This window comes from Lemur catta, chromosome 1 (genome assembly GCF_020740605.2).
Source record: "Lemur catta isolate mLemCat1 chromosome 1, mLemCat1.pri, whole genome shotgun sequence".
In the NCBI taxonomy this organism is placed as follows: Eukaryota; Metazoa; Chordata; class Mammalia; order Primates; family Lemuridae; genus Lemur; species Lemur catta.
The window spans coordinates 275,146,606-275,274,845 of record NC_059128.1 but is presented as its reverse complement, the minus strand read 5'-3'; the positions used below and the strand labels follow the sequence as shown (position 1 = coordinate 275,274,845).

General features: G+C 44.0%; 2 protein-coding genes and 1 pseudogene across 6 annotated transcripts; all 3 read right to left on the bottom strand.

Annotated features, from left to right (window-relative positions):
- Positions 1 to 36,775: 36,775 nt before the first annotated feature.
- Positions 36,776 to 60,383, bottom strand: IL10RB (interleukin 10 receptor subunit beta). The gene is made up of 7 exons (XM_045540568.1): positions 60,321 to 60,383; positions 58,935 to 59,058; positions 52,586 to 52,743; positions 50,275 to 50,441; positions 46,572 to 46,725; positions 44,597 to 44,754; positions 36,776 to 37,603 (listed from the first exon to the last, which is right to left on the bottom strand). Exons 1-7 carry the CDS (start codon positions 60,367 to 60,369, stop codon positions 37,430 to 37,432), a joined length of 984 nt encoding a protein of 327 aa, XP_045396524.1. The 5' UTR covers positions 60,370 to 60,383; the 3' UTR covers positions 36,776 to 37,429.
- A 675-nt stretch (positions 60,384 to 61,058) lies between these two features.
- Positions 61,059 to 95,743, bottom strand: IFNAR2 (interferon alpha and beta receptor subunit 2). 5 transcript variants are annotated; one of them, XM_045540562.1, is made up of 9 exons: positions 95,654 to 95,743; positions 84,763 to 84,855; positions 81,647 to 81,688; positions 79,636 to 79,759; positions 78,156 to 78,328; positions 76,066 to 76,211; positions 73,060 to 73,228; positions 66,603 to 66,733; positions 61,059 to 63,227 (listed from the first exon to the last, which is right to left on the bottom strand). In XM_045540562.1, the coding sequence occupies exons 2-9, from the start codon at positions 84,815 to 84,817 to the stop codon at positions 62,514 to 62,516; spliced, it is 1,554 nt and encodes a 517-aa protein (XP_045396518.1). In that variant the 5' UTR covers positions 84,818 to 84,855; positions 95,654 to 95,743; the 3' UTR covers positions 61,059 to 62,513. The 5 variants fall into 5 exon arrangements, with proteins under 5 accessions (XP_045396518.1, XP_045396519.1, XP_045396520.1 ...); XM_045540563.1 differs by lacking the exon at positions 95,654 to 95,743 and adding an exon at positions 95,250 to 95,404; XM_045540564.1 differs by having other exon boundaries at positions 62,943 to 63,208.
- Positions 91,244 to 95,943, bottom strand: LOC123620268 (annotated as a pseudogene).
- Between the last annotated feature and the right edge of the window lie 32,297 nt (positions 95,944 to 128,240).

The window sequence follows — 128,240 nt, the reverse complement described above, 5'->3', positions numbered from 1 at the left end:
CTTTGTCAGTAAACTGAGCTCACCGTTCAAATGGCTCTTTAAATGTACCTTAGAGATTATGTACATTGTGAAAATAGGCAAAATAAAATTTAAAGGATGAGAGATGAAATAAGCCAATACTTCGTTGTTTATTATAACGACTAAACTGTTGTGAAAAGAATTCAAAATCAAAGCTGTTGGAACTTTATTTTGAGCCTTAACGGAATGTGATTGTGGGACCTGTGTTATGTCACCTACAGCTGTAATCTCGGCAGTTTTAAGTGACCTTTCATTGCGCAATATCGTTTTTTCCTTATCTACGTTGTTTTGCAAAATGTAAAAAACTAAAGGGTGGCAGAAAAAAAGGCCCCTTCCCTCTTAAATGTTGATTCTCACGTATTAACTTCCCTCTCGTACAAAGACTAGACGGCTGGGTATCACATTGGCTAAGATGGAATGTTAAGTATACCTTTTCTGAAAAACAAAACAAAGCACACTGTACCTAATCAAATTGATGTAACTCTTAAGCCAGCCTTGTATGGAAAACAATCCTGCTAAACTTCTTTGTTTTTGGCCTTACTTAACTTTTCAGCTATGTAGCACTGACCCCATTTCTTTGGAGTCTGTGTTTCTTTGAAGGCCATGCTCAGCTTTGTGCTTCAACAAACTATTTTAAACTGGATTCTGATCCTTTTGATCATTTCAGGTTGACGCTATTAATTAGCAATTATATGGTAAAGTGAATATTTGTAAAGAACATGATTGAATATGTCTATTTAAAAAATATGTTTCAGGTATAGTTTATCATATCATGAAATTCACCCATTTTAAGGGAACAATGATTTTTAGTAAATCTATCTAGTCGTTAGGCCTCATTTTTAAAACCTTGAATTATCACTTTATGATTCAACAATTTGGAGCTTTGATTCTGAGTGTGTCAGTAGTTTGTTTTAATGATGTCATAGCTGGAAAAATGCCCCACGAAGATAAGTGGATCCGAATGGAAGAAGAAAATCCCTGGCTGCACTTACTAAATCATACTCATTTTAAAAGCCTCTCCAATGACTCTTTGCATGTTTTTATTAAAATTTTCTTTTCCTACTGTCCAAAAATTACTCTTGCAAACTAGTTATAATAGGATGCATTTTTATTTTTAGAATGATGAGCTCAAAATGTCTGAAACATTTCATTTGAAAGATTTTTAAACACATTGGTGATTTTCCCCCAGTTTCTTTAGTGGGTAGCTAGAGTATTTATAGATGCACACAGCATTTTTTTGGGCAAAAAAAATTCAACCAAAAAAGTATTTCCAAATGTATTTAAAAATGAAAGAATTTCTTTTGACTTTCTCTTTTTCATTATAAAGGCAGTTTTGAGGGATTTAGTGGTTTATTTTATTTTTCAGTGTCTGCTACATAAACATGCTTATGTGAGCCACTTGTTAAAAGATCAGTAAATATCTGCAAAAAAATACATAATTCATCTTTAAGTTGGCAGTATGGTATTTGCATGGTACAAAAGATTTTCATGATGTTTCCTCATCTTAATACAACATATTGTAAAGATAGAATTGTATTTTAATAAAATTGAATGGTATTTTAATAAAATTTACCACAGGTGTGACATCCTGTGGCAAGCACTTTTTGCACTTTAGTATCAACTTATTTACTATAATAATTATCTATGAATGAGACGTGAATTAATTTACCATGTGGTGCTAGCTCTGTAACTTTAACTCAGAACCTCCTTTTCCACCTTTATTCCAGCCAAAATGATTCATCAGAGGCTATGCTTGCAGTTTTTCTATACACCATTTTTGTTTTGAAATAATTTCAAATTTATAGAAAAGTTACAAAAATCGTAAGAGAACTTCTGCATACCCTTTGCCCAGATTCACCAAATTGTTAATATTTTGCCCCATTTGCTGCACTGTCTTTTTAAATACAAACTCATGTATATATTTGTAATTTATTTATTTTCCTGAACAACTTTAGCTTTCTTTAATCTGGAGCAGTTCCCTGGCCATTGTCTTTCATGTCATGGACTTTTTTTTGTTTGTTTTTTGTTTGCAGATTTGTAGGTCACCTATTTTATAGAATGCTTCTCAATTTGGGCTTGTCTGATGATTTCTCCTGATTAGATTCAGATTATGCATACCGGGCTGTAATACTATTAATACATAATGTGGTGTCTTTAGATATCCCGTCTGTAGGCATATTAAGTTTGTTAGCTGCTCATTGGTGATGTTCATTTTGATCATATGGGTGTTATCCAGTCTCCACTGTATAGTTTCTATTTCCCCCTTGCAGCTAATCTGTGGGAAGATACTCTGAGATCCTGCAAATACCCTATTCTTCATCAAACTCTTGCTTGTAGCATTACCATCCATTGATGATCCTTGCCTGAACCATCTACTATGATGGTTGTGAAATGGTAACTTTTCAACCCTGCCTCTCCTGCTGTCAGTATTAGATGACAAATTTTAAGAACGAGCTTTTCTTTCTTTCCATTTATTATCTGTATGATCTCATAGATTGTTATTTCGTTGGTTATAGTTTATTGCTATCCTTATATATTTAAAGAGTTTTTAATCAAAAGACTCAATTTTTAGAGCAGTTTTAGGTTTACAGAAAAACTGAACAGAAAATACAGAGAGTTCTTATATATTCCCTCATCCCGAACCCCCTCCCAGTTTCCCCTGTTGTTAGCATCTTGAATTGGTGAGTACGTTTCTTACAATTGATGAACCTATATTAATACATTATTATATTATAACTAAAGTCCATAATTTACATTCGGGTTCACTCTTGGTGTTGTACATTCTATGGGTTTTGACAAGTGTATAATGTCATGTATCCACCATTACAGCATCCTACAGAAGAGTTTCCCTGCCTTAAATATCCCCCATGCTCTACCAATTCATCCTCCTTATTTATTTTAATGCTCAAATTGTCCCAGATTTGGTCAGTGATAGCCACTTCAAGCTGACTCCCGTTCGTTTTGATATGAATTTTTTTAAGCACTTCTTTACTTTCCAGCACAAGTTTCAGGCTTGTCTTATACTTTTCCCACCCAACCCTAAAATCAGCCATTTCTCCAAGGGGCCCTGGTTTCTTTGAGTGGGGAATCATATTTAAAAATCAAGATCTGGGCAATAAAACTTTTTGTTCTAATTAAGGAAGTAAATTACTGTTGAGAGCATATTTTGTCTTTTCCCTTGTGGTTAACAAAGAAAAAGTAGTTCCTTAAGTTTTTCACTTGTGAAAAGGACATGTTAGAAACATCTGTGCTTTAGGGCAGGCTGCTATATAATTCTATGGCAAACTTCCCACACTGTGAAATTTAACTCTTATTTCTTCAAATCTTCAGCCATATTTCCTGTATGTTTTCCAATAGTATTTCTGGCTAAGGAATATGTTTTAGTTTATTATCACATTGTGGCAAGAAAAGAAAGTGACATGTAGCTTTTTGTCTTTGCTATTAAGAACCTCTGGGTGGGGCGCAGTGGCTTAGCCTGTAATCCTAGCACTTTGGGAGGTTGAGGTGGGAGGATTGCTTAAGGCCAGGAGTTCAACACCAGCCTGAGCAACATAGCAAGACTCTGTCTCTACAGAAAAAAAAAAAAAGAAAAGAAAAATTAGCCAGGCATGGTGGCGCATACCTGTAGTCTTAGTTACTGGGGAGGCTAAGGCAGAAGGATCACCTAAGCCCAGGAGTTTGAGGTTGCAGTGAGCTATGATGATGCCACTGTACTCTAGCCCCAGCAACAGAGCGATACCCTGTCTCAAAAAACAAAATAAAATAAAACAAAACGCTCAAAAGCAGTTTCTAAATATTTTCACCGATTATGAAATTTTGTAAAGAACCAGAGTGAATGAGTATCATGTGATGTTAAACACTTGAAAAGAAATTGTAGAGGCTTGCTCTTTTGGAAAATATCCTCCTAAAGTGATGGCTTCATACTGTGGTTAGCTAATATGTCAAGGCTCAGTATCATTTAGGGGAAGGTGAATAGTTGATGACAAGGGTATGAATGTATTTCACCAATAGTCTTTTTGATGATTTTTTAAAAACTGACTTCTTGAAGATTCTGATCAGGTTGTCATTGTTTTTACTGATATATTGTAATGTGCTCATACCAGCAATAGGAGATGGGTCAGTTCTGCCATTCACTTGTGAATTAATAGCATTATCTTTAATTTCCAACTTACTTACAAGAATCTTCTCACATCCATTTTGTGTTAGTTTAGTTGAAAACTAGCTAACATTATCTGCAAATACACATCAGGCCAAGTAAATGGCTAAACATAGTGATCAACTCCAAAAGTGAACAAATGGAAGCATCACTCCACATTTGCACCTTGCGGGTTTCCCACTCTGCTCCCAGGTATGTCACATGTCACTGAATGTAACATGTGATCCTCTGACATTTGGAATAATGCAGGTGCTAGCGCTAGGTTATGTTTCAAGTAGTAAAGCTTAATTTATTTCTTATTAAAGAATGCAAATAGAATTTCATTGCACCTCAGAAGACCCTTTACTCCAACATAAACCCTTAGGGAGGAGGGTGCACCCCAGGTTAGAAACCACTGCTCTAGAACCTTTCAGAAGAATGACTTCACTTCTTTCTGGGCAGAGAGGTTGGTGGAGGAAAGTGTAGAGTCACTAGATGAGCAGCAACCCAGGGGAACAGACTTTTAGGGTGTACAAACACTAGCTCCAGGATGCTCAGGGAAGAATCTGAGCAGTTCTACTCTGAAATTTCCTGGAATTGCCTTTCTCCTTGGTGCTGTAGTATTCCTTTCCTTTCCTCATCCCAGTAGGCAGGCAACTAAGTAAAAAATAACAATGAAGCAAACAGTAGGGACACTCAACAAGTTTGGTGGTGAGGGGCAGGGATTGCAGCAGGTGACCTGGAGTAAGAGGTGTTTAAGTGGAGATAGCGCGTAAGTAGGAGACAGTCAGGGAAGGAGGGGGGTACAGTGTTCCAAGCAAAGGGAACAGCATATTTGAAGGTCACTTTTCAATGTAGCTTGAGAATAGATTGAGACTGGCTGCATACTCAATACATATAGGGAAAGAAAGAAGTCTGTTTTTAAATGATAATAAGAGGACAGCCACACCCCTTCCCAACTGGTAACTAAATATCTCCCTAACCGACACTGGGCCTACTGGCTGAGTGTATGAGTTCTGAAGTTGACTTGACCTGAATTAGTATCTCAGCTCCATCACTGTAGGACCTTGGGCACATTATTTAATCTTGTTTCCTTACAAGGACCATAACAATATGTAGGTCAGAGTGGTGTGCTGCATAAATTAGTTAATAATGTAAAGAGCTTAGTCTAGTATCTGGCACATGGTGCTCAATAAATTCTGGCTGTTTTCTTCCTGGGCATTGTGGTTATTGCTTTTTTCTACTTCAGAAGGGCTCGGGGAGGAGGTATAGTTTAGTAAGAGAAAACCTGAAGGATCACATAACCCCAGTGATCAAAACTTCATAGTCTCCAGCCTCCATTGAGCTGAAATTAAAAATCTTCTGCACTCACCTCAAATCTCTACCCCACCACTTCTCTTTTTTGACAGATGTTCTTCCACCAAAATCCTACTTTCTTGGAAAATACAAGCAATCAACAGATCAGGTCTCAGCTTTCCACCTCCAAAACCTCTATCTCACCTGCACTTGCATCTATTCTTTCTTTCCTTCTGTTACTGGGAAGACATCTTTGAGTTGAATGATAATCTATCTGGTTCTGTAAGCAACCCCTTTGTAGGGCTGGATTTCCATTGATTATTTTCCCTTCTCTCTTGACTTCATCTTCTCCCTTTGGTTCCTTCTCCTCGACAGTTAAACATTCTCAAGTCTCTTAACTTAAAAAGGCATACCCTCAGTTCCCTCCAGAAGCTATGCTGTCTGTTATTACTCATCACCAAACTTAGTGACATTTGTCCACAGCTATCTTTGTTTTCACACTTCCCATTTATTCCTAAGCCCACTAAGTCTGGCTTTATGTTCCCTGTCATTGAGCTTACTCCGTTCTCACCAAGATCATCAGCTAATTCCTAGTATTCAGACCTACTAGACTCTTTATACCCTTTGTCTTAACTTGACTTCCCAATAGCATTTGGTATCTATTATTCCCTGTGCCCTTTCTCTCAGAGTCTCATGATTCCACACTCATTCACGGTTCTGTCTGTCTCTCTGGCCATTCCCCCCAGTCTCCAGTGCCTGTGACTTAAATATTGATGTCTCTTATTATTTTGTCATAGCTCCCCTTGTCTTCTTGTTTTAAGTGATCTCTCCTACTGGGTACATGTTTTTACACTGTGAACGAATAAATATTTGTTGAATTGAATTGAGATAAATCATATGATGTCTTTCTCCTTCTATGAGTTCATTGACTGACTGTCATTTATGTTGATGGCTCCCAAACTTGTCTTCAGCCTAGATTTCTCTCCTTATCTCCAGGTTTTAAATCCACTAACACTGTGGCCCCAACCCCCCGGGCCACGGACCGGTACCAGTCCGTGGCCTGTTAGGAACTGGGCCACACAGCAGGAGGTGAGCAGCAGGTCAGCAAGCAAAGCTTCATCTGTATTTACAGCCGCTCCCCATCAATCCCATCACCACATAAGCTCTGCCTCCTGTCCGATCAGCAGCAGCATTACCTTGTCATAGGAGGTCGAACCCTACCATAAACTGCACATGTGAGGGATCCAGGTTGCACGTTCTTTACAAGAATCTAATGCCTGATGATCTGAGGTGGAGCTGAGGCAGTGATACTAGTACTGGGGAGTGGCTGCAAATACAGATTATCATTAATAGAGAGGTCTGACTGCACAATAAATATAATGTGCTTGAATCACCCTGAAACCATACCTTCCTCCCTGCAACCCTGGTCAGTGGAAAAATTGTCTTCCATGAAACTGATCCCTGGTGTCAGAAAGTTTGGGGACCGCTGCACTAACATATTGAAAATGGGAGGAGGGGCTTTTATTCTCCAGCTACTCTGTTCCCCATCTGAGGGGTCTGGCTCCAGGCCAAAATCTTGTGTGGGATTCTGGGGCTTGCTTTTGTTAGGTAGGACCAGAGAAGTATTTAATGTAGAGCCAAATTTGTCCCACTATTGTGGTAATATCCTCCTGAGTACTCTACCTGATGCTCCATGAATGATGTGGTTTCCCACTCTGGCGGAGAAAATATTTTCGGCTCTGTATAAACTCTAGGGATTGATTCCTTTGCTTTTTTGGGGTGATCCTTTCCCTGGCATCAAGTTTCCATCCAACAAATGCTCTGATTGGTATTTAGCTGAATACTTGATAGGGACTCTTTGCTGCCCTTTGGAGCTTTCTCTCTTTACAGCTCTCTCCTCCCTGGTACTCTGCTATGTGAAATCCAGCCGCCTCTGCGTTCTTGGACTCCTAGCTCTGTTTCCTCAACCCACAGGGATCTGGTTCCTCCTGTCTATGTTGAGCCCTGAAAATTCTCTCCAGAAAGTCAGCTCGGGCAATTACGGAGCTCATCTCATTTGTTTCTCTCCTCTCAGGGACCACTGTCCTGAGCTGCTCTTTGTCTAATATCTAAAGATGTATATTTAAAGTATTTTATGCTTTTTTTTTTTTTTTGGTTCATTGGTAGTTTAAGGCAAGTGAGTAAATCTGGTCCATGTTACTTTATCATGGCCAGAAGCAGAAGTCCCATCCTTGCACTATGTTTTAAATACTTCCTTCCCTCCATTTTATATTATGTGCATACGGGTCAAAAGTTTTTTTGTTTGTTTGTTTTTCTTTAGCTCAAAAAGCACTTAAAATAATTCTTGAGCATTACAATGATGCCTGATTTAGTAGAATAAGTTGTTTCTGGGCGGTAGGTAATAAAAGGTTATGAACCCACAATAGTAGGTTCTTCTGATTTCTCAGTGCAACTGCTGAGACCGTAGAGTTGTGAGCCTGAGTCATAAAGAAATAGTGAAGAGCCATGGGTACCCACTTGTTTCTTATCTAATTTTGATCATTTGTAAAGCTTATTTAATAAGCCAAAATAAAACACCACCCTAAGCAGGGACTAAGTCCTTGTTGCCAATCCTAGGACCTGGACCAGATGTTAACATCTGGCCTTGCATATACTGATACTATTGGTGACCCATCCATGACCCTTGGGACCTTCTTTACATGTCCACAGACATCAGCCTGTGTCTTCTAGTGGCAAGCACCTGCACTTTTGTTGGATGCAAGCCAGAAGTTCTTAGGAACTAATGTTCCCTTGGGGACAGCTGTTAAGCAATGACTGATGGATGTAGGCATAGAAATACCCCAGCTCCCTCCTCCCTTAGCCAGGGTAATTATGAGCTATGTGTTCTACGCTATTTCTTGAGCTCTTCCATAGGATTAAGATTTACTCACATGCTTTGAGAGATGGCTTATTGGAACGTCTTCCTTGTGTCATCTCCTCTCTATTCTGGTGCTGTCCCTGCACCTCCCAGAAAAACTACATGCTTTCAATCTTCATCTTAAGATCTCCTTCTGCAGGGAATCCCATTAAGATAGGTGGTAATATGAGCACAAAGTGACACCCCGCCACATTACCTCCTCATATAAAAAGCCCTACTCTGCTTTCTCAGAAGGTCATTTTTGGAGGCTGAGGCAGGAGGATTGCTTGAGTCCAGGAGTTCAATACCAGCCTGGGCAACATAGAAAGACCCTGTCTCTACAAAAAAATTTTTTAAAAAGTTAGCCAGGCGTGGTGGCATGTGCCTGTAGTTCCAGCTACTTGAGAGGCTGGAGTGGGAGGATCACTTAAGCCCAGGTGTCGGAGACTGCAGTGAGCTATGATTGCACCACTGCACTCCAGGCTGGGCCACCGAGCTAGACCCTGTCTCTAAAAACAAACAAACAAACAAACAAACAAAAAAACAAGAAAGGTCATTAAGAGAGTCTGAGAGTCTGGAGAGAGGGGCAAATTTTCATTCCTGTACTTTCTATAATGTGTTTTTTGATTCTGTCCAGCATGTGGGCAGAATCCAGCCATCCAGCATGTGGTAGATTTGTCTCTAAGACTGTTAAACCACAATCCTGCAAGAGCAGTTAGAATGCAGGTTCCAGCTGTCACAAGAACCTCTTCAGCTGATGCTGGGGTTTCATATCTGTTTATCTCTACCACAACAGGGTACTTTTCTACTCCTGCAAAAATAGAAAATCACAATAATACAGAAACCTGCAAATTTTGCACTCAGTTAACAACTGATGCATCCTTTAAGACAGTGGTTCTCCAATGTCAGTGTACATCAGAGTCACCTAAGACCTGTTTTAACAGAGATTAAAATACAGACCTCACCCCCAGAATGTCAGAACCGGTAGGTCTGGGGTGGGGCTGGAGAGTTTGCATTTCTGTTTCCAGGTGATCTTGAAATTGCTTGTCTAGGGAATACATTTTGAGACCCCCATTAAAGAATTTTGACATTCTTCTCACTCATAGCTTAGATGATTATATCTTTTACAGTCTCTGTTCCTTTTATGGACTCTTTTAATGCAGTGTACTATATACAGTTTTCCAAGTGATTATATTGTATTTAGTGGACTGTCAACATTTCTTATTAGAGACCGTAGGATATTTAGAATTTTCTACTTATATAGATGTCCTCACCAGCAGTTGTCCACATTAGCAGCTCTTTTACCTAGTAATGAAATATTAAGTTACTTCTTTTAATTTTAAAATCAGTTAGCAATCTCATTTTTTTCAGATACAACACTTAATTAGTATAGTCAAATATATTGCAAATACAGGACTGTTTCTATCAAAAGTTGTGAAGTTTAGAATCTTGCAGGACACTTTTACATGCATAAAATGATTCACTTTCAAGAAAAAGCTCCCATCTCTCCTTTACTCTGACACATTGGCATCATATTTTCCAGCATGGAAAAGGAGGTTCCCTGAGGGATTTGTGCATTGAAGCGTTTCTGAGAAACAGAATAATTGATGTCAGAGTGCTGTGAAGAAAGGAAGCAGAGGTCTTGGCATGTATGTACACATAATTTCTGGGAATCTGAAAGATGACAAATCCTGGAATGCAATGCAATCATCAGTGAAAGGGACACAGAAAACCTGAACTCAGCGCCTGAGTTTGCTGCTAATTTACTGGATGGCCCTGAGCATTCATTCATTCATTCATTCAAGTGTTCAGCAAATAGATTTTGAGCACTTATTAAGCGCCAGACACAGTTCTAGAGACTGGGCATCCAGAAGTGCACAAGACACACAATGTCTCTGCTCTCCTGGAGCCTACAGTCTAGTGTGGACTCACTAAAAAAAAATAATGAGGTTTATACTTTGGAAAAAGGAGAGCTTTATTTCTTGTAAGGGTCTTTTTACAGCTCACAGGTGCCGGTCTGGCAAGTTGGGAAACACGGCTCTCAGCCACAAGCCGGGACATGTGCTTCAAAGGACAGACAAGAGGAATAGGATTTTATACTGAGCGGGGTGGCTACATATACATATTTAACAAGATATAGGAGTCATGACTATTTATGAAGAGAGAGATCATGCACTTGTGTAACTGTGCTTTCTATCTCCCACCCCATCATGGCTGGGAACTCAGTGTTGAGGTGTTTCTGGGGTCCCCGTGGCTGAGAGGGGTCCATTCCGTTGGCAGATGGCTTAGGATTTTGTTTTTAGTTCACAATACAAAGGGAAATGTGTGAACCAATACATATTTGTTGAATTGAATTGAAATAAATCATACGATGTGAAGTAATGATACTCGCTGTGAAGAAGGAGGCAGGACAAGAGACAGTGAGAGAGAAGACCCCCTAAGGAGGAGACCGTGGAGCAGACAGGCAGTGACTCGCGGAGAGGGCAGAGGGAAGAGCAAAGCCAAAGGCTCCGAGACACATGCATCTCTGGCATGTCCCAGGCTGTTCCGGGAAAGGGCCAGATATGCAAAGCGGCCTCCAAATGCTGACGGATCCGAGAAATCAAAGAACAAGGTAGATAGATCCAGTTTGTTGGTAAAGGGTGTTTTATTGGGGACCTTACAGATGGAAGTGTGGCCTTGGATGGCAGCAAGACAGGTAGATGTCAGCACCGTTACTCCCCAGACCCAGGGCTTATATACCATAGGGAAAGGGGGTCCACAGGTGCTGTTGTGGGGAGGGGAAACTTCCCTTTCCCCTGAATGTTTGCTGAAAGATCAACTCACAATTAAGGAATATGAATAAGAGAAAGAGGTTTATTTACCACGTGCAAGGGGAGAATCACAGAGTGATTGCTCAATATTCCAGTGGGGTCCAGAAATTTATATACCCTCCTTTGGTGGGGGGAATGAGGAATATAGGTAATTCTGTGTAGGGGCAATAACTAGTTGCTAGGGAGGATGAATGGATGGGGGAAACAGATTCACTTGTAAATGGTTCTCTTTGCAAATTAAAGAAACCTGAGAGACAGGTATTTAAAATGATTTGAGCCAGGTCTAGTTGCATTCTTGATCTTCTTTGCTACAATATAGTGAGATAATAGGGAAGGGAAGGGAAGTCGATTGTTCTTTTTGATGGGTCTGTCTGGTTTATGCAGACAGAAGGAAAGTCCCTTCCAAAGCCTGTTGATCTCTAAGGGCCTTTAATTCAAAATGCTCTTTATACCACGGAGTCATATTTCAGGGTGAAATTTCCTGAGCTCCTTCAGCACTCTATAGAGATAACTAAAGGCCACCCTCCAGCACAGGCACAAATGCTACGTGCACCATTGCTTGTAAGCCTTAAAATTTTATTTTAGTTCACAGATCTAAAGGCAGGATTTATAGTGAGTGGGTACATGTTCTTACACTGAGGAGAGTAAATAAAGTAGGAATCAGGAGGTGTTCCTGGGACTAGGGTTAATAAGAAGTCAATGTGACGGGTCAGCGTCCAAGATGGTGTCACTTTTGTCTCCGCACAGGCCCAGCAGGGAGGCCGAGCCCCTGAGAGCTGGCAGGAGGGGTGCAGAGGAACTGAGGCAACGGAAATAGTCTTCAGGGCCTGCAGGTTGTATTTGGGCCTTATTCTGCATGAGATTAGAAGCCATTATGGCGATGTTAGCAGAGGAATGACATGATCTAGGTTAGGGAAAGAAGAGCTTCAGGGTCCCCAGGTGCTTACCTCCCTCACACAGACACTAGACTTGCTCCATTTGAATAATTTTTGTACACTGATGTGAACCCACACTAAATTATCTTTCAAATAACAGGGGGCTTTTTTACACTGAAAGGAACCCATACTAAATTGATATTTGTTTTTAAACAAATTAACAGTTAACAACGATCTAAATAGTCACATTCTTCTTGGATAACTGTTCCATCAAAAAACAAGAATTTTACAAATTAGAGTTCCCGAAACATTTAAATAGTGATTGAAAACTTAATTCAACTCTTCCAAACTAAAAGGTAATGAAAGTTATAAGCCAATATATTATGTCTTTTTAAATGCTTTAAACAACTTAAAAATTGGACACATTCATATAATGATTATAAAAATTTTCAGTATAAACCTCCCAAAAACCTTTTTTTTAAAATGCCAATGTCATGGATATAAATTTGCTTCGTCATTATCTTTGTTCTTATTTTCTGTTTTTCATATTGCTTCCCTGGGTGGTAGGGGGAGGTGGCTGGGGGCTTCCATCTGCCCCCCCAGATCGATCCGCCTCCTTGTCTTCCCTGCTCTGTGCCCTGGGAAAGTCCTTGTATGAAATGCATCAACACAGTCCTTTATCCTCTGACTTTCGGTGGGCTCCAGCAGCAGAAGGAATGGGATCACAGGGTGGCAGGTGGGACAGCAAGACGGGCTCCCTTCCTGCAGGGTCTCCATCAGTTGGCTGTATTCCCCAACAGAAGCCCTGTCACAGCCCCTGCTCCCTCTGGGGTGATGGCTCCCGGCTCTTGCTACCCTCACACTACTGTATTGTTCCTTGTTGGTGTCAACATTGTACCCCTGGCTGGCAGATGAGATGAACTCTCTGTGGCTAAGCTGAGACCCTCAAGAGAAAATTCAGCCGGGAAAAGGACTTCGTGAGGTTCCCCTACATTGCTAACTACTGTAAGGTTTGTTAACCACCATAAAGTTTTCCTCTTGCACTTAGGCAGAAAGCTGTTTTAGAGAAACACTAACTGATTGACCTCAGTGGACTGCTTGATGCCACCAACTGGGACAGCCCCACTTTGAGGGTCCTGCCAGCAGTGCTAATTGTACAGGCCTTACAAACATTCTTTCCTGGTAGGAAGCTACAGACTCTAAGCCAATTCCAGCCAGCTCACAGAGACTGTGCACAAAACATCTTTGTGCCCTGTAGTTCACCTTTTGACATAAACAGCCAAATTCTAACTCATTTTAATGTTAAAACCCTGCCCCCAAGCGAACCTGGGATGTATGTTTTATATACATGTTACCTCACTACGCATGTGCTAGACTTTCCCCTTAAATTTCCCAGACCTGATGAGCATGCATGTAAAACAAACCCTGTAAGGCTTAAATGTCACTGTTTACTCCCCTTCCATGGAGTGTATTCTTACAGTTCCGCTGGAGTTTATGTTCCCTGATCTGCAAATTGTTACTCCAAGAATAAAATTATCTCCTTTTTCCTTCCTCTGTAGATCTCGTGGTCATTTTGTTAACGTTGGTTTCCCTTAACTCTGCCGACCTCTCTGTAAATAGATCCTTCATTATAGATCCTCCTCAATCACTGTTGCAGCGTGGTTTCCCGTTAGGACCTAGACCAATAGACCAGGTGAGGACTGAACTCTGATCTTTTTCTTTTGCTCACAATTCCTTCCTAAGGGGGCCAGATGAATCACACTCACAGATGGTAAAGTCCCACTAAACAGGCTTTGTTAACCAAATATAGTGTGGTTTACTTCCCCACCTGATTCTGGTATACCATTAACATCACCTAAAAGATGGAAAGCCCCCATCTTAACCATCCTAGCAGATCCTTATCTTAACTTGAAAGATTCTCCTGTCTGGACCTCCCAGAGTGCTCACACCTTTATCTTAAATTAAACATTTCCTTTCTGATCTTTTAGATAAAACCTAACTCTCTCAGCCAATTGTCAGCCAAAGAATCTTTAAACCCACCTATAACCTCTAAGCCCCCCGCTTTGAGATGTTCACCTTTTTTGGTCAAACCAATGTATGCCTCCCATATATTGATTTATGACTTTACCTGTAACCTCTGTCTCTCCAAAATGTATAAAATCAAATTGTAACCCAGCCGCAGTGAGTCCACTTGGTCAAGCCTTCTTGGGAGTGGCTCCGGGCCATGGTCCTCAAATTTGGTGCAGAATAAACTTCTTTCAAATATTTCAGAGTTTGGATTTTTCCGTCCACACGGGTTACAATTTTATTTGCCTAACCTAGGAAGTCATGGTGACTTTTCTTGGCCAGTTGGGGTGACCAGCACAGGTGAACAGTTCAAGACCGGAACCAGGGACAGGAGACGTAGTTCTGCCTTCCAGGACACTCTATGCAAGTAGAATAGGCTCTTTATCTTTTTTGGATAGCCTTTGTTTATTATGTGAGGAATCGCCCAGGTTATTGGCTCTAACCAGTTTCACTTTGATTTTTTTGTGTTGTTAGTCTTATGATCTGTAGGAAAACAATACCGTTTCAGTGTCTCGTCTTGATAGCAGAGCCTGAGAAAAGACTACGTCTAATTATACAAGTGTTTCTGATGCCACTAATAAGCCATTTTGCAATTGCTCATTCTAAGAAGGACCTGGCTTGGCTTGACTAATTATGCAAATGCTGGTCAATTCAGTTAACCGAAACAGCAATTTTATTTCTCACTGACTGTTAAGACCTGCAATATTATGAGGCCTCTGCAACTCTGGCTCTGGCCCTGTGTGCACTCAGGAGCTCGGGGCCCACAAAGCCCCCAGGAGAGTGCACACAGGGAGGGGGCTTTCAGGGTAGCCCCTTGGGATAGTTCCAGGCTTTCAGGAAAACAGTATCAGTGATACCCAGTCAGCTGGTGCTGAAGGAGGAGTAAGAAGAAAAAGCAGCCGTGATTCCAGCCTTGAACCCTTTCTGATACGGTCTGTAATCCCTGAGTGACCTTGACCGGACCGTCAGCAAAGAATTTACTGCCCAGCAGTGGGTGTCAGCAATGGTCGTACTTGGCCAGCTGGTTTGGTGTTTGAATTTTCCTGCCTTCAGACTTTGTTCAACTGGGCTCGTATAAGTCACTTTTGAAGCACCTTCACCTACTGGCTGGGTCCCTTTTTTCTCTAGACTGGTATGGAAACTAGAAACATAGTGACATGTCAACATTACCCCTGGGAGGGCTTTTCCTTTGGCCCCTTCCCAGCTTACAGTGCTCTGCTGCCCACGCCATGGCAGAAAAGCAGGTGGCACCAGGATGGGGGGGAGCCACCGTGAAGCCCCTGCTACTGGCTGGTCATAGAGCTGGGCACCTTGCAGCTCTTCTGTCACTGGTCTTCAAGCAGGCTCTGACACTGCCCCATCAGCCCTCTGCCTCGTCAGGTGGGCTTTACTTCTCCGGGAACATGGGAGACGTTGGGCTTGCTCAATACCCCCACCCCACTCAGATCGCCCGCCCACCCCGGCCCATGTTCTTCTCTTCCCTCCAGTGACACACCTCAGGGACAGCACTCCTGTCAAAGGCCAGTGTGGGGGCTCTGGGCCCTGTCACCTCTCTCTTCTCCTTTCTAAGGACATCAGTCCTTCTCTCATGGGTATCAGCAATGTTTCTGCTGAGCTGGAGAGAGAGAGTAGTTTATTAAAGCACCAAGTCCAGATTTAATCACTTAACTGCAAAAGCATAAGCAAGAGGCCTCCTCCTGTCAGGAGTCAGTTGAAGCAGTACAGACGTGTGGGTGGGAGTCATCTCACTGTTGAGGGAGCCCCCCAAACAAAAGGCTCCTGCAGTTTTAGGGACCTGGGGACCAGCAGGTGAGGGACAGAGTAGAAAAGTACTGAGTCCTGAGTCAGAGAGGATAACAATGTTTTCAAGCTTACCCCCTCCCTACTCTACTTGTATAAAGAAGCCTGGGTGGTGGAGCCTAAAGATGACCTAGGGTAGAGGCCAGGCCATGGTAGCTCATGCCTGTAATCCTAGCAAGGCCGAGGTGGGAGGATTGCCTGAATTCAGGAGTTCGAGACCAGCCTGAGCAAAACGGAGACCCCATCTCTACTAAAAATAGAAAAAAATTAGCAGGGTATGGTGGTGTGTGCCTGTAATCCCAGCTACTCGGGAAGCTGAGGCAGGAGGATTACTTGAGCCCAGGAGCTTGAGGCTGCAGTGAGCTATGATTGTGCCACTGCACTCCAGCCTGGGTGACAGAGCAAGACCCTGTCTCAAAAACAAAAAAACAAAAAAACAAAAAAACCTTGATAGGCAGACTGGGGAATGAAGGCGCTGTACTAGGGACACAGGTGTGTGTAGGAGTGTGGCCAGCAGGTGCAGCCTGAGACTTTGACCGCAGCTCCCTCCAGAGGCTGCAGCGCCCTGGCTGTGCTAAGTCCGGTGTGGGGAGGGCAGCGTCCCCATGAGACCTGCCAGGCTCAGCCTTGTGATTGCCCATGGTCAGGCCTGAAAAATCACACCTAGGATTTTCACCAGGAGCCCAATTCCTCAGTTTCCTGTCTATAGACTCCACCCAGCAGTATGTAATCACGGTGAAATATCACCCGCCTAAAATATCCCACCCCTGACTTTCTTGCCCGCCCTCCAGCTACTGTCACATTTCTCTAGCCCTGAAGTCACGCTTCTCAAAGCAGTTGGCTACACCTGCTGTCTCATCTTCTCTACGTCCTACCATCATCCACTCCTCAATAACCTGACATCTAGATTTTATTCTTATCGCTCTACTAGAATGAGGTCTCTAGGTTAGGCTGGGTTCTTTGGAAACGGACTCTGGGATGAATATTTGCACGCAATAAATTCATTTGGAAATGTTCTTGGGAACAACACTTGGAAGGAGCGAGGAAAGTAGGATTGGGCAGAGGGAGGAGTTGACCGTGATGCAGTCACACAGAGATCTCAGCTGAGCCCACAGGGAGTTCTGGAAGGGGGCAATGATTCAGAGTCGTCTGAAGTTGAGGCAAGGGGGCTCAAGCAGCCTTTGTACTCTTGCACGTAGCAGTCAATTGGGGAACCTCCAGATTCCAGTATCTGCAGGCTTTTTCTTGGGATATGTTCAGTTTCCTGGAAGAAGTCTCCTGCCCAGCAGAGGGGGGTTATGCCTGACTGGCGGCTCCCTGGATGAGGAGCAGGGAGTTGCCAGAAGGCCACCTTGAGCTCAGTCCTCTTGTTTTAGACAATGTGTTGGCCCTGTTGTTATTGGATTCAGGCCATCAGTTTCTTGCTGGCTATTGGTGGAGGCACCCTCAGGTCCTTGCCATGTGTCCTTTCCAACACAGCGGCTTGCCTCTTCCAAGTGTGCCAACCAAGAAGGCAATAGTCTGCTGGTAAGGTGGGAATCCCCACCATATTGAACATAATGCAGCATCCTATCACTGTTGTCCCGTTTTGTTGGTTAGAAGCAATTCGCAGATACTGTCCACACTCAAAGGGAAGGGATTACTCAAAGGTGTGACCACCAGGAGGTGGAGATCATGGGTGGCCATCTTAGATGGTAGATTCTGGAGCCAGACCACTTGGGTTCAAATCCTGGTTGTGTCACTGCTCACCTGTGTGATCTCAGGTATGTTATTGGACCTCTCTGGGCCTCAGTTTCCTCCTCTGAAAAATGAGGCAGATAATATTGTCTGCTTGATTGGGTGGTTGTGGGAATTAAATACAAATGTAAAAGTACCTAGGAAGTGCTGGATAAGGGTTGGCTATCGCTCCTGCTCCATCAGCCCCCAGGGGCAGCCCGGCAGCAGGCAGGCCCCAGGCAGAGGCAGACAAGAAGGGAACTGCAGTTGCCTCTGGTTTCCTGTTCCTACCGAATTGTTCAACTCAAATGAAAGTCTGTCCTTGACGATTTCTCCTGCTCATAGATGTTATCCCCGTAGCTTTAACCTTCCAGGCATATTTTTAGTCACAAACCAAGGCAATAAATCTGAGGCCATACAGTGCCGGCCTATCGATCAGTGGCTATTTAATTAAGAGTTCTCATGAGCGTGGAAACAAAGGCATTGCTCGGCGTCTGCTTGGTCTAAACAGGAGAAATTCTTATCAAAAACTCAGCACTTGTCCTCAAGGCTGCATCAGAAGAATGAGAACAAATGGCTGAGGAGAAGGAAAGAAAAATTTCTTACTTTGCCGGTGAAGGAGGAAAATGGCAGACAATCATCTCAAAATCGAAATTCTTGTATACAAGTAGAAATACAGAGCTTTAATTTAAAGGGAGGGTTGGCCGGGCGCGGTGGCTCACACCTGTAATCCTAGCACTCTGGGAGGCCGAGGTGGGTGTATCACTCCAGGTCAGGAGTTCAAGACCAGCCTGAGCAGGAGTGAGACCCAGTCTCTACTAAAAATAGAAAGAAATTATATGGACAACTGAAAATATATAGAAAAAATGAACTGGGCATGGTGGCACGTGCCTGTAGTCCCAGCTACTCGGGAGGCTGAGGCAGGAGGATCGCTTGAGCCCAGGAGTTTGAGGTTGCTGTGAGCTAGGCTGATGCCATGACACTCTAGCCCGGGCAACAGAGTGAGACTCTGTCTCCAAAAAAAAAAAAAAAAAAGATTCTAATTGTCCCATGTCTGCCAAAGTTAAAGCCTGCCCACCCAGACCTCCACTGGTGAGGCCCCAGACCTGGGATGGAGCGAACAGCTCAGCTGCGCTATTTCCTGTAGCACAAGGAACAAAAGACCTCCCCCTGCCCCTCCTGACCACCTGCCTGCGGCAGGCCTGCAGCTGTCAGTTCCCAAAAAGATTGGGGGACGTTTTAAAGAGACAAAAAATATCTTTTGCCATTTCCCCCCCAAGGCCATTGCCATGAGGGTGGAAAGCCTAGTAGGTGCTCAGAGTGCAGGTGGAGAAAGATTTCTCATGCAGAGATTAGGATATATAAAAGTAAAAAAAGTTTATTTTATCTTCTTAGAAGGATAGAGAGAATGGAGAGTGAAAGAGAGAAGAGAATGGGGTGGGGAGGAAGAGAGCGTGGAGACAGCGTGGCATCCCAAAGAAAGAGAAGGGGGTGCCAGCCGCGAGACCAAGTGGCTCGCTGATTTCATGGGGACAAAGACAAAGAGAAAAAAATAGTAATTGCTGTGGAGTAATCAGCAGGCAGCAGCGAGATGTCACGTTGTCCATCTTTCTTGCTTCTTCTGTTCCTGGAGACTTGGTTATCTCTGAGATATAGTCAGGCCCATCACAGGGGATGTAATTTTGTACCTGAGATATGGTTTTGGGCCGGAAACTGGTGTTTGTCTCCCTGCTGTCTGTCTAGGGCCTTCTCAGGAACACCTTGAGGCTGTAACACAAATTCTAAAAGCAGTTTCTGGTGAATGTAAAGAGAATGATTTACATTTCCTTTCTGTCTTTTGGGCTGCTTTCAGATATTTGGGAAAGCAGAGTCCCTGCAGGGTGCCTGCTGGCTAGGGAGAGAAAGAGCAGAGAGTAGGGAGAGCTCAGGACTGATCTTTAGCTGTAATTAGAAAATTGTGGGAGGATGATGGCATTTCAAACAGGAGTCTCTATCCTCCTCCTTTGCTGGCAAAGTAACAACATTTCTCTTTCCTTCCTCCTCAAACCACTTGTTCTCGTTCTTCTGAAGTGGCCTCAAGAACAAGTGCCAAGTTTTCGGTAACAGATTTGGTGTCCTTGGGTGGGCCATTGGCTTCCCGGGAGAATGGCACGCTGTGACTGCTGGTGGAGGCAGGGAGCTGCCCAGGTCAAGCCATGAATGGGAGCGTCACCTTTCTGGTTAAGAAAGAAAGAGATTCGCAAGTGCTAGGGTGTGATTAGGACTGATTTGAGGGGAAGGAAACAGATTTGGGAAGTGTCATGATAGCCACAGCCATTTGTAAGAACTCTGGGACACCAAGACCCTGTTTCCACCCATTTGTGGGGTTTTCAGACTTCCCTGTTGGTTTAGAGATGCTGTTTGCAGGTAGAAATGTAGTGGTTTAGTGGCGCCAGGGATCTGGTTTGGTTTGAGGTTGTTTGTGGTTGCCAAGGAACGGGGAGGGGGAGATGTTGGTTCTCTTATCGGAGAAAATTTGGTTCTCATTTGTCCCCTGTGGATTAGGAGATGCTGATCCTCAATTGGGAATTCGGTTCTCATGTGTGGTCCCCATCTGCTTGGCAGTGGCGTTTTGTGTTGGGGATTTGTGTTGTCTGTGTTTGTAAAGTTTTGTTGCAACATAGGAAAGTTCTGTCTAAAAGTCCCTCGGGAAAAAATTTTGGCTGGATGGTTAACTTATAGGTGCGAACCTACGTCTAAGGAAAATGGTTTTATCGTAATCCAATGTATATGCTGGCTCGTGAGGAAAAGTATCTGGTAAAATGCAACCTTAAAGTGTACAGTCTTATAACTGAAATTATTTTGTCAAAGGTCAAGTAAAATGGGACAAGATCCCATATGTGTTGGGTTATTGGGTAGAAAATGTTTGATTCGAGCTCAGACATTTCATATTTGATGACCTGATACAAGATTAAAGGTCTGGGGTGAAGTTAATGGTTTGAACAGTTGAATTCCCCTGGCAGAAGGGAGAATGGGTGGGCACGGCCCACCACCATGTGGTTAGGGGCTGGGGGAGAAAGCGCCTGTTGTCCCCGTCCCCAGGCACGTGTGCAAGAAGGGAGGTGCAGGACTCCCTGGGAGGGGGTCAGAGTGGTGGAGGTGCCCCTGGCTGATTTGTGGGAAGGTGCCGCAGGCTCTGATCTACCCGTTGCCAGAGGCTGGCAGCCGGTTGGGGAAATGGAGTAGGGCAGAGGGAGAAACACCTGTCGCCTGACCACCACCACCCCTGCTGGGCACAGGTACTTGCAACTGTGTATTATGCCATCACATTTGGGATGGCAGAGCTAAGTAGCTCATGAACTTGTTCTCCTATTTGAAGCTTTGTTCCAGCCTCTTTTGAGGCACCTACACACGTTAAGGGTATGATGCCTTAATGGATGTGGGGAACCCCATTTGGGAAAACCCCATTTACAATGCACTGTTTGTGTGCTTGCCTTAAATGGATTTGGTGAGACTTCATTTGGGAAGATCCTCTGTGCAACAAACTGCTTATATGCTTGAGGTGGTCCAAGGACAGAAAGGTGACCCACTGCACAGGCAGTTCAACATGTAGGGGGCCCAACCCCTTTGATGACTGACACTTTCACTTGGTATTAGTAGGCTTTTTTTCAGGCTGGGAATGGAGAGAGCTTCTAAAGCTCCAGGATGAGCTCCTACCAGGAGCTGCTGGCCCAGGACAGGGCCTTTGCCGAGCTCCTGTGCTTGTGCGCCAGAATGGAGCAGGAACAAGCCTTGGAGAACGACAGGATGACGGACATCAACAGTTCAGAGAAAGTGACTAAGCAGCTGGAAAGTGGCATGCTGGTGCTGGATGCCATGGACAGGCAGCTGTGGCAGCTGTGGAGACAACTCAGCAGCTCCTCCTCCCACAGTGAGGATGTCAACAAGCACCGCAGCAACGTGGCTGAGCTACAGAAATCTGAGGCCGAGAAGGAAGGGACCTGGAAATCCGACGGAGACAGAGGAGGCTCAGACAGCCCATTGTTGACAGGACCCAGGAGCCCAGGGAGCCCTGGACATTTCACAAGGTGACGACTCCACGGTGGTGTTGCTTCCTGCAGTCTCTACCTGGATCTACTGCACACTGTCCTGTGTTTGCACATGAATTTTGAGTTGAGCCTCGGTGGGAACCTGGTACTCAGTGAACTCATTGGTCCCACAGGTCATCAAGATGTTCATGCCCTCCCCTCCTCCATGGACACGCTTTTGAATCAGAGCAGAAAAGTAGAATAGGGTATTGCTCTTTGTCCCCCTCTGAATAAGGATATCCTTCAGAAGCAGACTTAAGCTAAGCCCCTAAGAAATAGCTTATGAGAGACCCTTCCTAGCACCCAGAGGTAAGTATGATAACGTAACCACAAGTCAAAAAAACAGGGGAAAGCAATGTGCCAAATGAGTGGGTCAGGTACTAACCATTATGTACGAGTTCCCCTCTTTCAGGTCTCCACCCCAGCTGGAAACAAAGAAGTGGAAGAGACCCTATGAAGTGCCTCTAACAGCTCACACCTCGTTGAAGTTGTCGGAAATGCAACCTTGGGTCCATCATACCAGACTAAAGAGGTGTCCCATGGAAGAAGAAAACCAAGCCCCCAATGGGGGGGGCACCCTTTAAGTGATCTAAAGTGACTGTTTAAGGAAGGGGAAAACTGAAAATGTTAATTTTTCATTTTTTTGCTAACCTTTCTTTGATTATTTGTTCTGTCTATAGACAGAGAGACACCTTCTCAGTGAGGATTTCCCTGGGCTATCACCTGTTGATCAGTATTTGTATTTGTCATCCTAAACCCTGTTTGGTGCTGTGTGTGGTTTCTGAATTTACAGAAGCTGGTATCTCAGATCACTTGCAGGGTGCAAGTAATAGCTCTGCACTCAGAGGTCCTGTGTCTCTGTCTAGCCCAGCCTGTATCAGACATTGTGTATGAGGTGATAGTCCACGTTGCCTGGTCAACCCTCACTGTCGTAGCTGTTGCTTGTAACATTTTTTGCCTGGTAATCTGTTGTTGTAAATATACTGCCAAAGCTTTGTAGTGACATACATAAGTATAAACCTTCCAGCTGAGACATCGCCCCAAATCGGCAGGAAGTAGCTCCATGACTATGTCGCCCCTCCTTCCATAGATATGGAAGGGAAATGTTGGGAGTGGGGACTATGTAACAGAGGGAATGGCCTGAAAACATGGCAAAAATATTTTCTGTATCTTTAAAACATCCTCTACTCCTTTTTGAGAACTAAAACCTGCACCTCTGTCTCAGGCCAGTGGTTGGGAGGGGCAGGGTAAGTCTTTTGTTATTTGCACTAAAGGGGGTGGCTCAGCCTGGACCTGGTAAAGGGAGGTCCTGGGTGGAGGTCACCAGGTTGTCTTCAGGGGAGATGGGACGATCAGAGTCAGCAACTGTAGTTGAACAGGAATTGCCTGAAGCTGAGAACCCAGCCTTCAAAAGCTCTGTCTTTCTGCTTATTATTAGGACGATGGCATTTCAGACAAGAGTCTCCATCCTCCTCCTTTCCTGGCAAAGTGATAAAATTTCTTTCCTTCCTCCTCAAAGAAAAAAGAAAGAAAGAAAGAAAGAAAATTGCAGGATTAGATATTTTCCTGTTATTTCAGCAAGGCCATTCTTTTAATTCCGTCTGTTACACAATAAAGCAGCTGGGAGACAGAGCCATGAACTCGACCCAGGGAGAAAATCACATTGAGTTTCCATTGCATGAGCAGACTTTTTCCCCCTCCCTTTTGTTTTTTAAGGAAGTGGATGTACTCAAACATTTTCCGAACTAGAGAGTTCAGGAAACGAAACAGTCAGCATGTACAGTCCTCCTCAGGTAAGTCCCTTGAGGATGGTGTCAGCTTCCCAGAAAACAAACAGGCCTCTTCCTCCTTCCCATCTGAGGCACTAAGAGGAGATTATAACTGGTCAGGATAAAATAATGCTGTATTAAGTCTCCAAGGGATGCTGTAACCGATTACCACAACTGGGTGGTTTAAAACAACACACATTTATTCATTGTTTCACAGTTCTGGAGGCCATGAGTCCAAAATCAAGGTGTGGGCAGGGCCTGGCTCCCTTTGAAGCTTCTAGGGTAGGATTCTTCCCTGTCTCTTCCTAGCTCCTGGTGGTTTTAGATAATCCGTGGTGTGCCTTGGCGTGTAGGCGTGTCACTCCAACCTCTGGTTCCATCTCGCAGAGCTGCCATGGGTGTGTCTGTGTGTCTCTGTCTCCGTCTTTGTGTCTCTTCTGATAAAGACACCAGGCAACGGATTGGGGTCCACCCTAATTTATTATGACTTCATGTTAAATTAACGAATTACATCTGCCAAGACCCAATTTTCAAATGAGATTGCATTGTGAGGTTTTGGGTGGACATGAATTTTAGGAGCATACTATTCAACCCCAATACAACTTCCAAACCTTTTCACATTTCCGTCTTCACTAGTTTCAAATCACTTCTCATTATTGCTCCGAGGTCCTCAGAAATCTGGAGCCATGAACAACTTATCATGTTCCAGTTGGAAGATTTATTCTTGATTAGGACAAAACTGGGGAACGGAGTGAGGCTATTCATGAGCAAACAAGCTATTAATACAAGCAGCAGGGCATCACGAGATGCACAATCTATAGTTCTGCTTCCTCTGGGCATTGTCAATAGCTTTATGGACATCCACTCACAGAACCTTCGACACCATCGCGCCTGGCTCAAACTCCAGCCCCAGGCAGCAATCTGCATCCCTGACCCTAACATGGTCTCCTAGCCCTGATTGGTTGGCTTCATGCTGGGGAGGGGGCCACTCGTTTCTGAGGCAGCTCGTTCACTCTTAGACCAGAGGCATTGATGGAAACATTATCCTTCAGGTGAGCTGTGATCTATTCTGCCTTCTTGTCAGTCTTCCACAGGACAGCCTGGGAAAGGTTCATCCCTCCATTGTCATATTCTAGTTCCTTAAAAAACATCCCTGTTCTGTCACCCTTTCCACAGTGTGCTGCAGGTATTCACGGTGGGACCAGGACCTAAATGTATTCCTCCATATACGATCTCACATAAGCCCTAGCAGGGGGGTTAGATGCTTAGTGTTTCTCTTCCTTTTTATTCTGAAATAATTTAAAACTGATAGTGAAGTCATAAGAATCATAAAGAACTCCTTTGTTCCCTTAGCCCAGATGCACTGAGTGGTATTTGGTGTTTCTTAGAAAACAAGATGGGCCAATGACCAGGCTGCAAAGGCTGAGGCTGTGGGCCGTCCCTGTGGCCCGCACGCTGGGTTCTGAGACTACAGGTGCAGGTTCCAGAGCTTTTTTTTGGAAACATGTCCCACAGAGTTGCCACGGGTTGAGTTTGACATCAAACATAATCTCCAGCTCACTGTTAATTCCTGGCCTCTTCTTTCTGGCAACCCATGCATGAGAAACCTCTGCTGAGGATATCTTGTTCGTTTCAGTCCATCATTGCAGCTTGTCAAATACAGGCTGCCACCAAGGCCAAAGACAGTAAATAGGAAGAGGTTCTAAGAATTGAAATGATGTCTGGCCCTACATAAAGATAAAAGGGGAGTATAACTATATAAAATGATGTTTACAAGCCCAGACTCAGAAAAGATCTGTTCTAAAGATATGAAGTGGGCACATGGTCAAAGGCAATTGTTTCAGAGCAGCTATTTAACAGAACCTTCTAAAAGGCGCGCCGGCAAGACTGCAGCGCCAGAATGAACTGCGAAGCCTCTGAGAGCGTTTGAGAAGCCACAGCGGCAGCAGGAAGAACAAAGAGGGCCGGGCCCTTCGCTCTGGGCAGAAGGTGTTTTGTTAACTGAGAACCAAGAGGAAGCAAAACTGTTCACTTGCTGTTTTTGCTTCTGGCTTCACCATCAAAGCAACAACTGGTCAGACAGGACAGGACGGGTGAAATGAACGAACGTGGGGACGGGCAAATCGAAGCCCAGACAGGCGTAGGAAAGGGGCCCGTGGACATAAACTGTCACCTCCAGGGCTAGAAGACCCTGTAATAGCTGAGAAATAAGGAGTCAGGGTTGCTAGAGAATGGCCGGGGGAAGCAGGCAGAGGAAGCAGAGCCAATCAGGGTCCCCACATCATCAAATTCTCTAGTGTGACTCAGAATGTATAAAATCCATTAACCATGACCCAGAGAATCATTTAGAGTTTAGGGAGATTTTTCTGGGGATGGAGATTTTGAGTTGGAACAGCAACAGCAAGGATTACCCGACACTGAGCTACTGAGCCAGCGAACCATCCATTCCTCTCTTTGAATGTCTACCCTCTGCCATTTTCTAGGAGAATCGAAAGTATATATCTCTTGCACCTACTGGATGCAATCCTTGAGAGTTCCCTCCTCCCCTTACTTCCCCGGGCCAGCCTGGACACAAATCCTCTGCCTACACCCGCAGCCCCCAATACTCCCCTTCCTGATGCAGTTGAGGCTGGTGAAGCCATGGGGCCAGTACAAGGATGTGCCAACAGCCTTGGACCAGCCAAAGGGCTGGCAGCAGAACTTACAAGAGAAAGTAGGAGAAGAACAAGGAGGTAGCTTAGGGCAGCAGGAGGGAAAGAATGCCAGGCTCTAACAAGAAGTGGTTCCCCATCTCACAGTGGGTATCAGGTCACTGGGGGACTGAGGAAGATGGGCGTGAAGAATGGAGAACTGTAACATGGCAGAAGCCTCAGCAAACATCTGTCAGCACCCTTGTGGTTCTGAGTGCTGGGGAGACAAGATTAGCTAGAATGTGATCCTGCTGCCCTAATCACTAAGGAGGGACAGATGCTGTGTGAAGCCATCTGTCAGTTCCTCAGTTAAACATAAAATTACCATATGATGCGGCAATTCCCCTCCTAGTTGTAAACCCAAGAGTACTGAAAACACTTGTCCGTGAATGTTCCCAGTGGCATGATTCATTGTAGTTAAAAAGTGGAAACAAGCCCAATGCCCCTCAATTGATGAGTGGATAAACAAAATGTTGTTTATCCAAGCAGTGGAATATTATACAGCAGTAAAACCAAACAAAGCATCGATACATGCTACAGCATGGTGAACCTCGAAAACATCACGCTTAGCGGAAGAGGCCAGTCACAAAGGGTCACATACTATGTCATTCCACTTGTAGGAAATGTCCAGAATAGGTAAATTCATTGCCAAGAAAGTAGATTGGTGGTTGTCACGGCCAGGGAAGGGGTGGGAGTAGTTGCTAATGGGCAGGGGTTTTTTTTGAATGCAAGGACCAAGGGTGGAGTACTTTTACCAAATTGGGGTGATAAAATGTGCTGTAATGAGATAGTGGTGATGGTTGCTAAAAATTTTGGATTATATGCTGTAAATGCATGAATCGTATGGCATTTGAATTATTTCTTAGTAAAGCTGTTTTTTTTTTAAGTGCTGAAATTGTGGTACACACAGGATGCTGGGGTATGCCCAAGGGGCCCACTGACGCAGCTGGAGGGTGCACAGGGAGCTTGTGTTCACGTGCTGCCACCGTTAGCATCTCTTCTCTGCGCAGCGTCCCAGAGGCCACGCTGTCTGGGGTGTGCCAGCCTCCAACATTGTCGTCAGCCACAAACGCTCCCTCTGGTTTCAAACAGAAACATCAGAGTGTGGGCATTCCTTCATTTTATGTGCAAATGCAATTTGTTGTTGTTTCTTAAAACCATATATTCTAGCCATGAGTTCTACATAGGATTTCTGAAAGGCTAGAAAAAGAAACGGAAAATATTGATTTTTCTTTTTAATTTTTCTTCTGCAGCATTTGGTCCACCCTAATCACAGCTCTCATTTTTTTTTCTTCCTCGCCTTTCTAAAATTTTTTATTGTTTGAGACAGTGTCTCACTCTGTTGTCAGGGCTAGAGTGCAGTGGCATCATCATTGCTCACTACAACCTCAAACTCCTGGGCTCAAGCGATCCTCCTGCCTCAGCTTCCCGAGTGGCTGGCACTACAGGTGTGCACCACCACACCTGGCTAATTTTTTTTAGTTTTTGTAGAGACAGGGCCTCACTATGTTGCCCAGGCTGGTCTTGAACTCCTGGCCTCAAGCGATCTTTTACCTGGAATATTTGTACCGGTTTTGTTTTTCTCTTGCATATGTTTTATGGTGTTTTGTAAATTTACAGCTCTCTATTTAATCTGCATGTGTAGTTGTCATGCATTCAAGAAAGCTTCAGTTTACCATTTTTTATTATCCATCAATTCAACAGATATTTCTTAATACTAGCTACTTCGTACAATCTACTAGGCACTTTGTCCTGTGCCGGCACAGAGAAAGGGGTAGCAGCGTGGAGAAGTGCTTCCCAGGTGGCCAGTGGAGCGCCTCCAAGAAGCCTGAAGCAGTGTGGGCAGGGTGCATTGGTGGGGCTTGAAAACATTTCCTGGATACACTCACAATCCCTCCGGGAAGAAACCTTCCAGCGGAAACACAGGGCAGTGGGTGGACCCCGTTAGTCGGGTGTTAAAAGCAAGAGTGACCCCTTTGAAGGGCAGGGAGCAGGACTTCATTTGGCACTGCAGGGGTGAGAACGTCCTTACAGCCCACACCTGCTCCACTACAGGGTTCTCCACCTGGACTGCACATTGGGACCACCTGGGGAGCCTTAACAATGCTGCTCCCACCCCAGATAGCTGGAATTAATTGGTCATGGTCACAGCACATTGGGCATTGACATTTTTAATACTTCCCAGGTGGCCGCAATGTGCAGCTCTGGCTGAGATCCACAGCTGTGGGAGGGAGGAACAGGGTGTCTTGGAGGTTAATCCAGTCTCAGAGGGCAGGGCAGGAGCCCCATGAGGAAGTGAGATCCTTTCTACAAGCCTGGGCTGCCAGAAAGAGCCAGAACAAGGGAGGATGGGGAGGGGTGAAGATGGCTTACGCTGCTTCCCCTCAGGGGCCTTTCAAACCAACTGGACATACGTTTTCTGCTACAGTGTCTTAGGGGTGACCCACAAGGTGCCTCGCTGAAGCGCCTTCTGGTCCCAGAATTGTTGGGCATTTTCTCACATGAGGGGGCGTTCCTCCTCCACCGCCTGGCTGCAGAGTTTGCAGCCTCAGCAGACTGGGCGTGTTGCCCACATCCTCCCGGTGCAGCGCAGCCCCGGCCCAGAGACTCGACAAAATCCGCCCTGAGTACCAGCGAGGCACAGATCACGAGGACGTGGCCCTTTTCACACATCCGGGCTGAGCTCTGAGCGGGGCTCCCATGGCTGCTTTGTTACATGGTTTCAGAGGTTCCTGTCGGCTCAACCACAAAGAATACATGAGATAATATATGTAAAGTGTTTATCACAAAGCCTGGCACATAGTAAGCACTTCATACACGATACCTTTGTCAATATTATTAGTTATTAAACAGGGAAAAAAGATCAAGCACATTTAAGGGGAAGACAACTGTTGTCTGAATTCCCCAGGCCTCGAACAGTTCTGGGATGTGGAAAGAGAGATTTGAATAATCCTGGGCAAAAAAGGCCTCCGAGTGCCCGACATAGTTAGGAAGAATGCAAGTGACAAGACAGCAGCTGGACACTTAGCCAGGGCGGGAGGTGCTTCCCCTGGATTCGTGCCCAGTGTCCTTGCCAGCGTCCTTGGGATGCCATGTGGATGCCATTAGCTGACTGTTCTCCGTGTGTCTCCAAGTAAACCCCACAGCGACTGGTTGGGGACACAGGCTCAGCCCCTCTCCCTCACCCGCTAGTGTGGACACCACACGCCAGAGCATGGCGCTCAGGAGTTTGCGGCTGTTTGGGAGCCACTTCTCAGCACGGGCAGTGTCCCCTCACGTAGCTGTCCCCCAGTAACACCCATCCTGTTAGACTGGAGCAGAGATGTCACCTATCACATAGAAAGACACTGGGACGAGACAGTTTCTAAGGTTAGGCAGTGTCAACCTAAAAAAATGACTGAGGCAAAAATCTCAGTCAGTGGCGGTTTATTAAGCCAAGACTTTGAGGAAGTGCCCAGGAAAAACATGAACCGAAGACAAGCTGTGGCTGTTTTTCCGAAAGGGAGGTTGAAACCCTCAGCATTTTTAAGGCACCCAGAGAGAAGGATAAAGGCGGGGTGGGATTGGGGTGGGGTGGGGTGGTGGCCATGCTGATGAGGTCAGTGGCTACTTTCTTGTCAGTCCCAAGAAATCTACATTTTACAACAAAGAAGGGAGTGGAAGGAAGCATCAGTTACGGAGATGTCCCTGGGCAGGTGGAAGAATGTCGGATCATGTCTTTTCTACAGTTCTGTAACCTGTGACATAAACTTGTAATGCACCATGAGTGTGGAATTGGATAGGCTCTAGCTTTAGGTGCTCGACACAGGTACAGTTTGCATGTCCTGGCTTTTGGGAGGTGAGCAAGGAATTTCCTTGATGAAAGCTCTGTGGGGCCAGCTCTTCACAGGTACCTGAGGCTGTGATTTTCTTTTTATAGCAGCAAAATGAATGTGCAATGCCAGACCAGAATTTTTTTTTCAGAGACAAAGACCCACTATCAGCTTGTTTTGAGAAAATACTTTGTGTTTTGAACACTTATGGGGATTGAATACATGTTGGAATGATGACTATTTGTAAGCCTTCATTACAATTTCCCCCAACTTTTTGAAAACTGTTGAACCTTTTGAAAAGTTTAATGCCCTTCATCTGGAATCACTGTCAACACTTCACCATATTTGCTTCCTCTTTTTGTCTCTAGAGACACACACACACACACACACACACACACACACACACACACACACTTTAACATCTCTGACATTTAGGCGTGTCTTACAATTGATAGTGAGGCATAGCCTAGGTGACATTTTCCTTTTTTCCCCAGTGAATATGTCAGGTTTTAGTTTGAAATGTCAGTTCTTAGTGTGCTCACCACGACCGAAGAATGACCAGACACACCAAAGTAAGGCAAAACAAGAAAATGAGGTTTATTGAGGAGAGAAAGATAGGATTATAGGGCAAGAGCAAGCTGTAGGTTTGCAGAGCATGATACCTATGCCACAGATGACGACCAGACCCATTGTCGCAGCAAAGGGAGAGCAAAAGGAAGGGGCCAAAAGGGGATTGGCTATGGTCTGAGTCTTGTTTTACAGTGTCTGGATTGGGACCTCCATAGTGGCTCAGACATCACCATGGAATCACTTTGATTGGACAGTTGGAAGCTGCATTACTACACATGCAAGTTGTTCTAGGTCAATTTCCAGACTCTATGGTACCTATGCTGCTTGCCCCGTGGGCCAGAGTCCTCTGCATTCTTTTGCAGCTGGTGTGCTAAGTTATGATTGGCAGATTCGTAGGGTGTTGCTTCCTCCCCCCAGGTATGAACAGGATTAGGGTGGGGCAATTGCACCAAGGCAAAGCACCCACTTTTGTCCCTAGGAGACCTGGAATCCCTCACTATCTATCTACCAGTTCAAATACTAATGGTGCACCTTACAAGTGATAAATATGTACAGTTTTTATTTGTCAATTCAAAATAAATTAATTAAAAAAATTTTAAACGATAATGACTTTGAAAAATAACTAAAACCCAGGGAGAGGGAAAATAAAGTAAAAGTATTTTAAAGTTCTTCATGTGTTTGGGAGAAGGATAAACACACCAATTAATCTGAGACATGAATAAATTAAGTATGTTAAAATTTCTAGAGTAACCTCAGTACTAGAGAAGTGTCTCTCAATTGTGGGGGTTATTCTGATTCAATAAACGACAGAATTGGCAATGTGCTTAGCATAGTGTCTGGCTCACTGCCAATGCTACACAAATGTCAGCTATTATTACTATTTTAATATGATGATGAATTTGTCTAGTTCTCCTTTTGACTGTCAATTCTGATCTATTTTGAAGCTATGTTGTTACGTGCATATACATTTAGAACTGTTTTATCTTCCTAGTGCACTGAAACTTTTTATAATTATATTGCAGTCCTCTTTAACACTAGTGATGTGCTTTGTGCCTTAAAGTCTATTTTGTATGATGTTAATACAGCAAAATCAGCTTTCTTGGGTAGAATTTGCTTGATATATCTTTGCTTTCTTTTTGTAATACTTCCAATTTTTCTGTATCTTTATGTTTTCTGTGGGTCTTTTGAAAACAGCTAAGCTTTAGTATTATTTTTTAAAAATATAGCTTGATAATCTTATATTTTGCTGGATCATTTAGTCCATTTACTTTTGGATTTGTTTCTATTATATTACTTTGTTAACATTTATTCTGTGTGTGTGTGCTTAATTTATTCATATCTCAGATTAATTGGTGTAGTTATCCTTTTCCCAAACACAACAAGAACTTTAAAATACTTTTGCTTTATTTTCCTCTTCCCTGGGTTTTAGCTGTTTTTAAACTCATTATTGTTTAAAATTTTTTAAAATTTATTTTGAATTGACAAATAAAAATTGCATATATTTTCGTGTACAACAGAATGTTTTGAAATACATGTAGATTGTGGAATGGCTAAATCAAGCTAATTAACATATAAATTACTTCACATACTTATATTTTTGTTGTGGAGAGAACACTTAAAATCTACTCTCAGTGATTTGCAAAAATACAACACATTGTTATTAACTATGGTCACCATGTTGTACAATACATCTCCAGTTTAAATTATTATTGTTTTTTTTGGTTTTGTTTTTGGTTTTTTTGGCTGATGTAGTACCTCTGTGGAAAAAATTTTTTAAAAATATCATTGTTTTATACAGTCAAGGTTTGTTTAGGCTAACCAGAATGTTTACCAGTTTCTTTCCTGTATTTCTTCTTAATATCACAACTTCCACCTGGAATCAGTTTCCTTGTGCCTGAAATAATCCTTTAGATCTTTATCTAATAAAGGTCTTTTGATGTTAAACTCGTACAGTTTTGTTGGTCTGAGTCTTTATTTTATCTCTTTTCTTGAAAGATGTTTTTTGCAGGGTATACAATTGAAAAGTTTTTGATGCATGTGAAAGTATTCATTATATCACTTTATGGCTTCTGTTACTGCTAAGAAATCATCTCTATGTTTAATTGTTTTCCTTTGAAGGTAGTTTGCCTTCTCTGTTTTTGGTGTCCTTCAGTTTCACTATGATATGATTTCTTCTTATTTGTCCAGCTTGTGATTTGTTAGGATTCCTAAATTGGTAGCCTAGTGTCTTTCATCAGCCATTATCATTTCAAATATTCAAATATTCCTTTTGCTGCATTCTTCCTCAGCTCTCCTTCTGGGACTCTGATTAGACGTGTAATAGATCATCTCATTCTATCCTTCACATGTCTTATATCCTAACCACTCATATTTTCCATTCTTTTGTTTCTCTGTACTGTGCTGTGGATAATCACTTTTTTAAAAAAGTAAAATCATCTTTATTCAGACAACATAATTGTGTACATAGAAAATTCTAAAGATTCCTCAAAAAAGTACTAAGTTTAACAAGATTTTAGGATACAATTTTAAAAATCAATTGTATTAATATTTCTATATACATGCAGCAAATATTGAAAAAAAATTTTAAAAAGCAATCACGGATCTACCCTCCCTGTGGTGGTTAATTTTATGTGTCCACTTATCTAGGCTGCGATATTGATATTTGGTTAAACACTAGGCTTAATATTGCTGTGAAGGTTTTTTTTTTTTTAGGTGGGTCTCATCCAATCAGATGAAGGCCTTAAGAGAAAAAAGACTGAGGTCACTTGAGGAAGAGTTAATTCTGCCTCCAGACTGCTTTTGGACTCAAACTGAAACATCAGCTCTTCCCTGGATCTCCAGCCTATTGGTCTTCCCTGCAGATTTTGGACTTGCCAACCTTCACAATTGAGCGAGCCAATTCTTTAAAACCAATCTCTTTCTATATACACGTCCTATTGGTTCTGTTTCTCCGGAGAACTCCAACTAATCCACTTCCTTTTCTGCTCAGTTCACTTATTCTACCTTCAGCTGTCTCTAATCTACTGTTAAGCCTGTCCTCTGACTTTCTAAACTTCCATTATTATATTTTTCATTTCTAGGGGTATTTGCTCCCCTCTGGAAAATCCTCTCTATCATCTCTTAGTAGATAGATAGTAGATTGAGTAGATTGTAATTATTGCTCTCAGTTATTCTCTCCCTTCGTTGTAAAAGACTTGCCATGTGACTTGCAGTTCTTTCTTGGGAGGAGTATGCCCATTTCCCCACTCTACTCACATTGGACTTGGCCATGTCTTTGGCCAAAGAAACGTGGACAGAAGTGACATGCTCTGTGTCTAAGCAGAACCTCTAAGAACCATCGCAGGGACTGGCCTTTCTTTTCCCTTCTGGCATGTCCTTCAGCCTAGATCCAGGAATGAGGGAAGAACATTAGATTAGAACAGACCCACAGTTGACCCAGAAGCCTTTGTTGTAAAAAGGGACTGAGATGTAGGGTTCATTGTTACCACAGTAAAGCTGCATGATTCAGTGTCTTGTGTTTTCCTCACATTATCAATCCCTCTGACACTTCCTTAAATCTACTACACATCCTTGTTGTGTATTCTCTGAAAAGATTTATCGGTATCTGGTCTTTGTGGGTCTGGCTCAGTTGCCTGCTATTTCTGCTGGCTGTTGCTCACCAAGCTTTCCTTTTGGGTTTTGTAACCACTAACAGCCAACCCTGAAGTTCTGTTGGACCACCTGCATGAGGACCAGTTTGAGGTTCCAATTTCTTAGGAAAGATGGATTTTTCCCCTTCATTCAGAAAGCAAAAGCAAAAGCAAAATCAAAACAGTTTCCTGAAGTCCCCGGTGTGTGTGTGTCTAGTCTGAGTAATGACGCCCAAAGATATTAATGTCAAGTCCTAATTCCCGGCATTGGCATATATGGCCTTGTTTGGAAAAAGTGTCTCCGCAAATGTGATTAAATTAAGAATCTTGAGATGGGGAGATGATCCTGAATTATCTTTACATGTAATTAAGTGTCCTTATAAGAGAGAAACAGGGATATTGCACCCAGCAGAAGAGGGGAGAGTGATGTCAATGTGGACGCAGAGACTGGATTGATGTGGCACAAGGCAAGGGAAGATGACATTTGGAAGAGGCAAGGCATGGATTCTCCTTGGAGCCTCCAGATGCCCTTTGACATCTTGATTTTAGCCCAGTGACACTGAGTTCAGACTTCTGGAATCCCAAACTGGGAGAGAATAAATTTCTGTTGCTCTAAGTCACCAAGATTGTGGAACTTTATTACGGCGGCCCTAGGGAACTGGTAATAAAGGGGTGGGTGGAGATTCATTTATTCCTAGTTCGTCCTTACACAGAGCGGGTAGCTCTGTGGGATTTCAGGTTTGCGGGAGGTCCCCTTAACACCGCACCTTGGGTGATCCAGGGCTCTGTCTTCTGTCCCCTGTGAGAGGCTAAAATCTCACAGAGTTTACCAAATGTCCTCAAGGTGAAAGGTGGCACTTGATTAACTTCTCTAGTTTTTGGCCTCTGACTATTCCTTCCTTGCTTGCTAGGAAACATTTGGAAAGGTGCTTTTGAGACTACATCGAGCATTTAGTTGGTTTTACCCAAGGGCCAGGGAGGTTGCCTGGAATCCCGCAGGCCAGATAACAGGGGCATCCCCTTACCATTTATCACACCAGGGGCACTGGAAGGTTTCATCAGCGAAGAGCTGGTCAAGAAAGAAACTGAGTTGGTGGGATGGTGAACGTGTGGAGGACTTATTTTCAGCACCCAACAAACTCCCATGGCAGCGGAAGCTGGATGGGGTGTGCCCAGAGCGGAGGGGAGCAGACAGTCGTGCATTGCGCAGTGGGAGCAGAGTCCTTGGTCACTGAGCAGCCAGCTCAGGGTTTTAGCTGCAAACGTTAGAAACGGACTCTGGCTGATACAAGTGAAAAAGAAGTTTCTTAACATGATATTGAGGAGCTTACAGCATCTCTGGAAGGGCTGGAGAAAGTTTTGGGGGGACATGGGCAGGAACAATGTCCCAATGAGACCTGGTCTGGTGGGAGTGTCACTGCTACAGTTGCAAAGCCACCCCACCCGCCAGGCCACTGGACGCTTCTACCGGACTGCCTGCCTCTGCTGCTGGCCCCCATCTTCTTCCTCAAAGTGGGGCCCAAGAGCTTAGCAGGAAGGGGGGCTGGGAAAATGAGCACTTTGAGCCCCTCACAAGGCAGAGGGGTCCACACTTGTAAGGTGGGAGATCCCTCAGCCGTATGGAGGGGATTTGGATGCAAGGCAGGCAGAAAGAATGCCAGTGTCCACTGTGGGATGGGGTTCAGGATGGGGTAGCTCCTTTTCTTCTCTCCCAAACCAGAGGTATCCACAGGATGTAGAACTTAGGACACCTCTCCCATGAACCTCCACATTTAGGAAGGAAGAGCTTAATTGGGAAAGAGAATTTCTCTCTTGTCGTAAGACTAGCCCCAGACCAGAGTTAGGCTTCCAGGGGCACTGAGAACTGAAAACATGGTGATCATCTGCTCATAAGACGTTACTGAAAATAATTTTAAAATATTGAACTGTAAAATGAACATAAGGAAGTCCCAACAAACTTTTTTTTTTTTTTTTTTTTTTCTGAGACAGAGTCTCACTCTGTTGCCTGGGCTAGAGTGCCATGGCATCAGCCTAGCTCACAGCAACCTCAAACTCCTGGGCTCAAGTGATCCTCCTGCCTCGGCCTCCCAGAGTGCTAGGATTACAGGCATGAGCCACCGCACCCAGGCCCCAACAAACTTCTGATTTTTTTCCTCCCATGATGCCTCCCTTTAAAAAGGTCAAATGATTTCAACAAAATGTTTTTCCTATGTTGGGGTCTTTAGTGGTTCCATTCCCTTGGGCCATCTGGCACAGAAGAAGAGATGTTTGTTGCTGGCCTGCGTTTGTGGAGGTAAAGTCGTACCCATGAGATTATATTGCTGGTAACAGTAGCTGTCACTTACTGAGCGCCTATTTTGTGCTGGCATTGGGCTGGTTATTTTTTATGTCACGTCACAAATCTTTTGGTCTTTTCATCCCCACATACATATGAAGAAACTGAGAGGTCACAGGCTAGCAAGCATCTGAGTTGGAATTCAAAGCTCAGGGCCCTTCTATTCCTTGAAGCTTCTTAGACTGAGGGCTCCCAGACCACTTAGGGACCTGGTACCTAGCTAGTGCCTGGTTAGTAACAAGCAGGGACTAGGAGGTACCTGTTGAATGAATGGACGGACATCAAAATGGCAAACTGGAGCCTTGTTCAGTACATAATAATTACACATGTCTAGCATCATTAACACATACAGAGTCAATAGAGAGTAAAACTTTAACAGAGCACCAGTAATATATAAAACATATATAGGTAGAAAAATAAATCCAGTCAAAGTATTCCAGAGAATCCAAACAGTCTGTGTTCTGTACAGCACTGTGCTATCTACTTCGAATTGTGGTTGTTTTTCAGATCAGTCTGTCCTCAGCCTGGTAGAATTTTACAGCATCTTCATTTTTTTTTTTTAAATACCTGCTCCTGGATGCCAAGTATCTCCATTTTTATTCCTCATTTTAAATACTTCCACTTCTCACTATTAAAAAGTGGTCTTATTTTAGTGAGCTTAAGAGGCTGAAAATTATACTCCCCATGGCCAACTTTTGAAAAAAAGATAGTTAAAACCTTTATAAAGCAGTGAGTTCCCAAGGTGGAGTGTTTTGCCAAGTGAGCCCTTATAGTCTAGTTGCTTGGTTGTTTCTGCAAGTCCAGGGTCTAGGAGTTCTAGATTTGGGGTTTGCTCAGGTGGTCTCAGACTGTGTTTGTCGCTCTGATCACTGGCTGAGGCAGATGTGAGAAGGAGGGGTCGCTGTGCCCGGCTGAGTGTGTTTCCTCCTCAGAGACGAGCTCTAGGGTCCCTGCTTAGAGGGTGTCCTGTAGCTGCAGCTGGCGCCAGGGTTCTGCTTGCTGCTTTCAGAGTCTTCTGCAATGACACTTAGTTTGTCAAAGACTTCATTCTCATCAGAGAGCGGGAAGGAGAAAAACAGAAGTGTGCTATGATTGTGATGAGGGTGGCCCAAAAACTGTGGGAAGAAAAAAAGGGCAGTTAATTTTCAAATTTTTCCATTTATTTTTCTGAGCTTACAAAGGTGGTTTTTTTTTTTGTTTTGTTTTTTTTTAAACAGTACTCCTAGCTGCAAAATGCTATCTTAAAAATGTGACAACAACAATATGACAGTTCTTCAAAAAATTAAAAATACAATTATCGTATGATCTCGCAATTCCACTCTTATGTATATACCCAGAAGAACAGAAGGCAGAGTGTTGAAGAGATATTTGTACAGCCACGTTCACGCAGCATATTCACAACAACCAAAAGGCTAGAAGCAACCCAAGTGTCTGTCCACAGAGCAATAGATAAGCAGTATGTGGTCTAGACACACAATGGAGTATTATTCAGCCTTAAAAATGAAGGAAATTCTGACACATACTATCACATGGATGAACTTTAAAGATACTATGTAAAGTGAAATAAGCCAGTCACAAAATGACACATACTGGATGATGATTCTGCTTATACGAGGGACCCAGAATAGTTGAATTCACCGAGACAGACAGCAGCATGGTGGTTGCCAGGGGATGGGGGAAGGGGAACAGGGAGTTCATTGTTTAATGGACAGAGAGTTTCAGTTTTGGAAGATGAAACAAGTTCTGAAGACAGATGGTGGTGATGGCTGCAGAGCCATGTGAATGTACTTAATGCCACCGAATTGTACTCTTAAAAATGGTTAAGGTGGTAAATTTTATGTGTATTTTGCCACAATTAAAAAAAAAGTGACAATGAATATGCAACTCACTTGCTAAGTGATCACAAGTCATCCTCTGATAGTTCCTCTTTTAGACCAGGAGGGAGATTTTTTAGTCTGAGCGTGAAGCCGTGACGCTGGCACAGCTTGGGTGTCATTTCCTCTAGGAAGCAGGGACGTTGCAGGCCCTGGGTAGATGTCTCTTGGGATAACAAATAGGATCTCCTATGTGACCCTGCCTGACTTAGGGGCCCCCTGTGATGCTTCTCAGCATTCCATGTGCCCCTCAGTTTCAGCCCTTAACTCTGCACATCCAACATGGTGGCCATGAGCCACGTGCAGCTACCTACCACTTGAAACGTGGCTAGTTTGAGTTGACAAGTGCTGTAAGTGTAAAATATATACCAGATTTCAGAGACTTGGTATCAAAAAGAGAATGTAAAATATCCCAATCATTTTTTGTTAAAAAATATTGATTACATGTTGAAATGATGGTATTCTAGATATACTAGGTTACAGGAAACATATTATTAATGTGAATTTCACCTATTTCTTTTGACTTTTTAAAAATGTGGCTACTAGCAAATGTGGTTCGTGGTACACTGTCTATCAGACAGCGCTGCCTCGGTACATCTGACGGCTACTGACTCTTCAGTGCGTCTCTCCCGCAGACGGGGCTGGGTACAGGCAGGGACCAGACTCCAATCACCTCTGTCCCGCCAGCACTTTGAACAATGCAGATGCCCGTACACATTTCCTGAAATCTCTGCTGGTTTCTCCTTCTTCATTCTTCATCCTCCTAGGTTCACCGATGCCCTTAACCCTCAGATTAGATGGAGAAACATTCCTTAAAGCCTTGCGTTGTGAACCCCACCCCTCCAGAGGGAACCCCTCTTGGTGTAATTTCCACACTCTGCCTTGTGCTGTGGCTTCACTGAAGCTGAGCGCAGCTGCACTACCTTCTCTTGTGGACCTGTCAGGATTTCCCCTCCTGTGTCTTGAGCGGCTGATGGAGGGGAGGGGACAGGGCAAAGGGGACAATGTCCAGATCTCTGCTGGGCCAATGAGGAACCTGGCGAAGGGGAACCTCTCTGAACCTCAGATCCAGTGGACTCATGAGAATGGACTGGAAGGTACCCTGCATTCTCCTAGGATTGGGGGATAGGAGAGAACATAGGACAATGCACTAAACCTAAAGAATGTAAATATCAGCTGAATCTCCTGGTGGGACACACACACACACACAGGTGACCAGCTCAAGAGGTCAGTGTTGGATAAATCTCCCTGTTGCTTTTCCAATTCAAAGTCTCCATCCCCAGGAAACCTCCCTAAATTCTAAACAATTCTGTGGGGCATGGGGAATGGATTCTACACATTCTGAGTCAAACTGGAGAAGTGGTGACCTGAGGACCCCAGACTGCTCTGTAGTCACCTGGTGCCTCCCTCGCCCCTCCTGACCTCCTTCTCCAGTCCCGCCTCGTTTCTCAGCTATTACAGGGGCTGGCTTCCTCAAGCCTGCAAACTCTTCTAGCCTGGAGGCAAGAGCTCTGCCAACAGGCCCCTTACTGTTTGTTCGTCTGTCCTGTCCTGTCTGACCATTCGCTTTGATGGTGAAGCCAGAAGCAAAAATAGCAGGTGAACGGTTTTGCTTCCTCTTGGTTCTCAGTTAACAAAACACCTTCTGCCCAGAGCGAAGGGCCCGGCCCTCTTTGTTCTTCCTGCTGCAGCTGTGGCTTCTCAAAAGCTCACAGAGGATTCATAGTTCATTCTAGAGGATTCTCAGTTCACCCTGGTGCTGCAGTCTTGCTGGCATTCTTTTTTTGGAAGGTTCTAGCTGCTCTGAAACACTTGCCTGTGGTCATGTGGCCACTTCTATCCACAGTGGATGCTGTGCTGTGCTGCCCATGTCCCCTCATGTTGGGACGCTTGTCCCCCCAGCTTCCAGGAACGCCGGCAGCTGAAATGGCTCAGAGCTGAGGCGCTTTCTAGCCGGTGCCCTTCACACAAGGCAGTTTCCTTGGCCAAGGTTCCGTGTCCTTCCCAGAGGTGGCCTGTATCAGCCTACCGGTTAGAATACATTAATAGGACCAGACGTGCAAGAAGTGGCAAGGCGTCGGTAAGGCACGAGCACTGCGGAGGGCGGGACACTCACCCTGTGAAGGTTCAGGGACCCGCCACATCAGTGACATCTGAGGGGTCCCATGGAGTGGGGCTTGCCAGGACATCCCCTTTAAAGAACCGATTACTGTGCCTCACCCCTCCCACCATCATGAAGGAAGCCCGGTGCGCTGCGGGCCGGTTTGGGTTCTGGCGGCCACGTGTGCCCCACGAAGGAAGACTGCTCCAGTGTGTTTGCCAAGTGACACAGAAGGTGGCAGCTCTGAGGGGGCCCTGAGCAGGAGACGGCCCTGCAGAAGGTACGGGCTACGGGGCAAGCAGCCCAGCCCACCTCAAGACTGGTGCGTCACCTACCGATGACAATGTGCTAATAGGACAGATCTCTGAAGTGTCTGCGGTGGGAAAGACGCTGGGCGGCGTTTACGGCAGATCCCAAGAGGAGAATTGCCACCCAGACACAGGGTTCTGGGGCCAGGCCGGGCCGCCTGCAGGGGATAATTACACCCTGTTTGGAAACCAGCTCCTGGAGTGCTATGGGGACCTAGTAGTGCCATGGGACACCAGGTGATCACACTGCCCAGAAGTGACCATCAGGAGGCCTGCCAGAGCCAGCAGGTCCTAAGATGGGGCCAGAGGGTGCACGTCAGCTACACGCCCCCTACCCCTATTGCACCAGTGTCTCTGTGTCTGCTCACACCACGGTCACACGGGGACGGGTCACTATGACCAGCTGAAGGAGGAAAAGGCCAGCCCCATTTCATAGGGAGGTCAGCATAGTAGGTGGGCGCAAATCAAAATGTCCTGCTGCCGTGTGACAGCCCTGACAGGCAGAGCTGCAGGACTTGTGGCTGCTCACCCCCTTTGTGTGGAAAGAAAAACGGCCTAAGATCGGAACAGCCATGGGATCACAGGCAGGGGTTACAGGTCAGGCTGGGGGTCAGGGACCTAGTGGAAAGAAGACTGGAAGGTCAGGGATGAGGATGTGTGGGGACCCGTGGGGGCAGCTGCAAGTGTGAGATTTCCCTATCACATGTTAACTGCCCCTGAGAGCATGTGCCACGGAAAGGGTACCACCTAGGAGACAAGACGACACAGCCAGTGGACGTCAGCCAGCCTCTGCCCCTGGCCACCTATATGTGGCAGGGTGGGCTGATGAACAGGCAGTTGTGGTGGCAGGATGCAAGCTCTGCACAGGCCTGAGAGGAGGGGCTCCCGCTCCCCCAGGCTGGTATAGCTTCTGCTGCTGCCGAACGTTCAACCTGCCTGCAACGGACAGCAGTGCTGAGCCCCATACGATCGCACCCCTGAGGAGACCAACCTGCCACCTTGTAGCCATAGATGACATCGCATCTCTTACACTCTGGAAAGGGCAGGGACGCACGTCGGCTGCAGCTGACCCTGCCGTTCATGTCCTGCAGGGCCTGTCAGCACCACGGAGGTTACAGAGTTTGCTCCACTGGCGGAGGGGCCTGTTAGGGCTGAACCGTGTCCCTACAAAATTCCTGTGTTGAGGTCCTAACCCTTATGCCTCAGACTGTGACTGTATTTGGGGACAGGGTAGTTGCAGATGTGATTAGTTAAGTTAGAATGAGGTCATACTGGAGTAGGGTGGGCCTCTAACCCCACAGGACTGGTGCCCTTATAAAAGGGAAATGTAGACACAGACACACAGGGAGAAGGCTATGCAAGACAAAGGCAGAGATGGAGGTGATGCTTCTACAAGCTAAGGAACCCCAAGATAGTCAGCGACCCACCAGGAGTCAGGGGAGAGGCCTGGCATAGGTACTCCCTCACAGCCCTCGGGAGGAGCCAACCTTGTGGGTTCCTTGATCTTGGACTTCCAGCCTCCGGAACCGTGAGACAATACACTTCTGCCGTTTACGACACCCACTTCGTGGAACTTTGTTACGGAATACAGACCCCATAAAACATCATGTCCGAACAGGAGCCCCACTGACAGCAAAGGCGGTCAGAAGTGGGCATGTGACCTTGGGACCCCCAGTTATGTCACACATGGTACCGCCCAGCAGCTGCCAGCCTGGGAGGACGATGGAGCGGCCTGTTGACAGTGCAGGCGAGACGCCAGCTTGAAGATGAAACCCACTGAGGACAGGGCGTCGTCCTCCAGCACCTGGTGTGCACTCAGAATCCACAGCCCTTATGGGGTGCTGTGTCCCCAACAGGCAGAATGCATGAGTGCAGGAGGGCCCTGGTCACCCCCGCTCCTGTGACCTGCTTGGGGAAGTGGTGTCCCCCAACCCCTTGCCGGGCCCCTGCCCATGAGACTGGGTTCCATGAGTCTCCAGCAGGGGGCAGCAAACTATGGCCCAAGAGGCAAGAATGGTTTTCGATTTTCTAAATGATGACATTTAAAGGGTTATGTAAGTGTACATAATTTCATTTTACCTCTTGGCCTGCAGAACCTGAAATCTTTTCTGCCTGGCACTTTAAGTAAAAGTCTGCTGACCCCTGGTCTGGAGGGGTCCCAGGGAGGGGGACACAGTACGAGGCCCCTGGCTGCCACCCCCTCCTCCAAGAGACCAGCAGGCAAGGAAAGGAGGCACCACGGTGACCACAGCGGAGGTGAGGCTGCTGCTCCATGGCAGACGCCCAGCTGAGCTCCTGGGGCGTCCCTGGGTACTCCCCTGCCCAAGTCAGATGGCAGATGGACAAGCACAGTGGCCACTGCCTGAGACAGGCCTGGTGCCCAAAGGCTCGGTCCTCTCAGGGAAGGGGGCTGGGTCGCCCCATCAGGTCAGTAGCCTGTGCCAGCAGAGGCTAGTCACGGAGAGGAGAGAGGGGACTCCCGACAGGAAAGCAGAGGAAAGAGACCACAGATGTTACCTGTGGCCCAGAGGCCAGCTGCAATGGTGGGCATGGGAGTTTGTTCCCCTAATCTTCCTCTTATAACTTTCCCCCAGAAAGAGATCAACTCGCATCCCAGAGCAGCTGCTCCCAGTGGGTCATAGGGGTGAAAGGGGTGGACTGTAGATGCTGTGGTGTCCCACCGAGCTGTCCCTCCAGGCATGAGGCACTCCCCCTCCTAGCTGCCAGGAACACAAGCCACTGACGTCTCATGCCTCACCCGGGGTTAGGTCCCCTTCCTGGGTATAGCCCACACCCAGGGCATGGTCCATGTGAGGTTCACTGGCCCACCCCTTTTGCCTCAGCTTGGGACATCTCTAAAGGGCCACCCCAGCTTGCAAGCCCCCATGGGATTGGCCGAGGCCTCTGTTATGGCTGCATGACAGCTCAGCCTCTCTCTCTGCCCCATCCTGCCACTTTCACTCCCTTAGAGGTATTATTCCTAAGAGACTCCCCTTTAAGCCTTTCTAAAAATATTTGTTTTAATTAAAAAATTTTTTTAGAGATGGGGTCTCACTATGTTGCCCAGGCTGGCCTCAAGCTCCTGGGCCAAGCAATCCTCCTGCCACAGCCTTCCAAGTAGCTGGGACTACAGGCAGCGTCACTGTGCCTGGATCCCATTAAGCATTTTGAATGTAAAGCTCTATCTCAGAGTCTGTTTCCTGGTAAATGAGACCGAAGATAGGTGGTTTTTTGGGTCTGGGCTTGGCATAGTTTCAAGTGTCAGTGTATATCTAGAATTGCATTGCTTAGGGCCTCTTCGCTCCTATAGTCATCAGCCAGGTTCATCCTTTCTTTTCCCTAAACTTTTTAAAAATAGCCTTCCTAAAGTCTAGGATACACATCCCAGAATTTCAGTCACTCTCGGATATTCTACAACTGAACATGCACCTCTCCCTCCTCCCATTCTCTCCCTCCGGCTATGTGCTGGCGCTTGGCCTGGAGTTTGCTCTTTCTCTTCTCTGCCCTGACCTCTACTTTTCCCCTTCCTGCCCCAGAACCATCGCTTCTGCTCCCCAAGGATGTGGGGCTTTGGCAGTGAAGGTGGAGAAGGAGCAACGTCCAGGTTGCAGGGACGGCTTCTGGTATAAACCTCTGCCTCCTTCCTCACGGCTGTTCCTTGACCCCAGGCTGCTCTAAAATGGGCTCAAAAGAACAGACCATCATGCGAGACGTGTGTCATTCTCCCGGAAAATGTGTCGTCTGGAATCAGGAGGCCCCAACTTAAAAATAAAAACTCTTTCCAATCAGGGTTTTCGAACCCGCATCTCCCTCCATCCTACCCACCTCTTTCAGGTGCTGTGGAAGGGAGTTCCTGGGGCAGAAGGTGTACTTTGTCTTCTTGTAAACGCACCACAGCAGAACAAAACAGCCGAGGAGCACCGGGAAGACCACAAAGACAGACGTGATGAGGATGACGGCGACCAGCCAGGAGGGGATCGTGTCTGCCAGGGAAAACGTCATTGTCACATTCTTATCCCAGCTTGGGTCACAGTGATCCCAAGACCATTTTAACCATCAGAGCCCAGTGGCGATCCCTGAGAACAGGGCCGTGTGTGCACCTTGGAGGATGTCTCAGCAAAACGGCGGCTGGCTGGGGGCAAGAGGTTTGCAGAGTTCCACCCCTTCCTATCTTCCTCAGTCTGGTTTCTGGCATTATTCCTGACATACATAAAAAGAATAAGCAAGGATTCTCATGCACTTTAGCTACTTGCAGGGTAGCAACGAGCCTCCCTGTTCTGGATATGCCTCTTCTGCCCTGAAGCAGCCAACGGACTCCACTCGGCCCGAGCCTGAGTTAATGCAGGCAGCACCACGTTTCATACTGATAACTACATGTTGGCACGAACGACCCTCAAAACCCCTGCACTGAGAGATCTGCCCCAACTCCAGCCTGGCTTCTAGCAGCCTGAGGCCGCATCGCTGGGATGACACAGCCCCCCTTCAGTTTCTGTCTAGAAAAACTCAAGGCTGCCTAAAAAATTTACCATTTGTTCTTGCCAACACCCACGATAGGCCCCTGACCTCTCTTTCCGAGAGCATTTTCTAGAAAGGGCTCACAACTGTGAATCCTTCCTCTGTCCTTCTGAGACATACAAGTATCTCCTACAACCAGGGAGTGTCCTTCGTGAGGACAGAGAGCCACTCCTCTGATGTTATCAGGAAGGACAGGGCCTCCGTCTCCCGTCTCTGGGCAGAGTAGCAGCCTAACCTTGATAAATGCCTTTGCAGACACAGGTTGGCCTAATGGACTGACCAACCTCCTACCCAGTTTTTGCAATTTTTTCACTTCCCTGACTCTGCTCTGGTCCCCTCTTGTGGCCCCTCTCTACTCAGTCATTACTGAATAAAATGTTTTTACTGTTCTAACTAACGTCCTGCTTTGTTTATCTCTGACAGAATCCAGGCTGTCACCCTGGTTATCTATGGTCCCAGCTCCCTTGTTTGGCCCCAGGCCCCTTCTCCTGGTGGCTGCCCTGGCAGCCTAACCTCCCTGTGCCCACCATCTGCCAGCCAGCACAGCCCTCACGAGCAAAGCCCACGCATCTGGGGATAAGCAGGCCAAGAGAACAGACCTTACCCGGTAGCAGCAAGTCACTCTCTGTGCACAGAAATAATCAGTGTCTGGGCCAACTGGTACCTTCTTCTCTCTCTCTTTCTCCGCTTCCCCCCTTCCTCTGCCTGCTTCTTTTAGGAAACACTAAGCGTGGCGGCGCTCTGCTAGACGCCGCAGTCCACATCGTATGTGAAGGGCTGTGTTGAGGTCCTGTTGTTTTTATTTTACAAGGGGCTCTGAAACAAGTGGCGCCAGCTGAGGACAGCGGCGAGGTTTCCAGGCTCTCCCTGCCTGGCACACGTCTGCAGGAGCTCAGCCTGGGAGCAAAGACTCCGGGGATGGGGTGGCAGGGCGCAAGGTGGCCTCAGGAGGACCCAGGAGCTTCGCTGCAGGCAGGCTGGGAGGGCAGAAGGGCACAGCGGAGGGCGGCTCCTGGTCACAGACCTCAGCCCAGCAGGCAGAAAAGGTTCCCATCAGCTCTTCCCAACTGAGGTTCTGAGCTGCCTCAGAAGGGGGTGGTCCCCTTCCCACATGAAGCCGATCAGCCAGGGCTGGGAGACCACGCCAGGGTGATACGTTTTTCCCAACTAGGTTGGAGTCTGGGCCAGAGGCGATGGTGTCTATGGAGCCTTCGGGCCCTAATGTCTGCAGAGCCGCTGACGACGCTCAGGGCAGGCAGCCCCAGGCTGCGACCTCACGACTCACCGTCCTCGTCCTCGGTGGTCTGCTCACAGACAGGCTCGCTCCACTGGCCGGTTTTGTTCCGATCGGGAAGAAACCCTTGAACTTGAACACAGTAGGTTGTCCACGGCTCCAGGTTTCTGAGGACCTCGAAGTCATAGTGAGGAGTAACTTGGAACTAGGATTGGAGACAAAAATAAGAACATGGCTCAGCAGTGAAGGGACATCAGCTTTTTTTTCTTTTTTTCACACTTACCAGTTATAATCTCTGCTTCAGATTTAAAATAGGAAGGAGCAGGTAGCAGGTGCTCCTCCCAGTTCATTTCAGGGGACCGTGACACCATGCTAAGGCGCTTGGCAAGGGACTGACTGTGATGCTGACAAACCCTCTTGTTTCCTGAATTCTCTAGCTTAAATGACACACAAAGCATCCCATTTCTTTTTTTAAAGAAGATAAATCAGTTTTAATGGGTTGACCCTGTGTCACAAAAAAATTCGTATGTTGGAGCCCAAACCCTGGGTACCTGTGAATGGGACCTTATTTGGAGAGAGGGTCTTTACAGAGGTAATCGAGTTCAAATGAGGTTATTACAGTAGGTCCCTAATCCAAGGACTGGTAGCCTTATTAAAAGGAGAAATTTGGACACCGGCACACAGGAGGAATGCCATGTGAAGGTGAAGGCAGAGAGTGGGGTGATGTTTTCACAAGCCAAAGAACGCCAGAGATTGTCAGCAACCACTGGAACGAGGGAAGGCAAGGAACAAATCCATCCCTGGCACCTTCAGAAGGAGCCTGGCCCTATGGACACCTTGATCTTGGACTTTCAGCCTCCAGAATTATTAGACAATACATTTCTATTGCTTAAGCCTCCTAGCCTGTGCTACTTTGTCATTGCATCCCTAGCAAATTAATACACCAGTCACTTACAGTAAGACTCAGTGTGATTTTCTTTCTAGGTTAAGAGCACGTTTCGAACCCTGGCTGTCCGGGCCTCTCCTGACTCACTTCTCCACTTGTGTCCCTCACACGCCTGACCTCACCTTGAGGGCACACACCACAGCCTGCCTCTGCTCTGGGAGTGGTGTCACCGACTCATCTTAGTTTAATTTGCCTGTAAGATATCGTAATCAATGATATATTTCTGAATTTGAGAATTTAAAATAGTTCCCGGGAAAATAAAGGGAATTAATAAGTATACAAAGGGAGCACAGACTCTTACTGTACTTTAGTAATTGCTTATTTTTCTTTTTGGGTTGGGGTTGTTGACAGTTTGTCTATATCCTTTCATTGTGTGAGCAGGTAAGCGTGTGGAGGTCAATCATTGGATTAGATCTATTGAATGTATCGAAGAGTGCTAGGATTATATGCTAGAATATATGAAGAGTATGGTATAACTTCTAATAAGTAAATTAAAAAAACAAATCCAAACCAAACCAATCCAAACAAACAAACAACAAAACCCACAAAAACACCTGGCTTTCATTTCTAGAAGCCTAATGCCTCTAAAACCTCACCGTGCAATTTTTTCAAAGACTAAATGCAGAGGCCCTCGAAAGCAGGTGAGGTGCTGGCACAGCCGGGAAGGCGCCCCCTCAAGCCCCTCTGGGGCTTTTTCACTTCTGAGCGACTTCTGGTTTTATCTTCTCACTTTTTCTCAACAAGACGGAAGAATTTCCAAAAGTCCTCATGCTGTTCGTTTAGAGACCGAATCTGGCACCAGCTCAGGAAAAGCTGCATTCTAGAAGGGAGCCTTTAATGGTGACATTGCAGCCACCCATAAAAGGCCAGGCAGCAGGTGGCCCTTCCACACTCTGAAGGCTGCCACGCAACTGGGCTGAAGTGAGAGGAAAAATGTGCAACCAGATGCCTGTGCTGGGCGTATGTGGGCTAAGAAGCTAAATATAAAATGGGATTTGCATTTCACACTTGCTGCAGGAGACACTCAGCCATAGTGACTGTGGAACCGGATTTTTTTTTTTTTTTTTTGGAGACAAGGTCTCAATCTGTTGCCTGGGCTGGAGAGCAGTGGCATCATCACAGCTCACTGCAGCCTTGAACTCCGGGGCTCAAGCTATCCTCCTGCCTCAGCCTCCAAAGCAGCTGGGACTATACGTGCACGCCACTATGCCTGGCTAATTTTTTTCATTTTTGTACAGATGAGGTCTTGCTATTTTACCTAGGGTGGACTCAAATTCCTGGTCTCCAGTGATCCTCCTGCCTGGGCCTCCCAGAGTGCTGGAGTTACAGGTGTGAGCCACCGCACCAGGTCTGGATCTTTAATTGGAGTCTGCTACTAACCCCTGGAGGGAAGTGGTCTGCTCTTATTTTCCTACCCCAGCGCTTAGCAGAGACACCTGCATTTAATAAGTGATTATGAGTATGTGTCCCCACCAAAATTCAAATGTTGAAACTTAATCGTCAATGTGATAGTATTAAGAAGAGGGGCATTTAGGAAGTGACTAAGGGGACTAGAGACCTTATAAAAGCAGGACAAGGGAGCTGTCCGCCCCTTTTGCCCTTTGCCTTCCACTGTCTTGGAAGCAGAGGGAGCCAGCACCCAGCAGACACTGAGTCTGCTGGCACCTTGATTTTGGACTTCCCAGCCTACAGAACTCTGAGAAATAAATTCCTACTGTTTATAAATTATCCGATCTGTGGTTTTTTGTTATAGCAGCAGGAACAGACCAAGATACTGAATCATTTAACGGAGCATTTTTTTGGGAAAAAAAATTAACTTGAGTTTTGGGCTACTCAGTATATATATATAAATTTAATTACACCATTGCTGAGACAATAAATATGGATAAACCCCTCCTCCCAAACTCATTGAGAATTAAGTGATAAAATCACTATTTAATGTGGAAGAGATAACATATAAGTAATATAACTTAACATATATGTAGGTCAGTTCAGGACCAGGAATGGCATTCATCTCAGAAACACAAAGAATAAAACCTGACCAAGGAAGCATGAAAACTGCCTTACATGTCTACAAAAGGGGAAGGAAACCTCACATGTTGGCCATGTATATCGTTCCATGGGACAAGTGTATGTTTTTCATTATGTCATTAAATTCCCCAACAATCCTATGAAGTAGGTCTTTATCCATATTTTATTATACCCCTTTTGCAGACCTGAGGCAGCTGAGGTCAAGAACGTGACCAGGGCCACATGGTGGCAGGGGCAATATTTCAATCAGGTCTTTTGACTCCAAGCCCATGTTTTTAAAGGACTTGTCCCCTGAAGACAGCAACAGAAAAAACTGAGGTCAGAAAAGGTGAAACGTGATGCTGTCCATCCAGGGTTAGGGCTGCCTCGACTGCGGACTTGCCTGATCTATGGGAAGTGTGGGAAACAGGGGTTGATGCCATGAGACAGCGGTCATTCAGCTAACCCCAAGTTCCCACAGCCAACCCTGACTCAGCTTTGCCTGCTCCTGCAACTTCCCTCCAGGGGGAGAAAGGTCTGTTCTCACTGTGCAGACTTCACCCTGAAAGTCAGCTCTGTGAACTTCCCTGGGGGCTGGGAAGCTTGAGCCAGAGGTACCAGTCACACTTCAGACTGGGAACCTTCTGGCTCTCAGAGGATCCGGCCCTGGACCATAAGGTGTTGCCACCTTGCCAGACCATCCCTGGATGGCCTCCTGGCCTTCTCTCTTTATTGTCACGTTCTCGGACTGAAACTTAAGGAAAGAACATAATCTGAAATGTGATTAGCCAAACTTACCTTTTCATCTGTACCATTTTTCCAATATTGCACGTTATAAGCCCACGAGTTATAAATATTCTTCATGGTCCATGTCTCAGGTTCATTCTCAATTTGGGGGGCTGAGAAACGCATATGTAAAGAATCAGCAAGCATTTCTACTTGCATTCCAGGAGGTCCAATAACAGCTAAGTGTGAGAACAGAGCAAAATGACAATCAAAAATCACATTTTGCAAACTTCATTTCACCGTTAACTTTTCATAGCCATGCAGAACAATTAGCACACTGAAGTCCATTGCTCTCTGATAAACCATTGCTACGACATTGACTGATGTGGCTAAGGAGGACAGCTGGATTTTGTTTCTTTAAAAAAAAATCTGATAACCTTTGTCTCTATTAATCAAGTATAGTTCATTTGTGTTTATTGTGATTTCTGATATATTTGGAATTCTGACTACATCATTTTGTGTTTTCTGTAAAGGCTGCTTTTAAAATTTTTATTTTATTGCTTTGGCTTCTTCCCCTCCTCTTTTTTTAATTTTTATTTTCTGTTTTCTATTGGCTTGAATTTTATTTCCTTTGCTAGGCTGGAAGCTACAGCTGATATTTCTATTATTTTTAGTGGCCGCCCTTAAACATCTAACATATATGATTAACCATATATATTTTTCCAACAAAGTCTAAAGCTGTTCTCCTGCTGTACGCGCTTTTGCTATTCAGGTGTCTGGCACATTCACTTCATTTGGGTCTCTGTTCAAATGCCTCAGTTTGAGAGACTGTATCTTACCACCCCACATAAAAGAGCAGCTTCTATCACTTTCCGTCCTACTACCTTGCTTTAGTTTTCTTGAGAGCCACAGTCACAACCTGTTCGACAATATGTATCTATTTATTTATTATCTGTCTTCCTTATTAGAATATATGCTCCGTGAGGGCAGGGGCTTGTTCTTGTTCCCTATTGTAGCTTCAGCTCTCAGAATGTGCCTGGCACAACAGTGCTCAGAAATAACCACAGATTGTTTAATAAATGGTTCTGGGCAACTGTGATGTTTTGAGTTATGCCCTGAACTTTTCTCTGGCTGCTGCTACTTTTTCAGGGCTGCTAAAGGGCCTACTTGTACCATTCTAATATGCTGGTCTAAAAACCAGATTAGAAAATCTGTTAGCTATGTTTCCAAAGCAAGTATAAATTGGTTCTGCATGACATCTCGAAGCACTTTCCTATTGCTAAAGTACATCAACTCCAGGAGGCGAATATCCAATACAGACAGTAGTTTTAAGAGCACGGCACAGGAGCCTGGGTCTGAGTCCCCGCTCTGCACTCACTGCCTGTGTGACCTTCCCACAAGCTGCTTAACCATTCTGAACCTCAGTTCTGAAGGTAACATTCACACATGGGAACTAAAATAGGATTTGAACCAGTAAGGACATGGTAAGTCAGTTAGCAGTTATGGGAGCAGAAACCTATACTTGACTATTGTGAAACTGTATTTTTTTTGTGTGTGCTTGTTTTTTTCTTGGTTTTTATAATGGTACCTTTGGAAAAGACAATATACCTTTGATCATTTCTGATTCCAGAAATAAGAGGCTTTTGCCCAAGCTTGGAACAGTACTGGAAAGGGAAGAAGGACCTCCTAGCCTCATTCTCTCCCAGGGAGGATGTGATTGCAGGAGCTGGGGGGGGGGGCGCGCAGAGCAGAGGACTGGCACAAAGACCCCTTCCCACACAGGGACAACTGTTTTAGTGCTTCTCTCTGCCTACTCCTTGGAGGGCTGTACTGAGTTTTGTTCATCAGGTTCTTGTAACCCCCAATCCTCTTTCCTCTCTCAATTGCTATATGGTGATTTAATTAGTTTCTAATTGGATATTTTAAGTATGTTCATCTCAGGACCTCTGGCAGGTGCCTATAATCTCCAGATCTAATCTGGGGACACTCTTTTCAACACCTGCCAGCCACCCTGACCCAACCCATGTGCCATCAGCTGTACCCCTCCCTTTTGTCCTTTGTCCCTTGCTCCCAGCAAATTTACCACACGAATCTGTCCAGTTCTTCTCCTGAACAGTGCTTCCCCCAACTCATGTATACCCTTAAGGCACTGAAACTACTAAATTTATATTTAATTATTTTCTTGATGATATGCTTGTCCTTTCTTGTCTCTCCCAAGAACTCCTTTAAGGCCACAGCCCTCTCTGTTATATTCACTAAGCTCCTTGTACGAGGCCCTCCACTTGTGGGCACTCGGAGAATTCTTGTTGATGGACCAACCAATGCGCAAAAAAACGAAGGCACACAACAACATTCCAACAAAATAGGAAACAAAATGGCTTACTGTCGTCCACAGGACAGAAGGTGATGTTTACCCAGTCTGAGTGCTCATCTGCAAATTCAGCTCTGACTCTCAAGGTGTGGTCACCATACTTGGAAAGAGTTGAGAAGTCACATTCCGTCGAGGCAGTGCTCACGCACACATCTTGGAATTTCTTGTAACTATGCAGTCAGAAAGATAAATAAATCATAAGAACTCTAACTTCAGTCTCCCTGCGGCTGACTGGTGCTTTACTCCTGCTGCTGATGACTAACAGAGAATAATGACAGAAAAATAAAGCAAATTCTTAATCATCAATTTTGATGAACAGTATGTATGATTTATATTAGTATTTTCCAAACTGTGCTGCACAGAACCTTAATGATCCTTGAGATATCATAAGGCAGTTCAAAAATAATCTATCCCCTGGTCACATAAGTTGGAGGAAAAACAGGGTTAAATATGCAAATAGACGTCTTTAAAAAAGAACAGACTTCTTACATCCTAATCATAAGCACGTGCCTTTCAAAAAATGGGTTAAGTATTCAACACACTTGACCAAAAAAGCTTCCTTAATTATATATTTCTGAAAGCAATGGCACATGATTTGTGATATATACAGATTAACCAAAATAAGGATATTACAGCAATTTCAAATACAGTCACATGATGCAAAATGACGTTTTGGTCAATGATGGATGACAGGACACATACAACAGTGGTCCCATAAGATTATGATACTGTATTTTCACTGTACCTTTTCTATGTTTAAGTTTGCTTAGATACAGACACACCTCATTACCATGCTTCATTTTATTGTGCTTCACAGGTAGTGCGTTCTACAAATTGAATGTCTGTGGCAACCCTGTGTCAAGTCTATTGGTGCCATTTTTCCAATAGCATGTGCTCACTTTGTGTCTGGGTCACAGTTTTGTAATTCTTGAAATGTTTCAAACTTTTTCACCATTATAACATCTGTTGTGGTTATCTGTGATCAGTGATCTTTCATGTTACTATTGTAATTGTTCTGGGGTGCCATGAACTGTGCCCATATAAAATAGCAAACTTTATCGATAAATGTTGTATGTTGTTCTGACTGCTCCACCGACCGGCCATTCCCCCGTCACCCTCCCTCTCCTCAGGCCTCCCTCTTTCCTCAGAAACAACAGTACTTAAATTAGGCCAGTTTATAACCCTACAATGGCCTCTAAGTGTTCAAGTGCAAGGAAGAGTTGCAGGTCTCTCACCTTAGAAATGATGAGGCTTAGTGACGAAGGCATGCCGACAGCCAACATAGGTCGAAAGCTAGCTAGGCCTCTTGTGTCAGTTAGCCAAGTTGTGAATGCCAAGGAAAAGTTCTTGAAGGAAATTAAGAATGCTACTCCAGTGAAAACACACAATGATAAGAAAGTGAAACAGCCTTATTGCTGACATAGAGAAAATTTAAGTGGTCTGGATAGAAGATCGAACCAACAACAACATTCCCTTAAGGCAAAGTCTGATCCCGAGCAAAGCCCTAACTCTCTTCAATTCTATGATGGCTGAGAGGTGAGGAAGCCGCAGAACAAAAGTCAGAAGCTAGAAGAGATTGGGTCATGAGGTTTAAGGAAAGAAGTCATCTCCAGAACATAAAAGTGAGAGGGGAAGAAGCAAATGCTGATGGAGAGTTATCCAGAGATCCAGCTAAGATCACTGATAAAGGCGGCTACACTACACAACAGACTTTCAATGTAAACAAAACAGACGTCTATTGGAAGACGATGCCATGTAGGATTTTCATAACTAGAGAGGAAAAGTCAATGCCTGGCTTCAAAGCTCTTATTTTTATTTTTATGTTTTTAATTTTTTTACTATAATTATTTTTTAGAGACAGGGTCTTGCTCTGTTACCCAGGCTGGAGTGCAGTGGCATGATCATAGCTCACTGTAGTGTTGAACTCCTAGTCTCAAGTGATCCTCCTGCCTCAGCCTCTCGAGTAGCTGGGATTATAGGCATGAGTCACCATGCTTGGCTGGCTTCAAAGCTTTAAAGGACAGGCTGACTCTCTTGTTAGGGGCTAATATAGCTGGTGATTTTAAGGTGAAGCCAATGCTCATTTACCATTCTGAAAACCCTACAGCCCTTAAGAATCATGCTAAATCTACTCTGCCTATATTCTATAAATGGAACAACAAAGTCTGGATGACAGCATATCTGTTTACAGCATGGTTTACTGAATATTTTAAGCTAACCTTTGGTACCTATTGCTCAGAAGAAAAAGATTCCTTTCGACATAATACTGCTCATTGACAATGCACCTCATCACCCAAGACCTCTGATGGAGGTGTATAAGGAGATTAATGTTGTGCTTATGCCTGCTATCGCAACATCCATTCTGCAGCCCATGAATCACACAATAATTTTGACTTTTAAGTCTTATTATTTAAGAAATACATTTCATAAAGCAACAGCTTCCACAGATTCCTCTGATGGATCTGAGCAGTCAATTGAAAACCTTCTGGAAAGGATTTACCATTCTAGATGACATTAAGAACATTTGTGTTTCATGGGAGGAGGACAAAATATCAACATGAAAAAGAGTTTGGAAGACGTTGATTCCAACCCTCATGGATGACTTTGAGGGGTTCACGACTTCAGTGGAGGAAGTCACTGCAGATGTGGTGGGAACAGCAAGAGAACAAGAATTAGAAGTGAAGCAAGAGGATATGACTGAATTGCTACAATCTTACGCTAAAACTCGAATGGAGGAGGAGTTGTTTTTTATGGATGAGCAAAGAAAGTGGTTTCTTGAGATGGAATTTACTTCTGGAGAAGATGCTGTGAACATTACTGAAACGACAACAAAGGATTTAGAATATTACATAAGCTTAGTTAACAGAGCAGTGGCAGATTTTGAGAGGATTTCAATTTTGAAAGAAGTTCTACTGTGGGTAAAATGTTACCCAACAGCATTGCATGCAACAGAGAAATTCTTCATGAAAAAAAAGTGTCAATTGATGTGGCAAAATTCACTGTTGTCTTATTTAAAGGAATTGCCCTGGCTACCTCAACATTCAGCAACCACTACCCTGATCAGTCAGCAGCCATCAACACTGAAGCAAGACCCTCCACCAGCAAAAAAATTACAACTTGCTCAAAGCTCAGATGATCATTAGCATTTTCCAGCAACATGTTTTTTTAAATTAGGGTATATATACATTTTTTAGACGATGTTATTGCATACTTAAAAAGACTACACAATACTGTAAACATAACTTTTATATGTATTGGGAAACCAAAAAAATTCATGTAGCTTGCTTTATTACTTGTTTGCTTTATTGCAGTGGTCTGGAACCCAGCCTGCAATATCTTCGAGGTATGCTTGTACACAAATACTAACCATTATGTGACAATTGCCTGCAGTATTCAGTATGGTAACATGCTGTACAGGTTGTAGCATAGAAGCAAGAGGCTACACCGTATAGCCTAGGTGTGTAGTAGGCAATACCATCTAGGTTTGTGTAAGTATACTCTATGATGTTCGCATAAAGGTGAAATCACCTAACCACGCATTTCTCAGAACATGTCCCTGTCGTTAAGCAATGCATGACTGTAATATCCTACATATGACTATTGTTGCCACTACCCTGGAAAATTTATAAAACAATGCATCAGTCCCAGTCAGAACTCTAGCCCCAACAGCAACCACTGAAGGGAGGGTGGCAGAAATGTGAAGTGGAAGCAGAAGAGACATGACGTTTGGGAATACCTACTGGATGCTAAGCAAATACGATCTCCCGATCTCCATAACTTAACTTCACAACAGCCTGAGGAGGTGTAATTATTAATAGCTTCCCCTGACCTAAGGAAGTCCAGGTTCTGTCCTGTAAAAAGCCAGGAGACTGTTTGACTGGTTCCCCAAGGCATCTTTTGTCTAGGGGCCAAAGCCAAATTTGGCTGTGCTCAGAAGTGACAATGAAGGTGATGATGATAAAATAATAACAGTTCAACATTTCTCAAGTACTTAGTGGTCAGGCGTGGAGAGCCTAAGAAATCTGCCCAGCTGAACTCTGACCTGTTTGACTTAAGAGCCCACGGTCTTAGGTAGCATACCGCAGCTCGAGGAATTCTTAGCAATATCCAGAACAGTCCCTTGCAAAAAGCAGGTAGAGATATTACAACTGGGATCATACTGTTTTATAATCTGCCTTTTTTCACTTAATATACCACCGACATTTTGCCAATCAATCAATTCTTCATGGCTGTGTATCATTCATCATTTGGAAAATCCAGGGGTTATTTCATTAAGGGGATTTTCTCACATGTGCCATTCTCTTCATTTAAACTAACGCATTGATTGGCTGGGCTCGCAATATTTGAAAAGTTGTTTTGGAATAACTTCTCTTTCACTAAGTTATTTTGATTGCATTTACAAATATTTCTCTCCTTGTTAAATAAGTAATATGATCCATTCCCCATATTGACAGCTAATTTTGGGGGGATGGTTCTATGTTAAAATCACCAAATACATCCTCTGAAGTAACCCAATGTGCACATACAACAAAGAGTTTGTGCTATGCAACTGCTCAGGCTAAATTCTAAAGACACCTTTTATGGAGCTACATAAGAATTAATCAGATCTTTCGGGATCAAATGTCTTCCCCAAGAACATGCCCTGCACGTGTTTTTGTTTTCTCCAGCATGTGCCAGGCTTGGTCTGTAGTTCCATGTGAAGGAAACCTGGAACCCGGGCACGGATTCTCAGTTAATAACCACCTCTTGCCCCTACGCCTTCATGAAGTCACTAGGACCTCTCACCTAAAACCAAGTGCCTCTACTATGATGGCAAAAGAGTAAGGCACAGAACACCAAAACACAAACTATAGGGGAGAGAGAGAGAAAATGAGGGAAGTTAATTTTCCAGTGAAATCTCTATGGCTGTCCAGACTGAGGGGAGAAAACACAGAAATGCAATGATAAAACCAACCAGTACTAGAAAATGCATCTTAGGAAAAAATATAGTATAGAATGACCCTTCTTAAATTCATGGTACAATTGACAAAACTGGACTATGGACTATAGATTAGATAAAAGTAATTGTATCAATAATAAAGTTCCTGAGCTTTTAACTGTAGCATGTGATGTGAAAGACTGTCCTTGTTCTTACAAAATATACACTGAAATATTAAGGGACAAAGGGCATGATGTATGAGAAAGAAGGAGAGGGAAGGGAGTGAGAAAAATGTGGCAAACGTTACAATTTAGTGAATCTGGTTGTAGGCTATCTAGAAATTCTTGGTACTATACTTGAAATTTTGAAATGTTCTGTTAGTTTGGAATTATTTTGAACTAAAAAGTTAAAAAGAAAACCACCAACACGTAGACATATTTATTCATCTTTCTGTCTCTTCACTGACTCAACAGGCCATGGAGATGTTTGTAAAATGACAGCCAGATGGGTGGGAGTGTGGGATTAATGGGACCCAGGACCGAATTTCCTTCCACCTCACTGAAGGACTTGTCTATCTGCGTATGTTTCTGAGTCACATAAAAAGCAAGAATGTTGGCTCGTCAGCCTTTGGCCTCCTGCTGCTGTTTGCACCTGACGTAAAGGTGTGTCACCTGCAGGCCAGCATGTGGTATATGGTGGCAGGCTGCCAAGGGAGCACTGGCACGGATTCCCTTCACCAGGCACAGAGAAATACTGACAGGCACGAGAGGTAGAGGGAGTTCAGACCACCGCTGAGATGATCAGCTAGGGTGACACTCACCCTTCCTTCATAGTGTCTGCTGTTGTCAGAGAAGGGAGCTTTTGACAGCCAGTAGCTGTCTTACTTTCAATTTCAGGAGGTGGCCACGGAGTAACTGAGTGCCCACTATGCAAATTGTGTGCGCCCCAAGGCACTGGGGTGTACTACTATATCCACTGCAGGGGGGGCAGATGGTACTTGGTAGCAAGGGTCTTTCTGACTGCTTTGCATACCTCAGCTTCCACTCACACATTGTTGACTTCTAGCAACACTAATCTGGAGATGACAGCAGTAGCACTTTCCTCTTAAATATATCAATTGTGACAAACAGACTAGGTTCTACATCACAGGAGGATACCCACTGTGGCTGATTACATCTTACATACACATGATACAAGGTCTGTGTCTACTAGCAGCCTAGTGATAAACAAACCATGAACCATCACAACAAGAAAACCTAAAAAGGAAAAGGTGACCACAAGAATTTCCCAGACAGAAAGAAAAAGGCCAGCAGAGAGGCTCCCTGAGGGCTGTCATGGTCACATGGTGACAATAGTCACCCTTTCCTCCTGTGGCCCAGCCCAGCAACAAGCCCAAGGCCCCCTCCTCAGCTGCCTTCCTACCAAAAGCAAGGCCAGACTCACCTGTGGTACTGGGCTGTGAAAGTCAGATTCCCTTTGGGAAAAGCAGGCGACTCCCATTGCAGAATGTTCTTGAAATTAACTGAATTCATTCTGACATTTTCAGGAGGTGGCACCATTCCCAATGCTGTAAAAATAAAAGAAAAAAAAATCGCACCTTTTTTCCTCAAAAAGGTAGCCCATGAAAATGACCATATGAAAATGACCACTTGGTTCTCCCCTCCCACTCCATGTCTTCAAATACCACATGGGTGAGGGAGGGAGAGAGAGGGCGACCTAGCTGTATGAGGAATCTGGATTTTATTTGAAGAGCCACGAGAAGACATTTGGAAAGGGGGGTGGTGCTGCCAGGAGTGAAGTGGGGACAGATGAAGGGGATTTGGATTTGGGTGGTGGTAGAAAGGATGGATTTTAGATATATTTCCAGAAGTATAAACTCTAGATTTCCTGACACATTTGATGTGGAAAAGTCAAGGTTAACGTCCGCTTCTGGCTTATGCACCTGGTGCCCTGATTGGGACTGGGGCAGGAAGCTCTCGAGTCCCCTTGTAGCTGCATTAGGTTGGAGACGCCAGAGACATGCAAGTAGGGACGTCAGAGGGACAGCTGGCTGAAAGACCCCAGAGGTCCCCCAGAAAACAGATCTGGGCTAGAGACAGAAATCATCTGTAAACCTTTTAATAGAAAATTCTAAACATACACACAAGTAAAGAGAAGAATAAAATAAGCCATTTGCTATCACCCAACTAGTACCAATAGGGATTTGAGAGTTATGGCCCACAGCCGGTATTTAATGCCAGGGTTCTGCCGAAATCCCCCAAAGAACTGCCCAGGGGAAGGCGAAGACGGGGCTCGGCATGTCCTCGGCTACGCACAGCTCTGGGAGGGAAGGAGGGCGCGAGCAGAAACGGCCGCGAGGCGGGAGGGAAGCCAGAGCGCCGGGACAGTTCTTCCGAAAGGACGGAGGGGGCCATCGTGATGCCTGACGCTGGGCGGTCAATTTAGAGGACAGATGAGGTTTCATTAGATTTAGAACAGAGAAGCCACAGAGCTGGGCGCTGAGGGGCGAATTCAGATTTCGGGAGGGTGTGGGCAAGTGGAGACGGTGATGTAGACACTTAGATGCTCCGAGGTGGAGACGCCGGGAGTCTCCCGCTCGGGTTTACGGTCCGGAAGGTCCGGAACCGGGCGCGGGCCGGGGCTTGCTCGCCGTGGCCCGTGTTCGCAGCCAATTGTGGGTTTGAATCTCCTGCCCCGAGGCCCTGGCGGCGCGACCCGGCACGTAGCCGCTTTCCGGGCGCCCACGGGTGCCAGCAGGGGTCGCATCTCCCGGGGCCGCCGCGTTGCCGCCCGCGCCCCTCCGCGCGCGCGCCCCCCGTAGCCCCTCACCTGACGCCAGCAGGCAGCAGCCCAGCCAGCTCCCGAGGCCCCGCGCCATGGCTTCCGGGAGCCGGGGGGGCGGGGCGACCTGGCCCCGCCCCCGCAGCGGGCCCCGCCCCGGCCCAGGTACCGCAGCCCCGCCGAGGGCCTGGGACCCCCGCGCTCTGGGCCGGCGCCCGGCCCGGCAACCAGGAGGAGGTTAAATAAAGTTAAGTAAATACACTGAAACTCCATCCCAGGGGTGAGAGCTGGATGGTGGAGTCATGGGCGGCCGCGGGTTTTCCTCAAACCACTCCGCACGCCCCAGGGTTCCTCCCGCCGACGGGCACGCCCTCCAGATGCCCTGTCCCCGCGAAGGGGAGCGAACAGCACCCGTCAGCAAGCCCAGTTTGAGGGGGGTCTTCCTTACACTTCCCTTCCCCAGCGACGAACGACACAAAACTAGGTCGTTTTATTTCGCAATAACTAGTTTCTTCCACGAGACTGCTGAGAAAGTTTTAATTTCCTCTTTTTAAACTTCATCAGTGGTGAGCTTGGAAAATCCGGAGCCGGCCGACGTATTGGGAAATGCACGGCATCGCCAGCGGTCTGGCGCCCGTACGCTCTCGGCACGGGCAGCGGGGACCGGGGTACCCTGCAGGCCACCGCGCGCTCAGGGCTGGTGCACCCCTCGGGATGCCAGCTCGAGCACGATCTGCGGCAGACACGCACTGGCCAATGAGAAACAACTCTGAAGACCACACCAAGTTTGTATTAAAAAGTATTTTTATATTACCCTTTACCAGCCTCCAACCATTATACAAAATTAAAAAAAAATACACACACACACATACACACAGCCATAAAAAGATTATACCAAAATATCAATCTGGAAATCTTTCAGAATACAAGAGATGCATTCAGAGGGCAGAGAAAGGGACTGTGTATACAGCAAGATCTCTTTCCTATGGAATTCCTTTAGATCATTAAATAAGTGCTTCCCTCCTCACAGCCTTCTCCCTTTTGAGTTACTTTAAAGCAACTACACAGATAATCCATTTAAAGTCCTTGAACTAGGACTCTTATAATTTTTGGCTTTCCCCTTTTGAACGGGCCTAGCACAGAGGTCTGAGAGGGGGAGGAGAGTGAGACAGGAAGGTCCTCTACCTTTCATTCTTCCTGGGAGCCTCTCAGAGTTGCAGCACTTCCACCCGAGTCTTTATTCCTGGGTGTTTTCTAATCTTTCTCCTAGATTCATAGGCTCTTGGAGATTACCTAGGGTCACATTGTGAAATCGCAGCAATCAGATCTCTGAGTCCCAGTCCTTGAACTGTTTGTTACATGACATTCTAGAACCTCACTTCTTTTTTTCTTACTGATTCATAGGAACTGTAATCACATGTAGGACATTTGGAATCAGCACACGAAGCACTTTTAAAACTGTCAAATATTATGTCTGGGACTTGTATGCCATAATTCTTCCGAAGACTTTGAAGCACTTCTGCTTTTGTGTTTTTTTTTTTAATCTTAAAATATGGCACTGAAATTTTATCCCTGTCCCCCATGCAGTGTTTCCTCTCTCTGGCAGTCACCCGCCTGGAGTCTGCCTTCCACACTCACACTAGGGAGGGCCAGATGAGGTGCAATTCTCAGAGTGGAGGAGACAGAATATGACATGGGCGAGGTGCCCAAGGCCCTTCCCTTCTCTCCAGCTGCCCTCCCGCCCCTCCGCCTCCTTTCCTGCTGGCTCTGCAGCTTTCCTTGAGCCTGCTGGCCTCATGGGCTCTGCTTGCTAAACCCTGCTGACTGCTGCTCTTAGGAATCCTGTCCAGTGTTTTCCTTTTCTTTCTCCGCTCCCACCCTGGTCCAATTTACTTCCCAGAAATATCACAGGGCCCTGAACCAACCCTGAAAACCACATGGAACCCTGCTTCCTGGGAAACATGTTGCACATACACCATAAGTGCATTAGTGTGAAGGGAACCGCACAGCATGTTCCCTTCAAAGTGCATCACTTTGAACATGTAAACAACGCACCGAATGATAATATGTTCCCCATCCTGGGGATTTGCATAGATGATGTCACTGGGAAGAAGGAGACATACTCCAGAGTTTCCCACTCTTTCCCTCAGAGAACACTTGCAGACCACAAAGTAGCAAGTTAGGGTGCAAGGAGCGAGAACTCTGCAGGAACTTGTCCAAGTTCATTGAATAGTTGTGGAGTCATCTCATTATATAACCATCCCCAAGGTCAACATCCGACTCCGAAGTGTCACTTTTATCAGATGGAGCATCTTCAGGCCACAGGCGCTCTGAAGAGGGGCCGAGATAGGCTGTCTGCGTCCCTTCCCCACTGGCCAGCAGAAGGCTTGATTCCCTTTCGTCTGCATCCTCTGGGCCAACTGTCTCCTCTGGAAGAGCTGATAATATCAGAGGATCTTCTTCTGAGTTGTCACTGTCATCACTGTCGTTGTCGTGGACCCTCATGAGCACAGAGTTTAAATCCACATTGAAGATAATTCTGTCCCCAGACTGCTCGGTGGAGCTGCTGTCCTCCTCGAAGGGGTCATGGAGGGGACTCTCTCTCCTCTCGTAGGGCCCACTCATGTGTTCCAGCTGCCAGGGGTCATGCCCTGGTGTTGTGGGGGACTCCGCAGCAGCATCAGGCAGGTCAGGCTCCTCGGAGGAGTCTGGGTCTACGAACTGGGACTCCTTGGAGGCGGCGGAGGCCCGGCTCGGGGGCCTGACTGTTAGCCCATGCATGGTGTAACCACCGGCGCTTGCTCTGGGGGCTGCTTCGTTATCGCTGTCACTCTCATCATCATAATTGTAATCCCACACTTTCTTCTTCCTGTTGATGTAAATGACCTCCACCATATCCATAGCTTCCCACGGTGGCAGGTCGGGAAATATCCAGGCTGAAAAGTTATGAAAATTCTTAAAAAAAAAAAAAATCTGTATCAGCTGTGAGTGTTTGCTCTTTACGTTTTACGTCATCAAACTTAATGAGCTGGGTGTGGTGGCGCACGCCTGTAGTCCCAGCCATGTGGGAGACTTCAGGGAGGACTGCTTGAACCCAGGAGTTTGAGGCCGCAGTGTGCTATGATTGCACCTGTGAATAGCCACTGGACTCCAGCCTGGGCAACATAGCAAGCCCCTGGTTCTAAAAAAAAATAAATTAATTTAAAAAATTAAAAAATAAAAATAAATATAAATTTTAAAAACTTAATTGTATGAGATTGACTGCATAATGATGCAGGTGATGGTGATGACAACAATAATCACATCTAACAGTTACACAGTGCGTATGATCTGCTGGGTGCTACTCCTAGTGCTTTATACATAATTCACTTGACCCTCACAGCTGCTGTATAAAGTAGGCTTACTATTCTTATGCCCCCTCTACAGATGAGAAAATGAGGTACAGAGAGGTTAAGGAACTTGCTCTCGGTTCATGACAACTGGATTTCAAACCAGGATGGTGCCTGACCAGACACTCTATTCTGACTCACCCCTCCCACTTCCTCTTCCTTGGGTGCTGCTTGCCGGTTCGAGGAATCTATCCATTTAGGCGGGACAGATTTCAATCCTGAATTGCCAAAACATTCTTCAGTGGTGTCAGGGAACTGTGGGTGAGGGAAGACTCTAGGGAACTGATTCTATTGGAGTTAAAAAGGCCCAGAGAAATAATAATATGCACCCTCTGGCTTTGAAGACCTTAACAATACAGATGGCCCCTAAACGGTCACGCATGGGGGGAGCAGGGAGACTGAAGCTTGTTCTATCCCAGCCCTGGGAAGAAAACACTGCCAGGACTCAACTCCAGAGAATAGGAGGCAGGCTGATTTCTCCATTGCTAGAAGCTACTATTGTCAAATTGACTTCAGTGGGATGACCAGTGAGAAGGGGGGGTCACAAGAATTTTTTCACAGACCTGGAATCCTCACTGGCATGGTTCTCCTCTCTGTCCTCCTGTACCTGCACAGGTTGCCCAATCTACCAAACCTGCCCTTCCCATACTCTATCCAGACCCATCCTTGGGGTAAAATTTTCTACTGGGTTGTTCATCATTTTTCTTATGGACTCATAGGTGTTCTTTATATAATTGGTACACTAATTCTTTGTCAATTATTTATGTAACATATATTTCCCCCCAGTCTATGGTTTATCATTTTACTCTCCTTATGATGACACTGGTGAAAAGAAATTCTTAATTTTAGTGTAAGAAAACTTATCAATTTTATTCCTTTATGGCTTTTGCTTTTTACATCTGAATCTTCCTTAGCCCAAAGTCATACAGAATCTCCTATATTGCCTTCTAAAACGTTTACAGTTTTGCCTTTCACATTACAGTCTTTAATTTACCTGCAACTGATTTTTGTGTATGGTGTGAAGCAGGGATCCAATGTCATTTCCCCCTATATAGATGACATTTATTGACCAGCCCTTCCTTTTCTCACTAATCTACAACACCCACTCTGTCATTAATCATGTTTCCATATGTGTGGGTCTATTTCTGGGCACACATTTGAGAAGGTCTTTATTAATGTTTTTCAATAAGATTTGATAATGCAAGCATTTTTTTTTTGATACAGGGTCTTGCTCTGTTGCCCAGGCTACAGTACAATGGCATGACCATAGCTCACTGTAACCTCAAACTCCTGAGCTCAAGGGATCCTCCCTCCTTAGCATCTTGAGTAGCTAGAAGTACAGGTGCGTGCCACCATGCCAAGCTAGTTAAAAAACAATGTTTACAGGGGTCTCGCTATGTTGCCCAACCTGGTCTTGAACTCCTGGTCTCAAGTGTTCCTCCTACTTTGGCCTCCCAAAGTGCTGGGATTACAGGCATGAGCCGCTTCACCTGGCCATAAAAATGTAAGCACTTTTTGTTGATTTTGTAGGCAACAAATTTGCTAAACTTATTCATTCCAATAAAACTATTACTGCTTAAACACAGATACACAAAAACACTAGGCCTAGAGTGTTCTGTTTTCATATTCTAGAGTTTTTACTTAAACATAGTGCAACAATTTTTCATGGAGAAATACTAGACAGACACAAGACAACACCATGATAAGAAGAGTGCAATTTTATCAACTGTGGAGGGATATTTAATTATATTCTCCCAATTGAAGAAAGTAGGAGAATTGGCCGGGCGTGGTGGCTCATGCCTGTAATCCTAGCCCTCTGGGAGGCCGAGGTGGGTGGATTGTTTGAGCTCATGAGTTCGAGACCAGCCTGAGCAAAAGCGAGACCCCGTCTCTACTAAAAGCAGAAAGAAATTATATGGACAGCTAAAAGTATATATAGAAAAAATTAGCCGGGCATGGTGGCACATGCCTGTAGTCCCAGCTACTCGGGAGGCTGAGGCAGGAGGATTGCTTGAGCCCAGGAGTTTGAGGTTACTGTGAGCTAGGCTGATGCCACGGCACTCTAGCCAGACAACAAAGTGAGACTCTGTCTCAAAAAAAAAAAAAAAAAGAATGTAGGAGAATAATGTGAATGGGTTCAAACATAGAAAAACAAGATACCTCTGGATGAAATATTACAAAACTAATATAAAAAGCAAGCAATGGGATAGGAATAACGATACATGATGGCCAAAAGCAGTCGAGTCAAAAGACATGGGAGGTTTCGGACACATACAAGATCAGTCCCCAGACTGGGCTGAGTAAAGGCTCCGGGGAGAAGCACAGAAAAGAAAGGAAGACAAGTGACGGATGTTTTCACTAATAACAAAAATAACACAAATGAGAGAAACTGTGGGAGACTGTTATGCACATGATAATGAACCAAAGAAGTAAAAATGATTAATCACTGTCAGTGGAGTTCTGGAGAAATATGTGTACCAATACATCGCCACTGGCATTATAATTCAGTTCTTTATAGTATCTTTCTATAAGGTAAATCTACTTTGTGTATAGGTTCCACTGAAGTAATCCCAAATAAAAAGATAATCTATATAAAAATGTTTATTGCACTATTCATAATGGTCTAAGAAAAGGAAAAAAATGAAAAAGAAATCAGTCCAAATGCCGTATAGCTGAGAAATGGTTTAGTGAAAAATAGGACATTAATAGTAATGAAATTCTAATGATTATTATAAATAATGGGTGGAAAAGTATAAAAAGAAAACAGAAAATACATGGATATACTTATAACTGCAAAATATATGTATGTAGGGATAGAAAAGAACCCAGCACCCTGGTGTTTTTAGAAAATGAGATTTTCTTCTGTGAAAATATTTAGGTATATAACAAAAATTCTTAAGTTAAAATAAAAAAGATAGAAATTTTTAAAAAAGCTACATACCAAGACTTTGGGAATTTTTTTCCTTAAGCATATGTAGCCAATCCGTTTCAGTACTATTATGGTGCTTGTCAAGATCACTGCTATCAAAAACATGGTAATTATTCCTCCTATTTTGCCAGATTCTGAGGATTCTGCGGATGAAAAATTAAGTGACTTTATTTCAAAAGAAATCCAATAAATGATAACAGACGGGAATACATACACATTGGTCTGGTGTTAGAGGGTGATATCATGAAAGCAAAAGTTTGAAAAAAAAGTTTTGTATTGCTGAATACCAAAGAATGGCGAGTCATCCAAGTGTATATATTTTAAACAATAAAATAGATTTAGCTTTTAAAAGTACAGGTACTCTCAGCTTGTGTTCTATAACTGTACTGTCCAATACAGTAGCCACTAGCTGTGGCTGCTTGAATTTAAATGATCAAAATTAAATAGAATTAAGAGCTCAGTCCTTCAGTCCTATGAGCCACATGCCGATGCTCAACAGCCACATGTTAGCACGCACATAGGCAGGAAGAGGGAAAGGAGAGTCAGCCTGAATAAAACCAACTGGCTCAGTCTGACGCTGGACTTCGGCCGCGCCCGGGCCCCAAATCAGGGCTCTGCAGAACCTGCCTTGCTCTACTAACAGTTCCCCTTGGTTTCTTGCCAAAATTCCTCTTGGACAATTTCAACTTTCTGACTGAACATAGCTTTTTTCCTTAAGTCTTATTGGACTGAGAAGAAATTGGTAGTGATGTAACTAAGGCTCTCTTATATTTCCAGAAAGACCTTTATTAATATTAATCCTACAACTGCAGCCTCAGGCAAAACAGACAGAAGGGAGAAAAAAGGAAGTATAAATGGATTGCATACTTTCAGTCTTTCAGAAGGTTAAAGCATAAATGGAAAGGAAGTCAGTAAAGACCCCTGCACTGCTAGATAGCACAGGATTCACGAAGCCACCCTCATCCTCGAGAGTGCATGAGAGATTGTCATGTCAGTGACAGTTCTAGACTCAGATTTAGCCCCAGAGGTTCACCTTTATGCTACAAAGGTATTACACGTATCGAGTTTACATTCCTGAAAAGGATACTGTAAACCAAAATGATTTCATTGGTGACGCAATGGCACAATACTGAGATTCTGACTCATCTACCCATCCAACTTTCAGACTGGCCACAAAGCACCATCTGTCATCTATTTAACAGGACATCCTACAAACCAAATTATGTAATTGCAGTTAATAGGCTAGGATAATACTTCTCAGTCTGGGGTATTTTCATGCGTCTGAGAGTTGTTTATGAGAACTTAATATTTTTGTTTTTAGCGTGATGACAAATTATGCATGCAGGCTATTTTTAAACATTCCTGTTTGAAAAAAGATGAATTCTGCCAGTGTTCCTACTCAGAAAGGAGAAATTGTCATTAGATGTTATTGCTGTTATCCATCTTCTTTGAAGACGTAGTCAGATCAAGCCATCTTGGGAAGGGGAGACCCAGGTCGTGTCTTCAAAATTTGGCCTTGGACACACCTGTCTTTCTTCAGACTCATTGTTGAGACTTTTCAAACAAAACACAAGGAACCTCACAAGCAGAGGGCTGAGCTAAGCAATAGGGGGTTGGTAATATCTGATTATAATTACCTTTAATGGAAAAGAAAAAGAACTTTGTCAAAAGATTGATGATGATTAACATCAGTCTCCTGGGGCTCCTCCCCTCTCACCCCTCTGGACCAAGCACCGCCACCTCCCACCTAGATTACAGCAGCATCAGCCCCATTCTGGCTACGATCTCATGGCCTCCAGATGCTCCTTTTACATCCCAAGTCTGATCACAAGAAGGCAACCTGCTCACCACGCTCTGAGGGGGCCCCGTCTCTTACAATGGCTCCTAAAGTCCTACCTCATCTAGGGTCCTCCACCCTTCTCTGACCCAAACTGTTACTACTCTTCCCCTGCTCAGTTCACTCCTGCCATACTGTGCCAGGCATAACCCTGCCTCAGGGCCTTGGCACTTGCTGGAGCCTCCATGTGGAACTCTCTCCCCATATGTCTGCAGTGACTCACTCCCTCACCTCCTGCATTAGTTTCCTATTGCTACTGTAACAAATTACCACAGAGTTAGTGCCATAAAACACTGCAAATATATTATCTTACAGTTCTGGAGGTCAAAGGTCCAAAATGGGTTTCCCTGGGATAAAAATCAAGGTGTTGGCAGGACTGCATTCCTTCTGGAGGCTCTAGGAGAAAACCTATTTCCCTGCCTTTCCCAGATTCTAGAGGCCACCTGCATTCCAGGGCTCATGGGATAGTGACAGTTTTACAGCATCTCCAAGTCGCACCCTCTGATCCCTGCTGCTGTTGTCACAGCTCCTTCTCTGACTCCGAGTCTCCAGCCCCTTTCTTTCCCTTAGAAAGACACTTGTGCTTACACTGGGCCCGCCTGGAGGATCCAGGATAATCTCCCCATCTCAGGACCCTCAATTTAATCACAACTGCAAAGCTCCTTCGCCACGGACGCAGCCTGTTGACATCTATGGGATTAGGAAGTGGACATCTTCGGGGAGCTATTATTCTGCTTACCACACCCCCCTGAGTCTTTACTCGAATGCTACCGTCTCAGGATGGCCCTCCCTGGCCATCTGTGGTGGCTGCTGCAGGTGTCCCACCCACGTCCTTTTTACCAGTGTTCACCCCAAGTGCTGCTGCACCTGTTGGCTGATACATCTCGGAGCTGATCCTTCTCTAAGGAACTTCCCTTGGCCAAAGCGGGGCTGCCTCACCTGGAGGCCGTGCCACAGATCACCACCAATAACTGACTGACCGGCTGACTGAGGGGACAGTCCATGCTCCAGAGAACCCCCTGGGATCAGGGTCAAGTTAATCTCAGCTGGGACCACATACTCGCTTTGTTAATTTCTCTCCCTGTCCCTACCTGTTCCCTCATTCTCCTTCTCCAGATTCTGCACCCTCCTCCTGTGCCCCAAATATGTCACACTTGAACAAGAACCCCTCCCGGGGCTCTGCTTCTAGGGAATGTGAACCAAGACACTGCCCTACTTAAAACGGCGACCCACCCCCTCCACCTCACACACCCCTCACCTTCCTTCGTGCTTAATTTTTCTCCGTGATACTTACTGTCACCTAACATACTGTATATTTTACTTTTTTGTCTTGTTATGCTGTCTCCTACCGCAATATAGGCTCCCCAAGGTCAGGGATTTTTATCTGTTTTGTTCACTGCTATCCCCAGTAACAAGAATAGAATATGGGTCATATTAGGCCCCCAGTAAACATCTATCAGTGAATGAATAGAGCTTTCTTTCCCTCAGGGCCTTACTGAAAGAACCAACCAATTAATTTTCAGGGCTTGGCAAGGGGAAGGCATTTCTCCAGATCTCTGGGCTAAACTCCTCCCATGCCAGTCTGCCCAGAGCCAGTGTTTACTGCTGAGCCTACGCTAAGGCCGGGCTCATGGCGTCCTTCAAAGGCCCCTCACTGTCCAAACCCGTCTGGTTCCTGAGTTGGCTAGTTGAGGGCCGATCAGATGGCAAGTGGACGGCGAGAGAACCTATTTGGTTCTTGCATTTCCGACAACAAGAATCTGGACACCACGTGCGGTATGTGGATAGTTAGGGATACCCGCACTTTACTTGCCCTGGGTAATGATTAAAGAGCGGAGGCTGACAATATGCAAATAAGGATGGAACACTGTGGCAGCACGCTGTTGCCTGAGCATCCCTCGGAGGGTGAGACGGGGAAGGGTCAGGGGAGAAAGTGAGTCACCACAGAGCACGTCCACCTCCCGAGAGCCTGTGCCTTCTCGGCAGCGACACCTTCACCTTGGAGGTGGGGACGGAGTTTCAGTTTCATCCTCACTCTGACATGTTATGAATTTGAGTTCTTATTGTATACATGAGTTTGGGTCCTGGCACAGAGTTTCAAAAACCTGTGGAATCCTCTGAGTGATGGGAGTGTCTTCTGTTATTCCTAATGAGTCCCTTTTAGAGACCATATCTGACAATGAGGTGACATGGGGGTATGGATAGACCGTCTCAGGATGAGGGCTGGTCTGTAGAAAAACCAGCCCCATGGTTAGAGGGTTAGAAGTTCCGAATCCACCCCCAACCTCCAAGGAGGGGAGCGAGGCTGGAGATTGAGTTCAGTCCTGTGGCCATAATTTAATCAACCACACCTACATAATGAAGCCCAATAAAAACTCTGAACACCAAGGCTTGGGGAGCCTCCAGGTTGGTGAACATATGGATGCATGAGGACAGTGGTGTACCCCAACCCCACAGAGACAGAAGCTTCTGCACCTGGGACCCTTCCATACCTTGTCCTATGTACCTCTTCATTGGGCTGTTCATTTGTATCCTTGATAATAAAATTGTTGGATTTAGCAATCTTGTTCTGTGTTCTCGGGTCTTGGTGTGCTCATGGCCAAAGAATGACCAGATGCACTAAAGTAAGGGAAGATGAAAATGAGTTTATTGAGGAGAGAAAGATAGGATTATAGGGCAAGAGCAAGATATAGATTTACAAATTGTGATACATATGCCACAGATGACAACCGGACCCCTTGTCATAGCAGAAAAAGAGAGCTTGGTTATGGTCTGGGTCTTGTTCTATGGTGTCCGAATAGGGACCTCCTATGGTTCAAATGTCACCATGGAACCACTTTGATTGAACAGCTGGGAGTTGTATGACCTGAGTCTTACTGCACATGCAGATTTCTCATGAACACAGGACGAGATTGTTAAATCTGACAAAATGGTAATCATAAGTGTAGCACTTTCCTGAGTTCTGTGAGTCATCTTAGCAAATTACTGAACCTGAAGGGAGGTCGTGGGAACTCCTGACTTTGTAGCTGAGTCAGACAGAAATGCGGGTAACCTCAGGACCCAGGACTTGTGGTGGGCATGTGAAGTGGGGGGCAGTCTTGTGTGACTGAGCCCTGAACCTGTGGGGCCTGTGCTAACTTCAGGTATTGTCAGAAATAAATTGAATTGTTAGAGATTAGTTAGTGTTATAGAATTGGTGTTAGGACATAAAATATGTACATTTATTTGGGGTTTATATATATATATATATATATTTTTTTTTTTTTGAGACAGAGTCTCTTGCCCGACAGAGTCTCTTGCCCGGGCTAGAGTGAGTGCCGTGGCGTCAGCCTAGCTCACAGCAACCTCAAACTCCTGTGCTCAAGCAATCCTTCTGCCTCAGCCTCCCGAGTAGCTAGGACCACAGGCATGTGCCACCATGCCTGGCTAATTTTTTCTATATATATTTTTAGCTTTCCATATGATTTCTTTCTATTTTTAGTAGAGACGGGGTCTCGCTCTTGCTCAGGCTGGTCTCAAACTCCTGACCTCAAGCGATCCTCCTGCCTCGGCCTCCCAGAGTGCTAGGATTACAGGTGTGAGCCACCGCACCCGACCGGGGTTTATATTTTTTAAAGAGCTATGGACATACCAAATCTATATGCAGTTTTAGGTTTGCCTCCTATATTTAATTGAAATTGTAAAAATAACTCAAGCTAAAGATCTGAGATATTTTCTCCTTTAAAATCATTCTGTGCATCATTTGGCTTTGAGGAACACCAGAGAATCAAATCATATTACCCTGTGGTCAGAGCTAACATTGGGCACCTTTATGTGCTAGGCAACATTTCATGGAACTCACTTAATTCACAAATAACCATATCGCTTAAAAGTCATTTCCTTATAAATCTTACTTTATTTTTATTTTGGTAAATCAGAAGATTAAAGAAGCTTCCATTGGGGTTGGGAAATTTAGAAAGGCTTCTGTGAGGGTGATTTTCATAGATTTTCACTTTTGATTAAATAGGTGGAGACCTAGTTACTTCCTAAGGAAGTAACAGCAGGGAAGTTTCTAAGTGTGACTGTTCTCAATGCACATTTCTCCATACGGGAGGGCCATACTGTTTACTGTCCTGCTGTCTTTGCAACAGAAGGGCTTTCAGCCTTCAGTCATGACTATCTCATCACCCTGGCAAGTTTCCCTTTCATCGATGAGCTGCGGCAGATAGAGCTGGGCCACATCTGTGAACCACGCCCAAGCTTGCTGCCTCCATCTTTCCACCCCTCAGTAGCAACCGCAGGCAAGTGCTGCAGGCAACTCCGCCTCTTCCAGCATTTGGCTCAGACAATGGCCATGCTAAGGGCACACAGCACTGAATTTAATCCTGATCCCCTGAAATAAAAGCGTTTCCATTTCAAGAAGATTTCTGACCTTATAAAGGGAGCTATCCGATTGTCCCTATGGTATGACAACATCAAAGTGACTCTCAGATAGTAGAGACCGACCAACAGAAAACACATCTGTAATGTGCCGTCATTGGAAGAAATACCTTTAGCACCCCACAGATTTCAGATTTTTCTCTTTAAATAAGTTTCCGCTCAGAGTAAAAAAGCATGAGTTCTCAAAGCATGAATTTTTAAAAACTAACATACCTGATTCCCGGCCAGGGTGAAGGAAGGTGCATTTTAAGGGAGATTTTACTACTGTCGCCTGGTCTGCGGACTCAAAATAAACAGACACACAGTGGTTTGTGTTCGGAATTAACTTGTCAATGACATAGGTGAAATTTCCACTCATGTTTCTTTTCATTTTGGGTATATGCTGTAAAAACAAGCAAACAATCAGAAGACTCTGAATGAGAATTTCATTTAGAAGCAGGCCCTAAGAGTCTCTTTGGGGATTTGTCTTCAAATCTTAAGCAAGTTAGAATATCACAGGCTTGTCGAGAAGGATTTATAAGTCACTCAGGGAGAGCAATTTATCACAAGACTACACATACGTGTATTTATATACACACCCAAATACATATATTTGCAACTGTGAAATCTAGTCTAGCAATTTCATCTTACAAATGAGGAAAAGATCCCCAAAAGGAATAATCTCTGTGATGTCAAGATTATCTTGTCTCATTGACAACGTATGTCTACTTTACATTTGAGAAATGCTTTCATGCATATTAACTCATTTGACTTTGAAAACAGTCTGGAAAGTAGGCATTATCTCCATTCCACAGGTGAGGAAACTGCAGCTCAGAGTGGTTAAGTAACTTCTCCAAGGCCACACAGCTTGTCTGTGACAGAACTGAGGCTGATGTCTGGTTTCCTGTTTTCTCCCTTGAAACACTTGCCTCTTCTTTCCCATGTAGTTGTGTTCCATTTCAGAATTAAAAAGATGATATGAAGGTTCTTTCATGAATAACGACTTTTGTACCATGTTTTACAGTTCTCAAAATACATTCTTACTAGCAGTTTTACAGGTGAGAATTCCTAGCAGTTCAAAGATAGCCTTCTGTAATAATGCTGTTCTGCAAGTTTCTGTCTGGAAGGAGAAGGAGTTACTAAACAAACAAACACACAACTCAACAAACTAAAAGCTTCCCCTCCGGTGGCTAGTGCATATCCCTCCTTCCTTCCATAGAAAAACTCCTTAGCGAGCTCACCCCTCTGTCTCCAACTTTTCTCCTCTCTTTCTTGAATCTACTCCAACCAGGTCTTTGCCCCCTGACTCCACCAAAAATACTTTTATCAAGGGTACAACGACTACCATATTGTCAAATCCAATAATCAAGCCTCTTCTAACTTGTCCCATTTACAGCACTGGACTCAGCAGATCATTTTCTCCTTCTGGAACTTTCTTCCCTCAGCTACCAGGACACATCAATCACTCTCACCTGTTTTTCCTCCTACCATGCTAGTTGCTCCTTCATAGTCTATTTTTTCTGTTTCTTCCTGATTTGCTAGATCTCCAAATTTTGGAATGTTCCAGGGCTCCGTCCTGGACATCTTCTCTTCGCTCTGCATGTCCACTCCCAGGGGATTTCATCGGGTCTCAGGGCATTCGACATAGACCAAGAAGCCAATGACTCCCCGGGACATCTCTCCAGCTGGAGTTCTCCCATGAATTCCAGACTCAGTACATCCAACCCCTGCCCAGCATCTCCTCCTAGATGCCTTCCTTACAGGCTTGATTATTTAATGTGTCCAAAACTGAGCTGCTATCCAACTCCTGCCTGCTTCGTCCGTAATCTTCCCCATTTTAGTTAATGGCAACTCCAACTTCTCTCTTTCTCTACCACACCACACATCCAATCTGTCTGAAACTACTACTGGCTCCACGTGCAAAATATGTGCAGAATTCAATGGCTTCTCACCACCCCCTCAACCTCCAAGTGGTCCAAGCCACCACCATCTGGTGCCTGGATGATACCAATGGCCTATTTTTTTTTCTTAATTTAACTAAGACTAACTTTCTTAATGAAGAAGATGCCTATTAACTACAGTTTTCCTCTTACAGAGTTGTCAATATCCTAATAAGCATAGGATATTTATTTTAGAAATCATAATCTAAAACATAGAGTTAGTAGCTTACAGGTTGAACACCAATGAGACATGATATCTAATGACACTTGATACAGTCCCTGACTCACATAAACCTATTTTCCCCTATTATTTTTGCTTCCTTTTCTTAGAGTGTTGATTGTAATCCACGTGAATATTAAAGAAAAAATGATAATAGTCATACAATTTGCCTATTAAGTGACTACCATCCTAATAGTGTCTTAACTGGTCTCCCAACTCTGCCTTTGCCCCTTATGATCCGTTCTTAACTTACCAGCCAGGATGCCCTGTTAAGCCTTAGGTCCCCCAGTCACTTTTGTCCCACTTAGAAGACTCAGACCCATAAAGCCCTACAAGGTCCAGCCCCATCACCTCTCCAACCTCACTTCTTCCTATTCTCCCCCTGAGTCACTCCATTCCAGCCACCTCTCCCTGCTTTTTCTCAAATTCATGGGCCCACTCCAGCCTCAGGGCCTTTGAACTTCCTGTGCCTTCCACCTGAAATGCCTCTGCCCTGATATCTGTCTTGCAGGCTGGTCTGACTTGCAAGGGTTTTATAATTGGCAAAGGTGCTGCTAACATAAGCTGCGGTTCCAGAAGAGTCGGTCCACTGCTGAGTGTAGTTTGTCTATTTTCACTTTATCCAGCATTCTGAGGGATGGAGACAACCAAAACTGAAGATCCAGGTCTGTCTGACACCACAGTTACCCTGAGGTTACTGATAGTCAGTCAGGTCCTTTGTGGAAATCAAGAGAGGCTAGAACTTCTGGAAAGCGTCACTTCCCTGACTGTGTATGACGGCTGGAGAGGCAGAGACAGATGCTTTTCCTGCATGGCTCAGCTAAACCACGCTTTTCAAAGAAATCTCACCCTGGCTTGCTGAAATCTATGCTACACGTCTCCCTCTTGGGTGTGTCCCTTGATGATGTGCACGTGGATTATTCTCTTAAAGAAGACTGAATGAACTATAGAGACTTCTGTCCTAAAATCAGACCTTGTAGTTTTAATTGTTCAATTACCAATTTCCTTTTTCAAAAGAGAGTCAACTGTGTTTGTTGTCAACTCGGAACGGTTTTGATCCTAACACTAGAGACAACGTACCTTCTTCACAATCCCCTCTGACTCTTCTTCGATGACGAGTGGTAAATCAAACTGCAATCTTTCCTCAATGTCGGATGGAAATTTTACCATCACATTGATGTGGTCTGTAAAACCAACAATCTCAAACTCTGGTGGTTCAAAAGATACTGTTTAGAAAAACAAAGTCAGACACAAACCCCAAGGTCAGTCAATGATTGCGTAACGATGCCTCCCGTTATGATACAACCTTACTTCTTTTAAAGAAAAGCTATTTTCTTTTTAATCTGCCTATGATCCTAGTTGTAGCATGTGTTATTTTTATTTTGTTGGTGAAAAACTGAGAATAATGTAAGTGAAGTGATTTGTTTCACATTACCACAGGAAAACACAAATACATTTTGGAACAGAAGCCAGTAACTTTCCCAATTTTCAGGCTGTATTCTTAATACAAAATTAAAAATGACTTATTTTCATATTATAATAATAATACATAATCATTGTAGAAATACCAGAAAATATAGACAATTGTCTCTGAATGTGGTTAATTATATTTTGTCTATGCTGTATGTGTATAAATATATACATATATACATATATAAACTAAACTTGTGTTAATATATGTATATACACACATATATGCACACACACACACATATATATAAACTAAAATTAAATCAGTCTAACCCATACTGTTTTGCATGGTATATATTTTCACTTAACTATATTTCACATACATATCAATACATATCTAGCTACATCAAGGGCTGGTAAACCATGGTCTGTGGATTTTTGCATTACCTGCAAGTTCAGAATGGTTTTTATTTTTTTTAAGAGTTCAAAAAAATGAAGAGGAATATATGACAGAGACCACACGTGGTCCACAAAGTCTAAAAGTGTTTCTTCTCTGGCCCTTTATAGAAAGTCTATACTTCTGATTTACATCATAATTTTTCAAGGCTAATTCTATTCTACTAAGTGGCTGTATCAAGGTTTAACTGATTCACTGTTTTGAACAGTTAATTGTCTCTAATTTTTCTGTATCATTGAGTGTTCTTGTAGCTAAATCTTTCCATTTGTCCTTAATAATTACTTTAGGACAAATTACTAAAAAGGAATTCTGGATTAGAGTAGGCCTATGATAAGGTTTTTAATACAAACTGTCAAATAGCATCAGAAGGGCTGCACCAAAGCATGTTCTCTGTATTTCCTTTAAATCTGGGTATTTATGTATTTTTCATATTGATCATTTGAGTCATGAAAAATATCTCATTGCTACGTTAATATAGATTGTTTAATGACTCAAATACCATGACCTATATATTGTGCTTTTCTTTCTTTTCTATGTATACACACAGATATGTCTGTTCATACACATACACAAACATGCACATGATTCTGGCAACACTTGTGTCTAAACTGTTTGCCACAGTGGGATTTGGTCATCATCACCACTTTGCTAAGGGTGTATGTGTGCGTGTACACCCACACAGCCGTACAGGGAGCTGAACCTGAATAGATCTCCTGGAAACTGGTTGTGAATTGGGAAATGAAAAAGTAATGGAGCTAGAGCTGTTAATACAACTGCCTTGGGGAGCTGACGCCAGTCACAGGGAAAGAAAGAAGGGGTAGACCCACTTTTGGGGTTTGGTCTTCTCCTCTGAGCTTTGGGCCCTATAGGTGCCTGTACATGTGGGTGTTCACACATACAAGAGCTACTGTGCTACCATCTGGGGGTGGAGTTGCTGTATCAAGAAAAACACCGGCCCAAAGAGATGGGACAGCTTAGCTAAAGACACCTAAACCCAGCTCCCCACTTCCTTTTGGGGTATAAAACAGAAAAATAGCAGCTATGACTGTCTGAATGCCTGCCTTATACAGGCATTGAGCAAATCTGCAAAGTGTAGATTATTGTTCCACTTTTCAGATAAAAAACTGAGGCTCAGAGAAGGAAGGTAACTAGTCCATGGTTCCAGGACTAGGAGTGGCAGGGCCAGGAGGTGAGCCTAGCTAGCCCCGAGTCTCAGACACCTTCGCAGACCTTCCTATTTCATGGCAGAGCAAATGATGATCTTGACAATAAGGATGAAGCTGAGAAACACAGATCAACTCACTATCCATGGCCGGAAAGAAAGCCTTCATACAATGGCCCAGCAATGTGGTCCCTCTGAATCCTTCTACTTTTATAACGTAGACCTCATGTATGTTTTTCCACACACGTGTTAGGTCACAAAATGATCTCGTGGTATTTACACAGTCCTCAATGGTCTTCATAGCTTCTTTTCTACTTTGGAAAGAAAAGACATTGAAAAAGGAAAATGTTAGCATTTATGTAATAGGAATCACTTTTCTGGGAGCCTCACTTCCTCATTTCCTTTAGGGTTCTGCTCAAATATCATTATATCAAATCATCTTCCTTAACCACCTTATTTAAAATGGGACATCTTATACCCTCCCCACCCCTGCACTCTCAGTCCCTCTTACCCTTCATTTTTTCTTCATAGAGTTTACCTGCACCTGCCACAATATGCCTTTAGTTGTTTACTGATGTCTCTACCTACTTTCAGAATGTCTACTCCAGGAGGGCAGGGATTATAGTTCACAGTTGGATGCCCTGGCATGTAGGAGGAGCTCAGTAAATATTTTCTGGATGAATGAATGAATGAAACTTGGGCTTTCAGGGTAGAGGCCTCAGATCGTCCTTCCCCTACAGAATGATCATGAATGCCTTCCCTGAGACCTCCTCTCTCTCTGGCTAAGATGACATGATCCAGTCCTAAGTCAGTCCTGAGTAGACATCTGACCTACCGAGCTTCAGAAAGGTGGGTGAGTGATACACCTGACCACTCAAAGCAGAGTGAAACTTTAAGACTTTACAGCAGGCACTGAAGAGAAACCCACAAAAGACCCTCCACTGGCTCAGGCAGAAGCAGCAGCAGCAACAGCAATATGTCAAATAAATAACCAACAAAAGGGGCTACCCAATCAAAGCAATGACTTAGGAGAGTGATTGTTAGACATGGAAGAAGAGAGCCAAAGAAGGCCCCACCCACTCCTTGCAGCAATCCCTCAGTGGAGGCATTAGCTCAACAGGCTGAGCTCTGTGCTAGGTGGCAGGCTGGGTAGTAACCAACAGACTTTGGACCCAGGCCTGTCCTAGACTGGGCCAGACAGCTTTCTGGTGTCCCACCGGAGAAAAGAAAAGTGAACATAAACAATTAATATGGTCAACAGACCTTTGTACTCCAGTCCTCAGGTAACATAGGATTTTTAAACATTCAGATCGACTGAATTAGGAAAATCATTGCAAAAACCATGTGCAATAATTTATTTTGTTTGTGAGGTTTTGACCTGTAGGAATTGGCTTTGATTATAAATATAAGCTGTGTCAAAAAGAACTTTGGATTATTAAAGCATTCAATTTAATTAAAAATGGATAGGTGTTTTGTCTTTGGCCTTTTAAGTCTCTAAATAAAAAATAGACAGAGAGAGAGAGAGAGAGAGAGAGAGAGTGAGATATCACCTCTTCCCCCATGCCCCACATAATAGAATGATAATATGTTTACCAACAGAAAAATTAAATGTCAAACCAACCTCATGACTGTGTACAATGATGTATAGTGAGTTGGTACAACAGAATGGTTTTTAAATTCCCATGATAAGATTGACCGGAAATTTTGTAATGTTATTTTTAAATCGCAAGGTTCATTTGAAGAATCTAAAGAGAAGAGAAGGAGAAAAACACATTAAAACGTACAGCCCAAGGTTGTATTCTGCCCACTGTTCAATCATCTGTTGGGATCTACGGCTCACATCTACAGCAGAGAAGCCCTCTGGAGAGCCCTAGGTCTTAGAAACAGGAAGTCTGCTGGACATGGGAAATGAACTATTAATAATACAGTTAATTAAAAAGCAACACATTGTCAGGGCAGGCAAGCCTGGGAAATAGGAACTCAGTGTTGCGTAAACAGAATTTGGACAGAAGGGCTTCTTCGATTATCATTACTCTCCTTCTGTGGGTCACTGAACCAAAATAACCCAGGCCATCCTGACCCACATGGTGTACTTCCCCTTTCCCTCCACATCCAGTTCTTTCAACTCAGTTCCCAGCTCCTTCATGAAGTACTTCTTAAGCAGCTCAACCACTGCAAGATTTTCTTCTTCTGGATTCCCTACTGTACTTATTTTCCCATCACAGAGTAGAGGGGAGTTTAATGTGTTCCCAGACAGGCTCTTCCCAGGCATTTAAGCCCTACAACAATGCTGAAGTAGGCACTACTAATAGACCCATTTTACAGACTGTGAAATCGTGTTGGGTTACACAGTGTTATGCAGCTGGGAAGTGGCAGTGGCAAACGAGACTCAAAGCTATACTTGTCAACCATGTAAGTCCTGCCTTACATGGTTATATTTTTAAAGGTCATCTAAGTTTCCTGGGGTTAGGTCCCAGGACTTTGCTCCTTTTTTATTTCCCCCCAATTTTCAGATATTTATTAGTCAGTGTAATCCCCAACACAATACATCAACATGATTTCATGCATTTAGAGAAGAAATATTTCCTGGTAAAGTAGAAAATTGTGCAGATGGCTTCTCAAAGAACTTATAAGCAGCTTTATAGTGAAACTTTTTGTTTAGAAGTCTGGACTTTCTTTCTTGAGTTTGCTATAATCCACATTTACTAAGTAGAACTTGTATTGATCATTGGGACCCATTTTGTTCCAGAGTTCTGGGCATTGCTCAATCCAGATATTAGTTGGGACAGAAGGGCCTTTGCTTCTTAATTGCCAACTCTTCAGCCCCCAATGCTTAGCACAAGGCCAGATACATACTTAATGTTTAGTGAAATTTTGTGGACAGATTTATATACGTAGGCAAGAAGTTTAGTTAAAAAAATTATTTCCATTTATCTAGAATCAATAGGTGGAAGAATGTAAATTAAAGAGAAATTATTTCTGGATCATTTTTTGTTTGGCATAGTCTGTGTCTCCTCATTATTAAGAGTTTGAATAGTCTTTCAAGGGGGTTTAAAACGATCTCTAGTGCTAATTTCTTTCTTTCTTTCTTTTTTTTTTTTTGGAGACAGAGTCTTGCTCTGTTGCCCAGGCTAGAGTGAGTGCCGTGGCGTCAGCCTAGCTCACAGCAACCTCAAACTCCTGGGCTCAAGCAATCCTACTGCCTCAGCCTCCCAAGTAGCTGGGACTACAGGCATGCGCCACTATGCCCGGCTAATTTTTTCTATATATATTCTTAGTTGGCCAGATAATTTCTTTCTATTTTTAGTAGAGACGGGGTCTCACTCTTGCTCAGGCTGGTCTCGAACTCCTGACCTCGAGCGATCCACCCGCCTTGGCCTCCCAGAGTGCTGGGATTACAGGCGTGAGCCACCGCGCCCGGCCTAGTGCTAATTTCTTACAGTGGTTTTGTGAGACAAATGTGAAAACCTGAGTAGGCTCATTTTAGCTCCTTTTACAGAGAAAGGATCTCAATAAAATAGGCAACAGATGTGAGGTCAGACATCAAATTTCTCATATTTTACACTTATGAATGGTTGCCCCAACACTTTGACCCTTATACAAAATTTAGTTAAGCCAAGAAAATCTCTTACCAGGCAAATCACATAAAACACCAAACACTAGGCTGATGAACACTAGGAGGAAGAAAAACATGTTAGAGAAGCAACAAAGTTTTCTCTGGGCTCAACTTAAATAATTGTTACTCTAAGTCTGGGATTCTCTTACACAGAGACATGTATTAATATTGGATTGAGACTTTTTTGTGTAAAAAAAACCTCAAGTAAATGGTTCTTACTTGCCAGGAGTAACAGCAGCACATGGTCTAAGGATTATGTCCTAAGTAGATCCAAAATAAGGTCCATTTTGGAGCTGGCGCCAACAACAAGCATGTACAGACCCTGTTCTACCCTGTGGTTTCCACTTAAAATATATTTGGGAACATGATCATTTCAATAGTGCAGAAGAAGCATTTGATAAAATCTAGCACACTTTCAGGATAAAAACCCTCAACCAATGAGGCATAGAAGGAAAATACCTTAAAATTGTAAAAGCCATATATGACAAACCCACAGCCAACATCATACTGAATGGGAAGAAGTTGAAAACATTCTCCCTAAGAACTGGAACAAGACAAGGGTGCCCACTGTCACCACTTCTATTCAACGTAGTATTAGAAGTCCTAGCCAGAGCAATCACGCAAGAGAAAGAAATAAAAGGCATCCAAATCATGAAAGAGGAGGTCAAACTATCTCTGTTTGCTGATGATATGATCTTGTATCTAGAAAACCCTAGAGACTCCACCAAAAGACACCTGGAATTGACAAATAAATTCAGCAAAGTCTCAGGCTACAAAATCAATGTACACAAATCAGTAGCATTACTATATACTAACAACAGTCAAGTGGAGAATCAAATCAAGGACTCAGTGCCATTCACAATAGCTACAAAGAAAATAAAATATCTAGAAAAACTCTTAACAAAAGAGGTTAAAGACCTCTATGAGGAAAACTATAAAATACTGATGAAAGAAATCACAGATGACACAAACAAATGGGAAAAACATCCCGTGCTTGTGGATTAGTAGAATCAACATCATTAAAATGTCCATACTGCCCAAAGTGATTTACAGATTCAATGCAATCCCCATCAAAACACCAGTGTCATGTTTCACAATTCCATAAAAAATAATCCTAAGCTCCATTAGGAACCAAAAAAGACTCTGAATAACCAAAGCAATCTTAAGTAAAAACAACAAATCTGGAAGTATCACATTACATGGCTTCAAATTATACTACAAAGGTATAGTAACCAAAACAGCATGGTACTGGTATAAAAGTATAGACATAGACCAGTGGAACAGAATATAGAACCCAGAAATAAAACCATCTACCTACAACCAACTGATCTTCAACAAAGCAGACAACAACATATACTGGGGAAATAAAGCCCTCTTCAATAAATGGTGCTGGGCAAAGTGGATAGCTACATGCAGAAAAATGAAACATGACCCCTGTCTCTCACCATATACAAAAATTAATTCAAGATGGATTAAAGACTTAAATATAAGGCATTAAACTATAAAAATTGTAGAAGAAAATGTAGGAAAAACTCTTCTTGACATGGGCCTAGGCAAAGAATTTATGACTAAAATCCCAAAAGCAAATACAGTAACAACAAAAATAAATAAATAGGATTTAATTAAATTAAAAAGCTTCTGCATAGCAAAGGAAATAATCAACAGAGTGAATAGACAACCTATGGAATGGAAGAAAATATTCACAAACTATGCATCCAACAAAGGACTAATATCCAGAATCTATAAAGAACTCAGATAAATCAGCAAGAAAAAACCAAACAACTCCATCAGAAAGTGGGCAAAAGACATGAGCATAAGTTTTTCAAAAGAAGATAGTTAAATGGCCAGCAAACGTATGAAAAAATGCTCAACATCACTAATCATCAGGGAAATGCAAATTAAAACTACAATAAGATGCCACTTTACCTCTATCAAAATGGCCATTATTAAAAAGTCAAAAAACAATAGATGCTGGTGTGGATGCAGAGAGAAAGGAACGCTTATACACTGTTGGTGGGACTGTAAGTCAGTACAACCATGATGGAAAACAGAATGGAGATTCCTCAAAGAAATAAATGTAGATCCAGCAATCCCACTGCTGGGTATCTAGCCAAAGGAAAATAAGTCATTGAATCAAAAAGATACCTGCACTCAAATGTTTATCACAGAACAATTCACAATTGCAAAGATGTGGAATCAACCTAAATGTCCTCCAATTCATGAGTAGATAAAGAAAATGTGATATATATTAACACACACACACACAAAACACACACAATGGAGTACTACTCAGCCATAAAAAGGAATGAGATAATGTCATTTGCAGCAATGTGGATGGAATTGGAGACCATTATCCTAAGTGAATATCTCAGGAATGGAAAACCGAACACCATATGTTCTCAGTAATAAGTGGGAGCTAATAGATGGGTATACACAGCACAAAGTGATATAAAGGATATGAGAAATCAAGAAGGGGGGAGGGGAGATGGGTGGGTGTGGGATAAAAACTTACCTTTTGGGTACAATGAACACTATTCTGGTAACAGGTACACCAAAAGCCCTGACTTAAGCATTATATAAGTTATCCATGTAACAAAAACACTTGTTCTCATTAATTAATATTTTGAAATTAAAAAAAACAATACGTATTTGGGAGATCTTTACACCAAAAAGAATTTCCTTGTTTTTGTTTTTTAAATAGTTGGGCTGGTTAAAGGAGTGCCCAGAGAAGCAGTTACCCATCCAGAAAAATTTTCAGAATATGAATAAGCATGTTGCTAATTAATAAACTTTAAAGGTAAAGACATTACCAAAGGTGAGGGAGGCAGAAAGGGCGTGAAAAGAAATCATTCTTCAAATTATATACAAGATAGTCCCTATCATTATTGAGCCTTAGGTCACTCTTGTTTATTTGTTTGTTTTCCTAAAATTAACAGTAGGGCAGAAATCCATATTGAATCCAAACCACTAGCACAGGTTTCCTATCTACTTTCCTTTAACTCCTGACATTGGGCAGCTGACACTGGGTCCTTGAGTCAGGGAAATCGGTTTGCTGTTTCCCAGCGGGGCTCTCGGTGATGATGACGTCACAGGCTTGCTCCCACAAGAGCAAAGATAAAAAGTAGCACTTACCCATGAGAATCAAATTAAGTGATCTGATGGCTGAGGCATTGTGGCTCAAAAGCATCTTTGTTATTTTTTAAGTCCTTTCTTTACTTCTTACATCTGAAAGGAAATCAACATGAAGCGATCAAAATTCTCAAGTGTCTAATTAAATTGCAAAGATCAAAATGGGGGAAAAGTTAAGATAATGAAAGACCAGCAGAAATAGCAAAATTCTTGGCTCCAGGAACTGGACCATTCACCCCATTTATTTAAGCAGCTTTGTCTCAGCTTCTGGGCCCAAACCTCTCCCTAGTCAGGGAGAAATTTTAAATTTAACTTTTGAACAGGTAACCATCATTTGGTTCAAAAATTTTAAGCATACAATAAAGTAAATAGTGAAAAGTCTTGCTTCCTTTAGAAAACTACTTTTATTTGGTTTTTGTTTTTTGTAGGTTTTTTTTTTTTTTGTAAATCCTTCAGATTGTCTTTGTGCATGAGCAAAAATATATATTTGTTTCTAATTTCCTTCTCTTTTAGACAAGAGATAGCATGTCCAGTCTCTGTTTTGGCTTGATTTTTCCACTTAAAAATACATCTGGGAGATCTTTCCAACAAAAAGAATTTCTTTGCTTCTGTTTTTTAAACAGTTGCATATAGTGTTCTACTCTATGGACATAGCCTCATTTATATAACTAGTCTCCTATGATGGACATTTGAATTGTTTCCAATTTTTTCTGCGAGGAATTCTCTTAAATATGAATCATTTTGCACACATGCAAGTCTTCATGTAGAAAAATTTCCAGAAGTAGGATTGCTAGACAAAGGGCATATCAGTTAGGGTTCCAGCAGGAAACAGCACATTCAAGTTAGGATAGACTTTAATTGAAGGACCACCTTCACAGTCACTTAACAATAGGAAAAGATTGGGAGAAATGCGTGGTTAGGCAATTTCATCATTGTGTAAATATCATAGCATGTACTTACATAAACCTAGATGGTATAGCCTACTACACACCTAGGCTACATTATAGCCTGCTGTTCCTAGGCTACACACCTGTACAGCTTGTTACTGTACTGAATACTGTAGGCAATTGGAACACAATGGTAAGTATTTGTGTATCTAAACATAGAAAAGGTACAGTAAAAATATGTTATTATAATCTTATGTGACCCTTGTTGCATATGTGGTCCAACCTTGCCCAAAACATTGTTTTGTGGTGTATGACTGTACTTATAATGCAAATGTGCGAGCAGGCTGCAGGCAAACCGAAAGGGAGGTGTAGTACTTCGAGCTCACAACAGTGGGGGCTGTTACCTACCACTCTGGGCTTGAGAGGAAAAGAAAAGGTGCCAATACTGGAATTTTAATGGAGAGAATCCTGTGTGAGGAGCTGTGACATGAGTCCACAGGACACAGCCAGCCCAAGGGGACCATGCTGGGAGGGGGCTAAAGAACAGGTATCCATCACTGCCTCTCTCCCTTCTCTCATTTGGGGCTCCCGACTGGCTGAACACAACCAGAAGCCACAGGGCGGGAGTCTGGGGTTGTACCTGTACAAGATGGGATCCCAGGGTAAAGGCTGTGGAAGGGAAGGGAGAGTGTCATCTGCAGGGGCACACAGAAGAGACCTTGCAGTGGGGCTATGCATCTGTAACTTGGATAGAAACTGCCACGCTGCCTGCCCTTGGGGCTGTACCAATTTACATAAACACCTGCAGTGTGTGGTTCTCCCCAGAAACCAAAATTACAAACGTATCATCAAGCTCTTAGATTTTTCTCAAATTCATAAATGAAAAATTGTCTTCACATTAATATTAATTTGGATTTCTCTTATTCTGAGTGAGATCTAGCACTTTTTCATATGTTTAAGTACTATTTGTATTTCCTTTCCTGTTAACTGCCTGTTAACAGGAAGTTAAAATGTGCCTTTGCCCATTTTTCTATTGAGTTGTGGCTTTTATTAGATTGCAGGAGTTTCTTTTAAGTATGAGGGAAACTTGGTGATACGAATCACATCTTTTGATTTTATACCAGTTGGAAGTTTCTGAGTTTTATGAGTTCAGATTTAAAGGTTGTTTTTTTTTTTTTTCTTACTTCTGGATTTTGAGTCATAGAAAATCTTCTTTACTCCAAGGTAAGAAAGAAATTCATCAAGAATTTTAAGAAGCACCGATTGGTCTTGTTCCTTCTCTCCCTCAGACCTTTTGTCCCCATCCAAGTGACTAAGCTCTGTAGATTCTGGGTATTCTTCTGTCCCTTCAACCCCTGGGGCAATATCATCAAAATGGAAAAAGACCATGAAATAGCAGATTGAGTTCAAACTAAAAACAACTTAATTTTAAAAGTTCTCCTGACAGTCATAGTAACAGGTCTCATCTAGGGTATTCTGGTAGAGAAATCCAAGAGATTCCAAGCTAAAATTTTCATCCCTGCCACAGACTCCTCTACCCATGAGATATCCAGGCAGCTTATCCCATAATACTGCACCCATTTAGAAACTCTGATGAGGTATCTTGGTATGTGACGTCATCTCCCACAATCACTCCACGGCAGAGGGGCCGCATGGCTGTGAACCTTTCCCGAGATCCTGAGCACACCTAGATGGCACAAATGCCACTCCGCCTGCCCCAACCTGTGGCCTCTAGTCCCTCAGGTTTTTCTGATGGTGGCACATCTTCACCTTTGTTATGTATCTGCAGGAACACTCAGTCCCCTCAGTAGCCAGGAAAACCCACACATATACACACACATACACACACACTCTCTCATTCTTAAAAGTCCCACCCACCCCCTCTGGGCGAGGGGATGACCACTTCCCTTGGTGAGCCACCCTCCACATTGAACTAGATGTCTGAGAACTATTGCTTGCTTGGAAAATCTAATTTCCCATCTTGGCATCCCGCCTGAATTGTTAAGGAGGCTCCTTAAAACTCTCTGACTATAAATAGATCAGTCTTCCTAAAGCGTGGCTTGTTAGTCTCATCTCTGTAGCCAGGGCTGGCCTCTGGCCCCCAGGGCCCTGCAGGCAGAAGGGTCCCAACCTTGGCTTAAAGTTCTCCTGTGGCTGTCTTGAAATTCTTAACCGTTTTATCTTTCAATGTGTGTTTTGTTAGTGGAGTCTGTTGGGCCAATGGAGCCTCAGTGCACACTGGGCCTGCTCCCATCCCTTGCACAATGGGAGTCCCAGGCCCTGCCTGGCTTCTCTCTATGCTCCACGACTGCTGCTGCTTTTTGTGTGGGGCGTCAACTAGGTCACACTGGCAAAGAGTCCCAATGTTCCAATGAAGCCCTCCTGGTGCGGGTGCTGGGGAGGTCAGGGTTGGTGCTCTAGCCCTGACCCAAGGACTAGAGCCAGGGGGCAGCTGGTTGCAGGTTGGGTCTAGTGGGGATGAGTCTCTAGGTCACCCTTGATTCAGGTACCCAGCATATCCGGAGAGGTTTAAAGACTCTTGGATGTGGCCAGTATGTTGTGGGTTGGGATGGTGGGTGCTTGGGAAGGGGAGATGCAAGGCTTGACTTCCCCAGAGCTCATTGCAGGCTGAAGTGAGGGGCAGCGAGCAGGAAGGGGATGCCTGGAAGTAGGCGCAAGTGCCTGCATGCCTAGAGTCTCCCCGGCAGAGGGGCCCCAGGCATCTGTGGGGATCTGCATTAGCCCCTCAGTATTCTTGTGCCTGAAGGAGCGCTCCTTTGGGTGGCTCTGTGCCTGTGGTAGGGGGGACCTTTTCTTCCTCTTTGCAACCTTCCTGAGCGGGGCTTGAGTTTGCTTCTTCTGGCTGGTTCCAGTGAATCTCTCAAGATGTGCTATAAAATACTAATTGTGTAATTCGGTGATTCCTCATACAAATTAAATGCCCTTATATTAGCATTTAAATCTGGCTTTGCATGATGTAAAGAATTGTAAAATTCATGCTTAATAATTGAAGTTGTTATTTTTTTACTTAGAATGACATTCAACAGCACATTAAGAAAACATGACAAGCTCAGAGAGAGAAAGACAGTGGAATAAAAGAAAAAGTTTTATATTTTAGTACCTTTAGTGGTAATTTTTCTGCTTTTTAAATGAGTAAGTCCCACATTTTTATTTTGCTTTGGGTAGACCCTGCAAATTATGTAGCCAGCCCAGCCTGTAGCTTACTGTTGCCTGACCCCCAGCTCCTTGTACCCAGCGCTCAGGTTAAATTCAATGCTACCAGCCTCTCCAGTTTTCCCTGGAGTTACTCTCCCACACGTGTGCCAAGCTCCAGGTGACAGATCACCCCCTGCTCTTCCCAGATTTCCTACCTGGGAGGTCTCCTTGCCATTTACACTCAAACACACACTACCAATTTTCAAGGCCCAGCTCAAGTGGATGGACTAGGTGAAGTGATTCTCTGAATTCCAATTCCTCCTAAACAGACAGACAACCCTCGAGGAACTCGCTGCCTCAGAGTCCCCGAGTAGAGAGCACAACTGTCTTTTCTTCTATCTGCCATAGCCTGATGCACACTGCCAAGAAGTCAATGAGTAATGAATGAACTGGATTCAGAAATGTTATACAAATAAAATTACATACCATTTTTCTGGAAATAAAAAAAATACAAAAAAGTACCGTCCAGCATCAATCACTGTTACACAGCTTGTCATATTTGTTTCTAGTTTATTTTTCATATATCTTTCTTGTTTCTGTAAAAATTCTTCTACATGCTCATTTAAAGAAATTAAAATAATGTATAAAAGTAAAAACCCCAATATCCAGATGTTAACCATTATTAGCGTTAGGTAAACAATCCCAGAGTTTTCTATGTATAAGCATGCACGTACATGCACAAGCACACACAGTGTTTCTGTCTGAATTTAATTTTACATGGGAAAAAACTAAAATAAAGCCGAGGGAATTGTTGAAATTTAATTTTTTGCGGCCATAAGAAAGTATAACTTCCTACAATATCCCTCTAAGGTTTAAAGAAACATTTATAAAAGACATTAGGAAGTTGGAGGACTATATATTCATACAGCACCTTTTAATTTTAAACCATATTTACCGATCCATGCTTTGGACGAAGAGAATATGTGCATTCTCATATTTCCTTCCATCTTCTTCCCTACTTCCTTATTTATTTTTGCTATATTTTTTTGGTCTAGATTTATAATAATCACATTCTATTCTATCCACAATTTCCATAGATGTTTTGTATTTATTCTCCATTTAAATAGAATACTCAACAACAGTTGGGTTTTTGTTGTTGTTTTACCATTTCTTCACTCTTAAGTTCTTTATTTTGATTGATTAAAATTATTTTCCCTAATAAATAGGAAAGAAGCAAACTGGGTCCCACCATACTTAGCTTTTTCCATTTCTGGAAAAAAATTTTAATTTGCTATTAAAAATTGCTATTTCCTTAATTTGCTGTTTCCTGGATTTTGTTATCCAGCAGTTTTTTTTTTCCAGAAAGAACTCATGGGTGCTGACCTTTGTTTTTCTGGTTAAAATACTCCCTTGGGAAAGGTTTCTTTCCCTTAGAACTTTTCCCTCAACCATTATATTCTGGCATTTAGCACTGCATTGAAGTCTGAAGCCAGCTTGGGGTTTTTTTTTTCTCTCCTTTACTTTTTCTTCTTGGATTCCTAAATAATTCTTTTTCTTTGAATTTAAATCATTTAAGATATCTTAGTGCTTGAGAATTCCCATGTGAAATTTTCTGGACCATTGCATGTTCTTTTGGCCTACAGACCATTTTTTCTTCTTTTCAATAAGATTTCTTTTGTCCTATCTTTATTCGCATTGTCTGCCCCGTTTGTTGGTTTCTCTACCTCAGGGATTCCAATTATCCTAATGCTTGATTGCGTTTTTTTCTGTCTTCCATCAGATTGTTTTTTAATTGACTTCTTTTTTTTTCAAGAGAATTAAATCGTTTATTAATTACACATGATAGTGGTTGATACACAAGCTTCATTCCCATCTATAATTTTATCTGGTACCATTATTCAATTTAGATATACTGCATAGGATATGCCAACAATCATCTTTATAACCAATAATTCCATGATTTTCTTGGATGACCCCTTTTAATGGTGAACTTCAGGTGACAACAGTAACCTAGTTCAGAAACACCAAGGTTTCTGAAGACAATGGCTTCTCCACCCAAGCAGGTTGTAAATGAATTTCAAACAGAACTGGCATCACTCTGAGGAATTCTATCTTCACAGCTTTGGGGAAGTTTACCAAAATAGCTTCAGAGTAGACTAACTTTACACAGCACATTAAAAAAAAAAAGACACATTTATTCAGCGTCATGATCAGACTATTACATTTAGCAATCAACAGCATGGATGCAAAAAAAAAAAATCTACATTAAAACCCTTTGTTGGAATGCTTTGCCCTTTCCATGGAACGGAAACCAAAATAACCTGTTATACAATTAGTCACAAATACAATCCTCAAGTTTTTTACCCATACACGAGTATTGTCTAAAACATGTCTTCTTTGTAGCAGCTAGGCCCTGCCACCACTGTGCTTGGCTAAGTTCACAAATCTGTGGTAACCTGTAGCTTCCCTGTCACTTCTCTGGCTCTCCTTTCCTGCTAAGCTTTGTTTCCTGGGAGTAATTAAAACCTTCTGCCACTGCCATAGCTACTGCTGTTACTGGAACCACCATAGCCACCTTGGTTTTGTGGTTTGGCAAAGTATTGGCCTCCACCACCATCGGAGCCAGAGCTTCTGCTTCCAAAATTTCCTCCCTTCATGGGTCCAAAATTTGAAGACTGATTATTTAACTGCCAAAATCATTGTAGCTTCCACCCCAAAATGGCTTCCATCATTACCAAATCCATTGTACCCATCCTCACTGCCACCATGTACACCGCCACCGTGGCTGCCACCAAAGCCACCACAACCACTGAAGCTTCCTCCACAGCCAAAGTTGTCACTCCCACCACAACCACCACCAAAGTTTCCAGAACCACTTCGACCTCTTTGGCTGGACGGAACACCAGCCCTCTCTTGCTTTGACAGGGCTTTCCCTACTTCGCAGTTGTGGCCATCCGTGGGATGGTAATTCTGGATGACAATCTTATCCACAGAATCATGATCAAAGGTTACAAAAGCAAAGCCCCTCTTCTTGCCACTGCCTCCGTCAGTCATAATTTGAATCACTTCGATTTTCCCATCCTGTTCAAAATAATCTCTTACGTGATGTTCTTTAATATCTTCTTTAATGCCACCAACAAAGACCTTTTTCACAGGGAAGTGGGCACCTGGTGTTGAGAATCTTCTTTGGAGACAGCTCTCTTTGGTTCCACAACTCTTCCATCCACCTTGTGCGCCCACCTCCTCCACAGTGGCGTATGCGACAAACCCAAAGCCCCTGGAGCGCGTGAGGTTTGTATCTCTCATACCACACCGTCCGTGAGCATCCCCCATTGCTCCTCAGATTCCTTCGGTCGTTTCAAAGCTCAACCTCCGTGGATGAAGAGCTTTCGCAGCCGTTCTGGCTCCTCAGGAGACTGGCTTAGACTGGACGGCAGTGGGAAAACGGAGATTTTAAGGATGCTTCCTCCGCAGCATCTGCAGGCAGAAGGTTGACTTACTCTTTGCCTCTTTTCATCTGTATTCACTGGGCTTCAATCAAGCCTTTCCTCTAGTATTTTTATTTTCAGCAGTATTTATTCTGTTCTTTGCTCTAACGTATTTCTTCTGATTGGGTTATGTGTGGGTCGGGGGGGGGGCGGATTGGTCTTCAATTTATTCCCTTAGGTCTGCAAACTCCCTTTTCATCTCCATTTTAAAATTTTCTCATCTTTCAGTGTATTTTATTGAATTCATTCATATTTTTATCAAGTTGTTGTAGGGTGTGAGGCAATTGTAAGGTATTTCTTCTGTTCCAAGAGTAATACTTTCTTTCTAGTAGACTCCTTGCAGGCTATGTTGCCCTTTCCTTTCCTTTTCCTCCCCCCTCTCTGCCCCCCACCATTTCTGTTCACCTTGCTGGTACTCAGACGGCTTTAGTCACTTCCTACTGAAACAGTGGAATTAAATCTTTTTATTTATTTATTTATTTTTTTGAGACACAGTCTCACTTTGTTGCCTGGGCTAGAGTGAGTGCCGTGGCATCAGCCTAGCTCACAGCAACCTCAAACTCCTGGGCTCAAGCGATCCTACTGCCTCAGCCTCCCAGGTAGCTGGGACTACAAGCATGCGCCACCATGCCCGGCTAATTTTTTCTATATATATTTTAGTTGGCCAGATAATTTCTTTCTATTATTGGTAGAGACGAGGTCTCACTCTTGTTCAGACTGGTCTCAAACTCCTGACCTCGAGCGATCCACCTGCCTCGGCCTCCCAGAGTGCTAGGATTACAGGCGTGAGCCACCGCGCCCGGCCTTGGAATGAAATCTTGACTTTGCTTTGACACCTGTTCCTGCTTCCAGTTTGTTCTGTAAAGCCTGGGCAGATTCTCTAGCCCAAAGGGTTGGTGCTGCCATGAAGAAGGAGAGGGACAGGGAGAGATCGGTCTTTGTCAGAAAACCTGGGCCCTGCTGTCTCCTGGGAGATCTGTGAAGTGTCTTCAAGGCAGGCTCACTACCTCTAGGGGAGGCGGGAGGTGTAATCAATCCTTTGGGCTTTGGGTGGTTTCCTGATTCTGGGGCAGACTGTCCCTGCCTGGTGACTTCCCCTTTTGCTCACCTCTGCCCACACAAAGAGCCTGTGCACTTTTGTCAGAAATGGAAAAAGCTAACTATGGTGAGACACACACTGCTTCTTTCCTATTTGCTAGGGAGAATTTTCAAGATTTTTGATAATTTGCCAGTATAGTTTCTAGTGGTAGGGACACACTTAAATTTTAAATGCATTTAAAAAAACCTGATTATTAAAAACAGACAAACAAAAACCAACGACAATGTTTAAGGAGGTATCTCCAGGTACCAGTTTGTGTTAATAAAGCCCTGTCGTGTGCGGTAACTGACTGTCCTCATTTTCTGCTGGCTCTGGGGAAAATTTTGAGTGGCTCCGAACTCCTCCCCATCCTACATAAATCTCTTTTTTCCTCTTTTGTTTTCATTACCTCTCCCTACCCTTAAGTCAGCCAACCTCCTCTGCCTACCTGCTTTTCCTTTCCTCTTCCCTGAATTACATACCACCCCTTTCACTCTTCCAAAGGAAGGTGCTGGCAAGCTCTGCTCCTGCTCACCAATACTTCACAGTTATGAAATGCGCTTTTCCTTTTCACATGTGAGCATTTCTGAAATCAGAATGCTTTGTTTTGTGCAGTGGCGTGGCATAGCGTGGTTGACAGTGCTTTTTCTTACTTGGTTACATAAAATGAAAGTTATCTCATACTCAATGGCATTTCAGGTTGAGTTTTAGTTTTGATAAAATATTTGATAATCAAAGAATGTACATGCCACTGACTCTTCAACAGTTTGAAGGTTCATAAATGTAACATGAAAATGAGTCCATTGTGGCTCTGAGTGGGCGAGTATGAACGACGGAATATGTATTTTAATAAATGTTTCACTTCTAAGACTGTACCGTTTGTCATATCACAGGAACCAAATTTCAGGCAGATTGTCTTTAACTTTTAAATAAATACATGAGAAACTTTAGAGGAAATACAGGTAAGAATAATAAGTCATGCAGATTTTTGACGATCTAAAATTGAGAAACAACTTTCGAACTATAGGACTTAAAAGTTCAAGCCATTTTCTCAGACAAACAGATCAAACATTACCAATCATGCCCACATTGCTAGGAAAGTTTATCAGACATTTTTCTTCTTGGGGAAGATTTTGATATGGCTTCTGTTCCACGCACCCCGCACCCCCCATCCCCGCGACTCCCCCCACCCAAGCCTGCACAGGATTGGGGTGGGTGGACAGGATACTTAGAAACTTTGTTAAGTCCTGGGACTTAGCCCCTGGGTCAGTTCACATGACTTCTTGCGGGTGTGGGGGGAACTCCTGGTCTCCTGGGGCCAACCCCAGTACCTCCCATCTCCCACCACGGTCTTGCTGTGACCTGATGCTCAAGCATGTTATGCTAGTTTCTAAGACCTCTTGCCAAACAAAACAAGGGTCAAACAAATATTAAAAGAAAAAGGCGGTGAGATATCCAGAGTTTCTCAATAAAATCATCGCTAGCCAAACAAATGGGTCGATGGAGCCAACTTGCTACTGCGTGTAACGGATTGATTTGCTCAGGGTTGAAACTCAAGCGCCGAATATCTTCTCAACATCTCATCCCTCCCGACCCTGAAAGGAGTCCCCACCTCTGTCCCCGCGGCCACATTCCCTCACCCCTTCCCAATGCCCCCACCCCAGCTTCCCAGCGGTAGATCTGGACGGATGTGGGACACTTCAGCCCCGGCTGCCCTTCCGTGGCCTCTCTCCCACGCGGGAAGGAGAGACGGTTAATCCCGGGGAGCTCTCAAGGGGGGCGGGACGGAGACCCCGAACCCGAGGCCCGGGCGGGTAACCCAGTTTTGCAAGGCGGGGTGGATCCGGAGGAGTTTGACAGCCTTCAAATTTCACGACTCACATCGTGCTGTGGCAAGTGTCCAGGTGTCCCAGGCATCCCTGGTGACGTGGGGGTTGGGGGGCCCAGGCCTGGGTGCAAATAACTGCCGGTCCCCGGCAGGGGCGCGGAAAGGAGGCCGCCGCACAGGGCCGAGGGCAGCCCGCCCGCCAGCGGCCGCGTGGGGAGAGCCAGAGGGCGCCCTTAGACCGCCCGCAGCGCAGGGGGTCGCTAGGAGGTGGGCACCGGAGAGGGGCAGCGGCGCACGGCCGACGTCCCCAAGACCGGAGGGAAGGCAGGCGGGGGAGGAGTCCGAGAGGAAAGGGAGGAGGATTCCGGGAACCCGCTGCAAGGAGGCGGCGTTTGCTCCACTGTCTGCTGCCCCAGCGGTCCCCTCCCCGGGTCCTCGCCACCCCCAACCCCGTTACCTTTGCAGTTTCGCCCCGCGGCTCCCCTCGGAGATGCTGGCCTCAGGCCCACCTCCCGAGCCGCGCTCCGCGGCCGCCCCTCGGCACCGGGCTCCGGCGCTCGCGGTCGGGATGCTCACTGTGGCGGCCCGTCGGGCGGCGCGGCCGTGGACGGCCCACGGACTGCGCTCGGAACGCGCCTGCCTCTCCGGCGGGGATCCTCTCCCGCGGGGACCACAGTCTGCAGCGCGGGTGCGCGCCGAGCGCCGGCCTGCGAGTTTCGCTCCGGGAGCGCGGACGCGGAACCGAGGGCCGGGCCGGGGGCGGGGTCAGAGCGGGGGCGGGGCCAAGCCGGGGGCGGGGCGGGGATGCCTCGTCTGGTAATTTACTAGGGTCTGGTGCAGATCGTCTGCTCCTAAACAAAGGCTGCCTCCACCTAGAGAGCACCACAGGGGAAGAGATAAAGGCTTTTGGCTGTTTTGTTTACTGCAGCATCCTTAGGGGCTGACACTTAGAAGACGCTCAAAAATATGTCGAACAAATAAGTGAATGAATGAAAGAGTGAATGGGTTCTGTGCTGGCTCCCCCAGTTATTAGTCATATAAACCTCTCTGATCATAATTCTTCAATCAATAAAACAGAGGTAAAAATGCCCACTATTAAGTAAATGTTGTAAATATCATTCTCCTGTCTTCTCTGTGGGTCTTTCCTCCAGATTCCTATCCTCCCCCATCCCCTCCACCAATCCACGTGTTTCGGGGTAGGTGGGGAAGAAAGATCACTCTTCAGTAGTTTGTTTACCTATTATTTATACCGTGTCGATTTCCAAAATAGAATATAAGGTAGCTTTCAGTAAAATGTATGTATATTCTAAAACATCACAGCTACTAAAATGGGAATGTTAAAATCTTTTTGAAGGAGAAGAGAAAAAAATACACCAACCACCACGGTTATCCTAAATGAGCATTCATCTTTACTTCAGCTTTCTGACCTCTGAGGAAAGAGGGGAGGAGGATGTGTCATCCTTTTTGTAGATGGAAAAAAAGGAAATTTTTTATCCATGAAATCAACTAACATCTGCTGATCCTCCTTTGTAGGCTAGGCACAGGGTGATCATAAAGGGAAAGTCCCAGGCCTGCCTCTCAAGTAACCGTTGGCAGAATTTCCATCAGCCTCGTAAGATCTGAGGGTAACTCATCCAGGATCCTATTTCTTACAAAAAACACCCAACACTGAAAACATTTTCAGCAACAGTTTTAGAGAATTTGCAGAAATAGCCTCTGAAAATGGGGGGAAAGCCAATACAAATGTACTGGCTACACTGCATCTACCCTTTTATATAAATATATACATTAAAAATAAAAGTATATCAAAATGTTATTAATAACTATGATTTATTGCAGATTGGGCAATGGTAGGTGACTTGTATTTTCTTTCTTCCCCCTTTCCAAATGTTCTACAGTAAACTTTTCCTTACATAATCAGGAAAAATATTTTTAAAAACAAATACAGCCCACTCCAATGCAAAGAGCTTGGAAGTTGTCACTCCACTCCAGCAACAGGAGAAAAGCTGAATTAACTAAAAATTGATGGCTCTTCTTGTTTCCATCAGTAAACTGAGTCACAGGGCAAACTGCAACCCCCCAAAGTGGAAAGAGACAAATGCAGAGAATCATAGTTTGCAGGGACCAGAAGCCTCTAAGTCATAGGAAAACATAAACTGTAATTGACTAATTACTGGAGACTGAGCATGGACTAGCTTGAGAGTTAAAAACTCCTATTGGCCCAGTCTTCATGGGATATCCCCCACTTTCTTCAGTTTTACTCCAAGGAGTCCTGCCAGGTTCTCATGGTGAAGACCACAGAAAATTTCTCTTCTGTTTAGCCAGGGGACGGGGAAAAATAAACATTTTGAAATATGCCCAGAGTGTTCTGTAACTAAAACCTGTCCCCAAGGGAAATTATTAATACTTTACTAGAGCCTAATCTAACCTAGCAGAAGGACAATTAGACAATTGAACCCTCTCTACTCTTTCCATCTGTCAAAATTAGAGGAAAAAGACAAAAGAAACTCCTCTGGAGGTAACAGCCCAGAGACAGGCCCGTTAAAGAAAAAAATCTGAGATTTAATCATAAGGTTATGGAGTGTTTCCTTTTCTCAATATCTTACTACCATATCAACAGGACTCCAGGATAAGAACAGTGGATTACAACTCCATTTAAGAAGGCACTTCTAGGAAAACCCAAAGACAATGGGGAGACAAAAATGAGGACACTAGATAAAACTAAAGCCTCTGACACTTACAGCTACAGCAAACATTAAACAGAGCCTAACTCTTAGCCAGAGAACTTAACACCTCACACTAAAGGACTATTTACCTCAGCTCCTAGTACCTGATATATTACGTCTAGCTTTAACAGAAAATTACAAGACATACTAAAAAGCAGGAAAAAACCCCCCACAATTTGAAAAGACAAAGCAACCTTAAGAATAAAACTCAGATATAACAGAGAATTTGGAATTATCAGACCAGGATTTAAAATCACTGTGATCAATCTGCTCAGGGTTCTGTGTTATCATAGAAAGGTATTTGGTCTTCATCCTGATTGCTGATGTAAAGCTCCTAAATCCTCTGTATTTTCCCGAATGATAAAGATGATAGGAGCTCTAATGGGGCTACTCTTAGTGGGCCCCTGGATAGCTTTGGGATGAGGGCTGGTCATAAAAAGACCAAGGCTCATTGTCAGTGAAGCCTAGAACTTCCAGCCCCATTCCCTCACAGACTTCCCAGGAAGAGAGAGAGACTAGATATTAAGTTAATAGTCAATCATGCCTACATGAGGAAAGCTCCATAAAAATCCCTGAACAACAGTATTTGAAGAGCTTCAGGCTGGTGAACACAGCAAGGTGCAGGGATGGTGGTGCACCTAGAGAGGGCATGAAAGCTCAATGCCCCTTTCCCCATGCTTTGCCCTATGCATCTTTTCCACTTGGCTGTTTCTGAGTTGTATCCTTTATAATAAACCAGTAATAGTAAGTAAAGTTCTTTCCTGAATTCTGTGAGTAGCTGTAGGGGTTTGGGTAGATATTCTTTATCAAGTTGAGGATAACTATTCAAAATAATAATAGCAGCAAAGTATCAGGTGATTATAGCTTATGGATAAGTGAAATGTGTAATAGCAATGTTGTAAGGGATGAGAGGGAGAAATTAAGAATACTCTGTTATAAGGTACCTGTGTATTACCCATGAAGTAGTAGAGTATTATTTGAAAGTGGACTTAGATTGGTTGCAGTGTATATTGCAAGCCCTAAGGTAATCACTAAAAATACATTAAAAAGAAGTATAATTAATATGCTGAGGAGAGAAAATGGGATCATATAAAATGCTCAATTAAAACCAGAGAAGGCAGAAAAAGAGTCGAAGATGAACAACAACAAAAACAAACCAAAAAACAAAGAACAAGTACAATGAATAGAAAATAGTTACAAATATGGTAGATATTAATCAAACTACATAAATAATAACTTTAAATAAATGGTCTAAATGTACCAATTAAAAGACAGAGATCAACAGAGTGGATAAAAACAAAACAAGAGCCAAGTATATATTGTCTACAAGAAACCCACTTTAAATATAGAGATACAGATAGGTTAAATGTAAAGGAATGGAGAAATATATGGCATGCTAACATTAATCAAAAGAAAGATGGAGGAGGCAGTGGGGAGGGAAATTAAACCAACCTAATGGGTAATATGAAAACTATTTGAGTGATGGGCATACCTATAACTGGGATGCAAACATTACAAAAATGATCCATGTACCCTAAAGCATTTGTACCCCCTTAATATTTTGAAATTTTAAAAAAGATAAGAAACAACAAAAAATTTATTTCTGTAATAAAAAAAAGAAAGCTGGAATAGCATATTAATTTCAGACAAGCAGACTTCAGAACAAAGAAAATTATCAGGGATAAAAAGGGCATTAGATAATGATAAGGGAGTCATCTTTTCAAGAAAGTATAATAATACTTAATGTGAATGCACCTAACAACAAAGTGTCAAAATATGTGAGTCAAAAATTAATAGAATTGCAAGGAGAAATAGACAAATCCACGATTATAGATGTAGGTTTCAACATCCCTTTATCAGTAATTGACAGATCCAGCAGGAAGAAAGTCAGTAAGGACATAGCTGAACTGACCAGCACCATCGATCAACTGGATCTAATTGACATTTATAGAATACTTCATCCAAAAACAGCAGAATACACAGTCTCAAGCTCACGTGGAACACACTAACTAACTTGAAAGAATAGAAATCACACAAAGTATGTGTCAGTTCTTAATGGAATTAACCTATTGTAGAAATCAATAGCAGAAAGGTAGCTAGAAAACCCCCAAATATTCGGAGATTAAACAATGTACTTCTAAATAACACATAGGTCAAAGAAGAAGTCTTGGGAGGAATTAAAAATATTTTAAACTAAATGAAAATGAAAGTATAACTTATCAAAATTTGTGAGATATAATGAAAGCAGTGCTTAGAGGGAAATGTATAGCATTGAATGCATATCTAAGAAAAGAGACAGATCTCAAATTAATAATCTAAGCTTTCACCTCAGGAAACTAGAGAAAGAAGAGCAATGTAAGCCTAAAGCAAGCAGAGGAAAATAATTAATAAAAATTAGAACAGCAATGAATGAAATCAAAAACAGAAAATCAATAGAGAAAATTAACAAATGAAGATAGCCCTATGTCTACGAAAGAAATTGAATCAACAATTGATAACCTTCCAAAAACAAAACAAAAACAAAAACAAACAAACACAAGACACCAGGCCCAGATGATTTCATTAGTGAATTCTGCCAAATATTTAAAGGAGAAATTAATACAATTCTCTACAATCACTTCTAGAAAACTGAAGTAGAGGGAACACTTCGTAACTCATTCTGGGAGGCCAGCATTACCCTAATACTAAAACTAGACAAGGACAATACAAGAAAGGACAACTATAGACCAATATCTCTCATGAACATAGAGGCAGAAATTCATCACAAAATATTAGCAAATTGAATCCAACCATGTATACAAAGGATGATAGACTGAACAAGTAAGATTTATACTAGGTATGCAAGGATAGTTCATCCTTCAAAAATCAATTAATGTGATCCATCACATCAACAGGCTAAAGAAGAAAAATCACATGATATCAATAGATAAAGAAAAAGCATTTGACAAAATCCAACTCTCATCATGACAAAACTCTTAGCAAACTAGGAAGAGGAGGAACTTCCTCAACTTGCTAAAGAACACCTACAAAAAATCCTACAGCTAACATTATACTTAATTGTGAGAAACTGGATGCATTCCCTCTGAGATTGGGAGGAAAGCAAGGATGTCCTTCTCACTACTCTTATTTAACATTGTTCTGGAAGTCCTATGTAATGCAATAATAAAGAAAAGGAAATAAAAGGTGTACAGATTGGTAAAGAAGAAATCGAACTTTTGCTATTTGCAGATGACATAATTAGCTATGTAGGAAATCCCAATAAATTGACAAACAAAAACCAAAACAAAACAAAACAAAAAAACACACACCACCAAAAAGCAAACCCCACAACCTCCTCCTAGAAATAATAAGTGATTCTAATAATAACAAGGTTGCAGGATACAAAATTAACATACAAAAGTCAATTGTTTTCCTATATATCAACAATGAACAATTGGAATTTGAAATTAAAAGCAAGAGAGAGGGAGGAAGAGAGAAATATTTACATACAAACCTAACAAAATATGTAGAAGATCTGTAGGACGAAAACTACAAAACTTTGATAAAAGAAATAAAAGATCTAAATAAATAGAGAGATAGTCTATGTCCATAGACAGGAAGACTCAATATTGTTAAGATGTTGGTTCTTCCCTTTTTGATATATTATACATTCAATGCAATCCCCATCAAAATCCCAGCAAGTTATTTTGTGGATATTAACAAACCGACTCTCAAGTTTATGTGGAAAGGCAAAGGACCCAGATAGCCAACACAATGCTGAAGAAGAAAAAGAAGAAATACTACCTGACTTCAGGTCTAATCAAGACAGTGTGGTATTGGTGAAAAAATAAACAAATAGATCAGTGAAACAGAATAGAGAGCTCAGAAATAGAACCACAGAAATGAGTCAACTGATTTTTTTTTTTTTTGAGGGGGGGACAGGATCTTGCTCTGTTGTCAGGGCTAGAGTGCAATGGCATCATCATAGCTCACTGTAACCTCAAAACTCCTGTGTTCAAGCGATCCTCCTGCCGTAGCGTCTGGAGTAGCTGGGACTACAGGCATGTGCTACCACGCCTGGCTAATTTTTCTTTTCTTTTCTTTTTTTTTTTTTTGAGACAGAGTCTTGCTTTGTTGCCCGGGCTAGAGTGAGTGCTGTGGCGTCAGCCTAGCTCACAGCAACCTCAAACTCCTGGGCTTAAGCGATCCTACTGCCTCAGCCTCCCGAGTAGCTGGGACTACAGGCATGTGCCACCATGCCCGGCTAATTTTTTCTATATATACTTTTAGTTGTCCAGATAATTTATTTCTATTTTTAGTAGAGACGGAGTCTCGCTCAGGCTGGTCTTGAACTCCTGACCTCGAGTGATCCACCCACCTCGGCCTCCCAGAGGGCTAGGATTACAGGCGTGAGCCACCGCGCCGGCCTAATTTTTCTATTTTTGTAGCGACAGGGTCTCACTCTTGCTCAGGCTGGTCTCGGACTCCTGACCTCAAGCAATCCTCCTGCCTCAGCCTCCCAGAGTGCTAGGATTACAAGCATGAGCCAGTGTGCCCAGCCAGTCAACTGATTTTTGACAGAGCAGCAAGGACAATTCAATGGAGAAAAGATAGTCTTTCTATGTTGCTGGAACAACTGATGCAAAAAGATGAATCTAGACACAGAGCTTACACCTTTCACAGAAATTAACTCAAAGTGGATCATAGACCTAAATGTAAAAAGCAAAACCCAAAAGATTCTACATAGGGGAAAATCTAGATGACTTTGGGTTTGACAATGACTTTTTAGATACAACACCAAAAGCACAGTCTGTGAAAGAAAAACAATAACAAGTTGGACTTTATTTAAATCAAACACTTCTGCTCTGTGAGAAACACTGTAAAATAATGAAAAGGCAAGCTACAGACTGGGAGAAAATATTTTCAAAACACATAATAAGGAACTTGTATCCAAAATATACAAAGAACCCTTAACGTCAACAATAAGAAAACAAACAACCCAATTAAAAGGTGCGCAAAGAATCCGAACAGACCTCTCACCAAAAAGATAGAGATGGCAGGTAAGCATATAAAATGATTCTTGACATTGTGTGCCATTAGAGAAGTCCAAATTAAAGCAACAATTACACACCTATTAGAATGGCTAAAATCCAGAATGCTCACAATACCCAATGCTGGTGAGGATATGAAGCAATGGGAACTCTCACTTCTTGGTGGTGGGCATGCAAAATGGTATAGCCACTTTGGATGACATTTTGGCAGTTCCTTACAAAGCTAAACAGGTTTACTATATGAATCATCCATTTAATGTAGCAAGTTGACAACCTATCTTCACACAAAAACCTGTACACAAATGTTCATAGCAGCTTTATTCATAACTGCCCCAAACTGGAAGCAACCAAGATTTTCTTCAATAGGTGAATGGATTAACAAACTGTGGCATATCCAGACAATGGAATCTCATTCAGCAATAAAAAGAAATGAGCTATCTAGCCACAAAAAGACATGGTGGAATCTAAACATGCTAAATGAAAAAAGTCACCCTGAAAAGGCTATATACTGTATGATTCCAATTATATGACATTATGGGAAAGGACAAACTATAGACACAGTAAAAATAATCAGTGGTTTCCAGGGTTTCAGGATTAAGGGTGCAGGGATGAGTAGGGCCACAGGGGATTTGGGTGGCAGTGAAATTATTCTGTATGTTATTATAACAGTGGATACGTGACATTATACATTCGTCAAAACTCATAGATTGTACAACAAGAGTAAACCCTAATGTAAAGTATAGACTTTAGCTCATAATAAAGTATCAATATTGGCTCATCAATTGTAACAAATCTACCATACTAATGCAAGATATTAATAATAGGGGAAACTGTGGTGGGGGAGAGGGCAGTATATGGGAAATCTCTAAACTATAGGCTCTACTTTTCTATAAATAAAGTCTATTATTTTTTTCAATGCACATTTGTTCATTCACTCAGTAAATATTTATTGAGTGCCACCCATGCCAAGGACTTCTGTAGGTGTTGGAGAGAGTGCTAGGGATGTACCAATGTATGTCACAGGTGTCAAAAGAAAATCAAAGTTTCAGGGCCACCTCTCAGCTCCTTAAGCCAAACAAAAGGTAAATCAGGCACCTGTGAAGAGCTGGCCCCATAGATCATTCAGTAAGGAAATTCCTTGCTAACCTCCCATAAGCGAGGACTTGCAAATTGTACCTGTGTGGAGCACCTAAAGCTAAAGCCTATCCAATTCCACACTAATAATGAATTACAAGTTTGTCTTACAGGTAACAGAACTGGAGACAAGACGGAATCAGAGATTCTTCCACCTTCCCAGAGACATCTACATAATTGATGCTTCCTTCACTCCCTTCTTTTATGTAAAATGTAGATTTCTTGGGCCTCACAATAATGTAACCACTATGTCATCACCCCCACCCCCCTGCCTTTCTCCTTCTCTCTGGATGCCTGTAAAATGCTGAAGGTTCCAACTTCCTCTTTAGAAAAACAGCCACGGCTTGTCTGTGGTTGGTGTTTTTCCCAGGCCTGTCCTCAAAATCTTGGCTTAATAAACCTTCATGACTGAGATTTTTGCCTCAGTCACTTACGTGGGTTGACACAGGCCAAGTCACTGCTCATGAAGCTTATATTCTAGAAGTGGATGGTGGCGGACACAAAACCAGGAGTGAACAAGACAATTTCAGAGTGACATGAAGACAAAATAACCAGGTGCCTGGGAGAGCTACGTTAGACAAGTCTGGAAGGGCCTCCCTCCATTGAGGACAGCTGCACTGGGGCCTGAACTATGGGAAGCCTGGGGCCCGGAGTTGCAGGTGAACCAGGCTGGAAGCAGAGCAAATGCCAAATTCCAAAAGGCCCTGGGGCAGGCACCAGGCAGGGAAGGAAAGGAAGGGGTCCGTCGTGGAATCAGGGATGACTTGTATTTGTGGGTTTGGGCAGTGGGCTGGATGGTGGTATCACGAACTGACATGGGAAAGATAGAGACAGAAACCGTCTAGGGTGGAGGATGGAAATCAAATGTCAAGACTGCAGTGAGAGAACCCTAAGGCCTGTGCGTGGGCACAGCGAGGTGGGTGGCCACACCAGTAGGGAATGGGGGAGCCATGGAGGCCCAGTGTGGGTGACAGAACCTGAACAGAACCTCATGGGCATGGGCACTGGGCGAAGGGGGCGTCCACCTGTGAGAGTGGCTTGGCACAGGGGGTCAGGGCATGATGAAGTCCTGCAATGTGAGGGTGCCATCTGCACAGGGGATGGGGGTGGGCCCCACTGTGAGGCTCAGAGCCTGAGAGGACTGGGAGGGAATTCTCACCGGGACAGCGTGGAGTGGAGTCTTGGGCACAAGTGAGTTGAGGAGGGCAGCCATGCTGGAAAGGGGGTGGCAGGGAGGATGGGAGATTTGTTACATACAGGGGATTGGAAAAATCTAACTCTCTTAAGGACAATGGGAGCTGGGTTCTCACTGTCTGAGAAGAAAGTTACAAGTATTGAAAGGGAGAAACTAAAACGAGTTTCTAGTGATGTGGGGTTGGAATTGGAGGCATTGATGTGAACGTGTGATTTTCTATAGATAGGTAGATCCGTAGACAGGTAGCTATAGATAGATACAGATGCAGTATAAATGTGTGTATATATATGTGCGTGTGTGTGTATGTTTTCCCTAACTCTGCCTTCTGAGATATAAGTATGTGTGTATGTGTGTGTGTGTGTGAATTTTCTCCCTCAGCCCTGCCCTCTGCAGAGCCTGACAACACTCCAGTAGTGATGGACATGCCTAGCCCCCAGATCTTTGATTCTAAATATAATTCCCCAGTAAAAGGAACTGGGTTCCTTGGAGAAATGGCTGATTCCAAGATAGGGGCAGAGAAAGTACCAGGTGAGTTTGGAACACCTTGTGCAGGAAGGCAAGGAAGTGCTCAGAGAATGAGGGGGGCATGTCAAAAAAACTGGGGAAAACAGGCACAATTTGAGCACCAAAATTAATCATGCTGGCAAGGAATTATGATCCAGTGAATAAAAAATAAGATCATGAGTCCACACTTGTAGTTTCCTTTTATAATATTGAATACATTGAAAGTTTGGTGAATAGTGTATATTTATATAGTTTTAAAGTATTTCACTACAAAAATACTTATTACTTATAAAGGGGGAAAGAGGAACTTTACAGCAACAAATCCTGATGAGGTCATTTTAAATGACAAAATTGAATACTGCCAATAATAGAACAAGGCAAAATTGCACACCACTTGACAGGGAGCAATGAAAAGAAGACACTGCCACATCTGTGATAGTCCTGCCAGAGGTGCCTAACCAAATTGAGGGACATTCTGCAAAATAATTGGCCTGCAGTCTCTAAAAGTGTCAAGGTCATGAAGGTCAAAATCTGAGTAACCGTTCAAGACTAAAGAAGACTAAAGTGACATGATTACTGAATGTGATTCCGGATTCTGAACTGAATCGTTTTACCATAGCAGACATGACTGGCAAAACTTGAAGGAGGTCAGAGGATTAGATGGTTATTAATGAATCAAAGTTAGTTTCCTGATTTGGCGGTTGTATTGTAGTTGGGTAGGACAATGTCCTTGTTTGTAGGAAAGAAACACAAAAGAATTTAGGAGTCATGGGGCACCAGGAAATTGCTCAGGAAAAAAGTTTTCTGTGTTATAGTTCAACTTTCCTATGAAGTTTGTAATTATTAAAAAGTAAAAATGTATTGATGACATGCAAAGACAACATCAAGGAGATAGACAATTTCGGGCCTTAGTGGAAAGGTACAAGATGGAGGTATACATTTCTTCACCCTCAGCACAGAGCTGGAATGTTAAGCTATCAGTTGCATGGGTTTACCTAAAGAATAGACAGAGAAGAGGGCTGAGGTCTGGGCCCTGGGTTACCTCCACATTTAGACATCCTACAGAGACGTGAGGTCAGGATACTCGGGAACATGGAGATTAGATGTCATGGAAGCCAAGAGGATAGAATTTCTTGAGGAGGAGGGATTGATCAACTCTGCTGAATATGGCTGAGAGGACAAGCAAGATGATGCGGTGACCATTGGCCTTTGCAACTCAGAGGCTGCCAGTAACCTCTTGGCAAGAGCTTGCTCAGTACAGCCCAGTTAGAGCCAGTGGTGGACTAAACAATGGCCTCCCAAAGGTGTCTGCAACCTAGATTGAAGGATCTGTGAGTAGATTATTTTACATGGTAATAGGTATTTTGCAGATGTGACTAAATTAAGAATCTTGAGGTGGGGAGATAATCCTGGATAATCCAGGTGGGTTCAAAGTCATGACAAGGTCTGCAAAAAAGTGAGGCAGGAGGATCAGAGTCAGAGAAAGAAGGAGAAAGGACAGAAGAGGAGGCCAGAAATTGGAAGAGGCTGTGCCTTTGAAGGTAAAGGATGCGGGCCTGCAAGCCAAGGAACGCAGGAGGCCTCCAGAAGGCAGAAAAAGGCAAGGATCAGATTTTCCCTTAGAGCCTCCAGGAGGAATGTAGCCCTGCCAGCACCTTGATTTTAGGACTTCTGACCTCCAGAGCTGTAAGATAATAAATTTGTGTTGTTTAAGCTACTAAGGTTGTGATCATTTGTTACAGCAGCAGCAGGAAGCTAGTACAGAAGGAGAGGGTTTGGGAAAAAATGGGAGGTGAGAAAGCAACTTTGAAGAAGTTTTGTTGCATGAGTCAGCAAAGGAATGGGGTGGCAGAGGAAGTGGGCCATGGGGAGGAGCCAGAGTGGTTTTTTACATTTTTATATATTCTTTTAATTAATAGACTTTCTTTTTTAGAGCAGGTTTAGGTTTACAAAAAAATTCAGTGGAAAGTCTGGAGAGTTCCATATATCTCCTCTTAACCTCCCTCTGCCCCACCCAGCAAATTTCCCTATTATAAACATCTTGCATTAGTGTAGAACATTCGTTACCATTGATGAACTAATGCGGATACATTATTCGTAACTGAAGTCCATAGTTTACATCAGGGCTCACTCTTTGTGTTGCCAAATGCATAATGTCATGTATCCACTATTACGGTATCATCCAGCATAGTTCCTGTTAGGTGGGAACACATAGCAAGGTATGAGAAAGAATTCTCTACACAAATATTAGAATAGTGTTAAAGAAAGAAAAGTTTGTTTTACTTTCCCAGAGAGAGAGAGAGAGAGAGAGAGAGAGAGAGAGAGAGAGAGAGAGGGGAAAGGGCATGACACATGAAAGAAGGAAAGAAGAAGTCCCAGCCCTGAGGGTAGGGGCTCGGAGTTATTACTGGGGGTCATAAAGGATAAAAAAGTGTATTGCTGCAGAATGATAGCAGGAGACAGCTGTGAAATAGCTGTGTTAGTTTCCCCTTCTTTTTTCTCTTCTCCTTGAGACTGGCTTAACAGGGTCCTTGGAATGTGGTCCGGTGGATGTGGGGGAAGCGTCATGCTCCTTCTATTTTCTCAGTTCTTTTCAAGTGCTGTGAAAACAAACTCTCAAATAAAACAATTTAAGCCACAGGTGGTTAATCTTAAAGACGAGTTGAGCCACTGGTGTTTAACCAAACAAGGGGCTGTGATCTTTCTCTCCTTTTTTCTTTCTGTTAGATAGTTTATTTTTCTCTGTTAGATAGTTTGTTATCAATGCTGGCCTTTCAGTTCCATTGTCCTAAAATCCTCTGAGCTCCCTCATTCCGCACTCTTTTCCCTCAAACCCCTGGCAACCACTGATCTTTTTACTGTCTCCATAGTTTTGCCTTTTCCAGAATGTCATATAGTTGGAGTCATGCAGAATGCAGCCTTTTCAGATTGCCTTCTTTCATTTAGCAATATGCATTTAAGCTTCTTCTATGTGTTCTTATGGCTTGATAGCTCTTCTTATAAAGTACTGAATGACATTCCATTGTCTGGATGTGACACAGTTTATTTCTCATTCACCTGCTGAAGAAAATCTTGGTTGCTTCCTGTTTTGGCAATAATGTATAAAACTTAAAGCTTATGTTCACACAAAAACCTGCACACAGAAGTTTATTTGTACAGACATAAATATAAATATAGACACAGACATGAACATCTGTGTGCAGGTTTTTGTGTGAACATAAGTTTTAAATTAATTTACATAGATGCCAAGGAATGTGATTGCTTGAATTGCTGGATCATATCTTAAGGTATGGCTAGATTTGTAAGAGACTGCCAAACTGTCTGTCAAAGTGGCTGTATCATTTTGTATTCTTACCAGCAATGAATGAAAGTTCCTGTTGTTCCACATTCTCACCAGCATGTGGTGTTAGCAGTGTTTTGGGTTTTAGCCATTCCAATAGACGCGTAGTGCTATCTCATTGTTGTTTCAGGGGATGGGTATTTTTAAGATGGGAGATTATCATGCATGTTGGTAGTCTACTGAGGGTGACCCTGTGGCAAGTGGAACATTGAAAATGGGGAAGAGAGGAGATAAAGGCAAGAATGAAGTCATTGAGATGGGGTGAGGGGAGTCCAGGAACACATGGAGGGAGTATTCTTCAATAGGAGTAGGGACTCTGTAGCCTTTGTAACAGGGGAAAGGAAGGCAGAGAGTGCATAGATACAGATTCAGAAGATAAGAAAGTCCCTATCTGACAGCTTCTGCTTTTGACAGGAAGTATGTGACAATATCATCGCTGAGAGTGAGGTGTGTGAGAGGGTCATGAGGGGGATTTGTGAAGAAAGGACAGTCTAAAAGTGGAGCACTCTTCTATATCAATGAAGTCATGATGGAAGGTGAATCAGTGAAGGCAATTCTCTGGGCTGGAGACAGTACTGATGTGGGTGTGATCCTTCTCTTCATAAATACCACATTCCTATCACTTTCTACTATCCCAGAGGGTCAGAAACAAATTAGGAATCTGGAGGACCGGATATGGTCTCAATTCTGACATGAACTTGACATTGGCTAAGTTCACTTCTGAGGCCAAATGCTCAGCTCTTGCTTCCTCTTGGCAGGTCCAGCTGAGGTTCCAGACAGCTGTAGTCATGATAAGCCATGAGCTTGCCCTCAAACCTGCACGTGTGAGGATGGTGGGGGCCGGTTCCTTCCCTGAGTCTCTGACTGAGAAGCCACAGACCATTGTGTGACCACACTTAGCTTCTCTCTTTTGGCAACTGCCCTCCTTAGCCCAGGCAGGTGGAAGGAAGTATGGCAGGGAAGGGTTGCTTCTTCTGGCTCAACTGCTAAATGTCTCTACAGATTGAGCATCTCTAATCCCCATATCTGAAATCCTAAATGCTCTAGGAGCACTTCCTTTGCATGATAAAAAAGTTTTGGATTTGGGAGCATTGGGGATTTTGGATGTTTGAATTTGGGATGCTCAATCTTTACTACCAGAGTGTTGCAGCACTGGCAAGCTGCTGGCCTTGTATGACTAAGAATGAGGCAGCTGCCTCCATCACACCCACCTTCGACTCAGGGGCTAAGCCACATGCACATGACCCTGTTTCTTCACCTCTGATTCTCAGAATTGCTCACTTCCTTCCTCTTTCACACTTTTTTTTCAAGCTGGTGTCACCATCAAGGGTTTGGTTCTGCCCATATCCTCATCCTACCAGCCTGCTTATGGGGAAGGTTCCAGGGCCTGGGGCTGTTGTAGTCCTATGGTGTCCAGATTATCCCTCAAGCTTGCTTGAGAAATGGGCTCAACCAGTATTTGAAGGGAAAGAAAAAAGGCAGTGAGGAGATTTGAGCCAGCTTTCTCATCTAGAACATGCTGTTGGGCCAAGTGACTCTGAAGTCTCTTGATACTGTATTCTGTGGCAATGAGTTAATTTTGCATAGATATTATTGAATGTGATTTAGTGAGTTACTGTGGAAATGCAGATTCATTCTTTTTAGAAAACCCCAAATCTCACCAACTGTTTTTCAAGTACCTTGGGTCTCCCAGTGGCTTGTGGCCATCTTCTGGGAGATCTACCTGCATGGAGGCCTCATGGGTTCCTAGGAGATCCTGCTTTTCCAGGGGAGTAGCCCAGTGGGCAGGCAAGAGCTAATCAAGTTGCCTAGACTTGATCCTAGTCCTGCTGGGCTGCTGGGGAGCATGGGTGCCTTTGTAAATAGCCCCCCTCAAAGGCCCTAATCTCACTCTAGGGAGAACTGAGTCCATGTCCCCCACAGGAAGAACCGTAAGAAACTCAAAGATGAATGCCCTGGGGAACCCTCTAAAAATTGCATGGTTGGAGGGCTCTAAACCACACTTTGGGGACTCAAAGGAGCTATGATGCTGGCAAGAAGAGAACCTGGACTTGGGGTTCCAATAAGTTCTCTGTGTGGGAGAGCAGAGACCAGGATGATTTCCAGGACCATTTTGTTGCTGTCCAAACCTCTTCTTGTTCCACCTCCCAGGCATGTGTGGCCAGGAAGAGGATTACATTTGTTTGCAAACAATATTTACTGAGCCCCTCGGGTTCAGAGTCCACATTGGATTATCTTGCTTCTGATCAATTGCTTGATCAGAGAGTGATGAAGGACTTTCCACTGGGTCTGGAAATTGGGAAGGGGAAAAGGTGAGTATAATAAAGTCAGCAAAAGAATAATGATTCAATAAGAGTCAGCATTCAGTAAGAATGCAGAAGCTTTGTGGGGAGAGGTTCATGGTGAATGGCTTTGGGGTAGAGGTTGGTGTATAGCAAAATGAGGGGGATTTCTGACCAAAGGACTGAGATGTGTGGTTAGAGAGGTGGGCTCAACTGCAGGTGAGAGTTGGGGTTAGTGGTGGAAGTCCAGTGGTAGTATGTGAACTGCAGAGCAGACACCCCCAGGAGGCACTGTGGGAAGTTGTGTGGTCAGTATCAGTTATCATGTTGATGGGTGAATGCTACTGGCATTTGGTGGACAGAGGCCAGGGATGCTAAACATTCTGTGATTTCAGGATGGTCTCCCATGATGAAAGTGGTTCTAAACCTTCTAAGACTCTTGGATCCATGGCTAGACTTTCATGGTGATGAAAAACCTGTTTGTAATTATTTGAGCTTAGAACCTAACTCTATTGTACATTTAACTATACTTTTTGGTATGTGACTGAATTGTGACCTCCAAAACTCTTGTGTTAAAATCCTAACACCCAATGTAGGTATTTGAAGTTGGGGCTCTTGGGAGGTGATTAAGTCATGAGGATGGAGATCTTGTGATGAGATAAGTGCCCTTAAAAAAGAGACCTGAGAGAATTCTGGCTTTCTCCATGTAAGGATGCAGCAAGAAGACCACCATCTGCAAGCCAGGAAGAGAGCCCTCACCAGGAACCGAATCTTGACCTTGCCCTTCTAGCCTCCAGAACTGTAAGAAATAAATGTCTGTTGTTTAAGCAATCCATTCTATGGCATTTTGCTAAAGCAGCTGAGTAGACTCAGACAGTATGTTTTAATATCACTGAATTTTCCAGAAATGTAACTGCTGTGTTAATTGAGAGGAGATTGTACTTTGTTTTGTTCAAAAATTTATGACACGTTCTCCACTTTGGAAAATCACACACCAGAAATACTCATGATATCTGAGTCAATGATGGATCACCTCGTACCAGACTGCGTGATAGCTGTGGCATTTGCAATGAGTGGAGATTAAGCAGGAAGTTAGCACGATCCAATTTACAGGTTAACAAGCTCTCTCTCCTTGCTGTGTCTAGGGAAATTTTGAAGAAAGTAAGACTGGAAGCTCAAGTGCAGTGAGGATGCTCTTGTAGTAGTTCAGATGTGGCAGGATTTTGATGGCAGAGATGGATTAGAAATATTTAGGAAATGAGTAAATCAATGGTGCTAACAGTTTGGCTGTGTAGAGTCAGGGTCACTTATAGAACCAGGGCAAACTCCCGAGATCTTGGATTGGGCATCTGTTAGATGGTAGTGCCATTTTCTAAGGTGATATTTGTGATGGTTAATCTCAAGTATCAATTTGGCTGGGCCATGGTACCCAGTTGTTAGGTCAAACACAAGTCTAGATGTTTCCCTGAAGGTGTTTTCAAGATGTGATTTTAGCATGTAAATCAGTAGACTTTGAGTAAATCAGGTTATCCTCCATAATAGGGATGGGCCACATCCAATCAGCCTTAAGAGAAAAGACCGAGGGTCCCTTGAGGAAGAGGGAATTCTGCCTCTGGCTGCCTTCAGACTCCAGCTGCAACATCAACTCTTCCCTGGGTCTCCAGCCTGCTGGGCTGCTCTGCAAATTTCAGACTTGCCAGACCCTGTGGTCTCATGAGTCAATCCCAATCTCTCTCTCTCTCCAAGCACACACCCCATCGGTTCTGTTTCTCTGGAGAATCCTACCTAATACAGTTGGGGGTCTAGAGAGGTTGAGTGTTAGGGATGTTGGAGAAGTTTCCTGGGGGTAGTTGCTTCTGTGTTCCTGGAGTCAAGAGGCTTTAGACCGCAAGGATGGGTTTGGAGACCGGCAGTGTACACACGGCAGCTGGTGCTGTGAGTGCAGAGGGGCTGCTCCAGATAGACTAGAGGGCAGGACTGGAGAATGGATGTGAGGACCTCGACACGTAAGCAATGGCAGAGGAGGATGAACCAGCAGGTGAGATGGAAAAGATCTCTCAGAGAGACCAGAGAAAAGCTAGAGTGCTGTCGCAGCTGCCAAGGGAAAAGGGTTCCTGGAGGAAGTGGTTGAAAGAGTCAAAGAGCATGTAAATGTCAAGAGCATTAGGCGCTGAGCAGTCATTGGTGACTTGGCCGGGTGCAGGTTTGCAGGGGTAGGAGGGCAAGAGACGTGTTATCAATAAGTTTTGCCGGGAAAGTATGGAACGGAGATGGTGTTGTCACTGGAGGGGGATGTGGGGAAGAGAGGAGTCCTGCTGCATTCTTTCCTTTTTCTCCCCCAAATGGGAGAGCCTTGAGTGTGTCTAAATGTTGATGCAAAGGAGGTGGAAGAAGCAGGAAACAGGAATAAGGGGTAGACTGAGGTCTGAGTGGGTGAAGGTGGCATTTGATTGTCCCTGATAGCTCTGACCAGGCTTTTCCAAGAACAAATGGTAATTTCTGCTCACATTTTGGAAGTTTTCCAGGGTGACAAGTTTGATCTGAGGATATAATTCACTCAGTTCCTTTTTGGTGCTAGCTGGAAACCAAACTGCTTCCCCTGCCCTGGAGGGAACACATTTTATAATTGCATAATATGTTCTTTCATTTTACAAGTCTTTTTTCCTTTTCTTTATTATTTTAAATCATGGGAATGGGAAAAATCATAATCCTTCATTCATAGCTTTCCTTTTAAATTGGTCCATATTTGTCCTGCTTTTAGCTAGTTATTAGTTGGTTATTTTAACTCGTATACTATAATGGCATCCGTGAACCCACTCACACCTCAGAGCTAGGCCTCTGACAATACCTACGTCTACTCCTTCAGCACCTTCTCTGCCTGCCTCTCCCTAACCTGGGCAACCGCAGTCCAGAATGCAGTCCCTTACCTCCTGGCTTTCCTTTTTATTTGCTTTATAGCATCTATGTGTATTCCTTAAGTGCCCTTTTAAAATTTTAGTTGTTTTTAATTTGTAATGTTTTTGGGACTGTATTTTTCACATATCAAATTACTAAGGCTCGTCCGTTTTGTGGCAGGTAGCTGCTACCCACTCCACGTGACTGCTGTGTGATATTTCATCACCAGACTAGACCATCGTGGGACGCAGAATTCTAAGGTGGCTGCCAAGATTCCTGGGCCCCGCCTAGTGAACACACAAGTTATGCAAACAACCACTCACCCAGGTGCTGCTGTGATGGGATTTTTGCAGCCGCAATTAAGGTCCCAAATCGGTGGATCTTAAGAAAGGCAGCTTGACCTCCTCACGGGAACCCTTCAAATCTGGGTCTAAAGTCAGAGACAGGGAAGTCAGACATCCAAAGCAGCAGTGAAATTCATGAGTTACTCTGAGATAAATTGCTGTAGAAAGAACTGACAAATCTCATTTATTCCTTCATTGGAATGTTGTACAGGTTAGGGTGTGTAGACGCCACATCCACGAGAGTGCTGTGTGTCAACTATTGCTTTTCATTGCCATATACTGTATGTTATTTAAAGATAAATAAGATCAAAATTAACGTTTAGCGTTGTTAAGGTATCCTTTTCGTCCATATTTGAGCTTTTGAGATCAGCCTGCATCTCTTGTTCCTGAGCAATTGGTGCTTTGCGGGGGAATTTCTCTCTCCTTTACTGTTTCATGTGTTCCTGCTGCTTTGAATTCTAGTGACGTTGACTTCTAATGTAAACACGAGTTTGAGGTGTTTATAAAAACCTTTAACTGTTTTTTAATCGTCAAACATTGTTTTCATTAAAGATGTTTAATCATGATTTGCTATTCCATTTGTTGTGTCTATTTTAATATATGTGGCATTTTTGACAATTCCAAATACTCATGTCTCAAGTTTAAATTAAACTACAATTTATCAAATAAAGGAATTCCTTAAGTGGACTTCACAGAATGCTAATGTGTCTATTTGTTGTTTGTGTTTTGTTAGAAATTATACTTTTCCATTCTAATTGTATTGCTGCCAGTGTTATTTTTTTCTTTAAAAAAATTTCATTTTCAGCTCACTCTGTGTCCTAGAATGTATTCAAGTAAAAGTATTCAGATAAAAGACATTTCGTTAAAAAAAAAAAAAAATCCTTGCAAGAGAAAACTGTCATGTGGAAAGGGCCGCAAGGCCAGCAACCTTTGGAAGCTAAGAATGGCCCCTGCTGACGGCTAGCAAGATATCGGAGACGCACTCCTTCCACTGCTAGGAACTGAATTCCGCCAGCAACCAGCAAGCTGGGAAGAGGACTCCAAGCTTCAGATAAGACTGCAGCCCTGCCAACACCTTGATTTCAGGTTGATGAGACCCTGAGTAGAGAATCCAGCTATGACACGTTCAGACATTTGACCTACAGAACTTTGAGATGATGAAAGGGTGTTGTTTTAAGCCACAAAGTTTGTTAGGCAGCAATAGAAAATGAACACAACCATAATTTATTTTTCTACTTTTCTGTGATGAACATTTGGGTTGTTCTCAGGTTTTTGTCATTGAAAACAGTGGTGCTATGAACATTCTTGTACATGGGCAAGAATTTCAGGTGTCATTTTAAGAGTGAATTGTTGGATCATAGGCTACGTGAATGTTTGAATTTGTCAGAAAATGTCAAACTTTTTCCCAATGTTCTTACATCAATTTACACTCCCACCAGCTAATAGGCAAGTTTCTTTGTTTATATTCGGTTCTATCTTAATTACATCATGACTGAAAAATATGGTTCATGGGATATCCATCCTTTGAAATTTCTTTAGGTTTTTTTTTTTTATGGCCCATTATATGAATAATTTTTGTAAATGTTTTATGTGCACTTAAAAAAGTATTCTTTAAGTTTTGGATGCATAATTCTCTATATTTATTAGGTGAAGTTTAGATCTTTTGTATTCATGCTGATTATTTTGGTTTAGTTGACCCATCATTATTGAGAATGGTGTGTTGAAACCTTCCCCTGTGAAACTGGATTTACCAATTTCTCCCTATATTTCTATCAGTCTTTGCTTTATATATTCTTGGGCAATTAAACTTTTTATCATTTGGGGGGGCTCCTTCCATCCTTAATGATATTTTCTTCTTCTTTTTTTTCAAACCTCAGTACAAACCACAGGACTTTTCTTTCTTTTTTTCGTTTTTTCCTGATCTATCTTATATAGCCTGAGTAATCATACATCCTGATTTTCCCCAAACAATCCTGGTTTATATTACTTCTGTTGTCCTGATACAATTCTTAATAATACCTTTTACTCACAAAAGTATTCTGATTTAGACAATTCTTTGTAGTTATCCTAATTTTTTATGATATTAATATAGCAACACTAATATTGGTGGTCCAGACTTTAAGTCTAGGCAATTGTAAACATATTTTTTCTTCTTCTTTGGCCTTAGAATTTTTAAAAAAGATAACAACTAACTTTTCTAAGGTATTTGATCATTTTTATTTTCTTGCAGCAACTCCTTGATGTGTTTCTCTACTTATTCAAGTTTTGAGACCTTGAATGACTGAGGATGTTTGTTTCATGCCACAATATTTGGACAACAGTCTGCTAGATGCATTTCTAGTTTCTAAGGTCGTCTCCCTCAGTGCTGTGCTAACATGGCTCAATTGTCCTCATGGATCCACAGTCACTGAGGGGAGGTCTAGTGTCAATCTTGTTTTTGGTTCTTTGCATGATCTACTCTTTTCAGAATTTTCTTTGTCTTTGATAGTCTCATAATTTGTCATAAGGTGTCTAGGTATGATTTCCCCTCTTATTTTTTCTCTTTTTCATTCTATAGCCCCTTTCATTCCGAGCTATTTCTATTTTCTTCTTCTTAATTCTAGGAAATCTAAGTTTATTATTTTTTCAAATACTTCCTTCTTTTCATTTTATTTCTCTGTCTTTCTGAGTCTTATTATTGGGATGTTACATCTGTATGTAAATCTTCCCTATTTCTTTGCTATTTTTCTATTTTGTTTTTTTGTCCTTTTTTTTGAGGGACTTCCTCAATTTGGACTTTCAACTCACTAATTTGTTCTTGAGTTGTATCCATTCTGCTATTTATTCACATCAATGTGTTCTTTGCTTCAACTATTCTATTTTTTATTTTGTATGCTTGGTTCCTTTTAAATATTGCCTCATTATTGTTTCATTTCTCTTTATTTCTCAATAAATTTATTAGGCTAATTTTAACTTCTTGGATATTTCCAACATTTTTGCTTCTGATGGAATCTGTAATCCAGTGTATGTGTGTGTGTTTACGTATATATTATTATTATTTTTGAAAATTGTTATACTTCTCAGCTGTCTTGCTATTTTGACCTGTGAGCTCATTTTCCATGGAGGTGTTGAGGGGGAGAAGGCTGGACTCAGGTTGGCATCAGCCCCAGGAAGACGAGGTAGGGCCAGATCAGGCCCAGACACCTGTGCCCACCCTTGGTCACCCCACACCCAGCAAAACAATGCCTCAGGTCAGCACATCACCTTCCCTGAGTGTGAGTAAAGCGAACCTCATCATCCTGCACCTCTACCACCATGGCATCGTGACCTCATGGTGGGGGTTTGTTTGTCCCCGCCCCCACCCCGTGTCTGTGCTTATCTGGTCCATTGGGTGCCTACCACATAGCAGCTTATTCACCCTCGCTCCATGCCAGGTGCTGCTGTACGTGTGTCCCAGGCAGTAGCTCCCTCCCTCACACCAACTCTAAGAGTCAGGTGCTATCATCACCTTCCCCATTTCATAGGTGAGAAAACCCAGAGAGGTTAAGTAAGTTGCTCAAAGTCACACAGTAAATGGTGAAGCTAGGATCCTAAGCCCAAGAGACACTCTTTGGATTGCAATTCCCCTGCCCTGGGGGTTTGGAAGGGGTGGTGTCAGAGAAGGAAGCAACTACCTGAGTTTGTTTTTTCCCACCTGTTTGTTTTTTCCCTAGCTCCTTGCAGGCACAGGACTTCTGAGATGCCGGATTTCACTCCTGGGACTTGTGGACCACAGTTCTGAGTCAGCATCAGGGCAGGGGCAGGCTCACAGTTTCTGTTCTGTCTTACCCTTTCCAGGGCCAGCCCACTGATCCTGCTCCTGACCAAAGCTCCCACCCTTCCCAACAGCTCCCTCTGACACATCCCGTGGGTTTTCTCAAAGTTTTGTCAGTTTTCTCTCTATGGCTCCTCCTGGGCTAATCCTGGGGGACCAGCACTCTTGCTGATCCAGCATCTTGGTCAAAACTATGAACAGAACCTGGATACACTTAATGGATATTTACAGAGCGTCCACGATGCTAGGTGCCACGGCACCCATGTCTGTGGGTTCTACATCAGCAGATTAAACCAACTGCAGATGAAAAGTATTAAGGAAAAAAACCAATAAAAATAACAATACAAGAATAAAAAATAATGCAAATTTAAAAAATACAGTATAACCACTGTTTATATAGTATTTACACTGTATTAGGTATTGCAAGTAATCTAGAGATGATTGAAAGCTGTAGTCCCCAACCCCGGGTCTGCGGACTGGTACTGGTCAGTGTTAGGGTGGAAAGCTTAGTAGGTGCTCACGTCACGGGTGGAGAAAGATTTCTCATACAGAGATTAAGGTATATAAGTAAAATTTATTTTATCCTTTAGAAGGACAGAGAGATTGGGGTGGGGGAAGAAAGCAGAGAGATGGTATGACATCCCAAAGAAGGAGAAGGGAGATGCCAGCAGCTAGGCCAAGTGGCTCGCTGCTTTTATTGGAACAAGAGAAAACAGTAATTGCAGTGAAGTAATTAGCAGGCAGTTGCAAGATGTCAAGTTGTCCCTCTTTTTTGTTTCTTTTGCTCCTGGAGACTTGGTTATCTCTGAGATGTAGTCAGGCCCATCACAGGGGACGTAATTTTTGCTCCTGAGATATGGTTTTGGGCAGGAAATGAAGGCCTGGAGTTCATCCCCCTGCTGTCTGGTCTGGGAGCTTCTCAGGAACACCTTGAGAAGGCTGTGAGCTGGTGAGTAAACAGGGAAAGATTTATATTTGCTTTCTGGGCTTTTTCCAGGTAAGTCCCAGCAGGTTGCCTGCTAGCTTGGGACAGAAACAGCAAAGCATAGGTAGAATTCAAGATTGATCTTTAGCTGTTAGTAGAAAATTGGGAGATTCAAGGCTGCCCTAACTTTAGGAACCGGGCTGCACAGCAGGAGGTGAGTGGCAGGCGAGTGCGCGAAGCTTCATCTGTGCTTACAGCCGCTCCCCATCACTTGCATCACCGCCTGAGCTCCGCCTCCTGTCAGATCAGCAGCGGCATTAGATTCTCATAGGAGCGTGGACCCTACTGTAAACTGCATCCAGGGATCTAGGTTACAAGCTCCTTATGAGAATCTAATGCCTGATGCTCTGAGGTGAAGCTGGGGCGGTGATGCTAACGCTGGGGAGTGGCTGCAAATGTAATAAATGTAATAAATATAATGTGCTTGAATCATCCCCAAACCACCTCCACATCCCAGTCCATGGAAAAATTGTCTTCCAAGAAACTGGTCCCTGGTGGCAAAAAGGTTGGGGACTGCTGATTTAAAGCATAGGGGAGGATGTGCATAGGTTTGCATATGCAAAGACTACATTATATTTATTATATAAGGGACTCGAGCATCATGGATTTTGGTATCTGTGCGGGTCCTGGAACCAATCCCCTGTGAATACCGAGGGACGTCTGAATACAGACGACTCCCTTTGCTTAGGCACCTGGCTGAACAGTGACGTTGAACATTGAGGAAGGACATGCTAAAGGAGAACAGATTTGCAGGGAAGATGAGCTGTTGACTTTGACTTGCCTGTTTGTTGTCTAAGTGAAATACCAGCACTCATAGGAGAGGTCTGGCTGGGCAGCCCTTGGCCTGCAGACGGTAACTGAACCCATGGGAGTGGATGCCATTGCCGTGTCTCTTGATGGAGGGCAGGTATTGGCATTTGGGGGTGGACAGTTCTTTAGTGATATTGCCCTCTGTTGGGCCTCCCTGCCCCCACCCACTCATCATCATTGTGACAACCGAAGCTTCCCTCACACATTTTCCAAGGCCACTTCCCTTTGGGAACTTGTAGCCTAGAGAGAGAGTCTAGAATGAAAAGAGAAAAGGGCCTACGACCATCTCAATATTGAGATTTTGTGGAGGGAGAGGAGCTTGCAAAGGAAGCTGTGCAGTGGCCAGAGAGGAGGGCAGAGCCCAGAGACGAGAGTGTTTTTAGGGGAGGAGGGAGGCCAGCTGTACTGAGTCTGTCGAGAAGCCACGAGAGGACATTAGTGACGATGATGTCAGTGGGATGTGGGGAGGGGAGTGAGCCAGTGGGGGGTGGGTCTGTGTGTGCGGACACAGACACTCATACATGCTGACTGCACATCCTGGGTGTTCTAGGACAGTACCATTTTTAAAAAGTTTAATTCTTTCTAACAAGGGCAATTAATTAAAAGGCACTTACATAAAATTTAACATTGTAATTTTGTTATAATTTTCACAGAAATCATACAAAATAGAAAAAAATGATCAAATTAAGACCCCTTGTCATAAGTTTTAGTTGAGAAAATATTTTTTCTTGTTGTTTTCAAGAAATAAACCCAACCGACGCATTCTAGTAATGATGCCTTGCTCAGAGAACTCCTGAGATGCGGTCTCAGGACTGAGTGGCAGCTTCGAGGGAAATTCCAGAAGGGAGTTTCCATGGGTTTTGGGCAGTGGCCACACTGTCGGCCTGGGTGTATAGGGGGAAGGGCAGGATCTTGGCCCGAGGGCTTCTCAGGTAACTCTCTGGGGTGAGTCATCGCTGGTGCGGGCCCTTCTTAGCGGCTGCTGCCAACGGCGGGATGCTCATTAGGTTGAAGATTCACCAGGAAGTAATGGTCCAGATGCCTGAACTCCTGAGCCTCGTTGAGTCATCATCTAGCAGATTCAGCCATAGGCTGTGAGCTTTGGATGTTTTCTTTATTTTTCAGCCTGTAATTTCTTGAGTTGCTCCATTTTGGACTTCTGTGTCTGAATCACCAGACAGGATTGATTCTGCCCTCTACTTACAGCTTCATCTATTTAATAGCTGGTTTGACAGTTGAAGAAAGTTAAAACCCGGTACACACACACACACACACACACACACACACACACACACGCAGACACACACACACACACACGCACACACCCCAGTCAGTACCAATCCTTATTATGCACCCTGGGCCCTGGGCACTGCTCTATTTTGTTCTATCTTATCCCATCCCATTGCTTTTTCTTTAATGCTGTGTGGGACTCACCAAATTGATTTCCTGACCCAGCTGCAGTTTGGAAAACAGTGATATGGAGGAAGGAAAAGGAGCCCACCCCCGCTCCCGGACATTGTGAAACAACAGGGTGATTAAAATCAAGAAATGGGTGAGGTTAATTCTTAGGTTAAAATTAGCCATGCAGACATAATGAAAGTGCCTCTCCCGTAGGCAGCCCTGGCAGGTGACCAGGCTCACTTCTCCCATTCTTGGCCGGGGCAGCCACGGTGGTCAGGTGGCCTTGTGACACAGCTGTGTCTGGGGCGGAGTCGCAGGTGGTTTGCAGCCCACCCTGCGGAGTGGCTGGGGCGGACCACAGAGCAGACGGTTGTGCAGCTGCCTGTGGGTTTGCTTCGTGTCCTTGCAGGCCGGTGTTTTCCAAACTGCTGCTCAGGCCGATCAGTGGGTCATGAAATTGATTTAGTGAGTGTCAGACTTCATTAAGAAAAATAATTGGAAATGGAATGGAGTGGAACAGAATAGAAAATAGCAGAGCGCATAATGCATAGTTAGGAGAAGTATCACCCTGTTTCCAGTATGTGTGATGTATGTGGCACATGTGTAATGTATGTGGCGTGTGTATGTGGCATATGTGGTGCGTGGTGTGTGTGTGGTGTGTGTGTATGTGTGCGTGTGGTGAGTGTGCTGTGTGTACAGGTGTGACATGTGCGGGGGTGTGTATGGGGTTTGTGATGCGAGTGAGCCGGGTTGCAGTCAGAGGGGTTTACCCTGAAGCCAGTGCAGCTTGAACTTCAGGTCCCCTATTTCCTCGCAAAGCCGGGCACACAAGATGTGCCTGTAATGCTATATCCTTGTGCGTTTCCTCTGAAAGAACAGGCAGGTTTCATTCCAGATGTGGACCTGTTTCTGTCTGGGACGTAGCGCGCTTTACTTCTCACAGTCAAACATGAGGAAAAATCAAACCAAACCGAACCGTGTGCTGTCACTCACTTCCCCTGTCGCAGCCAGTCCGCCGTTCTGAGATGCAAACGCAGTCCCTTTGCTGCCCTGCATCAACCTTGGCAGCCTCCTGACAGCCTCAGAGTAACACGCAGACTTCTCATCGGGTCCCCAGGCCGCCTGTCCTGGTCCCCGTCCCCCTGCCCGCCTGCTCCCGCCTGCCTTTGGGCTGCTCCTCCGCCCAGTCTCTGCTCTGCTTTGCTCAGTTGGTTTCCTGTCCTTGGATCCTGGGATGCTTCATTTGCTCCCTTCCCTGTGGGGTCTGCACACAAATGTCCCTCCTCCAGGGACACTTCCACCTATCTCCCAGCACCTGGGCTTGGTTTCACTGTCCCCTCCTGCCAAGGAAGCCTCTCCTTCCCTGAGTGTGGGTGAGGTGAACCTCCTCAGCATCCTGCACCTCCACCACCATGGCACCGTGACCTTGTGGTGGGGATTTGCTTGTTCCCCCGTGTCTGTGCTTATCTGGTCCATCGGGTGCCTACCACACAGTGGCTTATTCACCCTCGCTCCATGCCAGGCGCTGCTGTACGTGTGTCCCAGGCAGCAGCTCCCTCCCTCACACCAACCTTAAGAGTCAGGCGCTATCATCACCTTCCCCATTTCATAGGTGAGAAAAACAGAGGCCCAGAGAGGTTAAGTAAGTTGCTCAAAGTCACACAGTAAGTGGTGAAGCCAGGATCCTAAGCCCAAGGTCTGGCTCCAGAGCCCCATTTGTGACTAGAATCCAGAGGCATTCAATGAGACTTGGTGAAACGGATTGTTAAGAGAACAGGAGTTCAAAATTGAAATTTAAGCACGATCTTTAAAAAGACTGGATCATGTTAAAGAGAGGGTTCGGGTGAGCTCTAGGAGGGATTGGAAATGACAGGTGGCATGGGGTGGGGAAGCTGGATTTCCCTGCAGATGCCCACCATGGTGCTGTGTGGGTTTGAGGCAGCCCTGGGCGCTGCAGGCCACAGGACTGAGGAGGGGGCTGCAGTGAGGGTGGCCAGTGTGTTGCAAGGGCCAGAGACAGAGACAGGCACAGAGAGCTCCCTACCCCTCCAGGCAGGGCATCGGGAAAGGGGAATGTGGGGAAACAAATGTCAAGGCACTATGGTGACATAGTTTGCGGTGGAGTATGTGATGTAACTGCTAATCCCCCTGCCCTGGGGGCCACGACAATATTTTACAGAGCACCCACAAGGCTTTTCTGTGTGAGCGGATTCCTCTGGCAGACCGCAAAGAGGTCCTGAGGTCACCATGGGCTAACGAGGGGGATCCAAGGATACAGGACTGGGGACATAGCATCTGGGGTCGTGATACTGAGCCAATGGCCTTCCATCTCCAAGGGAAAGGCCCCTGCTGACTTTGGGATCTAGAACGAATAGCTGAGTGACCCAGTGTTGGTTCAGAAGAACAACCCGCTCTTCCATGAGACTGGCCCCTGGCCCACAGCGCAGAGGGGTGTGCACAGCCTTGCCTCCTCCTCAAAAGCCACAGCATCCAGCGTCCTCTGGCCCCAGACTCTGGCTTTCAGTCTCTGAAGAATTAAATTTCACCCCTAGCATCTCTGACGCGCTCAGTAAGTATAAGTGATCTTACGGTGCGGCGAGTGCACACGGAATCCTACTGTAAGCGAAAAGCTGCTCTTTCCAGGTCTCATCTACTGTACTGCTGGTGGTGAAGGTCTGTGTTGCAGAAAACCTCTGATACACGAATATATAAAGAAGTTTATGCCACAGTTTTCTAGTGATGCTTAGTTGCAATACACTAATTGTAGAGTAAGACAACTGATCGCTATGTACATGCATTCATCCTTAAGATAACTCTTTAGACATGGGTCGATTACACTTTAGGACTGTGGGGTGAGGTCTGTAGGGGGTCTAGGGGCTGGTTAGCGTGACCCTGCAGAGACACCTGGGTAACTGTCCCAGCACTGAGGCTCTAAGCCAGGGTGTCCTGGATAAGGATCTGATTGCTTGGGAGGTGGAAGGTGCTCCATTTTAAGGAGACCACTGTCGTCTAACTATGGGGTTGCTGAAGCCAACCTAGCCGAGTGAGGTTGTCCCTTGTGCAAATCCAGGCAGGCCAATCAGCAGAACCGTCCCAGCCTTGGGTCTACAAAACTGGGACAGTAGCAGGTGAACTCAGAGGGAAGAGGAGGCTCCAAGGCTGCTCTTGAAGATGTCTGGGGTGGCCCTATTATCTTGGCTTTGACATCTGCCATCCTCCATTTGGTAGCTCAGGAATCACACTGGGTCTCTGCAGATGGCTGCCAGCCACCCTCTGTGTGTGTCCCCGCTCACAGACTTTCTCCTCTGTCTTTAGATATGTGAACTCGCGGTACCTGCCCAAGGCGGAGCCCGGGTCTGGCTTTCTGTCAGTCTTAGTACACCAATATGGTGGTGGGACAAAGACTTTAAACCGTTGAATCATTATGGGAGTAAAAACAACATAGGCAACATGATTTTTAGAAAACAGTGGAAAAACATTTTGAAATATATATCTTTTTAAAGATTAACAAAATTGAAACCAGGTAGCTGTTATGGGCTGAATTGTGCCACCCCATCGAATCCGTATGTTGAGATCCTAACCCCCAGTCCCTAAGAATGTGACTATTTTTGAAGAAAGGAACTTTAAAGAGGTAATTAAGGAAAATAAGGTCATGTGGGTGGGCTCCAAGCCAGTGTGACTGGGGTCCTATAAGGAGAGGAGGTTAGGACACACACACACAGACGGAGACCACAGGAAGGCTTAGAGAAGACGGCCGTCCACAAGCCAAAGAAAGAGACCTCAGGAGGCAGTCCTGCTGTCACCTTGATTCCAGACTTCTGTCCCTCAGAACCGAGACACAATAAATTTCTGTTGTTTAAGCCACCCAGTCTATGGTACTTTTTTATGGCAGCCCTAGCAAACTATTAATAATGTAATGGCCATCTTGTTGGGGAGAGAGTGGGGGGGGGGGGGGGGCACGTCTGTAGCTCCTTTTATATTAGGAAAGGGCTCCCTCTGCAGGGTCTTTATGTTAAAAGCCAAATGATGCCCTGAAAACAATGACTTGCATTCGGAGAGTACACAATTAAGAACAAAATACTTAGATTCTTCTTTATAGGATCCTTTATAGAATCTATATAGAATCTTTCTAGAAATCTTTGTCGACTCCTTCACTTGTAATCAGGGTTGATATTACAAATATTTAGCAACCGGAGTGGCTCCCTCCTGCCTTGGGCATTAACCTTATGGATGCTGGACCATGGGGAGCAGCTGGGGCTGGTCCTGTGGGTGGGGGCTGAGTGAACAGGGCACGGGGGGCACACTGGGGTGGGGGCATTCGGGGAAGTGACCGTGTACCAACTAGATTGGAGGATACAGCCTTAAGGCTGGAGACCAGTTTGTCATCATGTAAAAATAGTCTCCTAATACCTTCTTATAAAACTGCAAGTCTTCAACTTAGTCTATTGCTCCTACAAATAGTGCATAAGCAAATATGTTTTCTCAGCAGGAAACTGCTGCCCTGCTGTGGTTTATGGCTATTCAACACATACTCCTTGTTAGTCGGATCAGTGCTCTTATCCTCACTCTCCTCCTGGCAGTCAAGTTGTGTTGCCAGGGTTGCAAGATAAGTCTGGAGACCGAGTTTAGTGCATTTCAGTTAGAATGTTAAACGTTCCACCACTTTCAGCCTCGTGTTGCTGCTATGAAACAGTGGATCATCTAAGCACTTTTGTGTTCCAAAAAGCTATCATGAGAATGGGAAAAGCCCTAGAATAGTGCTTAGCATGTGGTAGGCGTCCAGGAAATGTTGTTTGAATGAGTGAATGGTGACAGGACACCATGAAATGGAAGCATGGGCAGCCCCGTGTTCCAAATGGGAGTGGTCACTTGATTGTTCTACGCTGTCTTTATAAAATGAGGATTTTTCTTCTATGGTGCAGTCTGGGGAAGATGACAGCGCAGTTTTGTAAGGTGCACAGAGCGTGCCTCTTCTGGACACAAATGAGAAAAGTCAGGGTGAAGGCAGAGAAGAGCCTACCCTGTCCAGCCTCAGCCTCCAGGAGTCGATCTGATAATAGGAACTAGCTATGGAATTAGAGACGTCCTGGCACGTCTAGGCTGCATGGAGGGGAAAGAGTGTGGTCAGAACACATCTCCTTTAGAAGGACCAGGCATCTTTTGGTTCCTTCTCACTTGAACCTTTCATTCATCCCATCACTTGCTATTCAGGAAGCACTCGCTGAGTGCACACCATGCGCATGGCACTCGCAGGGGCTGCAGCAGTGGGCTTGAGGGGCCTGCTGTCACGGCTTAGACTCTCATGGGGAAGAAGGACTATTTCACAAATATTTGCAAGTGTAATTACAGAGGTGTATGGGTGACAAGGCAATCGGAGAAAGGGGAAAGCTGAGCAACTTCCAGGTGAGAGAGTGGGAAGGCTTCCCTGTGACAGTCACCTCTAAGGTGGAACTTGAAGGAGGAACAGAGGGGGGTGGTGGTATGAGACAGCATTAGGTCCTGCAGCCTAGCTCATTTGAGGAACTGAAAGTATGGCCAGGAGCTAAGGCCTCCCTACCAGTTACTGGTCACTCTTAGTAGATAACTGTCATCATCTTTACCTGTTTGACCACCTATATTGGTGGCTACATTCCGGTAAAACCACTGTTCATCCATCCCTGGCAGATTAGTCTGACTTTATCCCTTAGGAAGATGTCACTTATCTCCCTGCATAAACTCTTTCCTCCTCTGGATCCAACCAAATGCCTCATCTGCTTACAATCCATTGGTATCACCCAAGACCTTGGTTTGTTGTGATTATGACTCTACGCCCAGTGTGTGGCACACAGTAAATGTGCAATAAAATGTGTAGTTGAATAAACATGCTTTCAAAACCGTGGGGACTTCCCTATGGGAACACCTCTTACTCTGCCTGAATCCAGCCCTCACTGTAACACCATTGGGCACTCACTTCTGTGCATGTTGTTTGTCACCACCCAAGGTGATGCATACTCTTAATCTCTAACATCCCACCTCCCTGGAGCAACACCAGCCCCCTAGACTCCGCCAAGAATAAAAGACAGCAGCTTCAGAAAACAATGCACTGCGGACCACACTCTTGATTTTGCAGAAGCAACCCTCAGTACTCTTTTCTAGCTTATTAACTCTCACTTTGCACGTAATGATAACTATTTTTTGATTCTCTGTTGTCCTAGACTCCTGCAGATTAGAAATTGTGAAAAGGAGGCATTGTTAATTGAGGGTGGGGTGGAAAGAAGGAAAAGGGGAGGCTAGCAGGGTAGAAACATGGATGATATTGATGCTTGACAATAGATTGCTAATCTACCATCATCATTATTGGAGCTTGAGATGGGTCTTACGGGGTTCCAATCAGGCTTAGTTCAGCCACTGCTGCAGCTGTTAGGGCTAGATGCATGGTACTCTTTCAGGGACACATGCCATGTGGATGGTTTTGCTTTTCTGCTCCAGTTTATGCTTACTAGTTGCCTTTGTGACATGACAAGCCTGGCTCCTTCCCTTCCTCCCTCTCAGTCTTAGCTGCTGAGACACCATGGAACCCACAATGCCAGTTCTGGTAAAAAACTGGATTACAACTGCCAAGCTTT

What these genes read in the sequence shown, in the direction of transcription:
- IL10RB (XM_045540568.1), bottom strand. Translation starts at nt 60,369, where the DNA reads ATGGCGCGGGGCCTCGGGAGCTGGCTGGGCTGCTGCCTGCTGGCGTCA. An exon ending in GACCACCGAGGACGAGGACG is followed by an intron (nt 44,755 to 46,571) that starts GTGAGTCGTGAG and finishes TTTCCCTGGCAG; the next exon opens with ACACGATCCCCTCCTGGCTG. An exon ending in TTCCACAGCACCTGAAAGAG is followed by an intron (nt 37,604 to 44,596) that starts GTGGGTAGGATG and finishes TTCTTCCCACAG; the next exon opens with TTTTTGGGCCACCCTCATCA.
- IFNAR2 (XM_045540562.1), bottom strand. Translation starts at nt 84,817, where the DNA reads ATGCTTTTGAGCCACAATGCCTCAGCCATCAGATCACTTAATTTGATT. An exon ending in ACTTAATTTGATTCTCATGG is followed by an intron (nt 81,689 to 84,762) that starts GTAAGTGCTACT and finishes TCTTCCTCCTAG; the next exon opens with TGTTCATCAGCCTAGTGTTT. An exon ending in AAAAAATTCCCAAAGTCTTG is followed by an intron (nt 63,228 to 66,602) that starts GTATGTAGCTTT and finishes TTTTTTTTTAAG; the next exon opens with AATTTTCATAACTTTTCAGC.